The sequence below is a fragment of the Miniopterus natalensis genome, chromosome 2, assembly GCF_054644295.1.
Source record: "Miniopterus natalensis isolate mMinNat1 chromosome 2, mMinNat1.hap1, whole genome shotgun sequence".
Classification (NCBI taxonomy): Eukaryota; Metazoa; Chordata; class Mammalia; order Chiroptera; family Miniopteridae; genus Miniopterus; species Miniopterus natalensis.
In genome coordinates, this window is record NC_142082.1 from 46707001 (window position 1) to 46851179 (window position 144179).

General features: G+C 34.3%; 1 pseudogene; it reads left to right on the forward strand.

Moving 5' to 3' along the window:
• The first annotated feature begins 59601 nt into the window (after positions 1–59601).
• LOC107545872 (serine/threonine-protein phosphatase PP1-gamma catalytic subunit-like) lies at positions 59602–106715 on the forward strand (annotated as a pseudogene).
• Positions 106716–144179: the final 37464 nt, after the last annotated feature.

Below are 144179 nucleotides of genomic sequence, written 5' to 3' on the forward strand. Positions count from 1 at the left end.
ACAACTTCTTCCATGTCTATAATTCCCTAATTATTGGGTATCAAAACCAAGACTAATTGAACAATTTAGTACTAAACTAAGTAAATAATTAGCATCTACAGAAATCTATAACTAGAGTGGTCTGTATCTGGACTAGGTAGAAATAGTGTTTAATTTTTACCTTAACATTGGCATGTAAACTTTATGTGAATTCAACAGAAAAAATTTATAATGGTTTTACATTGCCTGACTAGATGGGTTATAGAAAAATGCTATGGCACTGAGATAAAGGACTCTATTTCCACAAATGTTTTGACACTCTATCTTGGGAGCTGTGAAGCACTGTATACTTAAAACCACAATGAAGGTTTTAATTTATAGTTCAATTATTCCAAGTTTTGAATAAAAACATATCAGCAAACTAGAGTGCAAGTTGATTTAGTGTTGTTGGCAGATCCTCTGGGGAATTCCTTGTTCATTGCCCTCATTGGTTACTTATGAAGAGAAAAAAAAAAAAAAAGATTTCTATCCATAGAAAGTTAGGGATCAAGAGACCTCTTTAAAGTCTTAATGATATCCAGTCCTCTTTTGTCCTGTTGGAGGCTCGTGCTCTTTATCAACAAAATGATTTCAACAAATGTGTGGGCTTCCTATGAGCCTGATTGTAATCAATTCCATTTGATAAAAGCCAAACCCACATAGAGCTGTTACAGGACGGGGCCCAGCCCTGAGCAGGTCTGCCCCAGGCTGTCCTATCCTGTGTGGGTCTTTGACCTCGTGTAGGAAAGATTTTACAACAGGAGTCCAGATGGATTTGAGAGTATGTTTTGTAATGCTAGGGACAATGAAACAAAGGAAGAAATTAGGGTAGAAGAAACAGCAGGGGAGAACCTAGGCAGTGCTCCGCTTTGGCTCTCTAGAAATATTATAGGAAAGCAGCGAGTCGGTGGGGCTGCTTTAGCTCACTGGGAAGTCAGAGAAAAAGGGCGTCTTGGAGACAGGATCAGGAGGTGAGCCAGTGCTGAGCTGCCACTGTCTACTGCCCCCTGGCTGCCAGTCTCACGGGGACCCTTAGAATTTAGGAAGAAATAAAAAAAGTTCATGCCCAGGAATGGACATGGGCGTGCTCTAGAGCAAACCCTCATTAAATCTTTGTCCTGAGGGCTTTTTATCTTTTTTTTTTCCCCTTGCTGGCAAGAATCTTAAGGGGAGTGTTTCAGTAGAGTATTCATCAGCTTTCCAGGGGCATTTTTAGTATGCTCTTGCATCAGAATGAGTGTATAGGGAAGTTTGGATTATCCTTTGGCCTGTTTTACTTTTATTTAGGTTTGTCTGACATTAATGAGGATTTTGTAATTTGTTCCCCAGCTTCATCTGTCCTTGGCTTTAGCTGGCACAAACGGCATTAATTGGGTCTTTGTTTCCTATTTTCTCAGGCCAGGGTGATTTAAACTATGTATTTTCTTATTAGCGGGGAGGGTATAAACCACTTGCTCTCAAATGTACTTGGTTAGTTAGGGAAGATAAGGTCTTGCAATTCACAAGCTGGCTGCAAGCTGCCCAAACTGTTTGGCCTTGTTTAACTTTGTTTCAGTTTCCACATTCCACTTGCCCAGAGATTTTCCCAGCTTCTTACTATTCTGCTGCAGAGCAAGCCCAGGACCTCTGAAGCTTCCCAAACTCCCAAACTGGATTGAACCTGTGAGATGTAATGATTACAATGTAACTAGAATTACCTAAAATGTTTAGGTTTAAGATTCATAGTTAAAATTTTCTGATTTGAGAAATTGTACTTTTTTAGAATAACTCTCCCACAGAAAAACTGAAAAGTAAAAAAATAAAAAGCAGTTAATAAAAGGTTCCAGGGAATATTAGAGACAAAAGGACTTGTGTGGCAAGAAGCTAGAAGGAAGGAAGTTCAAACTTGTAGGCCTTTTATTTAGCACTGTTTTCACCTCAAGGCATTTCCAAATTGGAAATGAGAGACTAAAAAGCAGAGATTTTGATAAGCTATTGAAACTACATAGAGAATATTCACTTCAGTAGATACCAAAAAAGAGACTCCAAGGAATTCACCCTGGGATTTTCATTTGGAACAAGTTCTAAGTAAAAGATGAACTGAAAATTTAACAACTAGCCTAAAGCCTAAAACCTAGATTTAATAATTTCTATCCTAATTGGTTTAAGGTGTTCTGTACCCACCCCCCCGCCACCCACAGCTTAGCTGCTTAGCAGAGGACAATAAAATCCTTCCTGAAGATAGAAAATAGCATCCTGATCTCAAAAGTGTTTCTGCATAATTATACATTTGAGTGTGATATTGAATCAGAAAAAAATGCAAATGCACAAGAATTGACTAAAAACAAAAAACAAGTAAACAATAGAAACAGATGAACAATATTCAGGTGTTTTGATCCAGATATGAGAGTCATCAAACAAGAACTTTGAAGTAACTGTATTTGATATGTTTGACAAATTAAATGACAATGTAGAGAATTCTGGGGGAAAAAACACACACACTGAAAACTATAAAATAATCTAGTAAAATTTTTTTATTGTTATTGAATTAAATTTTATTAAAATGGTGGAATTATGGGGTCAATAATATCTGGACTTAAATTAGAGTTTTTCTTAAAATTATGCTAAACAACAAATAAAATGTGAAAAGAGCTTTCCATCTTCTCTAACTCAGTTAGTTGGGCAAGACCCAGAGTCAGCTTTAACGTCTTTAGCAAAATGTTTCCATCAACAGCTTGTATTCGACACGTGTGTTTCTTCACCTACAGTGGAAAGACTGACCGAGGCAAACAGAGAACGAACCACGTGAGTCCTCCTCTCCCTCTTATAACCTAGTATTTTTAAGATGCAAAAACAATTAAGAATGAAATGGATGAGACTACAAATTGGTGAGATAACCACCTTCACCATTACATAAAGCATGATTAAAGAAACAAAATATGCAAAACCAGATAAAAACACTACAAAGAAAGAAAATTACAGACCAATATCCCTGATGAACATAGATGCTAAAATCCTCAACAAAATACTAGCAAACCGGATCCAGCAATACATTAAAAAGATCATACATCATGACCAAGTGGGATTTATTCCAGGGATGCAAGGCTGGTACAATATCCCCAAATCAATAAACGTGATACACCACATAAACAAAATGAAGGACAAAATCATATAATCATATCAATAGACACAGAAAAAACATTTGACACAGTCCAGCAAACCATTTCTGATAAAAACTCTCAGCAAAGTGGGAACAAAGGGAATGTACCTCAACCTAATAAAGGCCATATACGACAGACCTACAACCACCATCATACTCAACGGGCAAGAACTAAAACCATTTCCCTTAAAAACAGGAACAAGACAGGGGTGTGCACTTTCACCTCTTATTCAACATAGTACTGGAAGTCCTAGCCACAGCCATCAGACAGGAAGAAAACATAAAAGGTATCCAAATTGGAAAGGAAGAAGTAAAACTGTCATTATTTGCAGATGACATGATATTGTACATAGAAAACCCTAAAGACTCCATCAAAGTACTACTAGATTTGGTAAACGAATTTGGCAAAGTAGCTGGATACAAAATCAACATCCAAAAATCAATGGCATTCTTATACACCAATAATGAACTTTCAGAGAGAGAAACTAAAAAAGCAATACCATTTACCATTGCAACTAAAAAATTAAGATACCTAGGAATAAACTTAACCAAGGATGTAAAAGACCTGTACTCGGAAAACTACAGGACACTGGAAAAAGAAATAGAGGAAAATTTAAACAAGTGGAAGAATATACTGTGCTCATGGATTGGAAGAATTAATATCATTAAAATGTCCGTACTACCCAAAGAAATTTATAGATTCAATGCAATTCCTATGAAAATACCAACAGCATATTTCACAGACCTAGAACAAACATTGTGAAAATTTATATGGAACCAAAAAGACCCCGAATAGCTGCAGCCATCTTGAGAAAAAAGAACAGAGTGGGAGGGATCACTTTGCTGGATATCAAACTGTTCTACAAAACCATTGTAATCAAAACAGCCTGGTATTGGTACAACAGGCATATAGATCAATGGAACAGAACAGAGACCCCAGAAATAGACCCACACCATTATGGTTAGTTAATATTTGACAAAGGAGGCAAGAGCATACAATGGACAGAATACAGTCTCTTCAATAAGTGGTGTTGGGAAAATTAGACAGGTACATGTAAAAAAATGAAATTAGACCACCAACTTTCACCATACACAAAAATAAACTCAAAATGGATAAAAAAATATATAAGTTGTGAAACCATAAAAATTCTGGAAGAAAACACAGGCAGTAAAGTCACAGACATCCCACGTAGTGGAATTTTCACTGATACATCTCCTAGGGCAAGAGAAACAAAAGAAAAACTAAACATATGGGACTACATCAAACTAAAAACTTCTGCACAGCAAAAGAAAACATCCTCAAAATAAAATCACCCCACAGTATAGGAGAACATATTTAGCAAGGATGTATCTGATAAGGGGCTAATTTCCAAAGTGTACAAAGAACTCATACTACTCAGCAAGAGGAAGACAAACAATCCAATTAAAAAATGGGCAAAGGACCTGAATAGACACTTCTCCATAGAGGACATACAGATGGCCAAGAGACACATGAGAAAATGCTCAACTTCACTAATCATCAGGGAGATGCAAATTAAAACCATAATGAGGTATCACCTCACACCTGTCAGAATGGCTGCCATCAACAAATCAACAAACGACATGTGCTGGTGAGGGTGTGGAGAAAGGGGACCCTAGTACACTGCTGGTGGGAATGCAGACTGGTGCAGCCACTATGGAAAACAGTATGGAGGTTCCTCAAAAAATTAGAAATGGAACTGATTTTGACACAGTGATTCCACTTCTAGGAATATACCCTAAGAATCCTGAAACATTCATCAGAAAGGATCTATGTACCCCGATGTTCACAGCAGCACAGTTTACAATAGCTAAGATCTGGAAACAGCCCAAGTGCCCATCAGTAGATGAGTGGATAAAAAAGCTGTGGGACATTCACACCATGGAATACTATGCAGCTATAAAGAAGAAGGATCTTGTACCCTTTTGGACAGTATGGAAGGACCTGGATAATATTATGCTAAGTGAAATAAGCCAGTCAGAGAACGACAAACATCACATGATCTCACTTATAAGGGGAATCTTAAGAACTTAACAAACTGATGAACAGAAACAATTCAATGACATGGGAGCATAGATCAGACTGATGAATCTCAGAGGGATGGAGGAGGGCTGGTGGGTGGAGGGGGAGAGATTAACCAAATAACTTATTTGCATATATGCACAACCCAAGGACATGGACAATGGTGAAAAGAAGGACTGGGCAGGGGGTGGGGTGGAATGTGTCACTGGGGAGAAAAAGGGACATCTGTAATATTTTCAACAAAAAATAAAAAAGAAACAAAATATGACTGGAGACTGAGAAACTGAAGACATTCTCCACAACTCTTTCATTCAACTGTAAGCCGACTAACCTTTAGTTTACTGAAATAAACTGCATTGTCCTTTGGTTAAAATAGGATGTTAGACATTTGTCAGCAAAGAGAGATGGTGCTTACCACCTCAAATCTCTAAATAATTATATTCCAAAGCTATTTAACTTGTGTATTTTAATGTATTCACTTCCTCCTTAATTTAACAAACTTTTTGTTTATTTGTAAACTCATATGATAAGCATTTAGGATTAACATTAACAAAGCACGAGTGATGTGCATGGACTCCAAGACATAAGCAATTTGGACACTAAGATATGCAAAAAAAATATTTATATATATATACACACACACACACACATTTTACTTTGAATTGTGCAATATAATAATTAAAATAATTTTAAAATACACTCAAAATTTGAAAAACAAATTCATATTTTGTAACCTCATTTTGCAAACTGAAAGTTGACAAATCACATGTTATATACTGTGTACATTAGAAATTATTGTCTTATAGAGGGAATTCAGTCATTCCATTCCATTTTACACTAAGTAGAACTTGTTAATACACAGAAAAGTACATGATTAATATCAACTCATCTCAGTGAATGATTTATTATTATTCTCATTATAATGGCAAATTAAACGTGGGCAGACACAGCACACAGCCATTCATTCTGAAAGAAGAATGAATAAATCAATGTTGGTATACTAGAGAGATCTGAATGATGACTATTTGGAGATAAGCCTAAAATGAACAGATAAATTTGTTTACTAGGAGTCTAGATGTTAAGCTAAAGAGTAACTTTTGGGACTAGGCCCAGGCATCATTTCTATCTCAATTTGGATTTCTTTATTTTCAGGAAATAATGAACTGATTACACTTAGCTCCCAGCTAACAGCTAACTCAAAATTAAGGTAACACAAAATTTCATTTGCTATATTTTCTCCATATCACCCACCCTATTTCTCATGCTTCAAACTTGTAAGTCATTATTTTTGTATCCGCCCTGTTTATTCCTGTGTTTCACGGTAAGAGCCTGAAGTCACTGTTACTTCCTTTATTCTATAGATTCACTTAGGTCCCATCTATTCCTTCTTTCCGTGTGAAAATATTCACTTCTCTCCATTTCACTTCCCAAAGCTATAGTCCAAACTATGGTCTCTCACATGTATTACCATAATTTACGTCTTCCTTCTCTCTTTTCTCTGTACACCCAGTGTAACCTATTTTAAGAACATATCCAAATGTGTTACTCCCATGTTGACAAGCCCCAGTGAATTTCCATGGCACTGAAATTCTTACCATGGCCTAAAAAAACTATCTATTAGCAGTTTCCTGATTATGTGTCCAATCTTACTTCTTTTTTTTTTTTAATATATTTTTATTGATTTCAGAGAGGAAGGGAGAAGCAGAGAGAGACAGAGACATCAATGATGAGAAAGTCATTGATCGGCTGCCTCCTGCACGCCCCTTACTGGGGAATCAAGACCCACAACTTGTGCATGTGCCCTGACCTCAATCTCCTGGATCATAGGTTGATGCTCAGCCACTGAGCAACACCAGCCGGGCTCAAATCTTATTTCTTATGTTAAGTATTTCTTTTTTCTGAATTTGTTTTCCACTTTCCCCTATCCTTCCAAGGTTAACTCACATGACATAATGCTCTTATCTAAGAAATATTTGCTTATTTCATTGTTGTGGAATCTTATGTTCATTACTATAAGTTTTAAAACATAAATTTTATATTTATACCTATGACCTATTTTGAGTTCCTTTTTAGGTACGATGTAAACATCACTTATTTTCTTCCCTATATAGATATCCAGAGGGTCTAGTAAAATATTTTGAAAGCTTGTTCTTTCCTCATTTTCTTGCTTTTCTGAAAATCATTTGCATCTATTTATTAATTCTTTAAGTTGTCCTATTGACCTTCTTATATATGATTTTGACATTACTATGTTTCTCATAATAGCTTTAGTATAATCAGGAAGAGTAAGTTGTTCAATGGTTATTATAAAAAATATTTTAAAGAATGTTGGTCATTCAAGTTCCATTTCATTTGCACATAAATTTAAACTTGTTTATTTGTATTAAACACACACACACACACACACACACAAAACAACAACAACTTTGGTATTGTACTGGAAGGCCTACCCAGAGCAATTAGGCATGAAAAAGAAATTAAAGACATCTAACTAAAGGAAAAAGTAAAATAATTTCTGTTCACAAATAAGGTGATATAATCTGTTGAAAATCCTAGTCTTCACAGACATACACACAAACTTGCTAAAAACAATAAAAAAATCAGCATATAAAATCAACATGGAAATCAGTTGTATTTCTATACACTAACGATGGAAATACCAAAATAAAAATTTTAAAAACAATTAAAATAAACATAGCATCAAAAAGAGTAAAATATTCAGAAATAAACTTAAAGTGTCAAAGACATACACTAAAAGCTACAAAATATTACTGAAAGAAATTTATAAAGATACATGTAAATGGAAAGACACCTCATGCATGGGTTGGAAGATCTAGTGTTGTAAGATGTCCAAATTACCAAAGCAATCTATAGACTCAATAATATCACTATTAAAATTCAAATGGCGTCTTTTTTTTTTTTTTTTTTTTGCAAAAAGAAAACATATTAATATTCATGAGGCATCTCAAAAGATCCCAAAGAGCACAAACAATCTTTAGAACAAAAATCAAAGCTAGAGGCCTCACACTTCCTGATTTCAAAAAAGTATATTTAAAAACTACAGTACTTAAAACAGTATGGTACTGGCATAAAACCAGACAGATAGACCAATGGGATGCAATAGAAGGGACAGAAATAAACCGTCAAATATATGGTCAAATAACCTTTGACAAGAGTGCCAAACTACACAGTGGTGCAAGGATAGGATCTACACCAAATTGTGCAGAAAACTGGATATCCACATGCAAAATAATAAAAATGGATCCTTATTTTACACAATATTAAAAAAAATAACTCAAAATAAATCAAAGACCTAAATATAAGACCTGAAAATAGAAGAAATATAGAGAAAAACATAGGAGAAATCTTTGAGACATTGAAATTGATAATGGTTTCTTGGATATGACACCATAAGCATAGGGAACAAAAACAGAAACAGAGAAGTTTGAAAATTTCTGTGCAGCAGAGAAAACAGAAAGTATAAGGTAACCTATGGGGTGGGAGAAAATGTTAGCAAACCATATATCATATAAGGGGTTAATATTTAGAATATATAAAGAAGTCCTAGAGCTCAAAGGAGGGTGGGAAGAAATTAACCAAAGACTTTATAAGCATATATGAACCACCCAGGGACATAGACAATAGACAGGTGAAGGTCTAGGGTGGGGTGGGATATGGAAGGGGGTCAGCAGAGGGAGGAAATGGGGGACATCTGTAATACTCTCAACAATAAAATAAGTTAAAACGAACAAACAAAAACCACAAAAATAATCCAATTTAAAAAAAGAGCAAAAGACAGTAATAGACATTTCTCCAGAGACATACAAGTGACCAACAGGCATATCATATGAATAGATATCCAACATGATTAATCTTTGCAGCAATGCGAATGTGACAAAAGCCACAATATGCTATCACCCCCCACATATTAGAATGGTCACTATAAAAAACAAAACAAAACACAAAATAACAAATGTTGGATGGACTGTGGAGAAATTGAAATCTTGTGTACTGTTGGAAAGAATGTAAAATATTATTCCATGATATGGGCATATATTTTAAAAATTAATTCACAAATGTATTGACATTTGTGCTTTTTAATTTTTCACTATTATGAATTATATTGATTAGAAGTTTTGCCTGTATGTGTATGTGTGTGTTTGTGTGTAAATATTTTTTCTATCCTTTGGAAAAATATGTGTAGATTTCTAATTGTATTGCAAATATATGCTTACAGTTAAAATAGAATTTCAAAACATTTTCCAAAGTGTAAAAAAGTTGACTTGGACAACAACGTGGTGATTGTGGTGGGATGGGGAGGTGGGTGAGTGGAGGCGGAAAAAGGCATAGAGGGGTAAATGATTATGAAAAAATAAATAATAATAATAAAGAAAAAAACAAAGCATGACTCAGTGGTTGAGCATGGACCTATGAACCAGGAGGTCATAGTTATATGGTTCCATTCCCTGTCAGGGCACACGCCGGGGTTGCGGGCTCCATCCCCAGCAGGGGGCGTGCAGGAGGCAGCAGATCAGTGACTCTCTCTCATCATTGATGTTTCTGTCTCTCCTTCTCCTTTCCCCTCTCTGAAATCAATAAAAGCCTATATTAAAAACAAACAAGAGCAAAAACAAAGCAAACAATTACAAAAAAAGAATTGCCATTTTGTATTCCCACCTACTCCCACCTGTAAGAATTTGAATTTCTGCACATTGTCACAAACAATTGATAATATTATTAGTCTCTAGTTTTTAATTTTATCATTCTTATGTCTGTATAATTGTAACCTTCTTTGTCTTTAATTTGCAATTTCCTGATAAACAATAATATTGCTTAGCTTTACATGTTTTAGTGGATATTTATATAACTTCTTGTGTGAAGTATCCCAAATTTTTGTTATTATTTAAATACCAGAGTATTTAAAAAATATGTTGTATAATTAAATACACACTTTACAAATATTTTCTTATTATCTTTGGACTGTCTTTTTTTCTTAACTGCACATTTCCAAACTTCATATTTCCAGCATTGTTCATTTTGAATGATCCCATTATACACAGTTAATATTTTTGTGTGTATGTGTGTTACAGAAAGGGTAGCCTAAGTGCTCAAAAGTTTTTGCTATTTATTTTTAAAAGTTTGTACTTCCAGCTCTTGCATTTAGGGTTATGTTCCATTTCAAGTTCATTTTTGTGTATTGTGTGAAGTAGCGACAGGCTTTTTATTTTTTATATATTAATATTTAGTTCTTCCAGCATCATTTATTAAAAAGACTACTTTCTCCATTGATTTACCTTGGCAGTTGTGTTAAAAATCAATTGGCCCTATAAGCATGGATCTACTGTGATCTATTGATTTTTTTAAAAATTGAGGTAACAGTGGTCAATTTGATATCTGTCGGCAGTATAGCATGCTGACCACGGACAGTCTGATTTGCATCTGTCACCACACATTTAGTCCCCTACTCATTTTGCCCTCCGCCACCCTTTTCCCCCTCTGGTAAAAAAACGATCTGCTCTCTGCATCAATGAGTTTGTTTTTGTTTTGTTGGTTTGCTTGTGTGTGCGTTTTTTCCATATATGGGTGAAATCATGTGTTTTGTACTTTTTTGTTTGACTTATTTCACTTAGCATGATACCCTCAAGAGCCACCACGTTGTCATTAATGTCACTATTTCATCGCAGCACTATTTACGATAGCTGAGACATGGGAGCACACATTTGCTGGGCATAATTTAACATTGGTTTATTTACTTATTTATTTATCTGCTTGCTTATTTAAAATGCCTTCAATATGCTGAAGAACTAAAACTTGTGCATTATTTGTACTGTTTCCCTTGACTAATTTTTATTTATATATTTCCTCTTATTTCAATAATTTATCTGGAAGTTTCATATAAAATCTTGAATTATGTAATATAAATTAATACATTATTAACTACCACATAATTCAAGGAACTTAGACAATTTTAGTCAGCTAGCAAATTCTATATATTTTGACCTAATTAAACCTTTGCTTTTAGTCATACAGCATCACTAGAGAATAAAATAGAAGTCAGATTCTTCTATAAACAAATTAGAACAAAGCTCTAATTAGAACAGTTGACTGTTCAATATGTATATATGGGCAGAGAGGAAAGAAGAGTAAATATAAAGAGAGAAAAAAATGATGAAACTCAGAAAGTAAGTGGCAAAATAGAGTAGGAGAAGAGCATTTATGACATGGAAAATAACATTAGAAATAATAATAATATCCCTTATATTTCTAAAAAAAATATTTTATTCTCTACCTATATTCAAATATTTACCTAGAAAATAACACAGATGTTATGCTTACATACAAACAGAAATATATTTCTATTATATGCATACACAAAGGCCTAAATTTATAATTTTATGTGGTGACATTTACGTCTTTCCTGACAATGCAAATAATTTGACCAACATAAAAATTATGTAAGATAAGTTATATGAAATAATTCATCCCTCAAATATCGGAACCTAGAATTAAGACATGCATACAACAGATAAAGTAGAAACCACCAAGAACTCTACAGTATCTTAAAAAGACATCACAATAATCAATTCAAATATCAGAGTAGATTTAAGAACCTAAGCTGAAATAAATTTGTAATAAAAACATCATACCATATTGTACTTTTTTATAGCTTGAAGTGTTCATTTATTGAACCTATATTTATTCTGTTACATTCCCTTGTAATAAAGATTGGGATTTTTCTCATGTTTATGATAAAATTTCCAAAATTTCAAACTTAGACCAAAAAAAAATGAGTTTTTGTGTTATTACCCCATGTAGTCCAATATTCAAGGGAATCAGTGACTGTACTATTTTCCACTTTAGGCAGTCTCTCTCATGTCATCAGGATTAAAGTCCTAAACATACATCTCACAGAATCTTTTCAGGAAGAATTTCTGTTTAGACTCTGATAATGAAGGCTACATACATGATTTTAAAGGTGGGAGAGAAGAGAAAGTCATTGTTGCTTCTGGGGCATTTAGCGGCAGGCATGGATTTGGGAGATGCTAGTGCTAGGCTGTGCTAGCAACTTTGTGTGGGTGTTCTCCTGTCCATCAGTCACGTCCGTGCTTCACACAGACCAGATAATTGACAGGAAGTCCTCTGATTCCTACAATTTATGTGCTTTTTCGAGTTGTTGAAGCTAATGGAGATTTTCCCTAACCCCTGACTACAATGCCTTATCAATGATTTTGTAGAGCTTCTACTTCTTTAGAAGGCACAGTAAACAACTGGAAAACAAACAAAAAATTTCTCTTGATGCCAAGTAACACACCAAACAACGTCTCACTTTTTTGCTGCTGTTTACTGCAAAACTCATCGAATTGTGTTCTTCCTTTCCAAGTTACTCTTCAGTGCTCTATTATGCTCAGCCCTTTCAGCTGCCTTCGCCCCCAGCAACCTACCCGCCCTCCTCTTAGTGAGGTCAGGGATCATCGCACTATTGCTAAATTTAATGATCAACGTTTATCACTCATCTCACCGGACAGTTCACTTCCCTTTGGCCAACTTCATTTATTTGGCTTCTAAGATACTATACGTTCTCAGTTTTTCTCATTAGTTCTTCCTTTTTAATCTCCTACGATATTTCATCCAGTGTCCCAGATTTCTGTTTATGGTCGTCTTCTCCATTCTGATGATCTTAATGGTATTATTCTGTCTCACAATTTTAAAATTGCCTATAATACCAATTTATGTCCCTCTCCAAAAATTACCCTTTTCCTGTTTGTATACACAATTGCCTATTGGAAATCTCCACTTGAATACCTAATAAAGATCTTAAATTTGAGGAAGGGGTAGGAGAAAAACAGAGAAGCCCAAAACTGTAAAGCTTGTCTATCACCTATTCCAACTCTGCTCCACATTCAGATTATCCCATTACAGTGTTGATAATTCTACCTGTCAAAAGGCTCAGAAGAACTCTGGAGTCACCTTTAAATCTCCCTTTTATCTCAAGTCTTAAGCCTAATCTTTCATTAAACACTGCCCCTACATTTGAAATACATCTTGAATACAACTACGCCTCACCGTCTCCACAGATACCACCTGGTCTGGTCTATTTTCCATTTGACAGCCAGCCAAAGTGATTTTAACCATAATGCAAAGTGTGTTCCTTTTTTAATAAAGCCCTCCAGGGGCCTGGGGTCGTGGTGGTGTGTGTGTTGTGTGATCAGCAGTTGAATATCGACCTATGAACCAAGAGGTTACTGGTTTGATTCCCAGTCAGGGCACATGCCAGCTTCAGGCTCTCTCCCCAGTAGGGGGCATGCAGGAGGCAGCTGATCAATAATCATCGGTGTTTCTATTTATCTTTCTCCCTCCCTCTCTCTCTAAATCAATAAAAACATATTCAAAATAAAGAAATAAAGACCTCCATGTTTTTTTGTGTGTAACAAAAAACAAAACTGAAGTCTTCATAATCTAAAATCCTTTCCTCTCAAATTACAGTTCTGACTTCCACTTGTCCTCAGTTTCACTGTAAAATATAATAACAATGCCCTCGCTTTCATCGTGTTTTTGTTTTGTTTTGGTCAATCATTCAGGAAATCCTATCTTTCTGCTTTTGTAATACCTTTTAATATAATTTATTTCCTTCAAATTCCTACTGCCAACGTCTATTTTCAGGTCCTCACATGTCTTGCCTGGATTGTTGTAGATTTCCTGTTTGTTTTCTATTTGTCTTTTGCTATTCCATTCAAATTTACACCTTACTTACCAGAATGATCTTCCCAAATGAAAAATCTAACCTTATAATGCTACCGTTCAAAAACTTCCAATTATACTCCAGACATTTGAAGGCACTCAGCATGTTATCTACCATTGAGCCTATTCAACTCTTTCACATTTCTATGATGATTATACTGATTTCTCCATTTATAGAATATACTCTGCAATTTTACACCTCAAGACTTTTACTTAACTTGTTGATCTTGCTGCAAACTGTCCTCATTTCTCACTATCTATCCTCACTGCAGCCTAGACCAATTTGCTATTTAACTGATTCTGTAAGAAGCCTTGCTCTGTTATTGCATACTTCTGAAATGCATTTAAACTTGTGTTGATGCTATTTGTGATGATCTTGCCGGAAGATAGGAATCATGTTTGTTTGTTGTTTAATCATAATCCTCAATATTACTTAGAGCTATGCTTAGAAAATAAATGTCTGATAAATAATATGCCTTGCTGTCACTTTCCCCATTAGCAGCATGGTGATAAAAATATTTAGCTTGTCTGCCTTGCAGCATTGTTAGATCTAAACAAGATGTATGTGATACTCTTTCTCAACTGGTAAGCATGATAAAAATATGTCAGTGTTGTTCACTGAGAAGTCCTTTTCCTAAAAGAATGTTTATTGCTGTTGGAAAGCTATAGCAATCTTTGAAGTGAATTTTCTCTTGAATTATTGCAAAGATATGTAATACCCTCTGCTATGAACATAGACAAAAATGAATGCCTATTACTGTATTTTTCAGTGACTGAAGTCATTATTAATTCCATCCCTGATGTTGGTACCTTAAGAGTGCAACAATTTTTCAGGAAATATTATGGCAAAAATGATGTTAACTCAAGAGTCAAAAGGTAAAGAAGGAAGTACACCCCAACTTTGATCACTTGAACTGCCATCAATGTACGCATCCCAGACTAAGTCACTGTCATATTTTGACAATAAGTTTTTATTAAATTGTATATCAGTAGTAATACTCAATACAGTATTTTCCAAATATGTTATTTTTCTTTGTTTATTGTATATTTTGTTTAATAAAATCTAAACTTTAATATATTCAAATCTATCAACATTTACTTTTTACTTTTTTATTTTTTATTGACATAAAATTGACATGTAACACATTGGTTTCATGTATTCAGCATAATGATTCCATAATATGTATATTTTGTTTATTCTATTTTGTAGGTTGCCTTTTCATTTAGTTTATTATTCCCTACCAATTATTTTTTAAAAGACTAATCCAAAACTATCACATGCAAAGTGAAAATATTAATGACCCCAAGTCTATTAAAGCAATTAGAATCTTTAATTGTATTTATTTCAAAAAAGAACTCCAGACACTGATGTCCTCTTTAGTGAATCCACTGAAACATCAAAGGAAATAACCCTCATTTTATGCAATTCTCTCTAGAGAATTAAAAATATGGTCAACTTTCCATAATGTAATACAACAGTTCAACAGAACTACCTTGAAACAAAAACCTGAAAACATCTTATACAATATGTGTGTATAATATATAGATATTTAATCTCTTTATATAGCACACATTCTTTATGCTTTTCTGTTGAGCCCCCTACCTCTGTTTACTCAGCAAAGTTATTAGAGAAAATTGATCTATACCAAGAGTATAAAGTATTCACTGGGGCTCCTCCAGAATCAAAGAAGACATGACAGCCTATCCAATTATTAAAAGTTTGGCTAGTTCTTGTCTTCTTAGCATGCATTGTGTGTGTGTGTGTGTGTGTGTGTGTGTGTGTGTGTGTGTGAGCATGAGGGGGGCTGGGGGGAGAGAGAGAGAGAGAGAGAGAGAGAGAGAGAGAGAGGGAGCTGGGCTTGCTCATTTGCTAGTCTGGTGCCCAAATTTAGCCACTGGCTTCAATAATGAAAGCATTCCATCCCTTGCTCAATCTGGGAAGTGTTAATTAATTGAACTTTATTTCTCTTATATTTTCTTGTATCTGTTAGTTTTAAAGAAAACATGCTTTTTTTTTTTTTTTTTTTTACTTAATCCAATGATTTCTTATTATTATCCAGGAGTGAAAATATTTCATAACCTTCTCTATGCTAAGCAAAAATAATCTTCCCTAATTCATTCTTTTACATTCTGAATTTGCTTTTAAAATTTTAAAGGGAGAAAAATTAGCAAGTAATCAAAAGAAAACACCATGTGTTCAAAAATTTTACCCACAAACATGTTGAAATGATAAGTCTACAATAAGTTATATATTTTAGTGAATTTATAATTTGGGAACAATATACAAATAATATCTAAAAATATTTCTTGCTCCATACCAAATTAAAGATAAAGGAAAAGCTTTAATTTTTGTTTTGTTATTTTCCCTACAATTTGTCTGGAGTTGGCAGTGATATATTTTTTTAATCTCTTCAGAATACTAGAGCAAGTTTAATTTCCTAGACTGTATTTGCAATAGAATGCATGGGTTTACTTTTGAAAAAGGAAGGAGGGGAAGAAGGGGGAGGGGGGAGGCAAAGGAGGGGGAGGGGGGAGGGGGAGAGGAAGGAAGTACAACTGTGGGAAAATAGTTTTTTATTTGTGGTTCAAAATATTGCTCTATTAGCATCCATAGCTCAGTCACAAAATACTTTGCCGTTATAATAAGGATAAGGAAAGCTCTACAATGTGAATAATATGTTGCCCTTGGCCTAAGGGAATCTGCCTCCCTGTAAAGTAAAAATAGGATGTGGAACTTGTTTTTTTTTGCCAGAATATCCAGGACTCTCCCAGGAGCCTCTTCTTTATGAGCAATACAGTTCATTTCCACCTGCTGAGAGAGGCCTTAACCTTCTGTAGCAGCAGATCTAGGTTCTCACCCCTATTCTTCCCAGAATAAAATCTGTAAAGCTGGGCTTTGTTGCCGTAAAGTGAAACCATAAAAAGCCAAAAAGATACTTGTCTTACTAGACTCACAGTGCTATTTCAAGGAGAAAAGAAACATAGTTGATTAGATAGAGGCATTTAAATACTTTAAGATACAAATATTCGTGAAGGGTTTAAGTATTCCAGGTGTCTTTTATCAGTCCTGCCTCATATATTCCTTCAACTATTTATTCGATGAGTTATACGGGCCTGTAGGCACAACCTCTAAGGAAGCTGAGAGACATCCAGAAAGAACAAGGTAAATCATCCCACCAGTAGGACTCTTCTAGACAAAGACATGGGTACATATTTTGTTCTGAAGTCATCATTCTGTCATGTCCTTCCAAACTTAGAAATCAATAGTTGCCCCTCAATGACATCAGAGCAGAGCAGGCAACCTTTAGGTTATTACCTAAGACTACTAAGAAAGGAATCCCTGTCTCACTGTCCACATTATTTCCTAATGCAGAACACTATTAAATGGCCATTTTATTAAAACTGGAACTGACAGTTACTTAGGAATATTATTTCATCTGAATAACATGTTGTCCCATGTTCTAAAACTGAAATGGGAAATTTCCATTAACTACTTCACTCTATTTCTTTTTAGATTTCTCCTGAACTTTTGTGTTACTTGATCAAGTGTCTCATGTCTCCTCATTTTATTTAAATGCCTTATGTACACCCACATAAAGCATACACTCTGCTTTTGTAAGTCTATAATTAAGAGCAGGGAAACTTCTTATTCCAATAGTAAGTGCTTTCTAAAATTATTAAACTGCTATTTTTGTACCAGTATTTCAGATACATTTTAAAATCCTAATCTCATGATTACAAGTAATTGCATCTCATTCTTTGAAGAAGGAAATCAAAACTTGGAAAGCTAATGTGCCTTGCAAATTTGCAAAGACATTTAAATGTCATAGTCAGAATTCCAGATAGATCTGTCTAATTCTAAAACTCATTTCTTTTAAACTTTATTGTAGTCCAGCTCATTTTGTTTCTCAACTTAATTTTTTGTCATCAGTGCCTCTAGTGGCTTCTGTTTAATTTGGATCCATGATAGGATTTACATAGTCAATATCTACAATGGGTGCTCAGTAGGTATTTGTAGTGATGACTGTTTTCATGTTAGGTTTTTTCAAGGATCTTGGTGAGAATGAAAACAAACAAACAAACAAACAAACAAAGCAACAACAACTCAAATCCAGACTAGATTATCAGATACATGTGGGCACTTATGCTCTCCTCTTCCTATTTTGAGCCCAAGTAGGAAGAGATCGTAAATATGGGAGTAAATAACTGAACTAATTTGTCTACGTATGGAATACATGTATATGATAATCCCTGACTGAGTGGGTAACATCTAAATTCAAACTTTAAAGTGTTTGACTAGTACTAGACACAATTTAGGATTTTAGGGAAATACATATTCATCGGTTCCAGCAGGCTTCCCTGCATGATACAATTTGGATGATTGAAAACATCTTCCCACTGACAAAACAGATGGGGATTGTAGCAGATGGGTATTGTAAAGATATGTCTAAAAGAGACGGCCTATGGGCTATCTCCAAGTAAAGTCAGAGGATGGCATTATTTTGATGAATTTACAGTTTCCAAATGGGCGGACATTTTTATGTCTTGTTCACAACTTTATCTCATATTCCTTATATAGCACCTGGGATAACTGCATTACTGAATGTATTGGGTTCAGAATTAACCACTAAAGAACAGCTCCATCACTCATAGAGAAAAAAATCCATATTAACCAAGTTCAATTTCATTTTTTCTTTAAAACAAAGCATTCAGTTACTGACACAGGAACAACATATATGTCTGCAGATATAGTGAATTCTTTCCCTCTAGGTAGATCAACATGAGATTCCAATTATTTTATAAAGTTGACTTTGTGTGCATGATAATCAGAGCCAATGGCAAATAAGTTAGATCAATGAAATGTTTAATGGTTTTCAGCTAAAATGGCAGAATGCATTCAATTCAACAGACATGAACTAACTACAGAATGAAATACTAAACATCCATCAGCTACAGTGTTCTTTCTCTTTGGACAGAGTTAGAAAGTATGCTCACTTTGGTTAATCTGTTTTTCCATAAATCCACATCATATCAGCGCCCTTTCCTCATTGACTCGTTTTTTAGAAATGTTAATAAATTGTGTAAACTCAAGCCTTGCATGGTGGTTAAGTGTATTTAATTTAATTTGTTAAAATAGTTGAAATTTTATTCATTATTCAACACTATCTCATTTTTTTCCAGTATGTAAAACTATTATTATTATTTTATTTTCCAAATAATAGAATTTTAAAGGATAGAAAGTTGCAATCAAAAAGTGAGCAGAGGCTATATATGAGGAATTAATTTTTAAAATACTGAATGTATGGAGTGTCTAAACAAAATTTAAGACGGACAAAATTATACATTAGAATACGTATGTGTTCATTATTATGACAAAAGAAGGCTCAAATGAAAGACTTGAATAAACTAGTAAAGAGTATTTAAGGTGTTTTTTGTTTTTGTTTTTAAATAAAATACAATGATAGTATTACTAAGCTTTGCTGTAATAGTGAAGAATCCTACAATTACAGTGGCTTAAAATGAGTGTTTAATTATCACTCGCACAGCCTGTATCTGTGGGTTGGCTACAGCTTTGCTCCAGGCAGTTACTGAGCTTCATTCTAAGATTGTTTCAAGCCAGAGCCTTGATGAATTTTAGGTATGAATGACATAGCTCTTTATTCCAGAACATAAGAAAAGTACCATGACCTGTACAGTACCTGTGCATTCTATGGTAAAGTGGGAGAATGAGAACTGGTATAGACACGTAATACATACAGATTCTGCTTGGACATTGTATAACTATGTTTGCTCACGCTGGCCAAAACTAGTCACATGGTCAGTCAGGTCAGTAGAATAGGGAATTACACTCTACCTTCAACAAGGCATCTAAAGTCAACATGTCTCCATAAACGATGTATCTTCTCAAGTCTCTTAGAAGGAAGGGGAGTGTCAATCATGAATAATAATCTGTCACAGATACATTATGATACACAGATTTAAATATTTTAAACATAAAACATAGCAAGTGACTAAATTTATTTTTATTATAAGATTTATGGAGACATTATTGATATTGATCTTTGATAGTGATTTTCTGTTATTGTTACCAATTTTGAATAAACAGAATTTGTATTCAGTTATTTTGAATAAAATACTTAGAAAAGAGATTTTTATTTATTTATGGTTAGTATTTTGTCAAAGAAGCAGGTATTTTCTTTTAGTATGGTAGTGGAAAGACAGGTTTCTAGCAGTCAAAAATATCTAATTGAGCCAGGCATCTTTCATAGGCTGACTGGGAGCAATGAAGAAAAGTCCTGATTTTTCTTAAACTTTCTGTTAAAATGTGAAAAATACCCAACTCATAGTACTCTCAATGCTATGTTGTAAATACTTAAATTGTACACATATTATTAACTTATGAATACATCTTTCTGCTGAAATACAAAAGAAACCTCCAAAAATCATTTATAAAATCAATATGGATTTAACATCTATTTCAGTTGGGGGAAGTTTAAGGTGTCAGTGACTAATTATAATCATAAATAGATATATATGTGAAGAAAGAAAGATATCTTGGAAACTTCGATGGGTATATTTCTCTTTCATTCATCAGTGATCAGCAGCAAGGTCACAACTCTTCAATTCCTGCCTCACCAAGTTTATCTCTGTGATTTTACATCTTGGACAAAAAATAAAAAAAATAAAAGTCATTCTATTTGTGGATGCACTATGATTTAACCCAAGAGCCGCCTATTGATGAACATTTGAATACTCTCACATTCATTGCTATTATAGGCATTGCTGCAGTGAATAGCCTTATGCCCTCATTTTGCACAATATGTTTGGTATAGATTCTTAGAAGTGAAATTGCTAGGTCAGATGGCAAATTTGCAAGATATTGGCAAATTCCCCTTCATTATGGTAGTATTTTGCATTTTTATTATCAGTGAATGAAAGAACTTATTTCCTCAAGCCCATCCAAGGACATATTGTCAGATTTTTAGACTTTTATCAATCTAATAAGTAAAAAATAGTGTTTCAAGTTTTTTATTTTCTTATTAGAAGCCAGTTTGAGCATCTTTTCATATGATTAAGAGCCACTTAGATGTCTTTTTCTCTGAATTTTTATGCATATCGTTAGCCTATTTTACAGGGCTGTTGAACTTTTTCTACTCCCTTGTTTATAAGCCATTTACATATCAATATCTTTTGTAAGATATAAATTTGGACATTATTTGGTACAGAATAAGAATCTGTGTTGGATCTGAGACGTAGCTCTCAGGGCTGAAAAGTAGTTTAGTCTTTTCATGTAAATGCAGTTCTGAACTTGTCTGTTAACATTTTGCCTTTGAGACTGTGTGAAATGATTAACCATATGTTCTGGGGCCTTTGCCATGGACCTCCTCCAAGCCATGATGAGCTTCTAGAACTTCCAGTTTCCCACATGCTTGTGACACTCCATCTTCTTCCTCCTCAGGGCCCCACCCAGGCCTGCCCTGCTCGTCCCTCTCTGAGGGTGGCAGCAGACGCGGCGAAGCGCCCCGGCCATTCCTTCTGTCCTGCACCCGCGCACAGTGCCACCCCCCATACAGCACCGTGCCATTGCTATTCCTTGATGCTTTCCTGTTGTTTACAGTATTTCTGTAGGTGTTATTGATTTATCAATGGGTTATTTTATGGCTTCTGGATTATGTCACATGGGGAAAACCTTTTTACTGCAAGATAATGAATATTCATCCGTGCTTTCTTCTAGTACATACAGAATATCATTTTGAGATTAAAGTTTTGATTCAGTTATGGTTTGTATCAAAATATTTTTATGTGCATTTTTTCTTCATATATGATATAGTTAAGTCTTTTCCTCTCATATCTTTTTCAGGCTTCTGACAGTTCTGATTTCACAATCTAATATAATAATCTCTTCTCTGTGTTCCTGTATATCTGCATTTTTTGGTTCTTTCTTTACAATAGCAAGTAATTTATTAAATATTTTAATTCATGTTGAAATATTAAATTACAGTTTTCATCAACTGTAATTCTAGAAGCTAATCATATAACAAAATTACCCTTTTCTCACTGCACTGCTGTTTAGAGTTGGGCTTTGTTTGTTTTTTTTGCTAGTCATGTTTGTAGTCAATACATTTTCATACACTATTAATAGTAGATACCTGAGTGGCAGTGATAGATTCACCAAAGGGGCTTTTTAAGCTTCCTGAGTTAAATATTGTTTTGTTTGTTCGTTTGTTTTTATAATGGGCTTAAAAAACATAGCACCCCTCGATCCCTGAGATCTTCTGAAAGAAATATTGTAACAATAGTTCTGGTTTTCTTACATCTCACTGCCTTTGTCTTACCAGTTAAGCCTTTATTTAGAGAAGTTCTATTTACTCAAACTTTTCAAATCTGCTACTTCTGGGAAATAACCCTCACCCCAATTCCCAGGTCTTCTCTCTTTTCTCCTCTAGAAATTCTGCTGCATTGAAAATTGGTTCTATACAATGATTGTCTTCTGGCTGGACCCCCTCTTTGTAGATGTTAATATGGTAAATCCTTGTTATGAAAGATTCACTGCAGTTTTATGTGTAATCTTATTCTAAATGGAAGGTGTACTCACAATTGATATCCTCTCAGGTGAGAGAGATGTTGGATACGGTGGACCAACTGACAATCCGTGGGGCAGACAGTCATCCAGTCTCAAGGCGGGTAGTAGAAGGTGTGTAGCCATAATACCAATACATCCCTTCCCTAGTTTTTTCCCCAGTTTGGATATACAGAATGGAGATTAACAACTAAAAATATTCATGAGGTAATCAGCATTCTGAAACTTTCCCCATTGATATTTAAACCAGAATAGAAAATCACCATCACATTACTCCCAAAACCAACTGCACGAGATAGATTGGATTTGAACTGCATGGCCCAGTCTCTGAAACAGCCATCCAGCCACTATGTAATTTCACCCCAGTCATTTTCTTAATTGCACTGTAATGGAACCCCAAATTCTCTGTGATTTGATATTTTTTATCCCATTGGGACAGATACAACTGTCTACCTAGTGATTTCTGAGCCAATTTTTAGACTTCTAGTGTAGATACCCTGTTTACTTCTGTGTTATATTCCCATGTATCCACCTCATGGGTTGCAGTGGACTTCTGCTTTTGGCAACATTTGAATTCAATTTGTTTGTTGCCTCTGGATTTTTTTCCTGATCCTACTTTTCTTAAAGATGCAGGCAGCGAGTTTGTTGTTATTGCAGTTATTATTCCCCGTAATATTCTATAGGATTACCTGCATGTTCCCACTAGAACTGCAATTCTGCTTAGGGATTTGGAAACAATACTTTAAATCTCTGAATTTAATTTCTTTTCACTTAAATTAGGAAGCTCAGGCTTCATAAAATACAATTTAAGATTCACTGGTAGAATCTTATCGGTTTCAATAGTAGAAGCAATTCACCTAAATAATTTTTATTCATTTTACATCCTTCCTTTCTGGAGAATAGTAATTTTTTATCTTTTTCTCCAAAGTTCACCGCTAGAATAGATATTAAAAATTATATATACACTGGTTTCAAAAAAGCATAAAGGAATCCATATCACCTTTGACCTTGAACATATACAAGCTACTTAACACAAAATATTCAATGAAGTTTCATTTATGCTTGAAAAAGAAACTTATGAGGCTAATATAGATATACTTTAACAACGTGCACAAATAATAGTATTTTGTCTTTGAAGAAAGACAGAATTACTTTATAAAGTGTTACATTAATCCTAACCACTTTCTTAGTAATGGATATGCTCAGATTGAAGAGTAAGATAAGGTCAACTATTTTTTTGTTCTGCTTTGACTCAAGCTTGTTTCTTCCCAAATTAAACCTAATTTTAATTGGCAGGATCCTGGTATTAGTATCTCACCTACTATGACTATTTCCATCTTGATATGCAGAGGTCATTTGTATGATTTTGATTCAATTAATTTTAAAGTTATAAAACTCTGACACCACATGGACTCTTACAGTCCACCACAGAAATGAAATTTGGGACTTCTGGTGTGTGACATAGGGCAGATTTAAGAAAGAAAAAAAAGAGAAAGAAGTGGGACCTCCTAGGATATAATCTTTGATAGAGAGATAGCATTTTTAAATATATACTGATGGGGGAAGGAGAAAGGAAATGAGTAAGACTAAAAAGTACCAAAATAAAAATAAAGTGAAAATAAAGTAAAATTAAAAAGAAAATATGAAGTTAATTTGGTGTAAATAAAAGTATCATCAGCAAGGGTAGAATGTGTTATTGATAGTATAAAAAAAAAAAAACCTGTAAAGAATCAGTAGTTTCAGAATAGTCATGAGGATGTAATGTACAGCATAAGAAATGTAGTCAATAATATTGTAATAACTATGTATGGTGTCAGGTGGGTACTGGAAATATCAGGGGAGGCACTTTGCAAACTATATGATTGTCTAACTACTATGTTGTCCACCTGAAACTAATACAAAGTAACATTGAATGTAAACTATAATTGAAAAAATAAATCATATGAATTATGAATTTGTGTAGAGGTCATATGGCATGACTTCTGATCAGTCAGCACATCTTTTCTGCGCTTGAGAATTTTCCTCTGTGTCTTGGATATACAAGGTAGAAACCAGAAAACTCGCTTGCCATTATCATTGTCAGTTTGGTGTATCACTTCTGGGAGGCTACAGTCCCCAACTTTCCAAACACTAATCTAGGAATTACTGTGAAGGTATTTTGTAGAGGTCATTAAATTGCACAATCAGTCAAGTTTAGCTAAGGGATTTTGTACTAGGTAATCTATGTAGTCTGATTTAATCAACTATAAAGTCTTCAGAGGAAAATCTAAGGCTTACCTAAAGAATTCTACCTGTGGACAATAGCTGAAGCCTGTGCCCTAGAGTTTCAGCTTGCCAGGCCCGACTACCTGTCCAACAGATTTTGGACTTGCCTAGCCAGCTCCACACAATTTCTAAGCCAATTCCCTGCAATATGTCTTTCTTTTTATTTCTTTTAAGTTTTAGATTACTATGTTATGCAACAATACTGCCATGATTTAAGGAGAGTTTAGTCCTGAGCATTCTTACTTATACATTGATTGTTTTACAGCAACCAGGCATAAAAAACAAACCAACCCAAGAGTGTTCTTTCAGCAAGCACTTTGGGCAATGAAATTTACCTCAGAATAGAGTTGTAGAAGAGAGATCCTTTATTGGGTTATCCCAGTAAAACAAATCTGAATGGGAAAAAAAATATATCTATCTTAAGATAATGGACTTTTTACTCCCTTTAAACAATCAGAGATAACTATCTTGGACACAAAAAGGATTCCAAATAAAGATGAGATGATTTAATAAGGAGTTTCAGATAAGCCTGTGGTTCCTGAGAATTGGTTTCTAAGGCATATTGCTTTGGGTTCTTAAACTTGCCACTGTTGGTAGTATAAGCATAAGTCAGTCAGTAAATGATGTTGCTAGATTATATGGTACTTCTATCTTTAATTTTTTGAGAAACCTCCATAATGTTTTCCATGTGGGAATTAGCATTCTCACAACAGTTCCCTTTTCTCCACATTCTTACCAACACTTGTTATCTCTATTCTAGTTGATGATAACTATTCAAATAGGTGTGAGGTGATAGTTCATTGTGGTTTTGATTTGCATTTCTCCAATGACAGTGGTGTTGAACACCTTTTCACATATCCATTGGCCATTTGTATGTCTTCTCTGGAAAAAAAGATTTATTTCCTGTGTCCATTTTTTTATATGAGATTGTGTGTGTGTGTGTGTGTGTGTGTGTGTGTGTGTGTGTGAGTTGTATGAGTTGTTTATATATTTTGGATATTGCACTTTATTAGATACATAATTTGAAAATATTTTCTCCCATTCCATAGGTTGCCTAACTATTCTGATGGTCTCCTTTGCTGTACAGAAGTTTTTTTTTTACTTTGATGCAGTCCCACTTGTTTATTTCTGCTTTTGTTGCCATTGCTTTGGGTGAAAATCCAAAGCATCATTTCCTAAACCAGTAGCAAAAAGCTTATGTTTAAACACACTATCATTTCTTGTAGAAGTTTTATGGCTTTAGGTATAACATTCAAGCCTTTCATCCATTTTGAGTTGATTTTTGTGTATGGTGTAAGATAGGAGTTGAGCTTCACTCTTTTATATGTGGCTATGTAGTTTTCCCAGCAACATTTATTGGAGACAATCATTCCCCCATCTTTTATTCTTGGCTCCTTGTCAACAATTAAATGACCATATATGTGTGAGTTTGTTTCTTAAGTCTCTACACTGTCCTATTGATCTATGTGTTTTTATGCCAATACCACACTGTTTGGATTTGTGAGGTTTGTAATACATTTTGAAGTCAGGCAGTGTGCTGTCTACAGCTTTGTTCTTCCTCAAGATTGTTTTTAGTTATTCAGGGCCTTTTATGGTTCCATACAAATATTAATTTCCTTTCTGATCACTTTTAGCATATAAAAGTGCAATTGATTTTTTTTTGGTATATTGATTTTGTAACATGGAACATTACTGAATTAATTTATTAGTTCTAACAATTTTATGTGTGGAATCTGAAGGGTTCTCTAGATGTAATATCATGTCTTCTGCAAATAGAGACTATTTTATATCTTCCTTCCTTATTGTTCATTTTATTTATCTTTCTTGCTTAACTGCTCTGGCTAGAAATCCCAGTTCTATTCTGAACAAAAGTGGTGAGTGTCTTCATCCTGATCTTAGAGGTAAAGCCCTCAGTTTTTCACCACTGAGTATGAGATTAGATGTAAACTTGCCATATTAAGGCCTTTTTTTATGTTGAGGTATGTTATCTCTTTATCCAGTTTATTAGGAGTTTTTATCATGAAATAATTTTAAATTTTGTAAAATTTTTTCCCTGCATCTATTAGGATGAGCAGAGGCTAGAAAATTCTTGAAGAGCAAGATAGAAAAAGCCTAGATTGTCTTTAAGAGACTGTTATTAGAAATATCAATCTCAATGCTTCTTCTAGGGAGTACTCAGAGGAAGTTAGACACATGGTAAAGAAAGCCTAACTCATATTGCCAAACACCTAAATAACTGTGAACAAATTGTTTGTAGAAACATGGAGGTTAAAGGTGCTGCTATAGAGAGCACAGAAGAAAATGAGAAACATATTACTAGAAATTGAAGGAAAGGGGATCTCTACGATACAGCAGCAGAGAAGTTGGCAGAACTGTATTTTGTAGTTATTTGGAAGAACTTATAAATGTTGAAATTTAATATTTAGTTGAGAAAGTTTGCACATAATCTGTGGAGAATATGAACTACTTTCTTCCTGTTTTTATGATAAAATTTAAGATAAATAAAATTATTTGTCAAAAGAACTTTTAAGCAAAAAGGAACCAGGACTGTGATTTGGAAATTTTCAGCCCAGCTTGATTACAAAAGGTGATAAAATGAAGAGACTCACTGTCAGGAAATTATAGAGAAAAATAATTGAGTATATGGTTGAATCTTTAAAAAGATTAATTAACAATTCATAGAACCCATAAGTCATCACAGCAGAATCAAAATTAGAGTTGGAATTATGCAGGAATGATTTGTGAAGGAGCCTTTTGTCCATTAGCACATAATAAATTCATGCATATATGCATACATGCATACATACATACAGGCATGATATAACAAATGAAACATAAAATAACATACTAAAGAGACTCACAAGTTTCCTGGAAATATTGTTAGTTGCTTTTCTGAATGCAAGTAGCTCTTCTGAGTTCTGAACTGAATTACAGGCACATAATCAGTTATAGATCATCATTTTAAAAACCTAATATGCTGCTGCTTAGATTTATACAAATAGAACCATTTGACAGCTCCTCTTTTCATGATAAATCTAATATAATACTATTCCTTTTGAAACAATTAGATTATTTCTATGTTTTGAACTGAGGTGCTTTGCTTTACTATAATGTTAAAAATGTTAAACACAAAATTTAAATTTTTTTAAATAATTTGTAAGAGAGGTGGTAATGTAATATTTGGGTTTAATCTTTATTGATATTCTTTCTTTATTGTGGAAAAATAATTGAAACTCTGCTCTTCCTTGTTTAGTGCTATCAAACTCCCTTAGGTTTTATAGCCTAATTAAAGTTTGTGTTTATATGGACTACTACAGCTGTGGCAGAAAAATTAAATTATGGAAACCCTTTACATTTTATTTCATTTTATTTTAAATTTAGTCTGAGATTTGAGCTTAGCTGTGGGTTCAGAATGAGCCACATGGAGAGAGAAAATTCAATATACATGAAAAAAAATGTTTTCAGGAAGGAGACAGGTGAGTAAACTAAAACAAGTTAACAACAGAAAAGTATTGTTTGCTTTTTCAATAGATATAACAAGGGATAGAGAAAAGGGCTTAACTAATACACAAATTCTTCATTCATTTTCTGATTTACATAGTTAAAGGAAAACTAAAATGTCTTAGTCTTACTACATCCTAGAAATGAAGTACAAACATATCTCCATTTCTCCCAATTCCAAATATTTGTTATGATTAATAGCTTGAAAAAGTTTTCTTTCTTTTGTAAATAATACTAAGAAATTGGTACTTTATTTGGTTCTTAGTGCAGGGGAAATGTGTTATATTTTTATGAAAAGCCAATGTCTCTTCAAAATTTTTCATTTGCAAGTTTTTGTTTTTAAATCCCTACCCGAGGATATGTTTTTATTGATTTTAGAGAGAGAGGAAGAGAGAAGGAGAGAGAGAAACATGGATGTGAGAGGTAAACATCTATCAGTTGCCTTCCATACACACCCTGACTGGGCATCGAACTGGAAACCTGGGTATGTGCCCTGAAGGTGAACCCATGACCTTATGACCTTTTGGTGTATGGGATCATGCTCCAACTGAGCCACGCTGGCCAGGGTTTCTTTACAAATTTTAAGGCACCATGAAAGACCCATCAGTTACAGAAAAGAAATAAAAATCAATGTTCTTGGAGTTTTTGATAGCTCATAATTGTATTTCTGTGAGTGTTTTAAATGCATTTTTTATTTGGAAATGAAAGGTGTATATATCATAAATTGAGAAATTAAAATAGTATATGGACTTTTTATGTGAATGAAAATCAGTTGCCTCAATGAATTTTTTATTATTGAGGGAAATGTTGCCTTTTCTTGAGATTCTCCTTTCTTAAGCAGTCCAAGCTCTGCTATCAGTAAAATCTCGAAAAGCTGATCATGTGAAAAATCATTTGAGAGCTACTTGTCAAATCAAAATAAAAGCCCAAATCATTAACATACATTCAAGACCAAGTTATTCTTCACATTTTTTAAGGCCTCACTACCAGGTACATTTTATGTTTAAGAGCAACCTATCCAATCTTTTTGTGACAATCCTATGTACTTGCCCTTCTTCACATCTTTGTTGCTGTTCTTACCTAATATAAAAAACCAATTTCATACTTAAATACAATTTTTATCAAGTCCTTATTTCACATTTTTAAAAATCTTCTACTGTCTTTATTACCCAAGTATTCTCTTGCTATTTTTCTATCACACAGAGCATGTCACAGAGTGTTGTATAATAGCCATTACACACATATCTGTTCAATAGACTTTAAAAAAGGAAAGCACTTGGAGGAGTGAAAGAAAATTTCAAAACTATAACTTAAATGAGTTATAAAATATCAGTATTTATTGTATATTATATATACCACATTTATAATATAAATATGTATAAATTTTATAGTCACTCATAGGTACCATTTTATTTCTACTGCAAGGTTATATAGCAAATAGTTTAACATTGGGTGACTTAAATCATTGAATAAATAAGAAAATTAATAGAAAAAATTAATTATCATTTTTAAAAATATGTTTTTATTGATTTTAGAGAGAGAGGAAGAAACATTGGTCAGCTCCCTCTTGCATGGCCCCTACTTGGGATTAAGCCCACAACCCTGGCTTTTGCACTGACAGGGAATTGAACCAGTGTCCTTTTGGTGCATGGGACAACACTCAACCAACTGAGCCACACAGGCCAGGGTGAATCAACCTTTTTTTAAAGCATGTTTTGCTTAGTTTATGTCCAGGGGCCATATCTAAATATGGCTATAAGATTGGAATAAAACATAAGTTAAAGTAAGAAGACTACAGATTGTTGTTCAAGCCACCTTTGAGCAACTGAACACTTTAACCTATGTTAGTCACATTTATCCTACCTTATAATTAATCTTATAAAATCCAATAGGAAAGGGTAATTTAAATTTCATTTTTTAGGCTCTATTCATATCAATAATAAGGTTAAGTTTTGACCTATCTATATGTAAAATGTTTAAAAAAATGTAATGAAGACTATTAAACATTACCCGTTCAGTATTTATTTTGCTGATCCACTGCATTAAGCATGTAAAATCAAGTTGCATTATGTTGTTCTAGAGCATAGAACATATCTATCAAAAGTGTATGGGGGCTATCTATTCCAAGGCATACATTTGAGCCCAACTGTGTCTACCTTGATATGTTGTCACTCAGGAAAATTTTGAAAGTGATAGCTTGTGGTCCTAGCTGTTGATATATCTTATTACTGCCTGTTTTCATTCTGTGTGTGTGTGTGTGTACACTTACTTATGTGAATCAGTGTCTATGTCTTACATACAAATTAATTTTCATGATACAACTATTGCTCATTTTCTTTAAAAGAATTTTAAACTTATTTTATTCATACCTTCTGGGAATTTATATATAGTGTCCCAAAAATGTATACACACTTTAACAGCTGATAGCTCAATTTTCAAAATAAAATGTATTTCAATAAACACTGGCTTTATAATTATTCAAAGTGTGTATATACATTTTTGTGGGACACCATATATATATATTCAAAATTAAAGATGAAGATGTTCCTTAGGCAAAACACATACATATTACTAGTCTTATTGGTTCATGGAAAGTTTTGAGTTAGGCATATTAATGATTTGTAATCAACATAAGTATAATTGATGCAACCAAAATCTTTATAATAGCTTAATTAATGTTTATAATAGCTTAAATGGCCAGGGAAGATAACCTAAGCAATATGTTAATTAAAAAGTAAGTAGCTTGAACTTTTTAAGTGACCAAATGCACTCAACATGTACGCATACAAGTTTCTTGTGTTTCGAAGTGATCAATTTTGCCCTAAAGAAAAAAGAGAATAAGAAATCACTAGTAGAAACGTTATTAGAAATTAGCATTGCTATCAAGATCTTATGAACTCATCCAGAGTAAGTTTTAAAAGCTGTATCCTTAGAGCATCAAAATGGAAGTAGAGGACTTGTCATTTTGACACGGGGAACTTTTTGTCAGATATAGATTACTGACGGAAGACTTTCCCGGGAGAGCTTTAAGAGTAAGACAGGTTGCCCTGACATTCCCTCTCATCAATGTTTCTATCTCTCTCCCTCTCCCTTTCTTTCTCTCTCAAAAATCAATAAAAACATTTTTTTAAAAAAGTATAAGGCAGACTTTTATCTGAGAGTATTTCATTTTCCCAAGGCAAACAGGCAGGAAACAAATGGTTTTCAAAATAATTTTTAAATTACAGTTTTCTTTCTTTCCTTTTTCAGTTTAATTTCAATATTACTTTGTATTGGTTTCAGGTGTACACATAGTGGTTAGACAATCATATGTTTTACGAAGTGTTTCCCCTGATATTTCTAGTACCCACCTGGCAGCGTACATAGTTATTTCGCAATATTATTGACTATATTCCCTGTGCTGTACTTTACATCCCTGTGATTATTATGTAACTATCAATTTCTACGATGTTTTCTTAATACTCCTTTCAGGGCTTCATTTTCTCTTTTGTAAGAAAAGGCCGGATTTGATAGGAGGCATAAAAACTGAAAAATATCTATGAACTGTATCCTTATGGGCACATGGAAATGTTTAAATAAACTGTATCTGTAAGGCTTATAAAACTAGAAATTCTACCTAAATATAAGTTTTAAAGTTGTATTCCCTGAAGTCAACTTTATTTGTCAACATGTTCAAATTAAGATGTTTTGAAAGTAATTGAACATGTAACTAGTAAACACACAGATATTTATTTATTTATTTTTAATTCTTCTATGTGGTGTAACCTATGGAGGAGTTTTTCAGCGGAGAGATTTTATTCTGAGGGCATTCAAACCATGCCACAATTATCCAAGAATGGAGTGAAGGAATCCATCAATATTTTGCTAGCAGATGGCATGTATAGAAGAAATTAATATAGAGAACGTTTGGTTCACTAAGGAAGAGAATAAGAAGTCCAAAATGATGAATCAAAATATACTCAAAATCTTTGTAACTTAAGAGTGGAGAGACTAAAATCAACTAGGAAAAATTAAATTTGGAAAAGTAGCATTACTATTCATAGCAAAATTATGCAAATAAATCTATATTATATAGACTCTATAATACATGTATATGGGTGCATATTTCCCCCTATAGATAAATACATATGCAGATATTCACATCATTTATGAATACAAATAAATTAATCCATGTTTTGTCTTAATTATTTCTTCTACCCTGTTTTACTTAGACATAACAAAAGCAAATGATAAAAATCAAATATAAATATTTATTTAGATAATTGTAATAATCTGTTGAAATATTGGAAAGTAATTATTAATAGAATTTTTTAAAACCCTTAAAATCCTATTATATTTATTTCAGTCCTTTGCTCTCTAATTGCAGCTTACCCCACACTGACGAGTGGCATCCTCCGTGGCATCACATGCTTTACATGTACAGCGTTGTTAAGAATTTAATTTCACTTGGGAAACAATTCATTGACCTGTTAAGAAAATATAATTATATCTAAATGTTTACAGCAAAGTTTATGAATGATATTTATCTCAGAATACGTTTGCTATTATAAAGGAATAGTTTTCATTTTATCATTCAAAAAATGAGCAAAGATTACAGTAACATTACTAAGTGCATAACTGGAATGCAGGGAAAGGCATGCAGAGGACATTTGCTACAAGGTCAGTTGAGATAAAAACATATGGAAAGTTAAATGTATTAAAGGATTGGCATGTCCCTAGTAATGAGGGATGATTTTATTAATCTTTCCATTACAGAAAACAGAAAGTTCAATCACATATTACACATAAGTTGATTTGGGATTTTGTGGAAAATATGATCTTTCTTCTCCTCACTTTATTTATGAGTTTAATTTTCAAAGTCATCTGGGAGGAAGAATAAAAAGAATAATATCTTTCCACTTATTTGTTAATAGGAAAAGGGTTAGTTCAACATTATGCCTGCACTGACCAGGTGGCTCAGTTGGCTGGCACGTCACCCTGCACACCAAAAGGTTGTGGGTTTGACTCCCTGTCCGGGCACACGCCTAGGTTGCAGGTTCAATCACCAGTAGGTGTAAAGCAGGCAACCGATCTCTCTCACATTGATGTTTCTCTCTCTCCCTCTCCACTCTTCTTTCTCTAAAATCAATAAATATATCCTCAGGTGAGGATTAAAAACTTAAATATTAATTATCCCTACTTCTCTTAGACTCAAGATATCATAGCCTTGGGATACAAATTCCACTATTATTTAAATATAAGACAAAAACCAGTTTCACTGAGGTCCCTAATAAAAGAGATGTGATTACTAGAGGCCCACTGATTAAACCACTGGTAAAGATCTTCTGTTCAGGGACAAATATAATTTTCAGCTATTAAGATATGGGATGCCAATGAGAAAGAAGGCTTTCAGTAATTATAAGTCAACAGTTATTTTGACCAGGTTTTTAGACAAACAGAAAAAAAAATATTTGGGATAGGGAAATTCATTGCAACAAACATAAAAATATTGCAATCATCACCATCCTTAGCAGGTCTTTGATGGTGACAATTGGGGATAAAAAAACAACAGGAAACAAATAGGTGAAATAAGTGCTTATAACAAATATATGAGCTGGAATATGTCATTACTTTACATTTAGACTATGTAATAGAGTAGGATAACTTCAGAGTAATCACTATGTTATTCACTGAGACGCTATTTCTGTGATGCCAAAGAGATGATATAAAGAAGTACAACTTCAAATAATATTTTTAATGGAATTTATAGGGGTGATATTGTTTATACATGAGAGTTGTACACTTGAAGCCTGGTCTTTACAGGTTTCAAGTGTTCAACTCTAACACATCATCTGTACCCTGCATGGCGCACTCCCCACCTAAATTCAAGCCTCTTTCTGCCACCATGTACCCTTGCGCTCTTCCACTCCCCCCACCCCTTTCCCTCTGGCAGTCGCCATACTGTTGTTTGTGTCTGGTTTTGTTGTTGTTGTTGCTTACTTTTCGCTTAATCTCTTCCACTTTTTCTCCCAGCCCCCTCCCCTCTGACAGCTGCCCGTCTGTGCTATGCATCTATGAGTCTGTTTCTAGGTATTTTGTTTATTTTGTTCATTAGACCCCACATATAAGTGAAATCACATGGCATTGATCTTTCTCTGACCGGCTTATTTCCATTAGCATCATAATTTCCAGACCCATTTGTGGTAGCACAAAATGTATGATTTGCTTCTTTTTTACGGAAAAGTTGTATTCCGTGGCGCAAATCAATCACAGGTTTTTTATCTACTCCTCTACTGATGGGCTCTTGGGCTGCTTCCAAATCTAGGCTATAATGCTGCCATGAAGATTGGGGTTCATATATTCCTTTGAGTCACTGTTTCTGGTGTTTTCGGATAAATTTCCTGAGGTGGAATTGCTAGATCATAAAGCAGTTCTATTTTTAAATTTTGAGAAAACTCCATACTGTTTTCCACAATTGCTGCACCAACAGTTCCCACCAACAGTGCATAAGGGTTCCCTTTTTTCCGAGTCTTTACCAACACTTGTTGTTTGTTGATCAAACAACATTTTATTTTATTTTACTATTATTTATTTATTTATTTATTTATTTATTTATTTATTTATTTATTTATATTTATTTATAATGCTTTATTAAGTTTATTGGGGTGACAACAGTTAATATGAACATATAGGTTTCAGGTGTGGGTTTCTATGTTACAAGATCTGTATATTGCTGTATGTGCCCACCACCCAAAGTCATGTCTTCTCCTGTCACCATATATGAAGACCCCCTTCATCTCCCAACCCCCACTCTCTTCCCTCTGGCAATGGCCACACTGCTCAAACATTTTAAATATGCATAATAAAAATTATTTCCTTATTTTGAAATCTCTCCCTATATAATTAGAAATAATTTTAATGGTCTTTTTTTTTTTTTTTTTTTCTATCAAAACATGTCTTTGGAAGTTCTGTCTCTTTGGTTCATTTCTACACTATTTAATTACTTTATAGTTCACTACCATATTCTTTCTTTTTTTGCCTTGTTAAACTTTGCTTATAATTGTGATTCATAATTATATGCTTATTTGCCACATTTTCATACATTATAAATAAATATTATACAATTTTCAGAAGCATGGTCATATGCCACCCCTCTCTGATCTGCTTTAATTTTTCCTGATGCGTATATTTTCACCTATTCTAAGATACCTAGGAAATAAAAGGTCAACAGTACAGTAAGGTTGTAGTTAGTTCAACCGAACTGATTTAATGATAAAACCCCTCAAAAGATAACATTTAATTCATTGAATTCACCAAAGCCCAAGATTTGACCTTCCAGGTTCAAATACATAAACTTGCAGTATCTCAGAGTTAATTAGATTCAAACATGTCATCCCTTAGTAACAAAGCTCATAAAAATGGATATAAATATCAGTGTTATGGTTTAATTTATTGTGTGAAATAGAGTTGTAGAGTAGACTGAATGCTTGTGTAGATTTGTGCATGCTCTGTCCCTGTAGACAGTGGCATGTGAAGGCAAATAATCTGGAGAATGCCTAATTAGCATATAATCCAAGTAAAGTGAGTCGTATTATTTGAAAAATTCAATAGTAGTAGTCCCTAAAAGGCTACCACATTCATGATAACAAGAGAAATGTGTTGGGTGGATTGCTTACCCAACAGCCTGACTAGATTTTCTCCCCTTAATGCTTAGATTGGCTGTTCCTCCAGTGGTTTTCCTCTTTCTTGTCTCCCTTGATGACAATATCCCTTTCTAAGAAATGTATCATTTCATCAGTAGGTTTAAAAGAATTTTTCTTAAACTTTCTCTGCAAATCACCTGCATTAGAAAAACTTGAGCCCTGGCCAAGTGGCTCAGTTGGTTTAGAGCATGGTCCCTACACCAAAAGGTTGTGAGATTGATTCCCAGTTAGGGCACAAACCTAGGTTGGAGGCTTGAGATATTTCTCTCCCTCTTTCTCTCTCTCCCTTTCTCTCCAAAAAAACCCCAATAAACATATTATCCTTGGGTGAGAAAAAACAAACAAACAAAAACAAAAACCCTAAGTGTTTTGTTAAAAATGTATAGATCTATGTGATTTCCCCCCAAACTCCATCAGGATTTTTCATTCTGGGGCTTGGAAATTATGATTAAGCAAACAACCCATTGCTGCTGAAGACTGGAAAGCATAAGGCTTACAAAATTACTTCTTGGTCTGCTACGTTTGTATATAAACTGAACTTTTAATTTATTCTGTGCTAATTGTAAGCTAATTTCAAAAATTCCCAAATTGCCTTTTATTTGGTTCAAAGTGTGCATGGGAAGGTATGAAGTTCATTTTAAACTGACCTCTCAGAAAACAATCAATCATCAAACAAAACAAAAACCAACTCCATCACAGAAAGGAAATCTCAAAAAATATCCAGTACAGTTGTCTGCCTTTATCCTCAGGGCATAAGTTCCAAGACCCCCAGCAAGGGTCTCAAGCCATAGATAGCACTGAATCTCTCTCCTTATGAAGACACAGGGGGGAAACCTCTATACTATTTCCTATACATACATACATACCTATGGTAAAGTTTAGCTTATAATTTAGGCACTCTAAAAGATGAACAATATCTAGTAATAAAATAATTATAATAATATACTGTAATAAAAGTTATACGAATGTGGTCTCTCTCTCAAAATACCTTATTGTACTGTACACATCTTTTCACTTAAAGGAAGGACTTTAAGGCTTCCCTTTGGCATATCCAAATTGCCAGCATCGCTACTCTTGTGCTTGGGGGCCATTATTAAGTAAAATATGGGTTACTTAAACACAAACATCACAATACCAGAACAACTGATGTGATAACCCAGATGGCTACTAGGGTGTCTAACAGACAGGGAGTGTACACAGAGTGGGGACCCTGGACAAAGGGATGAGTCACGTCCAGATAGGACAGCTCTGGGTGACGAGGCAAGGTTTCATTGCACTACACAGAAAAATTTTAAATTTACTAATAGTTTATTTTTGGAGTTTTCCACTTATTATTTTCATATCTCTGTTGACCCCGGGTAACTGAAACTGTGGAAAGCAAAACCACAAATAAAGGGGGACTACTGCATTGTCTTTTATCTTATTACATTTCTTCTCAATTTTTAATGTTTTTTCTATTCCCTTTTCATCCTTCTGTTCTTCCTGGTTATATGGTCAGATATTTTCAACTGTCTTTTATTAAATTCTTTTTTCAATGTGTTTTCTATATTCCAATCTACTGCCAATTTTAGTCCAATCATAACCATAATAGTTGTGATTTGTAGAGCAGTCTAGAAAATTAAATTATATGTAATACACTATAGAATAAAAGTAAAGTTTAAAATCACTATGGACATTTAAAATATTCATAGTCATAAAGTTAAAAGAACCACTAGATTCTAACTATCCTTATACCAAAGTAGATAAAATGAATTAATATGTTAATTATGAAAAACAATCATAAAGGTACTAAAATAAATCATGTGTATTATAATATTAGATAAAATATTTTTAAGACTGATATACAACCTGAAACTTATAATGTAAATATTATCGATTTTTAAATACATAAAACATTTTGCATAATTGACAAAGGTTTAAATTTCTTAATGTACAAAGTGTTTCTTACAGATCATTAAATAGAAAACATACTAATTAAAATGGAGAAAATGAACAAAATAATATTTACAGAACATAAAAATCTCCATAAACTAAGACACTCGTATTCATTTGTAAATACAGAAATAGAAATTTTTTAAACTAATCAGTTTCAAACTAATAAATTTTCAAAAGTTTAAATGTTGGAAATATCTCATTTTGGTAGAGAAGTGGAGAAATAGACATATTTTAAAGGTAAGTTAGTAATACTGAATTGAAACTTTTAAATTTGCATGCAATATTGAAAGCAATTCCACTTTCATGTAGTCTTTGAACACCACAAGTAGGTAAATATATGTAAAATGAGTTTTTAAGCATAAATTAACAGTATGAAATGTGTAGGTAATGCTACATTCAGTCCTCATAAGAACCTGATCTTATGATTGGTATTTCAATTTTATGGGTGTAGAAATTAAATCACAGAAAGATTGGCTCACTTGTCAAAGGTCAGATATCTTGGTGGAGATATTTGAATTTGAATACAGGCATTTTGACTCTGCCCTGAATTATACATTGCTGATCCTCTGGAGGAAAATATGATTTTTTTATTCCTTTCTATAGTGGTATTGTTTTTGATTTCTTTTTAAAAACTATTGTTATGATTATCAAACTAACATTATTTACCTTCTTATGTACTTACTTTTTTTTTGCTTTAAAAGGTAGAAACATGCTAAGAAACATATAATAGAAAAATCATTTTTTCTGCCCTGCCTTGTCCTGCCTCCAGAATCAGTTATATAAAAAACAAAAATATTTTTAACTGTACCTCTTAAAGAATTTACTGCATATTTAAAAAACGTATGCTACTAGCCCTGGCCAGTGTGGCTCAGTTGGTTAGAGTGTCTTTCGGTGCACTGCAGGGTACAGGTTCGATTCCAGGTAAGGAACGCAGGTGGGAGGCAGGCAATCCATGTTTCTCTCTCTCGCCCTTTCCTTTCCTTTCTCTAAAATCAATAAAAACATACCCTGGGTTGAGAATTAAAAAAAAAAAGCTACTAAATCTTGGTTCACCTTTTATTAGTTATTATAATATACACATCTTTCATATCTCTTTTTTTCTGCCTTTCTGTGAACCCATCTTTCCAATATTGCTATGTTGCAGTGTTTAGTTAAATTAATAGTCAATGATTTTACTGGAACAATGTAAATATTCTTCAGTGTGATCACATTTTCTTTATCATCCATAGTTCAGTTCCCCTTGTACTTAATGTTTGGATTTTTTAATTTCATTTGAGTTTCATCAATCTCTGAGACTTCCCACACTGGTCAAAAGTGGTACAACTTAACTCTCAATAAGTCAATTAGTCAGTCATCTTCATGTCGGATCCAATTTTCCTCATAAACATCATTATTTTGTTAAAGCACATTTACTACCAGTTTTCTGTGTAATGGTCAAGATAAATCAAGTTTTAAATCTTTGTACATCTGAAAATAACTGTGTCTAGAATTCAAAGTGAAAATATTTCCTTTCCTCAGATTTGAAGGTATTGATCTCTTGTCTTCTAAATCCCAGTACTGTTACAAAAATGCCCAATATCATTTGAGGATTGATGGGCTTTATATCAATTTTTTCTACTGGGTGATTTAAGAATATTCATTTTGTTCTCATGACCTAAAATGAGCTGATACTGGACCTTTCTATAAATCTATTTTCCTTTTTATTTCATTATACTTGTCCTTTAATAATGGAGATATACTTTCTAGGAAATTATCTTGTACCACTACTTTGCTAATTTTCTCTCCTCTGTTTCCCATGTTATCTCTTCTTGATATCTTGTTATTTAGTGATTTGACATCCTCCAGTAATCCTTGAAAACTCATATATTTTTCTCTGTTAGCCCATTATCTCTATTATTTGCTTGACATAATTTTCAAAAGCTCTTTTATGTTCTCTGGTTGATATGATCTGTAATATTTTTTTGTTTTACTGTTGCAATATAATAAACAACAATCTGTGATTGATAGTATAAATTACACTTCATAGAAAGCTTTCTTTTGCTTTCTGTGATTTACTCTGTTTCCATTTTGTTCCTTTAAAAATGTTTTTTTTTGACCTTTCATATTAAATGCTTTCCCCAAATAGCTAGTCAACTCTGGCTCTTGGTTTATATTTACAGATTAGGAAATAAAGCTTTACATGTGCAGAAGGATCTGGTCAACAGATGGGCTTAGCTGTGGTTTCATCTGGGAACAATCCTTTTTTACAGGACTAACAACCACCAACCTCTCCCCTCCCCAAAGAAAAGTCACAAGCCCAACTCTACATGAATCATTGTCCAAGAGAAATGAGATTCCTATGAATGCTTAATGTCACTCATAATTTCAGTCTGGGGAACTCTACCTACTTTAGGACTAAACTAGGAAATAAGCAAGGAGGAAAGTGAAGTGTGATTGGCAGCACATTTTTTTTATTAAAACATATTTGTTTTTATTTCAGAGAGAGGAAGCGAGAGGGAGAGAGAGAGAAACATCAATGATGAGAGAGAATCATGGATCAGCTGCCTCCTGCAGGCCCCCTACTGAGGATTGAGCCCAAAACTTAGGCATGTGCCCTGACAGGGAATTGAGCCCTGGTCTCCTGGTTCATGGGTCATCGCTCAACCATTGAGCCACACTGGCTGGGCAATCCAGCATTATCTTAATACAGTAACAACATTATTTGCTATAACACAAAAATAAACCTTTGGGCTGAATAATCTTAAAAACTAGAAATGATTCCTTCTAAATAGTGACCTAAAATCTACATAAATACTTCCTTAGTGTACCATTATTCAATTAAATACTGTATTATAAAGAATGAAAGTTTGTCCAATAGTGAATTGAAAGGTCTCCAGGGAAACGGTTGGCAGAGGCTTAACTTGGAAATAAATTAAACATTTTTGTCATTATCAATAATAATAATGTCCATGAAGCTCTGAGTTTCTGAAGAGAGATACTTTAATAGTTTGAGTGTCTTTAATTGTAACTGTATGCTTTTAAAATGTTAATAATGCGATCTCCTTAAATGTAGCATTCAAGTATCCCCATGCTTAAAGATGATTTTAAAGTTCCTTTTGCCCTTCACTTAATCTAATTTGGATAATGCTTTGTGAAGAGGGTTAATCACAAATTGTAATTAAGTTTATTTAATTGAGCTTCAACCCATTTAAAATAATTGAATATCTAGTGGAACTCAGAGTTGCAGAGAACCAAATCCTTTTGTGACATGTAGTTCTTAATTAGAAATGATATAGCATTCATGAAATGAATTGTTTGAGTGGTGACATCAAACATGGAATGAAACATGTTTAGATTAGATTTCAAAGGTATATTTTACTTCTAAAGATCAAACTAAGTGGTTTATAAAAAATAAATTGTTTTATTAGAGTATATTTTAATGATTTCAATTTTCATTTTAGAATGAAGCAAAGGGAGGTGAGAAGAAAGCCTAATGACTTTAACCATTTAACAATAAATGAGAGATACTAGCAATGCATCTAATGCAATATATATTGTTGAGATATATTACTGAGAATTTTAAATTAAAATTTGTTTAATGTTTTAATAAAGGAACAGTTGTCAATTCAGATCAACTTTTCAATAAATACTTTTAAGCTCAGTTTCTAAATGTTCATAAAAGTGCAAGGCTATAGTAATCAAAACATCATGGTACCGGCATGAAAACAGATAATAAACAGATAATATAGATCAATAATGGTACGGAATAGAGAGCCCAAAGATAAACCCATGCCTATATCATCGATTAATATTTGACAAAGGAGGCAAAAACATAAAAGGGAGAAAAGACAGTCTATTCAAGAAGTGGCATTGGGAAAATTGGACAGATACATGCCCTAAAATAAAACTAGATCACCTTTTTACCCCATACACAAGAATAAGCTCAAAATGGACTAAAGACTTAAATGTAAGACTTGAAACCATAAATCTCCTAGAAAAAAACAGGCAGTAAGATCTCTGACATTTCTCTTAGCAATATTTTTCTGATCTATCTCCTCAGGCACAGTAAACAAAAGAAAAAATAAACAAATGGGACTACATCAACCTAAAAAGTTTCTGCACAGCAAAGGAAACATCAACTAAACAAGTCTACCTACTGAATGAAAGAAGATATTTGCCAATAATACATCTCATAATTTATAAAGAACTCATACAACTCAACTCACACCAAACAATCCAATTAGAAAATAGACAAAGGGCCTGAATAGACACTTCTCCAAAGAGGACATACAGGTGGCCAAGAGACACACGAGAAAATGCTCAATGTCACTAATCATCAGAGAGATGCAAATTAAAACCACAATGAGGTATCACCTCACACCTGTCAGAATGACTACCATTAAATATACAAACAAGTGCTGGCGAGAATATGGATAATAGGAAACCCTCGTGCACTCTTGGTGGGGGTGCAGATTGGTGCAGCCAGTATTTAAAGCAGCATGTGAAGTCCTTAAAAAGTCAGAATAGAACTGACTTATGATCAATTTATTTTGCTCCTGGGTATATATCCAAACAAACCCAAAACACTAATTTGAAAGAATATATGCACTCCTATGTTCATTGCAACATTATGTACAAGAGCCAAGATATGGAAGCAGCCTGAGTGGTGATACATATATACACAATGGAATATTAATTGGCTGTAAAAAAGAATGAAATATTACCATTTTTGACAGCATGAATAGACCTAGAGGATATTATGCTAAGTAAAATAAGTCAGAGAAAGGCAAATAACATATGATTTCACTTAAATGTGCAACGTAAAGAACAATATAAATAAACACACTAAACAGAAATAGTCATAGATACAGGGAACAGAGTGAGGGTCGCCAGAGGGGAGGGGTTTTGGAAAACTGGGTGAAAAAGGAGAAGGGAGTAAGAAGTACCAATTGGTAGTTACAGAATAGTCATGGGGATGTAAATACATAGTTATTACATTATTATTATTAAAGGTATGATAGTCAATAATAATCTAATAACTATGTATGGTGCCAGGTTAGTACTAGAAATATGGGGGGGGGGAGAATACATTGTAATCACTATGCTGTGCACCTGAAACTAATATAAAATAATATTGACTGTAAACCGTAATTGAAAAATATATATACTAGAAGGCACTTTGAGATTTGTGATACATCTTTATTTAACAAAAAGTGGATGCATTTATAATAATTCAGTTAATTGTCTTCCCCTAAGAACACACAAATAATTACAAAGTTTCTTTTGACTTTAAAACTATATATTTGTTGTGATAATTCACCTGATCAATAAAGAATTTCTACTAAAACAATTTCATTAAATATGCTATAGTGATTTTTGTGGATCACAGATTCTATTTTTCTGAAATATATAAACTGTATAGGAAATCTGATATTCCATATGAATTCAAATATTCTATGTGAATTTAGTATTAAACTTAGGCGTTTCTGTGTTATTAACGTCATCACTATTATCTTTCACACTCATTGTCTACCTTTAAAGGAAAATTGCTAACTTTTTCAAAGGAATGCGATATTTGTCAAATATCAAACTGAGTTTTCTTTAATAATTTAGTGAATAATGGGCATGAGAAAGCAAAAAAATTCACTATTTAACTGATTTTTACAAGTGACTGACAGAATACTGAAATTTAGTCAATACTGCAAATTAATAGTAGTTGCTTATCTGAATAGGACAGAAACACATAAAACAATCTGTATTGCATTTGAGAAAGACTTATTATTTTTAAAATAATAATTTTTGTTTAACATGAAGACCTGGTGAACACTTCAAAATTATTTTTTAACTACAAATAATGCACAATACTTTCATAATGTCACTGCATATTTACAGTGTACACGTATTTTTATAGTGCATATCTATTTACAGTTCATATTTATTATATCTCATATATATTCTAAGTTTGGAGCTTATAAAGAATATTACATGGTTGAAATGGAATATTACATGATGTTTCTGAGAAGAATACTATCATTTTAGTACCAGTGATTATTTTAAAAACATCAACGGTTAAAAAGCTTAGTTGATTTTTTTAGCTAGTTGAGATTTACTTATTATTGAATGCAATCACCTTAATTTATGCATTAAAAGAAATTCTGAGAGTTTATATAACATGTTAAAAAAAAAAAAAAAAAAAAAAGAACCATAATCAAGCTGGAGGGTAAAACTTAAGTCCTGGAACCTCAGGCCATTGTTCCTTTCTCATACACTTTGCCTTCATAAGAGTTATGAGGTCAATCAGTTAAAACCTAATAATTGATATAGAAGCCAGAATACTATATTTTAAATGTTCAATTAAGGTTTGAAAGTTGAAAACAGTTAACTTTTATTGAGAAACATACTAGAACTTCAATCTGATTTAGAGTTAAAGAAATTGTAAGTGCTTTTGTTATTAATATAAGTAATTTTTTAAAATGTGGTTAAAAGTTACTATTTCCACATAATGGACATATGCTTACTAAAGATATAGAGTACTCCTGTTTCCTTTATTAATCACACGCCTAAAAAATAAATGAGAAAATGAGACTACTTTTCAGACCAGCAGGTCTCTCAGTCTGTTTCAGTTGTTCTATACAGCACTGTAAATTTCCTCAAGGCAAAGATTAAATTAGGAATCTCCCAAAACTGCAAGCTAAAAGGACAAACATTTTAGGGAGATAAATTTCAAATCCTAATTACAAAATTAGGCAATGCCACCAAAGTGAAAATAAATGATCAAAATAACCAAAGGATTATTTTAATGAAAATTTCAGAAAATACACAATATTCATTTGTTTTTCATTTAATGCACACTTGAGAGAAGATCATGTGAAATAAACAAAGGCTAGATGCATGAATGAATGAGTTAAAAGGCCAATTCTCAGCCTGAAAAGTGCCTATGAATAAAAAAAAGAGATGCAATTTTATATGAATAATATATAATGTCTGATGGCCTATGAAGTAACCTATCAATATAAATCAACCTATCATCTGTATTTAAATATTTTAAATAAGGCTCATGTAAAATAACTTCACAGTCAGTGATCATGCTTCTAATACATTATAGAGTCATAAATAGAAAAATCTTTGGACACCAAATGATTGATAGAGAGTTGTTATTAGAAAATGAGAGTCATAATATTTCATTGTCTGTTCATAAAAATATGCTTTTATAATCATTATTATTTTTGATCAATAGTTTTACCTCAATCATATGGATAAATTAATCATACAAAAATGAGAGTTTTTTGACTTGCATTTAAGTGTTCTGTTTATTACTCAGGTTCTATAAGTGATTTTCAAATCTAATTGATCATGCAAATAAAGTAAAATTATTTTTATTACAAATAAAATATATTCTACTCTAAATAATAAATATTTGAGTAGTAATAATATATTATGTTAATATTTCTTTGTATGTTGTGTTCAGGTTCATGAAGTTATATGAAAAAAGCTGTCACTGAGAAAGCAATGGAATTACTTAGGTCAAATCTGTATACATCTTACCTTTTCTAACAATGTTTAATCTATTTCAAAAATATTACCTTCTTCTTCAAGAAAAGAATACTATGCTACATTAAAATAAATATTCATATGTCCTTGAATTTGTTTAAATATTTTACTTTTAAAAATTACAGAAATATATTTTGTCATTATACAGATTAATCATTATAACTAGCTTAAAATATAAACATGCTAGTGCTTTTTCATAATGTGCAATGTTTGAAAATATGTAAGAAATAAAATATAGTAATTATTTAAAGAGCCATTCTCAAATTTTTTAGTGTAACCCTTTTTGGATATAAAAATATTTTATTTTTCATGTTGTGATACAATCTTTTTCCTCTTATGCAATCTTCCAGTTCAAATAAACCTGGATAAAAAAGTAGGTGAATGAGCCAATCTGGCACAAAAATGGTAGTCAGTCAATCATTCAGCCATCTGGGTCCAACACAATACTGACTGAGTTTCTCTACCTTGAACCGAAGGGGGCCAGCTCATAGACTATAATTAACAGTGGGAAGAGAAGCTCCTGTTCCAGTGTTGCTCCCTGGTCTGGGCTATTGGCCATCAACCTAAAGCACTGGCTTCTTCAGCTCATTTTAAATAGAGAACTTTTAGCTTTTTACAAATATTAACATCTTTTATTTTGAGAAAAATATGTCTCTGTACTTTCACTATATTTTTCAATTACCACCTCCAAATCCGGCAGCATTTGCTATTATTTTCTTTTAAGAGGGAAATCCATAGATGTTGGCAGTCACCAGCAAATACTTAATATAGTAAAGCTATTCTGGAGGTACAGCTTCTTACATTCCAGAACAGGTACTGGATGGAAAGCAGTCAGGTCCATCCCTGCCATCTGTGCACATTACAATCCTCCGATGTATTTACTCCTCAATTTTCTCTTTAATGTGACTTCAGCATGTGGCTTTTCCAATTTTTACATTGGTGGGGATATCTTCTGACACTTCCTTACATAAATTTGCTCGTATTTCTTTTGCATGTGGTTTATTTGGGAAGAAAAATGATACATTAAAAATCCAAAAAATATATAATTTTGATGAACACTCTATTGGCCTTGAAATTGTGGAAGCTCAGAGATGTTCATAGAACATGGAACTTACTTTATATATACAAATTTTTTAATTGTAAATTTCATGTTTATTTTAAAATAAGATCTTCATAATCTACAGATATATGAGTTTAAATGTCCTAATGGTGCCCAAACATCAGGAAAAATAATAAGTTACTGATTTCTACAGAATTAGTCATCTTCTTTCAGTTATTTTGTCAGAAATCATCATGGTGGTAATCAAATTAATAACTTGCCTTTTACTTTCCATTTCTATATCAGATTCAAAATTTATTAGTGCTCAATATTTATAAGATTCAATATTTATCAAGGTCATAGTGAGTTACAACTAAATAAAAATACATTCTATCTTGATTATGAGAGCACAAGACACGGGAAACTGTCAGCCTGGGTTTCAATCTCAGGTCCGATACTTACTAGTTTTGTGCTATGGACAAGTCTCACCTCTGTGCCTTGATTTCCTTTTCTATAAAAATGGAAATTATAATCATACATACCCAAAGGGTTGTTATAAAAACTAAAGTAACTATATATAAGCTATCTGAATAGGTGTTTATTAACACACAGCCAGTAATTATTAGTCATTTTTTTCATTAGTCTCTGTAAGGGTATGTGGCCAGGGTGCTGGAATGCCAGAGAATAGTATGAGACTGATGATATATAAAAATTAAACACTTGAAAGGAGTAGTGATGGGTGTGATATTGAAAGAGGAGAGAGCTGTTCAACCCAGCTGGAAGGATGCCTTTCAGAGAAGCTGCAGGGTGAGTTTCTATCTCGAAAATGAGGTAACACTAATTTGCTTCTAAAATTCTTGCTAAAAGCAAGATGCAATAAAATGAACAAAACTAAGCTAAACTAAAACATGGAATCTGCCCCTGTGAACCTAATTTTAATCAATTGCCTTTTTAAAAATTCTTTACATTGGAGGATTTTCACAGATAGGACTACATTGGTGCTTTGATATATGTGAGCATTCCAATCGTCTATTTCCAAATATATAGGTTCATTTTTTAACCAACTTAAAAATGTTTAGCATTACAACAATCACTATATGGACCTTCACATCGAGAAATAAATGAAAATATGTCAATTTACATTCAAATTAAGGAACACTAGATATTTCCTTCTTCAGTGCTTGGTGCTTGTAACATCTAGTAGAATTCATAGATTTTTACTGTTTCTTTTAATACTTGCTGAAGTCAAAGCTCTTTTGACATTTGCCAAATGTGCACTTTTTCTGATTTACATTTACTGTGTAAAATAAAATTTAAATCATAATTTTCATGTGGATATTCAACCTATGCTATTATGCACTTTTGTTTGAGACTTTAAGCACTCTGGTTGTTTCTGGGTTCCATCTCTCCATTACTGCAGGGAAATGAAATTGAATTTGTGCCAGTATCTTACTGGTATAATTTTTTAAATGCAACACATTTGAGTTATAGGCACATGGCCATGAAGCTAAACCTAATTAAAGCCTTGTCAGTTACAACAAGTCCTGGCTTGATCTATAAAGTCAGATAACACCAGATTTGCAAACCTGTACAATGTCAGACAGGTGTTAAATCCTGACTTAATATTGATTGAGGTTGAGAAAGCTGTTTTCCATTGTTGCTAAGTACTTATTTATTTTTCAGTTATGTGAAGATGTCTAATTTAGAGAATATATTTTTCTGTTATATATAGGTTGAAAAATGTATAATTTTGAAAAATGTATATGGTTATTCTTGATAACTATTTTATAAATTGAAGCTAGAAACTAGGAATATAGTTATAGATATTTTACCTATAAAATAAAGGGGAAGTGGAAAAATAAAGCAAAATACATTTGGAGGAAAAATAGCCTAGCCTGTTTTATTTTTTCAATTTAAAGGTATAAACATCTCTATATATTTTCCTTATAAATTTCTTGAGAAAACCTGAAAACAAAAATACATTTAAATATTTACTTCAAAATTATCATAAGTGGTTGACTTTTAACTTTTACAGATTTAAACTTTTTAAAAATTGTCATTTTTAAATTTTTTTCTCTTTTTTTATTAAAAAAATTTAATATTGACATTACTGCAGAATCCCCTTTTCCCCCCTCCCTTGCCTACCCTCCCCCAACTCTCCCTTCCTTGACCTTTTCCCAGTTATTTTCCATGTCCATGGGGTATGTATATATGTTCTTTAGCTACTTCCTTCACCTTCTTTCCAGTCACCCCCCCCCTCCCACCCCCTCCCCTTGGGCACCAGCCAGTCTGTTTCATATATTTATGCTTCTGGTTTCATTTTGTTTGTCACTATGTGGAATCTAATGAACAAGATTTAAATTTCTTCACATTATATATATTAAAGTTTTCATTGCCAGATTCCTGGAAGAAAGAAAACATTGCTTAGAAATGATATTAATTTTAAGAGACAAACGACATCACTTTTTCTAGCATTTTACGACATATTTTTACCTGTTAAATTTAAGAATCATGAGTGAAATTTATTTCCAACATTTCTTAAGTGCTATATTGTCACACAGTGATAGCTTTTATAGTATTTATACATCGCTTTTCCTGGCATCTTAATTCATTATTATTAATATGATTCTTTTTAGAAACCCAGATTCATGACTGAGTTAAGTAATTTATATATATGTGTGTGTGTGTGTGTGTGTGTACTATGAATGTAAGTACACAGAAATCCTTCTAAACATATCTTTCCTCTTGTTTTGTATATATTTTTTTAATCAAGGCCATAAGAAATAAAAAGAATACTACAAAGGTGCAAACTTCCACAGGAAACACCCCTCCACGATGACAGGACACCTGTCAGACTGGGTACCTGTGATTCCATAGCGCCTGCCCGAGTGCCTGCTCATGCTGTGGGACTGAGTTCAGTGCACTTGTAATATCTCCTTTTAGACGTGTATGGACCGGACATGTGTTGTGGACTCAATGTTTGTATCCTCTGAAATTCATTTGTTGAAGCCTAATTCCCCAAAAAGATGGTACTTGGAAGTGGTGCCTTTGAAAAGTAATTAGGACAGGAGTGTGGAGCCCTTATAAATGGGAATAGTGTCCTTGTAAGAAGAGACAGGAGAGCGCTTGCCTCCCTCTCCGAGCTCCACCCTGTGTGCATAGAAAGGAGACAGCTGGCTGCAAATCAGTAATAGGGCCCTCCGCAGAACCCAATCGAAAACTAACTTGCTCGCAGACTTCCAGCCTCCAGAACTGTGAGAAATCAGTTTCTATCGTTTAAGTCCCCAGTATATAGTGTTTATATGAATAGCCTGAACTCAGACAACATGAGAGAAATGAATAATGCTTGGATATAATAGTGGCATAATAATGTTCAAGTTTTTTGAATTCTACTCTCAAAATAAAAGAAGGAATAATTTTTGGAAAAGCAGAGATGCTACTGTGGTCATTTGTAATATCCTCAATAAAAGTAGTCTCCAGAGATGAAATAAAAAATTAGCAGTGGATGAGCATTGAAACTGACTGATCTGACTAATGCAGGTTATAAATAATTAGTGCAGGTGTACATCTGGATAGCCACCAAATTTTGGTCCTACTAGTTTCTGAGCCTTCAAAATTTTTAAATCACAATTTGAAATATTTTAAATTGTAGGTAATTTACAAAGCTGCAGACATAAGCTGTTTAGCATAACTATTATACATTTCTCTAATTTTATACCTAATTTTATAATAATCTGATATAAACAAGCAATTACTTGCAAATCATAAAATGGCAACTAAGCAATACATTAAACTTTTCTACTTTAAGCATACTTTTTTTTTAGTCTTTAAAAAATAGGTTTAAGGTATAATATTTGCAGCAGACTAGTCAAATATATAAATTAATATTTAAGATATATTGTGAGAAAAAGACTCTTGCCTTCCTGATATAAAAATCATATTAATTTTTTAAAAAAACATATTTTAATTTTATTTATTTTCAGGTAAAGCATGTTTTAATGATTATTGGTTTGTCAAAAATCTTTCCTGCTTTTTCCGTATGGATGGTTATTATTTTTTGTGATTTGGAAATTTTGTGTCAAGTTTACATTCTTATCTCTTATTTCTTCTTTTCCTGTATTGTGTTTAGAAATATGTTCTCAATTTAGAAACAATTACTAAACTCTGTAATCTAAATTTCTGTATTAAAGTTTAGTGTACAGCATAAGATTTTTACGTGATTAGTTTTTAACTACTTACCCCTTTTAATATTACTTGTTGCCCAGCCGGGCGTGGCTCAGAGGTTGAGCATCGACCTGGGATCCAGGCGATCCTGGTTCGATTCCCGGTCAGGGCACATACCCGAGGTTGCAGGCTCAATCAATGACTCTCTCATCATTGATGTTTCTCTCTCTCTCCCCCCCTCCCTTCCTCTCTCTGAAACCAATAAAGATATATTTTAAAAATATATATATTATTTGTTAATTTTTTAAATATTATTTGTACATATTCCTTGTTAATAACTCTTACTTTTCCAATAACTATTTATCAACCTTTAATCAAGTGTAATTTGCCTACAAAACTGCATCCATTGGAGTGTAAAACTCTATGCATTTTGAATCCACAACCATACTCAAGACAGAATATTTCCATCACATTCAAAATTTATCAGCACCCCAGGCACAGATTCTTTAATGTCTACTTGTTTCTATCAGATATTCTAGTTTCTTGAGACATTCTATGTTCTTTTCTTCTATCAGCAGTTTACTACTTTTTATTGCTTTGTAGTATTCTAGTGTATTGGTATACCAAATTATGTTTATCTATGTACTTATGATGAATTTTGGAGTTATTTAATCTTTGTGAGTAAAGTTACTCTGAACATTATTTTAGATCTCATTGTGTAGACATGTTTTAATTTCTCCTGGGTCAATATCTGTATCTAGGTCTTTTTATAGATGTTGTTTAACTATTAAAGAAACTGCTAAACTAATTCACAAAGTAGCTGGACCTTGTTACATTCCCACCATCAGTCAATCATAGCTCTAGTTTCTTTATCTCTTGTCAAACATTTGCTACTATCAGTGATTTTATTTAGTCATTTTAATGTGAAGATAGCAGTATGTTTAATGACCTAGATAGAACATATATTCATGTGCTGATAGGCCTTTTTATTTTTTTTGTTGATGTATCCATTCAAGCTTTTAGCCAATTTTTTAAAAATATATTTTTACTGATTTCAGAGAGAGGAAGGGAGAGGAAGAGAGACAGAAAGGTCAATGATGAGAGTCATTGATCTACTGCCTCCTGCACACCCCCTACTGGGGATCAAGCCCGCAACCCAGGCATGTGCCCTGACCAGGAATCAAACAGACATCTCCTGTATCATAGGTGATGCTCAACTGCTGAGCCATGCCAACCAGGCATAGCCAATTTTTAATTGGGCACTTATTTTATTATTGATTTGGAAGACTTTTTATACATTCTGGTTATAGATCATTTTTCAATAGATGTACATTGTAGAAGTCCCTCCCTTTCTTTTTATTGCCTTTGCAAATTCAAGTAAATTCTTAAAAGTCGTGCCTGGCTTTAGGAGTAGTCAATGAGGCAAATCCTAAACTGCCTTGGACACTGTTAAAGTCTGAGAACACTGTCAGTGAGAACTGAAAAAGAATATGTTATTACAAAATGAAAGAAGGGATCGTTTTATGGAGTGACAGGGACTTAAGCAACACTATTGCGTTTGATAGCATGAGAGGACATATACCACTTAATGAACTGATGTATCTACCCAAGGAGATTTCTAAGTCAGGTACTAATGGTGTCATTTGATTTAAACTTACTTCTTAAAGTGTGGAGAGATAAATTGAGGAAAATAGTTAAAAAAGGAAAAGTGAACCTGGAGTATGTGGGTGTGAAAATTTTCAGCCTCTCCAATAGACAAAAGTTGCTAACATTAACAAATTGCTTCTGAGTAAAGTTCAAACCCAGGAAACTCTCAAGAGAAAGAAGTCTAAATGCAAGCCAAGAATGTTACCAACACAATGTTTTGTTCATTGTTGAGAAATATCAAATATTTTCCTTCTGAATAGCATTCCAAAGGAGGCATTTAAAAAGATTAAGGGTGTGCCTCAAAGATCTCCTAATCACATAATAGAGCCTCTGATATGCTTAATGGTGTTGTATTTCAGCCATCTCAGAAGCAGCCCCAGGTAGCGAAGTGGCTATCCCGAAGATATCTGTGGGGTGTATCTTTTACTAATGAAGTCAGCTCCAATGAGTCACAGGTGGCCTATGAAGTTTTTGAAGGCATTCTATTAGTAAATAGATTGTTTATAGAGAAAGTGGTAGAGGCAGTACAAAATTTAAGAGGCTATTGAGATCTAGGAATATTCCTGGATGAAAGAAGCCTGAGAAAATGACTCAGCTCCAAACACGTGTTACCTTTTGTTAAAAAAGGAAGGGTTGTTCCAAAAACAGAATAGCCCAGAGTAAGGGGTACAGGGCCCCAGGACCTGTGATGCAATCGGAGAACTTCTAAAACTTGCCTGGCAGGATTTCAGACTTGCTATAGAGATCAATGACCCCTTTGTTCTTTCAATTGTTCAACCTTTTGAAGGAATCTCTATATCTGTCATCTTATGCCTATACTAACATTGTAGTTGGGTTATGAGAGCAGGAAGATCTTTTCTATTTTTGGTTTCATGATCTACTGATTGAGAGGAACTGTATAGGAGGAGCTATGCATAAGAATTATTCCATGGAAAAATCAAGTCCTTATGTTAGTTGAGTGTACAAATTGGCCCTCACAATATTACAGTACTATGATTCTTAGCACTTAAGTTCTTATTATAGTGATGTCAAGGAAAATTGGTCAGATATTTTATTCTTTTCATAAAGTAGCTTGAAGATAAAAGGGTTTTAATTTTTTAGATGTATATGATGGAGGAAATTCCACTGGCAATATTTAACCCCATTGTAGTATTACTTTATCAAGATATACCTCTTTTTCTTTAAAAAAAATTAATTAGTAGATAACAATTGCCCATCAAGACCTCTGCAGCTTTTCTCCTTGGAGTTCTGCCTAAAATACTAAACCTGGAAAACTGGCTCTATTCCTTGAGCTGGTCACACAGAGCTGTGCAATCATCCCAAGAACATTTGCTGTCTCACTAGCATCACACTGAGTTAAAAAGGATGTGCTGACTCCATTCAATGGCCTTGACCTTATAACATCTTGGTTTTTTATTAAATAAAAAGTAACAAAAACAACAAAGATGCTTTTTAATTGTGATTTAATGTCCTTTATAAAATGCAAAGGACAAAAGGTTTATAAGTCTTCTATATCTAAAATTCCTGCATACCTTTAATAATTTTTGATATAAATCTTGAAGAAAAATGTCTATATATTTTGGTGTTTTCCTTTTCTAGATGGCATTGCTATCAGAGAAAAAGTAATTCTCTTAAACACATAAAATTTGCAAATACATATTGTTTTCCTTGCCATATATAAACAAAAGATTTAAACTGATGCAAAATATTATAGTATTTTCAATTGGGCACAGTACACTGGATGTTTTTGAAATTTCTCCTTAATCTCTCGCTGAAAAAAGAATCGAATGATGTGAATGTGAGATCTCTTTTTAGGTACTTGGACTTTTATAATGATTGTACTCTGTATGCAACATTATTTCACTGTGGTTTGCTAACTTTTTTCTCAACACATGGCATATTTGTTTAGTGTATGTATGGAAAGGAAATAATTAATGGTGCAAGATAAGATCTTAAGGGAGTAGACATTTCGTAAAGTTTATTTGGGAAATGAAATTGGTTATTAGCCTAGTTATGTAGCCAAACTTAGTAAATCAACCCAATACAATTATGAATAATCAGTGCTATAATTATTTGTTGTTTTAGCATATTGTCATCTTATGATCCCCCCCATGGCTATTTCTACCTAAGAACACAGGTGAATAAATACAAATTATAATTAATCCCCATAGCTTTAAGAGTAGTTGACAGTCTTTCAGTTGGAACGCTGTGTTCTTGAATGCAAGATATAAATATATAATAATAATAATAATAATAATAATAATAATAATAAAATGTTCATTAATACTTTGACTCATCTAATCACCTATTATGGATCCAGTTTTTCTTGACTAGATTTAGCTAATACCCTAACATCACTGAAGGAATATGCATTTCCAATGCTCTAGCTACAAACATAATTGTGAATAAAATCACAAAGTACTCTACATTAATTTATTTGTTATTTCTAATAACTACCGTTAAACATTATAGAACACTTATTTAAACATCTGGCTACAATTATTTAGTCTTAATGATTAAGATATACATGTAAAATTTCTTAACAAAATGATTTACTGGAAATTCCCATTTGTTAGGCAGGAAAGCTTATAGTTTTAATCATAATCTCAAAATCCAAAGAATTTTGAGAATGAAGTGAACATTAAGGTTTATTATACTTAGTGTGCTTATTTAAGTTATCTACTTATTATATGATGATGGAAGATGATTTGACTTTGGGTGGTGGGCACACAATGCAGTATACAAATTATGTATCATAGAAATGTACACATGGAACCTATATGATCTTATTAACCAATGTCACCCCAATAAATTTAACAAAAAAGATAAAAAGTTATCTAATTATTTATTCTCATTAAGTTTTTGAGAAAACTGTGGCAGAAAGCTCAGTGGAAACATTGAGGAATGGAAAGAAACAAAGCTATGATGAGAATATATGAAATTATATATAACTTTCTATATTAAATTAAGAATAACCTTGATATACATATATAAAAGCATTGATAAGAATCTTAATTAGACAAATATAAATGTGAGTTGCTAAAAGTTTTTTCTTAGCCTTCAGTTATGTTATTTCAGTGTTGGTATCTAAAGTAACTGATCTCTTTCTATTACTAAAATTATATATGTATTATATATATTGAAATGTATATAGTTTGATAAAATATGTAACACTTTTCATAGATTTTATTGTAATACATATGACTGAATTAGAAAGCCTTTTTACTTATATATTTGAATGTAAACAATTACACAAAGGCGATTAATCAATAAGTAGATAGTAATTTTGCCCATGGTTTTAACCATTCAGATCATCAATGGGTTTCTAGTACTGATAATGTTGAGAGCAAGGAGAATGTATAGTACTAAAATTAAGCCCTTCAAATTTGTCTTAAGTTTTTTTAATATTCAGTTACTCAAGTTGGAAATAGCACAAATTTCAATTTTCAGAAATTTCCCTGTCATTTGTTTATAGATTGGCCCAGACTTTGTGATATCTCACAAGGTTATAATTTGCATAATGTAACATGTATATGCTTATATATATGAAAAGAGGCTGAAATAAGAAACAGGGAGCATCATCTTTTTAAAGACAATTAAAAAATATTATTGATCTTATTATTGATCCATTGTTGTTTTATTTTTAAAGCATATTATTTCATATGACTCTCCCCATAAAACATCATGATCCTTGAGACTTTTCAAAAATGACTTCAAATTATATCTTTAATTACCTGCATGCATTGCATATTATTTCACTGAGCTTTAATTTAGCTGACCTCTGAAGTGAAAAAGGAATTTGGTTTAATTACTGGAATAGTACAACCAGATAACACACACAAAAAGAATAGCCCCCTTGACTGATTTAAAAATTAAGTTGCTTGCTTGTTTCAGAATTGAGCAATGGATCTTCTAACATGAAATCTATGCGGCCAATATTGATATATTTGATTGGATGTGAAATCCTGCTACTTATGTTGGGTGAGTAAAACTACAGAGCAATTTGGTATCACTTATATGTTATTCAAGGAACTGATGAACATCAAAAGACACATTGCTTAGTGAATGACTAAATATATAAGAAAAACGTGCAAGTAGCAGAAAACCTAACAGATTTTATCTAAAAGGTTTTACTTTTCTCACATGTCAAGCTGATAGTAGACAACTGCTAGCATTATTCTAGAAGGTTGGGGAGGTGAGGGCTCCAAGGTTTGTGACTCGTCTCTTGGCTTTTCCCTTATGATCACAAAAGGACTGTAGGACTGTAGCAACTTTAAATATTTTCTATTTATTCCACATGTAACACAGAGAGAGGGGTCCCAGTGAGAGTGGAAGTACTCTGAATAACATCCTGTGCTCTTTTGAGGAAATAAAAAACTTCTCAAGACCTCCAATAGATATCCACTTATATTTTATTGGCAAGAACTGCTTCAACATCACATTCCTACAGTATGATCTGGCCTTTCCGAGACCAAAGGAGCTCTTCAGGATCTCAATATCTCAGGCCTGATATCATGAAAGAGAGAGAGAGAAAGAGAGAAAACCATTCTGGGGATGAACACAATTGCCTTCTATGGGGATGGCTGTGATGTGAGGGGTGTGTGTGTGTATACACACCTTTATTAATGATTTTAGAAATTTTGATGTTCTATTAAATTAATTAGTTCTCCAATAATTCTTTTAATTTAGATTTTTTTAAAAAAATATCTTTATTGATTTCAGAGAGAGGAAAGGAGAGGGAGAGAGAGAGAAACATCAATGATGAGAGAGTCACTGATCGATCCTGCAACCCGGGCATGTGCCCTGACCGGGAATCGAACCCCGATCGCCTGGATCCTAGGTCGATGCTCAACCACTGAGCCACGCCTGGCCGGGCTTAATTTAGATTTTTAATGTGTAAAATCACGATATGTATTCTTTGTTTCTTGACCTCATAGGCCATGAATTGGACCCAGTGAAGCAGAAGACAGAAGCCCAGGAAAGTGGCAAAAATGTGCTAAATGTTAAGAATTAAGTAGCAGCACAGATAAACTTGGATTATAGAAAAAATAACTCATTTTTAGCTAATGGAACAGTACAATCTATTTTCTTAGATGGTCACATTAGGGAATTACCTATCATTCATTATTGGCTTTTCATGGAAATTTTGTGAAATATCATTCCAGTTAATACCTTTCGCTGTCGCATTCCAAATAGAGGCACCTCTAGTAAGACATTTGTTTTCACATAGAAAGAAGGAAAAGGGGAAAAAAAAGAACTCTGTAAAGAAATATTTTCTTATTGTCATGAATGATTCCCCCTCTAATTCCATAAACTTAGATGCATCCAGCAATTAGCAGATACTGCATAGGTGCTTTAAAATTTTCTTAAATCATGAAAATAAAATATCCCAAATGTTTTTCTTAAAGATAATATCAGATCTCAGAAGAAGAAAGAAGACAGTCCTGAAGAAATGAAATGCTGCATTTTTAAAATGTTTTCTGTTAAAGTCAAATACAGATGTGAAATGTAAATACAAATGCTGGTTAGGGCACCCTGGTTTACTGAATTTACTATTCTTAATATGTGGTTTTTTTATATTGATTGCTTTTATATCTGGAATATAATAAGTATGTTTTACTTTTAGTGTGATAATTAAGACATGATCAAAGCACTTACCACATGATAACTGCTAATTATTTATCTGTATCTATCATCATACTTTTGAAGCCCTTAATATAAAATAGATTTAGTTGACATAACCTTTGTAGAAGTAAAGGGGCACCACTCTCAATTATTCTCTTTGCTCAGAAGATTTTTCTTTTTTAGAGTTCCATTCTTGGCATTCATCTTTTTCAGTGTTATGTATATTATTAGGCAAAACCTCTTCTAAATCTTTTATCCTAATTCATTTGTGTAGAAATGTCCAAATAAATTAGGATAAAAGATTGAGAAAGCTACAAAATATGAACACTGTATTTCAATAATTAATGGTCTGAAAAGATCCTAGACTTCTCTTTTTTATGAGATAATTTTTAATATCCATATTTATTCTTAATATCTTGAATGCAAATATGTATTCTGGAGCAAATATCAGAGTTTTTGTTACTTAACATAGTAATACATTGGTTCCTCTTTTCTTTGCCGGCTCTCCCATCTGGGGTGATTCAGTGGCAACACATGTCACCCTTTAGGTACTGATACCTATAATGTAGAAAAGGAATCTCTATCGTACAATGATAGGAGCTTATGAACACATGTCACCTTCCCTCCTGAAAAATGGACAGGACCCTAATCTCCTTAATGTAATCATGTTCTTCTGGGGTAGGAAAAGTGAAGAACCCTGGGTTCTTGCCCTCTGGTATATAAATAAATGTCTCCATGGGGAGAATTAATTGCCCAGAATTTTATTCCCTTTGAAATATAAACATATACCTAGTCTCTAAAGTAATATAAACCTCTCCTGAATATCTCAGCATCACCCATGACATTTTAGGCTTGTCCTTGTAATACCACTGTAATAACCTGGTTATTATTTAAAAACTGAAAAGGAGCAAAAGGAAGCTACAATTTAGATGCATGGCCAGTTAAGTCTGGGTGACGTGTGAAGGTGTTTATCTGTCAGTCATACCTAGGAACAGGACATTGGGCAGGAGAGGTATGGCCACTGCAAGGACACAAAAGCTGAAGTACTCCTAAACAAAGGGAGTTTCCTCTCTTGGCCCGCTTGCTCTCTTGGGATGCTTGTTGCAGGGGCTGTGCTCTCACGCTCTGCACTCACTCACATGGCTCATGGCCACGTGGACCCCACACATAATGGACTGATGGACTGTGATTAGCCTGATGCTCTGCCAGACTCAATTCCACCATGGAATGGAAACTCTGGACACTGGCTTTGCTTCTGGCTCTGCTGAACCTCCAGCTACATATTGTCCCAGACTGGTTTAAGGGAAATGGGACTTTACAAACCAAGGAATATAATATGATGCAAATTAATCTTTCTACCACATCTCATTCCCCCCATGCTAGTCTTTGAATATTATTTTTCTCAAAACATCACAAGAACCTGAACCCCAACTCCCAGTTGAAAAAGAAATACCCCACTACCACTAGCATTGGAGAAATCCTACCCGAGCAATCCTCTGATAACACTTGGACTCAAGTCATACCTTTTCTCAGAAAGCTTTGGCCTTGTAGAAATATACAATTATTCTCTCCATACCCCAAAAACTCTACTTTTCCTAAATTGGATTAGTTTGTTGTAGTTATGCCCAATGTGTCTATTGATGAAAAGGCACTGACCCACTAATGTGAAAGCTAATATGAATTAGGAAAGACAACATGGGGACCAAAACCTCGGGACGTCAAAAATCTCCAAAATATTTAAAGAGCAAAGAAACAAAACATCCTAGTCTCAAAGCTATTGATCTCACAAATGCTAAAAAACAAAGTATGTTATAGTATTTAATGTTTTTATACATTATGACAAATATTAGAATTATTTGTATTATGTTTTCATAATTGGAGGAAGAAAATAAGAAACAAGAAAACAATACCTCTTCTCTCACATTGAAGATCTATTTGATTATTCCTATATGTTCCAATTTATACCGGCAACATTGCTTTCCATTATGTGGTGAGATTTTGTTTTTTGTGTTGTTGTTTTTTTAAATATATCTTTATTGATTTCAGAGAGACGAAGGGGGAGAGAGAGAGAGAGATAGAAACATCAATGATGAGAGAGTCATGGATCGGCTGCCTCCTGCACGCCCCTGACTGGGGATGGAGCCCACAACCCGGGCATGTGCCCTGACCGGGAATCAAACCCTGATCTCCTGGATCTGAGGCCTACACTCAACCACTGAGCCACTCCTGGTCGTGCTATGTGGTGAGTTTTGATCACTTCTTTTTGTCTTTTTAAATTAGCAAAAGGAAAGATGAATCATCATCCTCTAACTGCTAATTCAGTAAAATAAAACACTGCCGTAGAAGTAGGACTGAGTATGAGAGCAACAGAGTGAAAAAAAGAGACCCAGTAAGGCAGAGAGAAGAGAGAATATTATGTAACTATCAAATAATAGTTTGATACTAATTTAATTGCCTTTAATTAGTGATGTAGGTGTCCTACAAGCCAATGCTGTATATCTCAGAAAGTGATATTTAAGAAAGAAATGAAAAACTTTGCATAGCCTGGAACCTTACAAAAAAATGACCCTACCTACCCCTTACAGGCCAAAATGTTGAGATTTAGAATCTTTGAAAAATTTCTCTACTATTTCCAATTAGAAAGCAAAGTAAATTCATTTGTTATCTATTATTTCTCTTTTCTTTTTTGGAATATTGAAAAGAGATGCTGGGCAATAATAAATCAAACTAGGGCCTAGTAAAAGAAGACTGCTTTATTCTGCTCGTTATATGAATGGATGGAGTACAGACTGAGCACCATCTTTTGTGAATATTATTACATCCAATAATTAAGAAGAATTAACAGGCATTCAATGTACTTCACATCACCTAGGAAGCAAGGGCAAAGCCCAGATATGCTAAAGAATGATACCCTACCACCCTAGCCTGTTTGGCTCAGTGGTTAGAGCTTAGAACTTGCAACTATAAAATTTAGGACACTTGTTCTCTTATTTCATCCGTACCCTTGGTCTTAGCCAAAAGCCCAAGGAGCAATTATTACCTCCATAAATACTTGAAAGTTATTTATACACCAAGCACTGGGAATACAAATATGAAAAAGTGTTACTTGTGCTTAAGTTGCAAAAGTCTAACTGGTTAAGCATACACCTATATAAAAAATGTACTATAGTGTGATAACTAAGGATATATACCTTGTGGTGTTCAAATACGGGATGCAGCGGTTACTCTGAGAAGGAAGCTTCGAGAACTCTTCCCTCAGGAGGTTATCCTTGATCCGCCTTACGAAAAGAGGAAAACAAAGAAGATCCAGCTACTGAACACATGCGGGCACGTGACGCGGCACAGCTATGTCATGGAAATGTACCCAGTCCAGAATTACGAGAGGTGAGTGGCAGAATGATGACAGTCACAGTGCCACACAGTAAATCTCCTGGTGCAGTGTGACAGAACGCTCAGTGTTTACTGCATGGGCTCTGATGAGCAAAACTTGCATTTAACCAAGGAAGTGGCCTGGGCAGACTAATTCATAAAGCCCTGTGGAAGAGGCCTTCAAGGTGAAAGGAAAAGGAGAGAAATGGGAGAAGCTACACCAGTAATCTAAGTGAGTTACAATGAGGATCTAAATCAATGGTGTTATGAAGGAGGAAATAATTTACTCTATAGGAAGTCAAGAATAAAGAATTCAAGTGTGATTAATTATTTCCTAGCTGGTGCAGGTGTGTGAAAGCAGAGAGAAAACCCCAGACATTGTGGGACTTCTGGGTGGAAGTACTATTACCGTATAGCTTAGGGAGTTTGACAACCAGTTAGACAAAAGAAGTAACAAACAGGTGGTGGACAGTACAATTATAGAATTTGAATCGCCGAGGAGAGAGAAACGAAGGAATTAATACCACATATGCAGTAACATAAAAAAAAAATGTGAAAAATGAGGTAATCAAGAATTAACAATTTACACTATAGCATTTTATGGCTCAATAAAACACTAAAAAAGAAAACCATAGGCCTTGGCAAAGTTTGCATGGAATTTGTCATTAATACAGGAGAAATAACCAAGTATTTTTTTTGAAATAAGGAGTAGAAACAGTTATGAGAAGGTAAAATTCAATTGTTTAAAATATTATAGGAAATTCAAGTAAGATGAAAGTAACATAATCACTCATTTGAGCAAAGAATGTCATTATAGTTCTTCAGCAGAGAAACGGTTTTGGGTTGTGGGACAGATGGCGTGATTTGAGGAGTGACTGTTGCGTTGAAGAGTAGATGCAGCAAGTACAGACTATTTAGGAGAATGACTAAAGGAAAATTAAAAGAAATTTTGTAAATGCTATGGTTGTGTCTCTGTGTATAAAAGGAATGGACTTTTTGTTTGTTTAAAAGTGGGTAAAGTTTAAACTCATTATTAGGAAGAGGGAAGGAATGTATCTAATAATTATGCTAATAGTATTACTTATCAAAAGCAGAGTCAAATGAAACTTGAGAAAAAATGTCCACATATATTACTATAGCAAGTAAAAATATTGGCAACTTTTTATTTCATAGTTTAGGAAAAATTAAAGAATTTTATGTCCCATAATACATCTTCAGCTTTGAAGTGCTCAAGACGATGCTAATCTAACTCTCTTGATGAATTCCATAAAGGACTTATTTCTTTGTATATTGAGAGAGTGAGGAAGCAATGTCTCACTGCCTCTGTAACTGTGTCAATGTTCCTGAGTGTTTATCTCCAGGACGCAAGCTGCTGCTGATTTCTGTTCTGTTGGGCTTTCAGCAAGGGGAACTACCTTAGCGAGCACTTAAACACCATATGGTTTCATAATGTTGACAAGAGCAACTGCTTCACTGTTTTAATCCCTGAACATTTAAGGAATCATAACATTATATGAAGTGAATAGATTAGGTTTTTTATATTGATTAAATGTTTAGAGTGCTACATTTAAAGGAATATAACCTGTTTGATTCATAATTCCATTCACAAATAACACAATACAAATATTGTGTTGTGATAGTTATTTTATGTGGATTATCTGAGTGTGAAATATTAAAGAATTGTATTCTGAGGATCTATAACTAAGATTTCTCCTTTTACTTTTGTTTTATGGAAAAGTGGTATGATGTTAAAATGAGACAGATTTTTATTTGTTATATAATATATTTTGTAAATGTCAGAGAATCCATTTACTTTTATTCATAGAGCTTTGTTTAATGCTTTATCCAATCTTAATTAACATAATTATACTCAATTGAATATGTGGAATTCCTTATAAATAATATCTAGTATTATGATTCTAACACTACCTTGTTATTTAAATATGTCATAACTTATTTATCACATATAAATAAGAAAAACATTGAGTAAAGGCATCAGTAATTCAGTCAGTAAGTTCAGGAGAAATAAGAAAGAAAAATAAAATTGGATACTGTATTTAAAATCTATAGCAAGATACTTCCTATATACATGTCTGATTAATCTTATTCTATCACTAAGAATTAAATGCACCACATTTTATAGAAGTGTATTGCATATAAATGTAAAAACTGTTGTTAGATTTTATATTTCAAAAGGAACTTAATAACCAAACTAGAAAAATATGTAAAGTTAAATTATTTTAATGGTAATGAATTCTGGAGCAATTCACTCTCTAGTAGGTGCAGCAACAGAGAAAGTCAAGGAAAGGGACTAGATATTGGCACAAATTTTGCCACACAGAAATATGGGTGAGTCTATCATCAAAGTAAATAAATTTTAGAAATTCCTGTCTTTAAGAAAAAAACATTTTTGTGTAAACTATTATATTATGAAGTGAGGGACCAATATGGCTGTTTCTATTGTGAAAAAAAATGTGAGAATGTCAGATTCCCAAACAGAGATAATTGCATGTGCTTACTCTAAATGGTGTTATCAGTCTGTCCTGAAAGAATATTTATTCACCTTTTGGGAGAGCAAAAAGAAAAACATAAGCCATTCTTTTTTTTACATGCTCCAGCTCATATTGGTTTTTCTGTTCTAGTACTCTAACACTTGTTTATATGCTAATTTAAAATTTAATCATCTATATAATTATTCAGGAATTTTACTCAGAAGTTGTATGTGGTTATTCCTTGTTTCTTCTAATTTCTCAAGGAAATGGTCATATTTGTATCTCTCACTCCAGACCATTCAGTTATGTATTCACACTTGTTTTCTATAGAGAAGTGTATGTTATGTCTTCTGTATATTCAAGGGACACATTCTTAGGTCCAACTAGAGAAGAGCATTAAAAAAATTATCACTGATCTTTTCCTCTTTGAATAAAGCCCTCGGGGGGGAAGGGGGAATTCAGATATGTTCACTTTCATGTAAACACTTTTTTTACTTGTCTTACTCATTTAGTTTACGTTTTCAAGGTAGAAGAACAGAGTGGTTATTAAAATTGTGTCTAAGTGTTCCCTAAGTCCCACAACTAAAGCATTATGATTTAAACGAACAGCAAAGTCCAGGAAACTCTTCGGTGTTGTGATATTTCATGTTATTTTATGTGGTAAAGGAAGCATGAAAAGAACAGCTGTTTGGCCCCAGAAATTCTAGAAGAAATGTTTATGTTCATGGTAGATTAATAGTGGTTAAATAGAATAAATATGGTAGACAGATGTGAGTTGTTTTCTTCTCTGCAAGATGCATTATGTCTTAGAATATTTTGTAGGACAACTGTTTGGAGAAACAAGTAAAGAGAGAAAAGACATCTACAAGTTTAAAACCTAACAAATTAAAATTTGAATTTTAATTTTGAAGGAGAGAGAAAAGAGAATGTGAATAAAAACATCAGGGCAGTATAAGACGGCTGGCAGCAACAATACGAAATGAAATCAAAGGACAAGTCTCATCTGCTTGGTGATTCTATTTTTCATGCACCACTCCCAGCACTTTTACATAGTGATATTACAAACTGAAGTAATATTGACTAACTTTTTGGATACTTTGATTCATTATTATGGCTTACCTGGTAAAAAGATAATTATGACACACAATTGTGATAGCTTTTTTGCTATAGTTTTGGAATAATTATTATATATGATAATTCATCTGAAACTTTTAAGCTACATTAGTCATATTCTGCATTAAGTTTAGCTTTTACTATAACCTACTGATTAGATTTTTAATGTGAAAAATCAATGTATGTAACAAGTCCTATGTTTGTAGTATTACCACACGTAATTTACAGCATTTTACATATTTTTATCCTAGAGAAAAAAATATTTGGCTACATTAGCGTCACATTGGTAAGGACTGTTAAGGAGCAGAAATATATACTGCTATAGCTTCTGTATTATAAAATGTGCAATAACTGATAAGGATATTCAGACTATAACAAAGACTTACATATCTCATTAAACAAAAGTGTTTAATGAGACTCACTCTAATTCTCTTCTTTCCTTTCTTAAACGCTTATAAAGAAACAAATATATAGCTATTTAAGCTCCAATGGCCATGTGGCACATGCACACCAAATACATACATACATGCACACCCACACACCAATAAGTATGGAAGTGAGTGAAACTCATTTATAGCAAAACCATGATATTCTACTTCAGATGAGAGATTTCTCAGCTCCCTGTGAGAGCAAACTACAAGCAGAACTCCCTATAGGCTTGATTAGCTGAATTCATGTCTGGATTGACTCCTTTGCTGTTTTCTCTCTGCATGGAGCTGTTTAGCTGGGATGTTTCATTTACATAATCAAAGATTCCTATGGCTCAGTTCTACACTCAGAACAGCTCTGTGGGGAAGTACAGAGTATATGAACAGAGAAGTAAATAGCAGATAAAAACAAGTCTACATTCTCCTAAGTTCTGCCACTGACACTAATTGGAAAGAACACACACACACACACACACACACACACACACACACACACACAGAGCACTCGTTCCTACAATGAACAAATTTCTCTGTGACTTTCTAGGTAGCAAGTATGACCTAATGGAATAAGCCTGGTTCTGAAGCCAGTGGTTTCTGATCCTGGCCAGGCCATTTGCTGTGTGATCATCAAGAAATTATTTAAACTTGGTAATATTACACATTTAAATGATGCCCCAATTTCATTATTTTCACCTAATCATCAGAGAAATGCAGATTTGGTACTACCTGTCTCTATTTTACATATGAGAAAATTACATTTCAAATTAGTTCTGCAAACTGACTGTGGTCCCACATCAAACAAGTGGCGCATCTAGTGGTGAGACAATTTATCCATGTTCCGTAGTTAATTTGACACAGCAGCTCTAGCTTTTTTACAAAATTGATTTTGTAATGACATTTTTTTCAGGTACAGTGAAGGGAGGCTTAGAGTTTTACAAAGCTTTCTTAAGTTATAAGTGTGAGAAAATATTGATACACCATGACCAATAATATTTAGCAACTCTGTAGCATGAATGCATTCTTTTTATTTGCCCACAGAGGAGGTTATCTGTTTATGAATGTCAGCAGGACCTCCATGTGAAGAACGGCAGTCTGGCTAATAATGATCCTATGCATGAGTATTTCCTTATATTAAGTAAGATTTAGGAAGAACCAAATTAGTTCCCTTTACCCTTCACTCTGCCCAGAGACAAAACACCTTTGGAAATGACTACCTGACCTGTATGGAACATATGAACAACAAAAACCGAAAAAACCAGAAGGAGGGGAGAGAGAAGTTGAGTGGAAAAACCAGCCAGGCACCAAACACTGTCCATTATCCCAGCTGTGCATATCATCTTCCTAAGTTCCAGTTGGGTCCCTTGGTAGCAGATTCCTTGCCTCCATATAGAAAGTACAATGGAGTAATATAAACTTTGAGTTTGCTTTTATTGAAAAGTTAAAGAACATTACAATATTAAAGGCGATTTATTCAATTTGGTTTGTGTTTCCATACAAAGGCACTGAATAAGAGGAGCATTAACCTTCAGAATTTCTCTTCTCTGGCATGAAAGGACACTTGCACTGAAAGAACTTGTGTCCTATTGTTTATTTTGTGCCAGAGGGGTTGAGAATGATCTCAGCATGCTTTGTGCCTTTATCTTAACCCGTGGCAATGCTCTTTGAAAACCCCAGAATGTATCCATTTTACTGTGAGTCCTAAACTTTATTCTATTAACCTTTAATGAAATCAATGAATCATAAAGTTCTGAAATTATTGTCACAAAGAAACTATTGTGTAACTAAAGCTACTATATGAATTCATGCATTATTCTTGTTGGCACACACAAAAATAATTTTGTTTTTGTGTATTGCTAGCATGTGAATATTTAATAGATGCACAGAGGACAATTTATATTTAAGCCATCTGGGTCTCAAATGTGACCCAAAATATATTTCTTGTTCATCTCCCTTTCCAGTTTTCAAAATAATTTTCTATTAATGCATTTTATCAAGACTACTCTGAAAAACTTGATGTTTGAGCAAAACTTACTTATGAAGCAAACAGTAAAAATTAATCCACCCTTGATATTAAAAGTGGATTATTAAAAGTAAGTCTAAACATGCTGTTAGCTAGAACTTTGAGAAAATATACCAATAGTTGACTCCTTTATTTTCTTGGGGATTGTTTATTTAATATGGAGATTACTTACATGGCCTCCCTGCTGTGCTTGCCTTGGTGAGTTCCTTTCTTAAATTTTTGGTTTAATATTATTTTTATATGTGATTTCTTCACCTATGTATAAGGATAATAATGCCATTTTTCTTGATTGGGGGGCCTATATATTAAATAAAATATACAAGAAACTAAATTGCACTGAAAGTACATAAGATATATAATTTAGTCTGGTGTCATTTCCATCCTCACATTTGTTTGAAAGTTTAAAAGAAGCAGAGACACTGAAAGATTACTCAGTGTTCAAAGTTTCTTCTCCAATTCTCTAACACTTAGAACTCACTCCCAATGCTGACAGTGGAGTGTTAAAGTCCCCCACTATGATTGTGTTCCTGTCAATCTCCCCCTTAAAGTCCCCCAAGAAAATTTTTATATATTTAGGTGCTCCTGTATTGGGTGCATAAATGTTTATAAGGATTATTTCCTCCTGTTGGATTGATCCCTTTAGTATTATGTAGTGACCATCTTTGTCTCTTGTTATGGTCTGTCTTTTGAAGTCTGTTTTGTCAGAAATAAGAATTGCTACTCCAACTTTCTTTTCCTTTCCATTTGCATGGGATATTTTACTCCACCCCTTCACTTTCAGCCTGTGTGAGTCTTTTGCTCTCAGGTGGGTCTCTTGTAGACAGCATATATTTGGGTCCTGTTTTCTTATCCATTCAGCTACCCTGTGTCTTTTGATTGGAGCATTTATTCCATTTACATTTAAGGTGACTATTGATATCAACTTATTTAATGCCACTTTTCCCCTTTATGCTGATGTACCTTTCTCTCACTATCCTTCTTTTTCTTAAAGCAGTCCTTTTAGCATTTCTTGCAATGCTGGTTTGGTGGTACTGAACTCCTTTAGCCTTTATTTGTCTCGGAAGCTCTTTATTTCACCTTCAAATTTAAATGATAGCCTTGCTGGATAAAGCAATCTTGGTTGCATGTTCTTGCTTTTCATTACTTGCAGAACTTCATGCCACTCCCTTCTGGCCTAAAGAGTTTCTGTTGAGAAATCAACTGTCAACCTTATGTGAGTTCCCTTGTAGGTCACTGCTTATCTTTCTCTTGCAGCCCTTAATATTTTCTCTTTGTCCTTGACACTTGTCATTTTAATTATGATGTGTCTTGGAGTGGGTCTCTTTGGGTCCCTCTTGTTTGGAACCCTCTGTGTGTCCTGAACTTGTGTGGTTTTCTCCCTTGCCAGCCTAGGGAAGTTTTCTCTCATTATTTCCTCCACCAAGTTCTCTAGCCCTTGCTCTCTTTCCTCCCCCTCTGGCACTCCTATAACATGAATGTTGTTTCGCTTCATGTTGTCCCAAAGCTCCCTTAGACCGTCCTCATGCTTTTTAAGTGTTCTTTCTTTTTGCTGCTCTGATTGAGTGACTTTTTCTACCTTGTCTTCTAAGTCACTTATTCTATCCTCTGCTTCATTGAGACTGCTTTTAATTCCTTCCAGTGCATTCTTGATATCAGATATAGTATTCTTTATTTTTGCCCTATTTTTGTTTATGTATCTCTTTTTTCATGTTTTCCCTAAAGTCCTCGATCTTATCCTCTATTGCCTTGTTTTTCTCTTTAAGTTCCTAGAACATCTTCGTCATCAATACTCTGAACTCTGTTTTTGATAACTTGCTTAACTCCATCTCATCAAAGGCTTCTTCTGGAGATGTTTCCTTTTCTTTATTTTGGGGGGCTGTTTCTTTGTCTCCCCATTTTGGTTGGTCTTAGTGTTTGTATCAGTATATTAGATACATTTGCTGTCTCCCAGTTGTGGGATGGGATTTTTGTCTTATGGGTCCAGTGGAGCCCAGAGGTGTGTTTTCCTTATACTTCTGAGTTCTTTGCTCTAGGTGTGTCCCTCTTGTGGGTGTCCCTTTGTGGTTTATGTTCTCCTGTTCTGATTGGGTCTGGATTGTCATTGATTAGTCCTTGGGAGGACTCTCCTCTCAGGTTGGCTAACTGTGTCTCAGCCCCAACCTCATTATGTAAGCTGTTGTACACGTACTGGCAAGGCAGGACAATACACAACTAAACTTCCAGGAAACAAGGAGTATCTTACAAAATATCTTGACAGTCATAATGAAAACAACCCATGTGAAAACAGAACTGGGAGAATGAAGGGAGAATACACACACACAAAAAGCTTAAAAAAAGAGAGAAAGAAAAGTGTCACTTAAAGAGAGAGATGTATATTGTTGCTAATAGTAGTGAAAATTTACAAAATAATAAACTAAAATGTAAAAAATAGAGAAGCTACTGGGAGATAACAGAGGCAGAGAAAAGATTCTGAAAGAAAGGCAGCAAAAATTAAGGGAGAGAATAGGAATAGGATAATAGCTGAAAATGAGAAATTAAAAATACAATAAAGAGAGTAAGAGAAACCTACAGTTGAAAAAAAAGACCATAAGACAGAAGGGAGGATAACAAAAGAATGAAAGAAAGAAGAATAAGAAAAAATAAAACGAAAAAAAGTTATGCCAATGTATCGAGAGGAGAGAGAGAGATATAGCCCAGGCAGGGAGGGAGTCTGGTAAGAGATTTGGTGGAAACTATAGAGGAAAGCAGTAAACTTGGTTATAATGATAAATTCCCAGTCGTTAAGCAGGGATATCAAGAAAGTCTTGGTAGTAGAAGTAAAGATAAAACAAAACAAATAAACAAAACAAAACTATAAACAAGCTAAGCAAAATTCTTTCATTAAAAAAAAAAATTCTGTTAAAAATGTTTTTTAAAAAATTTTTTAAAATTATTATAAAATTTAAAAAAGAAGAAAAAACAAATTTTACCCCCTTTCTCTTCTTCTTAAGAAAAAAAAAGAGAAAAAATAAACAAACAAACACACAAACAAAACAAAACAAAAACAAACCAAAACACACCAGAAAAAACAGAAGAAAAAGAGACAATCAGGTGAGTTTCTTCTGGGTAACTTATGCTGTCTCTGGCTCACTGTGTTGTGTGCTGATTTCAGTTCTCCTGGGAGGTGCTTGTGTATCAGCCAATGTGAGGAGCCATCTAGGTTTGGCTCTGGTGTCCTTAGGTAGATGGTTGATCTGAGGCTCTCCGTGGGCCACCTCCTCTTGTCAGCTATTTTGCAACCTTGTAGTTGCCTGGTCTTACTCCAGAGTCTCCTATAGAGTCTTTAGGGTGCAGGGTGGCTAGTGTAGCTCCCGATATCACTCTCCTTAGAGGTGTCGCTGTCAGGCGCTCACTCTGCGGGAGTTAGTCTCTGCTCCACCGCCAGCTCCTCAGTCCCTACCCTGTCCTCTGATTCTAGTTCCCCAGGCTCTGACCTGCTGCAGCTTCAGATTGATTTCAGCCTGTTGCCTCTTCTGTCTGGGCCGTTTCAGCAGCCTGGGCTCAGTGGGTTCGATTAAAAACACATTCTGGTGAGCCCTTTGCCTGCCCAGCCCCCAGCAGGAGTTTTCAGCTTTTCCTCCGGTTCCCAAACAACAGTCCCTGAGAGTCTTGTTTTTGTGATGTCCTCCTGTGAGCTGCTCTCCCTTCCCCCTCAGGACTGTGCCCTGCGGGGTGTCTGGGGTCTCAGTGAGCGGGCCCCACCCCTTTTCTATTGGGGGCGGTGCTCCTGGCTGCAGGAGAGGCCGGCGGGCTCCACCCCCCTTCCCAGCTCTGGTTGGCTGGTCGCACCAGGCCCGCCCCTCAGACCGTCCACTGTGCAGACCCCAACCCCAGCCTCCGCTGGTCTGTCTGTGCAGTGCACGCTGGGAAGGTGGGAGCCAGTTCCACAATCAAACTCGCAAACGCACAAAGCAACACACAGGCAGAGAGTCCGCCCTGCAAGGTCCCGCTGCCCGCGCTCCAAGGCGCCCAGCGGGAGGGGACCCAAAGTCAGCTCCACGCAGCTCCCCGCACCACTGGTCTCAGCAAAGCTGGGGTGGCTTCACGGGACACCACGGCGCCCCTCAGGGCTGGTCACAGATCCCAGGCTCCCGGCACCGGGCGCTGAGGGCCGGAGGGCTCCTCCCCCCCTCTGCACCATGGAGGTTCAGCGCTTTCTGGGGCTCAACACAGCGCCCTGCAGGGAGGCAGAGGGTCCCCGTGTGCGGCCACTCAGCGCAGTCCTCTGGTCCCTTACCACTCGGGTGCCACACACTTTGGGGCAGCCCTTCCTAAGGTTGGCACCATGAGCATTAGACGCCAGTCGCAGCCACCCCTAGAGGCTTTGTTCCCTAGGAAGGTGCAGTTCCCTCCTCACGGACTCACCGCTCCCCGGGGCCCCTCTGCCCTGTGCCCGGGGCGCTCCCTCCCCTCTGTGCTCCGGGTGTGGGGTCCCCGCTTTTGGATGCCGTCCGCACTCCCGAGGGGGGAGCTTTGCAGCCTTCAGGCCTCGGGGCTCGGAGCAGCACAGGCTTCAGGGGGCCTCCCCCTTCCTACGCCCCCCTCTTACCGGACTCCGTGATGTGTCTTCAGTGCTCCCCACTCCACTCCGTCCACTCAGGTAAGTTTCTCTGTTTTTTCAAGCTGGTTGTGTAGGATTTCAGGAGTAAATCGAGTCCGTGGCTGGGAGCGGGGCCTCTGCTGCTTCTCACAGCGCCACCATCTTCCCTCTGTCTTTTTAAACATCTTTATTGAGAAAAATTGATTTAGAGTAAATAACACATATTTGTATAAAATTATAGTACAATAAACTTAATAAAATAGCATATAAAAAAAGTATTCCCTTGTCACTAAAATCAAGAATTTGAGCCTGGTACTTGTAATTAGCAAAATTTTTTTAAACCATGCATCACTCTACAGTACCCTGACTCTGAGGCTGCCTCCTTTTGCCAATGGCATCACTGATGAACATGTTAGTAATGAAAACAATAATAATTTTGTAGAATATTTTGATGACAAATTTAAGTCACTATGGTCTAAAGTACACATATCAAATTTATGTCTATTAATTAGAAAATAAACAAATTTTAACATACACACGGAGCTCATGCCATATTCTATATTGAGCCATATATTGAGCCATAACTCATGCTTCAAATTATTTACCAAATTGTATCATACAGACATTATCTAGCCTTCATTCAATTAAGTTCAAAGTAAATAAATAAATAAAATGTAACATTTCATCTCATTTAAAAAGGCTTTGTTTGTTCTCTTCTAAGAACTAAACTATGACCAGAATATTAAAGAAAAAATAAGTTATAATTTTTAATTAAAAAAAGAAACTTTCATATATTTAAATACAATAGCTATAAAAATATTTTAAAGTAAAAACAACAAATTTTTCCTCATTGTTTTTTGGTTTTGCTTTTTAATATGTTTTTATTGATTTTAGAGAGAAGAAGGGGAGGGAGAGAGAGATAGAAACATCAATGATGAGAGAGAGTCATTGATTGGCTGCCGCCTGCATGACCCCTATATGTGCCAGCACCCGGGCATGTGCCCTGACCGGGAATCAAACCATGACTTCTTGGTTCCTAGGTGGACACTCAATGACTGAGCTACACAGGCTGGGCCCATTGTTTTTATTTAAATAGTGTTTAATATGATGATGAATTCTGTTGTCAGAGCAACACAGACATATACTAATGCACCATCTCTTCTTGTGTATTTTTATAATCTGGATGCAAATTGCTTAACTAGGTTTTAAATAAAACTTGGTAATTTACTGTTCAATTCAAGAAAACGTCTTGAGCCCTGGCTGGTTCTGGTGCATCAAAGGGCTGCCAGTTCAATTCCTGGTCAGGGCACAGGCCTGGGTTGTGGGCTTGACCCCCAGTAGGGGGAATGCAGGAGACAGCCAATTGATGTTTCTCTCTCCCTTTCCCTTTCTCTCTAAAATCAATAAAAATCAATAAAATTATATTTAAAAATATATAACAAACACTACATCATACACTGATGAAGATAAAATGAAACAAAACTTTGACTTTCAAGAATGATACTGTCTTCTTGCAGCATGGGCAATTATATCAGAAATAATAATAACATAATAATAAAATATAGTAACAATATTTTTTAATAGAGCCTATGATGAATGAAAATTCATTGTGCTTGGAATTATATAGAATGCACACCAAATAAGTACACTGGATAATAAAGTGCTATGTCAACAACCATTTAAATAAATATTGGTAGAAAATAGCATATGAGTAATAACTTCCATATGTAAAATATGTTCCCTGTCTCTTTTCGTTTTTACAGATAACTTACTAAGCAGAAAGTGGAAAACAAAGCCCTAGTACAAAGAGGTTTTTTGAGGGGTTTTTTGTTCTTTCTCTCACCAGTATATTTTTTTCTTTCTCTGCCGTAATTAAGTTCCCTTGAGGGATATGTAGACAAATATTCTTCACAAAATATAATGACCTCTCACTTCTACAAGTTGGGCTGGAAAATACAGGCCAATGAATGAAGTTTTCAGTTTTTGTTTGTTTATTTATTTGTATTTGTTTTTAAGGGTGAACACAACATGTGGCATCAAGGTAGCTGCTTTCAGTACATTGTACCTATTGGTGAAAGGTTTCACTAATATAATATTGTTAACTGTCTCACAGAACATGTCAGGTCTTTTTTAAAATCTTTCTGAATTTAATTCTGAAATCTTTTTAGGCCAAAGAGAGTTATGGACATCATTCCTTTAATTATAGATAGCACTGTTACTGGGACCCAGGAAATGACTTAGATATCAAAAGCATCTTCAGTACAAAGTTCAGAATTTCTCTCTGCTTCTTTCTGTACATTTTTAAAGCTGATTTCTGAGTTCCAAATAAGATAAAAATATGTCAAGACAACAAAATACTGAAAAGGAACCTGAAATAAGCTTTAGGTTACCTATCTGAGCTACTACTTGTAAGACTCACTCATGCCTATATAATAAAAATATTTTCTATGTGTCTACATTTTAAAAAAAATATCTTTTTTATTGATTTTAGAGAGAAGAAGGGAGAGGGAGAGATAGAAACATCAATGATGACAGAGAGTCATTGATTTGTTGCCTCCTGCACACCCCCTACTGGGGATCCAGCCTGCAACCTGGTAATGTGCCTTGACCAGTGACCTCCTGATTCATAGGTCAACACTCAACTACTGAGCCATGCAGGCCAGGGTGTGTGTCTCCATTTTTAACAAAATAGAAAAGTTGTTTTTGTTTTGGTTTTTACCAGAAACAGGGAGTATAGGGTTAAAAATAAATATAATAAAAATCCTATAAATCCTATAAATTAAAAATAACATGATTGAAATACATTAACAAAATATTTTAAACTGCTAAAATATTAGTTGACTGGAAAATAGGTGGGTAGACTAAAGCAAGGAGGGGGGAGAAAAATGAAAAGACCTTAAAAGATATAAAACATGGAACAAAGCTCTATTATGTGTCAAATGGAGTTCCAGAAGAACAGATAAAGAGAATGGGGCAGAAAGAGTATTTGAGGAAATAACTGCAGAGTTTTCAAAACGGAGGAACTATCTTAAGTTAGAGATATGAAAAAGTGCTATGACCCCCACCACAAGTAAGATAAATACAAAACAAAAAATCTCACTGGGATGTTGCAATATAATTACTGAAAACCAAAGCCAAGATAAAATGCTGAAAGGTGCCAGAGAAAAAGATTCATTACTTAAAAAGGAGCAACAATAAGACTGACATTTAACTTTTCAACACTAATCATGGAATTAAAATATAGTGAATGTATTATTCAAATGATTAAAATATATAACTATCCACCTAGAATTCTATAAACATTAAATATATTCCTTAAGATTGAAAATTAACCAAATGCAGGAAGATTTAAGAGAAATGAAAATGATAATTCTATGGATATTAAAAAGATCAAAGATTATATTATGAACTACTTTGTATCAATAATCTTAAAATTGAAAATTAGTGGAAAATATACTAGTAAAACATAATTTAACAAAAACATCACAGGAAGAAACGAAAATTTGATTAGATATAGAAATTAAATATGTAATACATTTTTTTCCTAGAATTTATTTTCCATTCTATGGTATACAATTGTTTTAAAAATATATGCAGACTACTATCTGCTTTCCTACTCATCCAGTCAAATCTGGTTAATATCATAAAAGTAATGGACCAATGCCCGGCCCGTGTGGCTCATTGGTTGAGCATCGACCCATGTACCAGGAGATGCGGTTTCAATTCCAGGTCAGGGTGCATGCCTGAGTTTCTGGCTCTATCCCCAGTAGCGGGCTTGCAAGAGGCAGCCGATCCATGATTCTCTCTCATCATTGATGTTACTATCTCTCTCTCTCTCTCCCTCTCTTCCTCTTTCTGAAATCAGTAAAAGCACATTTTTTAAAAAGTAATTGACCAAGATATTATTCTGTGAAAGAAAAGGTGTTGAAGATATCTGTGGCCTAGATTATAAACAAGCACTGGTGAACTGATGTACTGCTAAGGTAGGACAGTGAAAGTATATGCTGGCCTTGTCAGCTGAAAGTGAACTGCTTCTGGTGGTCTCTTTAAAGAGGTATAGAGAAAAAGTATTCCCCAGATTAATAAGCAAGTGTCATGCGATAATCTGATTTGCTCCAAATTGAAACCATACCTTGAACAGCATCTTCAATTGGAATCACCACCTGATCAAATTTATAATAAGCCACTGTCATTTTCTATGATCCAGTTGCCTTCTGCAAAGGCTGACATAGGTGAGTTGAATGAGAATGTGATGGGAATCATCACTTCTGCCTCTAACAAATTCTTGATGGTGACATTAATCTCCACAATCCCTCTAATAAAATTATATTACTTTTGGTTTACCTGTTTCCTGAGTAGAAGCAGTTCTACTGGCTTTCATTTAGCCTTTCCTGTTGGGACTAGACTGAGGCAATCAAGATACCTAGAGACAAAGTTTAAGGAGATACTCACTCTCAGAGTGATGCATATTTCTCCTTAAATACTGTGTCATGGGCCTCTTATTTGCCTTACTCCAGTCCTGGCCCTGCATAAAGCCTTTCTTCCGTGGCCCAGATGACCAATGCATGAATTCTTCCAGTTGTAAAGGATGTTTATAGCTCCAGAAATACCACAGGTGGGTCCTGAGGGCCAGTTATTCCTGTATGAGAGAGACCTGAGTCAAAATTATATTGATCACCTGATCCCCACAAGACCCTGTTCTGACTTGTGGGCCATTAACCATTTAAATCTCCACAATTAGTTCAGAGTCCATATCCTGAAATCCTCAAAAGGCTGATTATTTTCTCTTCCCCAGTGTTCCAGAACAAGGTGCCACCTTGGAAAATGGCTGCAAGTCCATTTTTGAAATCCTGGAAGGAAGATTGTATAAATTGCTGGCAGTGTAGTGGTTCTTTTCTTAAGGAGACAAAGCCTTCCCTTAATCAAGAGGCTTTGGATCTGTGAACTGATTTGTCTGGGAATTCAGAGCTGTGACTCTGTTTTGATAAATCAAGTGAGACTCCTTTTCATTAGACTAGAGATTTTCTGCTTATGAAGATCAAATAAGGCTCCTGTAGACTAGTATTGTACTTCAGTTCTTCGGATACCATGATCAATTAGCCAACACCACGCCTATCTATGAATCAGACGGTGATTTTTTTTCACTCCTTTGAATAAGTTATGCATTACAGCAACCATGTCCCCTGTAACTGTAGTGATTAAGTGTCAACAATTGGTCCCTTTCACCTAGTGATCCTATCATCCCAATAATAACAATAAGTACTAACAGTTATTAACTTTATTGAAATAGAAATGCCTGATTAAAGCTTTAATGTTAACAGCCACAGGTCACGGTTCCTTTCTTTCATTCACGCCACACATCAGAATCCGTCTCCACAGAAAATACAGAAGAAATACCACATGCTCAATATTTCAGCAAAGGTCCACAATCTGTATCAGTCAGGAAACATTTGATGCATCTCTGTGAAAAACCTCAATTAGGAATCCATTGGGAAGCAAGCCTGTTTTATTGTTTTACTTCACATAAAACAACTAGAATACACATATAACTCTGCTGACTTCTAGCACTCCTTGAGTGACTTCATTTTAATTGTAGATAAAATATTTTATTTTCCCATATAACAATAACTTTTTATCTTATTGTATTGTTTTAAAAAGAATCAATCTTGTAAATTACACTGCATGCATCCACATGCTTAAAACAATAAGGATGCATAGAGTTTACAGGAAGCGAACTGCCTTCCCTGCAGTTTAGGTACACATGCATACATACCTTTTTATATGTATAACCTTTCTATAGTTAAGTTATGGAAGCAGAGAAATGTTAACGGAGGCAGCTTTAAAGAACATATGGGAATATTTTCCTTAGAGTGAAATTTTCTACCAAAGCTGTTTTACTGCCAACTCTTTTTTTTATGATTTAATTTTTGTCAGCATATTATTAAATGAACATTTTTATTAAAATGAGTTGTGTGACTAACTCTTAACTAAATCTCAGCTTTTAAGACTCTCCTAAAAAAATGTGCCAGTCAAGTATTTAAAATAATATATTCTGGAACTGTATAAAAATATTAAACACATATATTTATTTCTAAATGCCTCATTTTTAAAATTTTACACACTAAATATATTACATATACTATTGTAAACAAATATATTATTGAGGAAAATTTGTGTGAAAAAATTTTAATAACTTTCATCATAGTTATTCATAAGTTCAAAGTAGTCAATACATTGACATTATATGAGCAAATCTTTCTGATGACAATGCTGCATCTATCAATAAATCCATGAATGCAGTTCATATATTCACATAATTAAATGCTACATGGGTTTCACTCCCTTCAAACATTTGTTTAATGTTACTGTGTGTATATATACAATATATATAATGAATATTATACATTATATAATATTATAAATTATATATAAGAAGTAACATATCAAAAGAAAGAAAGAAGAAAGAAAGAAAGAAAGAAAGAAAGAAAGAAAGAAAGAAAGAAAGAAAGAAAGAAAGAAAGAGGAAAGGAAAGGAAAGGAAAGGAAAGGAAAGGAAAGGAAAGGAAAGGAAAGGAAAGGAAAGGAAAGGAAAGGAAAGAAAGGAAAGGAAAGGAAAGGAAAGGAAAGGAAAGGAAAGGAAAGGAAAGGAAAGGAAAGGAAAGGAAAGGAAAGGAAAGGAAAGGAAAGGAAAGGAAAGGAAAGGAAAGGAAAGGAAAGGAAAGGAAAGGAAAGGAAAGGAAAGGAAAGGGAAGGAAAGGAAAGGAAAGGAAAGGGAAGAAAAGAAAGGAAGAAAGGAAGAAAGGAAGAAAGGAAGAAGAAAGAAAGAAAGAAAGAAAGAAAGAAAGAAAGAAAGAAAGAAAGAAAGAAAGAAAGAAAGAAAGAAAGAAAGAAGAAAGAGAAAAGAAGGAAACAAGGTGGCAGAGAAGAAAAGAAATGAAGGTAGAAAAAAACACTATAATATTTGGTAGTGTAGAACAGAAGTTAAGTTCTTAAGATGTTTTCTGTATTGTTTTCTCAAATTTTATCCCAAACTCCTGAATTACAAGGGTATGCAATTTTCCTTCTAGTACATAAAATTAAAAAGAATAATTGATGTGTAGATGTAAATTTAAAGGGAAATGCAAAAACAAATGTAAATTCTAAAACAAAGGACTTTGAAACCAGTTAAGACAAATAAGTTCTTATTTTTCTCATTCAATGATAATATATTTTATTATTGAATGAATAATAAAATACATAACCATGAATCTACATACTTAATCATGAATTTGCTCCCTCAGTGAAATAAAATATATATATCATTCAAAATGTGATGAAAATAAAATACTTCAGCTATAATACAAAACTGATTTGTATATTTTGTACTGTTGAAATGAAGCAAACCCTAAACCTGTTTCCAGATCATTTATCATGGCCTCTTAATGGGCATATTAGCAGTTGATTTGTTTACTCCAGCACCACCACAAAACACGTGAAATATATGTGTGTGTAATATATATATAATTTTTTTTCTTCACAAGGGATCCATCTTTTCCTAAATTTTCCATCCTATATCCTGAGCCTCAACCTTAGGAAATGGCTCTACAAACCTCTGTACCTCATCCCCAAAAGTAACCTTTGTCAAGTGCTTTTAACCTTCTGTTAACTGAGGTCTAATTTACACAGAGAGGAACACGTTCATATTAGATCTTTATGTAGACGAGCTTTGACCTTATAGAGCAATGAGTAGGCTGAAAGCACTGCAGTTCATTTGACTGAGTTGCAGGCATGTTTCACTCACGTTTCTGCATGGCTTTTGAGCAGACTCAGTGAATTTCTTTGTTCCAGGCTAATTTTACAATGCTAGTTACATAGCAAACCTTCTAAGATTAGAGATTGTGTCTCACTCTGACCAGAGCTGGTTTGTATGTGATATAGTATAATAAAAATAACCACGCTCTGGGAAAAGGTAAGGCTGATTAACCACATATAGAAAAGTCATTTTCCTGAAGCACATGGTTTCTCTCCTTTAAATCAACCCACTGCGTGGGCAGGCACCACCCCGTGGACCTGGAGCATGTCAGAAAATCTGACTACTGATGTACTGTGATTAATAAACTGTCCTGTCTCTCACCCAAGTTTTCAGGTTTTTACTGTCATTTATGAAAAAGTGACTATCGGTGCCTCTATATATCAAGGTGGTTCTTTTCAACGATTAGCTTAAAATGTCAATGCATTGTTAATCATATTAGTTAGTCACTAACTCAAAGATCCTGCACTCTCAACCCAGTTGTAAATTCTTTGCTTTTCCTCATGTTTACTCTCAGCAGATAACCTCATCATCTCGTTTTAGAAAATATAAACCATTAAGAGAGATTCATTTTGCATCCCACCACTAAATCTGTAAGCTGATCTTTCTCCTTTCTTTGTTTTTCTTTTCCCTCAAGTTCAATTGAAAGAAATTTTCCATTTTCTGTGTCTTTTAGTTCTTCGCCTTGCTCTTTCTCAAAAGCATTTTCACATTTTTAGGACTCTCTAGCCATTTAAAACAACAACAGAATGGAACCTAAAAATGATTAATCAACATTGACAACAACCAAAAATCCCTTCAATGTACTTTGAGTTCTAGAAATAATCATTACATTTAGAATTTACCTTCACACATTTTAAAAGGCTGGTTAACTTGCCTTCTGGTTAATCATCTTTCAATGATTCTTCAATCCACCCTCATCATTCTAACAAAATCTTCCTTGTTATAACTTATATGATGATATAAACAATTCATGTTGCAGAATTTTAAAATTTTATTTGTAGTAAACATTGACCACTTAAAAGTCGAGCATTCCTTCTTGATGTTATCAGTGAAATACAGGTATCCCCTTCCCTACTGGGTACTGGGGGCCCAGTACTTACCATATCTTGAGAAAAATAATTTCCTGAGACTCTCACAGGAAGATGAGTCATCTTTACTTGCATGGAATTTCATCCCTCAATTTCTAAAGTCCCATTTCCCTTTATCCAGTTCCGGAAGGTGTGCAGCTGGGGATTCAGCAGAGCTAGAAGCAAAGCTGTTGTGCAAAGTGTTCGTTCCATGGTGGATCTGGGTCTGGCGTAGCAACAGGCTCATTGCAGTCCATTATTAGTCCACTGTGTGTGGGGTCCACAGGGCCATGGGCCATGTGGGCAAATGCAGGAGCCTGAGAGTTCCACAGGCCAGGAGTCAAGAGTGCAAGAGCGAGCTCCTTTGTTTAGGAGGTTACATATCTTAAATCCTCCCAAACTTGCAGTGGCCACCCCTACTCTGGCCAATGACCTGTTCCCAGGTGTGACTGTCAATAAGCACCTTCCCTACCTCACCCAGATTATACTGGGCCTGTGTCTATTCTTCCCCTGCCAGGTGGCTTCGTGGGGAGTGTTAAGCTGCAGCTTCCTGGCAAAGCTGCACAAATAGCATTCCTACACTATTTGGCCTTCCCTTTGCTCCTTTCCAGGTATTCATAACTAGGCTTAATTACAATTCATAACTAGGCTTCCCTTTACTCCTTTCCAGGTATTCCTAACTAGGCTTAATTACAATGGTATCATTGAGACACCTTCCGGTTTTGTCTTTCTGACATACCATCCTGGTATTTCCACTGCCTCACTGACTGTTCTTTTATTCTATCAGGTCAATTTTTCATCTTCTTCTGCTCAACCATTTAACATGAAGGCCTTCGAAGTGTCTGTAAACCCTCATAACTCTATCCCCTCTTCTTTGGTGATGTCATCTACTATCATATTACATTCTGACAAGCAATGTAACTTTTATATATTTTAGATAAAAGCCCTTTGTTGGATATACGGGTTGCAAATGTTTTCTCCTAGTTTGTAACTTGTCTTTTATCCACTTCACAGGGTCTTTTAAAGGGAAAAGTTTAAACTTTTGATGAAGTACTGCAATTTTCTAATTTTCTTTTTATCTACCCCTCCCTTTTTTTTAGTGGCAAGACAAAGAACTATTAACTGGCTGTAAGTCCATAAGATTGTCTCTGATGTCTTCTCTCTAAAAATGTATTGTTTTATATTTTATTTCAATGAAACTGAACATGGCCGAGTGAGTTAAGATAGACAACTTCCGGTCCATTTCTATAGTGCCCAGCCACAGACTAAGCCTGCCTGCACACACTGCAGTGACCTGGCAGTTCTGAGTTGAACTCCCCTTCCCTCTTGCACTGGTGTCAGTGAGATCCAGTGTCAAGCTGATATTACATCCATTTGAAGGCAATGAGTTGGTGCAGGTTGGTAATTCACTTTTTTTTTTCACTTGTTTGTTTGTTTTGTTTTGTTTGTTTTTGGAAAAATATCATCATAAAACTTCCACTCTACCACCTGCAACCAGGCAATGTGAGTTAGTACAGTGGGTGGAGCCAACTGGAACCAGCAGGAAGCTGACAATGCGCAGGCACCGAGCCCTCACACTACACCTAACTGGTAGGGCTACCCATTAAAAAATAAGAATACATCAGAGATGGACAGAGGAAATACTTAAGGCAATTACATTTTAAAAATGAGGATAATAAAGAAAAATCAATGTAAATAAGGTTTTTAACACTTCACTTTAGTAAAATATTGATGTCAGTAGATTGTGTTGTTACTTCTGTATATTGTAATAACCAAAGGAATCACCAAGAAAACTATATAAACCAATATACTAAAATAATACTATAAAAATAAAAATGGAATTCTGCAATAAAAATTTAAGCAAGCAACTCACAGAAGGTGATAAGAGAGAAACAGGGATGAGAACCATAAGAAACAAACAGAAAACAATTAATAAAATGATAGATTGATTTATGCCCTAGTACATTAATAACTGCATTGAATGTAAATGGGATATATACAGCAATTAAATGTTAGAAATTGGCAAAGTGTATTTAAAAATATGACCGAAATATATCTTGTCTACCAAAAACTCATTTCAAATACAATGATATAATTATATTGAAAGCAACTTGATGAAAAATAATACACCATCCAGGTATTGCTTTAAAAAATAGTCAGAGTAGCTATATATTATTAAAGTAGGCTTTAGAAAAAAAAAATATATATCTATATAAATATAGATATATATATACGTATATATGTTAGAGATGAAGAGAGACATTAGAAAGTGAGAAAATTATCAATTCATCAGTACAACCTAATGATCCTCAATGTGTATGCCTCAAACAACTAAGCCTCAATATATATTAAACAAAAGCTGATATAATTGAAAGGAAAAAACAGACAAATTCACAAGTACACTTGTTAATTTCAACATGACCCTTTCAGTGATTGATAGAACCACTAGACAGCATATCAGAAAGAATATTGAATAAATGAACAAAACAATCCGTGCAAGAAAACACTTTCCTATAATATTATTAGAGTTGAAAAAATAATTGGTTCTACTCTCAAGGCAGAAACAATGAACATATTTGTCAATTCTACTAATTGTTTAATTAGTTTACTTGAAATGTTTGCTGAATATGTACATGGTGTCAGGAATTATTCTTGTCACTAATGAGAGTGATCAAAACAATCAAGTCCTTGCCCTCATGGGGTGTCCATTTACAAGGATATCTGTGTTCTGTTGAAATGGAAGAGAATCTCAAATCAAAACAGATCCACACATTCTGTCAACTGTTGCCCATCATACGAAAAAGTATACAAATAAGTAAGTGGGCAGGGGGTTGGGAGTAATGTACATGTCAATGACATAATTAAGCTTCTATGCAAAAAATACATAGAAATTACAGAAACAATATCCAATAACAGTAAATAATTTGAAAAACACAGTATAATACTTTTTAAATACTCCATGTGCTAACAAAAAGGAATTAACATTTGTTATATTTATTTTAATTAATTTCAATATCTAGGTTTATATATCTATCTACCTACATATACATATATAAGTGGACACATATGCATATAGGCAGACAGATGATGATAGATGATAGATAGATAGATATAGATAGATGATAGATAGATGATAGATAGATAGATAGATGATAGATAGATAGATAGATAGATATAGATACCCTGCCATCTATATGCATATTACAGATAGATACTTTGTTTTTCCCAAATATGGCATAGTATAGTATATCCTTCATAATAGCCTATTTTTATCTGATAACAATGGCCAATACATATTTTTATATAATTTATCTATTATAAACTGTTGTGTTGATATACTTCATATATGTATATTTAATTCCAGACTCAATTAACTTCTTAGACTTAACATTGAGAATGAATTGCAAAAATTATATATTGTAAAATTGCCTACCAGCCATTTTCAACCCATGTGCCACAGCAGGCACACTGGTGTGCTATAAGAATTTTTAAAACATGCAGTACGTGAATATTTAGTCAAGGGCACTGACTTCTTTTCCCTTAGATTGTGAATAAATAAAATGACAACAGCCAACATAAGAATAGCTACCTGGTGTGAATGAATCAAAATTATACCTTTTTTTTGGTGAGGTCGGCAAAAAGTATATTTTGGGTATGCATCAAAATTGTAGTAAATAACTTACGTGTGCCATGAGATGAGAACAGTTGAAAATCAATGTTGCCAATCATAAACACATTTTAAGATACTTACCAATTTATTTGGAAAGAATTGGTATCTTCATACTTTTAAGTTTTCCCCATCAAGAAAAGTTTATTTATCAATTTGTTCACTTCTCATCTGCCTCATAGATATTTATAAGTTTTGTTATATGTATTATCTTATAATACCTTGTTAAACTTTTCCACACATACTTTTATGATTATATTATAATTCTGATTATTCTAGTTTAATAACATTGTATTAAACAACATAGTAGGCTAATTGCCTCATTCTGTATCAAGTATCCACTTATCAATTAATGCTGTGGATTCCATTGATTTGACTTTTTTTTTTTGTATCTTTATTGATTTGACTTTTTTTTTTAAATGTATCTTTATTGGTTTCAGAGAGAGGAAAGGAGAGGGAGAGACGGAGATAGAAACATCAATGATGAGAGAGTCATTGATCGAGTCCTCAACCCAGGCATGTGCCCTGACCGGGAATCGAACCCTGATCGCCTGGATCCCAGGTCGACGCTCAACCGCTGAGCAACGCCCGGCCGGGCCATTGATTTGACTTTAAACATTCATCTAGGAGGAAAAATATATCTATACACACAACCAGCCAGCTGAATATATGAATTCTTTTCAACAGGTGGTAAATAGATGTCAGGATTTGATCAAAGGGTACAGTAACAACAATATTGAAACTTCTTCCTTTGGCCTTTACTTTTGAAATCAAACTGGAAAAATTACCTTCTAATTAATAGTCACTCTTATAGTGAATTTTTTATTGTTTCTTTAAGTCCTTCCATTTGTAACACTGAATTTTCTGAGAGGTCATGGAGTGTCCTTAGAACATTATACATACATAAATGATACCAAGAGAGTGCTGAATAAGTTTTTAAATTTAGTCTCTTGATTGAGATGATTTAGTAGCAAATGCTTATTGAGCAGTAACCTGTGGGAAGCACTGTACTAAGTGTTTTATATTTTCTGTGTATCATTTCTTTTAGTGATAAAATAATTCATTTTGGTGATAAGAAAATAACACTCAAAAAGTTAAATAACTCACTCAAAATCATACTTCCACTAAAGAAAGGTGTTAAGTGGAGGCCTGGATTTTTTTATTTCTGTGCCTGTGCTCAGACTCTATTCCTTAGTATAGGTTTAATAATATAGTTTCAAGGAAACAAAAGAAAATCTGTATATAACAATGTGGAAAATAAATAAATTCTTACATTTTCATCCGAGGATGTATAGTACATGAGAGTAGAAATGTTGTAATTTGCCTCTTACCTGCACAGAATTTTGAACAGAACTTGAGACATATTCCCAACCAACCTGAATCATTGCTATATACTAAAAGTGACTCTCCAATACACACTGCAGTGTTTTGAAAAGGCAAATAATACTAGCTGTATTCAGAAGGTTTGGGTTTGAGAGAAAGTGTGTGTAAATGACACACAGTAGCATTCAGAAGTTCTGAGTTGAAGCCACAGCCCTAATCTTCTTCTACTTATATGACCTTGGATAAACAATAATGCTTCTCAGCCTTAAAAATAAAATAATGCCATAAGGCACCTAAGAAGGTAGTTGAGAATAACAAAAGGAAATAATGAGAAAAAGTGGTTTATAAAATGCAAATTAATCTACAGTTATTTATAATTATTACTACATTTTTGTCATTTTATAAACTTTAAAAATTATAGCCAAGGAATCATCCCAAAGGTGGCAGGAGATGCACTGAAAAGGGACTGAGAGGAGACTCTCCTGTAGGGAGTTTCCAGCAGTGCTAGAAGATAACATCTGTCTAATGTTCAGAAGAGTCATGCAGCCTGCCAGAAAACAGCAAAATGGATGAGTTTGCTGATGAGCACTAATTAACCTGTTTAGGTGGAAAATTTGGTTTAATTCAGCAGATCTACCACATGCTGACAGACTGAATTTTAATACTAAGTAACTTTCACTAATATAATTGATCAAAATTTGGATTTCCAAGCATTTATATAGTCATACATATATACAGGTCCAATAACTAGATACAACCCTAAAATTTTCAGGGAAAAATGTTTTATTGTTGCTTTAGTTATTGCAACACATTAGTTATAAAACACATTATAAAAGCACTTCTTTTTTTTTTTTTCAGCTTACGAGGAATACTTAAAAATGGAATTCAAATAATTTCTAGAGAACGACAGTTGTCTATAATTGCATCTTCAAAAAGATAGATTTTATTGGCAGTTTAATACCTACCTCAGATGTTTTATACAGAACATAACTATCTTTGTTACAAAACATTATTTACTCAGCTTTATGATTATATTTTAATTACAGAAAAATACACTGAATAAACTTGAGCCATTTGAACTATAGTGTTCTCCACTCTCTGCATTTTCTAATTGCATGTATTGGTGAATTCAACATACTTCTTTGTCCTCTGTATTTCATGCAATTTGGTACCTGAATTCAGAGACTGGATTGGTCTTAGGTTTTATTTCCTTGGCAATACTCAAGCTTGACTATATTGCGGTATGGTAGGACTGCAAGAGGCAAATAATATCTGGTTGTCTCTAATTTGTGTTTCTATAAGCCACTGATGCTTAACAAGATACACTGATATATTTAGTTGATATTTGTTTAAGGTATCTACCATGGTAATTCTATAATTACTTTCTTATTTATTAGTTAGTATTTTAAAGAGATACTTCCTCTCATTCACTATTTGGTTCCATGTGTTATTTGGTACAGTTCATATAAGAAAGTCAGGACAGATGCTTGCCTTTTACATTGATTTGCTATCATTTTGAATGGTGACTAAATAATTTAAAGTATCTTTCTAAACTCATTAATTTAAATATATGCCATGTGTTTCAATCTCTTGCAACTATTGTCAAAATTAAAACTCAAAATGTCACCTCTAATATGACTAATAAAGCTAAATGACTAAAAAAATCCTCTTATTGTCTCTTGTATCCCCTTCACTATCTCCCTAGATGTCTATGAAACATCCTTTGAGATATGAAATAACAAGATGTTCCAGCATTATCTTGTACATTTCCTTCCCTAAACCATAATCCAATGTTTCCCTAAGACTCCTGAGAAATGGCATTTCAAGGCTACAATCTGGGTATTTATATGCTCATTGCTACTAGGAAGATAATTATTTCTGGGCCTTTTTATAACAACTCTCAGGAGTTCATATTGGGACTTCCAATTCAAACTAAAGACAATAGGAATTTCACTAAAATTTATTCCTAGTACATCTGTGTCTCCTTTCTTTCACATCAACATTTCTGATAAGATATAAAGGATGATAAAATTAGATCATTCCATAATTATTTGCTACTTTCTCCTCTCTTTAATGATCATTTAGTTAGGAGTGAATCTAGTTTCAATGTACGCTTTGTACACTTTAATTGACCAATTTTATACTATGGTTATTCAGTTTTCCACATTAATATTGTGCAATATCCCATTGTATCTCTATTAACCATTGAAGTAAGTGCCTGAGACTAACAAATTAAAACAGTAGTATTTTGATTAGTGTAAACTCTGTGTATCTTTTCCTTACCTTCACTTATTTTTTCTACTTACATTTAAAGTATATTGCTTTTTTTATCTGTAAAATTGATAAACTTTTATATATAGTTTTACATATTATAAACTTGTTATTGCATTCTTAAATTATTTTTTAAATAAATTTATTGGGGTGACACTGGTTAATAGGATCATATAGGTTTCAAGTGTACATTTCTGTGATACATGATCTGTATATTTCATTGTGTGTCCACCACACAAAGTCAAATTGTCTTCGGTAAAGTGTGTCTCTTAAAACCACACTGTATTTTTAAATCCAGTATGGCTATTTTAGGCTTTAGTTATAAGTAATTATCCATTGATATTTCACATATTAATTGAAATAATCTTTGGTTTACCAATTTAACATTTGTGCCCTCTTTCAAAGGCTATTTTATGTTCCCCCTTCCTCCTTTCTTCCCTTCTTTTGAATTAATCAAGAGTTTTAATTACCCATTTTCTAACACATTTTATTCAGAGCACAGAGACCAAGGAACTGTTGTGTTTGGAGGAGGGATTTAAATGAACTGCTCTTTTCTGAGTAGAAAGGACAACTCCATCCCATCCAGTGCTTTTTCTCATTTGGCATTCCAAATAGGGTTGCAATTACTTCTTTTTGATAGCTAAAATGATATTTTTCATATGATATTTCTGTTATGACATTTTTGTTGTATTAATTTTATCTTGTGTTACTTTAACTTTGTTTCTATATTGATATTTATTTTTTCTATATTTTCTCAACTAATATCCCAGTTATTCTAATTCTGATTCAGGTTGTTTTTATGCCTGTTTTTGCATCTTGTTAATGTATATTAGTTTTGTTAATGTCTGTGACTATTTTTTTATGCCCCAAATATTTATCCTGACATTCTTTGAAATTATGAACAATTATAATCTAAGCATCCAACAATTTAAAAATTAATGATATGATATGTCAGAATATTATGAAACAACTTAAAATTATATTTACAAACAATATTAAACAAAATAGGAGTCTTTGTTTTGGAATAGTAGGTTACAGTTGCATTTGTTTAATGCACACAACTTTCTGAGTTAATACCTGGAAAGATACTATTCTGCACTGTGTCATTTCTTCCATTGTAATGCTAACATTTATTTGACATTTGATTCAATAATATCTGACTCAATAATATCTATTTTCGTGTGAAATTATATCTCCTGAGCTTTAAATGAGGCAGTATTCAGGCGAGCTTTTATTACCCCACAGAACTCCGTGTTCTGTGTTCTGTGTTTCTGAGCATGCTCAACCATCTTTTTTCTGAGATTTTTCTGGCTTTTTTACCCTTTCCTACGTTGGCCTAGAGCCTCCTTTGTCCCCTCTCTCTGTTTATTTCTTTCCTATGTAACTTGACTACACTCCCAGAGAGTTCTTGCCAATATTTAGTCACGTCATAGAATGGAGCTTCCACTGGAAAGGTTTGACTGCTCACCACTAGAAACGTAAAGATATTTCTGGCCTTGTCACCATAATCCCATTGCCACTGATAGATGGGGTAAAAGCCCTCCCGGTGTCAGCCGCTCTTCTCAAGTCAATCCCAGATGCTTTCCTCTTAACTCTTGGTAGGTTATTGTGAGTTCTCACCTCAGATCTGCATGGTTCCCTTTCTCCTGCACAGGTGTTGAAGCCAGGGCATAATCTCTGGGGCCTAGTGCAAAAATGAAAATGTAGAGCCCTTTACTATAAAATAATAATGAATTTGAAGATGGTGACAGCAGGGCATTAAATCAACTCTGAGGCACGTCTAAGCAACAGATAACATGTCCATGGAGTAACATGGGGGACACCACGTACATCTTATGGCTGTTGGTAGCTTGTCCTCGCTAACTGCTACTGCTATGAACTTCCTCACCTGGATCCAATGCCTGCGTGATGTGTATGCAAAGACAATACCCCAACATCACTGATAAGGGAATCATTAACGTCTAAGGTAACATATCTTTAACCATTGCAGATCTGATACCTGAGGAGGTTTCTGTATGTGAGGATATCTATGGTGGAGACCCTTGCCTCCTTCCCATGACTCTGTTTCTTCCTTAATTTAAGTAAATTCATGGAAAGGGAAGAAAAAATGGGAGACATATGATGTCGTTAGATTCCTCATTCACAGGGGGGAAAAAGACTATATTATCTTGTATGTGCCAGGAAGTGTTTTAGGATATTGGCATGCATCAGTGAGCAGGCATATATCCTTCCCCTAAATGATCTTATAGGAAAGAAAGAAAACAATAAATGATAATAAGAAATCAGTATCATATAAGATGGGATAAGCTGATAATTGTTATAAAGTAAATGGAAAAACTAAAATATGTTAAAGTGAATTTGGAGGACCGAGCTAGTGGGGAATTGAGACATGAAAGAAGCATGGAATTTTGGGCTTTTGTTTCTGGAGAACATACTAGGGATGACTTGGAGAGCTCGAAAAATATCCTGCTCAAGGAAAGGAAAACGTATATTCCTTTCCCTGGTATCCTTGATCATGGTCATTGATGCTAGTACCTAAATCCCGGTGTACCAAGTTGGACATCTTGATGCCAGTAGAGATTCTTTAGTCTTTCGCACTCATCTATTCACTACTCCCTCTAGATTGTTTGTATGAATAGCTCTTCCATCTCTGGTTTTCCTGCCTCAGCCAGCTACCGAAGTTTGGCAGGAGCATCCTAATATACCTCCTGCCTCCCTTCTCATTGCTTTTGTTTGTCAGATTACCTTTTAGTCAGAGAACAAAACACAATTTTTATCTGAACGCCTCTTCCCATTCACTTTAAAAGCACCCAGTAGCTCTAAATTGCTCAGACCAAGTTTTAAAAGGCTTTACAAAGCGCCCATGGCTCTATTTCATTTCTGGTCACACCCCATTTCACACTCTCCTCTCTCACATTTACCTCATGCTAAGACTAAATCACATCCCATTCTCCATTCAATGTCCATCTTTTTGTGGCTTTTTTTCACATCAGGAAATATATTCTTCCTAAACTCGGAATGACTTTTCTCAATTTTTTTCTTATGAATTGTAAGAAGGGTCACATTTATTTATTCATTAAGAAGGGTATATTAGATATAACATCATTGAAAGTGTAATTATAAATCACACAGCCATGTAATCTCCTAAGTCAAAAAATAAAAGACAGTATCCCAGATTTCCTCAGTGTTTGGTTTCTTTACCAACAACTTTCAACTCTCACCCATAGGTAAAAACTCTCTTAATTCTTTAATTAGTTTGTGTGTATATGTAAACATCCCTAAAAGATACAGTTGAATGTTGCTTCTTGCTGAATATTATACAAAGTTACATTGTAGGCATCACTTTGCAAAATGCCCTTCTTACCCAATTAAATGTTCACGAGATTCATCTGTGTGTTACCTGTAACTGTTGTTCATTTATTTTATGTCATATTTAATCATCATGACTATTTCCCAATTTATTCATTTATTCTAATATTGCTGAACATTTGGGTTATTTCTCGTTTTTAGATATTATGAAACTTTCTGACATCAATTTCTTGAATGAATATATTCTCAAATCCTAGATGTATGTGCATGTGGTTCTCTAGGTTATATACCTGGAGTGGAATTGCTGAGCCATAAACTATGCATATATTCAAAGGTTTTCCAAAGTGGGTGAGGAGCTCTATACTACAGACCACAATGAATCAAAGATCTCATTGCTTTTTGCATTTCCATGAGAGATGCCGTTAGCAGTTATTCTAAATTTTCAGCCTTGTAGATTTGTCATAGAAAAGCATTGTGTTTTTTAACAGGTTGAGATATAATTCACATATCATAAAAATAACCTTTGATATATACAATTTAATAGTCATCAGTATTTCAAAAGATTTGTACAACTACCACTACAATTATAGAACATTTTCATGACCTCAAGAAGAAACTAAGGACCCTTGAGCAATCACACCACCAAACTTTATCTGAATTCACACATTTATTTCCATTTCTTTAGTAAAGAATTATCTGACAATTTAAAACAGTATATTTTCCTCCATAGTGTAAAAGGCTGAATTATATAACTAAGCATTTATTTTCTATTTAAATTCTACCTTCCAGATGTGTAAAGATGTTTGACTATCCCATTTACCTCTATCACATTATCATTAAACAGAAAGCCCAATAACAAATATTTGTCTATAATAAAAATTGCACATCTAATTTTTTTTCTTAGTCTTTTTTGGTCTTTATTTGTCTAAAAATATAGGGGGGAAAAAAAAAAAAAAGGAAGGAAGGAAGAGAGGGAAAGAGGGAAGGGGAAAAAAGAGAAAATGATTCTCCCTATGCATATTTTCTAAACACTGCTATTCCCTTTGCCCACTGTATTATTATAAAAATATTTCAATAAATAATTTTTGTTTTATATAAAAAATAAGATATTAACATATAGGTGACATATATGGAACCATTGGACAGAGTTTTTTTCCTCCATAGGAAGTTAAACAGTGATATCTTATGTAAAATATATCTTACTTCTTATTTCTTGTTCAAAACATTTTATTTATTATTTTTTTCTTTTTATTAAATTAAATTTAGTGAGGTGACATTGGTTAATAAGATTATATAAGTTTCAAGGGTGCAACTCTATGATACATCATCTATTTATTTTATTGTGTGCCCAGCACCCAAAGTCGAGCCTTCCTCCGTCACCATGTGTTCGGCCCCCTTTTCCCTTTACTGCCCCACCCCCTTCCCTTGGCAACCAGTGTCCTGCTCTCTGTGTCTCTGAGTTTTTGTTTGTTTGTCTTTCTTGTTTGTTCATTGGATTGTTTTCGGTTTTATATCCCACACATGAGCAAAGTCATATGGTTCTCTACTTTCTCTGTCTGACTTATTTCCCTTAGCATAATATTTTCAAGATCCACCCCCGCTGTGCCCACGGCGCATTTCATCTTCTCTGGAGCCGAGTAGCTTTACACGGGATGCAGGTGCCACGTCACACTGAACTGAGACGCCGCCTCACGCCTGTTAGAGTAGCTGTTGGCAACAAGACCGGCAATAACAAATGTTGGAGAGGTTGCGGAGGAAAGGAGCCCTCATTCAGTGCCGGTGGGAATGTGAACTGGTAGAGCCGTGAAGGAAAACAGTCTGTGTTTTAATTCAAAAATGAAGAATAGAGTTACCGCATGAACAAGCAACCCCTATTCTGGGTATCTACCCCCAAAATTTGAAAACATTTATTTGCAAAGATATATGCACCCCCCATGTTCATTGCAACATTATTCACCATGGCTAATACGTGGAAACAACCAAAGGGTTACTTTTGCAGATAACAGTAAAATGTTATACATTGAAACTACACAAAGGAAATAAAAATACTTTTAATATCTCCCTGGCACAGTGTTTTCAAGATAATTTATAGGGAATTAAAGGGTATTTTTTCAATCTCTTACTGTCTTCCAGCCTGAGTTTTTCAAGTTTCTGTCACTAATTTAATAGTTATGAAGTCTCTTGACTTTAAATGTTCCTGCACATCCATGATCTTTACACAGACGGAAGTAAAATAAGTGCTAAGGTCTTTCTTCCATTGCTTGATCTATCAAAGACCAGCAATAACTGTCAAAAATTAACTGTTCACATTGTTCTAATAATCTTTGTATGATTAATTGCTTCTAAGTCATTGAATACATTTATATTCTTTAGTCAGCATTAAAATAAAAGTTTTTTACCTCCTTTTTTACATTATAATTAAGATGTAAATTGACCTCTCCTTTTACATCTTAATTTAAAAATTGACCTCCCCTTTTACATCTTAATTAAAGTTTTAATATATTTTGGAAAAAAAATGGATTAAATGCTATAGGTGGAAGGAGAGAGAGCCCATATGGATTTCTTTTTTAATTTTTTTTAATTGTTTACACTATTATAGATGTCCACTCACATCCCCACCCCACCTTTGCACACCTCCACCCAGCCCTAGCCCTCCCTCCTCTCTGGCCATGGGTTATGCATATATGTCCTTGATTAATCTCTTCAACTTCTTTCATCCAGTACCTCTCCTCCCTCCCTTCTGACACCTGTCAGTCTGTTCCATGTATCCATGCTTCTGTTTCTTTTTTGTCTGTCAGTTTATTTTGTTCATTAGATTCCACACGTAAGTGAGTTCATGTGTTATTTGTCTTTCTCTGACTGGCTTGTTTCACTTAGCATAATACTCTCCAGGCCCACCCATGCTGTAGCAAAAAGTAAGAGTTCCTTCTTTTTAGGGCTACCCATATGGATTTCTAAAACATTAATGATTAAGTCATTTTTTGCCCTATGGGATCTATATGACCATGTTACAAATAACCTACAAAGTCACATAGTTAGTTAATGTCCTTGCCTGAGCAAGAATGTAAGTTTCTGAACTGTCAGTATAAGGTTTCATCCACTGTACTAACTACCACTGTATTATTTGCATTAGTATAACTACATTACATGTCTTAGTATCAAAATTATGTCCATGTTTTTAATAGAATGTACTTGTATCTTTGTTACTCTGCATGTGTTCAGAATCTAAGTACTTTACATTAGTGTCTCCTCCTTGTCATTTCTCTGTGATTAATTCCTTTATATCGCTCCTATAGCAGCAATGATCTCTCTCACACATGCTTCCTTTATTATTTTCTGACATACACTTTATTTTACCTGTCTAAATGTCTTTTTTTTACCTGTTATAGTGATAAAAAATAGCTTAACTCCAATAATTATCTCAATTTAACAAACTCATAAGCATATGTAGGCACTATATCAGTTCCACAAAAGGACATTTATAAAAGGTAGTTTTTGTTTCACCCAAGTGTCTTTTAAACCTAGAATAAATACCTTAATATTTGTTTAATATTTTAAGAGAGGGGCTTGGATAAGATTCAAATGACGGGGGAATATTAATAGGTAAGAGTCAAATGAGCATTTCTAATGGTTCCATCTATGTTTAAGTGTATTTTAAACATAAATTATTTTTAAAGAAAGAGTTTTTCCAGTTACTTCTTTTCAGTCCCAGAAAAATTGGTACTTCAATGGAAAATAAAAATGGAATTGATATTTTATTCTCTGTCTGTCCTGTAGTTTTCTTTCTTTAAAGTTCAAGGAATATATCACAAAACCACTGAATTGGAAATATTGTTTGACTTAAACCATGAGGAAAATAACAATATATGAGTAAAAATTAAACTCAGTATATACGCGAAGTAATTCTAAAATGAACCATTTTTACAATAGTGTTTTTCTTCTCAAATTTTTTTTCTTTTTTACTACTGAGTAATCAGGTGTTTTGCAAAGAAACATGTAAAATTAAAGGCATAGACTTTAAAAATAGCCCACTTTAAACAATAAACAAAGATATGAAGAGTTAAAACCTCATATTAGGTCACATATCAATTTTCACATTGGAACTGATATGTCATCCAAGCAATTAATAAATATTCATTGTGTTTCCTCACTGTGCCTAGCACCATGGGAAGCTACACATATGCTAGAATATATTTCTGAAGTACTCTTCTAATATTGTTTTATATTATGTAATCTTACTATTAAATTGTTTAATGCAACCCCACCAGCACAATACAATCGAAGTATATACTCAAACTAGTTAAATATTAATATGAGATATTTATTGGCAATAACCAAATATGTGATATTATATAAAAAATAAGATTTCTAAAAGCAAAGTTGCATTATCTCTCACAGCTGAAAATTTGGTTTCAGTTAATTACATGGTTCAAGAATTAGTGTTAATCTGTTCCTTTGGGATTTAGTGATTCACCAACCCACATTCTTGATGAACACAAAGCCTAAATCCATGTCACATGCATGTTATTTCTCTGGAACCTTTGTATTGGTTTACCCCATGACTTGTTAAATTCAGGCCAAGTTATGCTGATTTGAAATTAGCACTTACAGATTGAATAAGATTGTGGTAAAAATAAATTACAACAGAAAAACACTCAGTTCTTTTTCACAGTCTGATATCATTCAGATGGTAATATTAGATAATAATATTTTAAAATATTATATTAATAAAATGAAGGCTAGGCACTTTTGCAATCATTTATTCATGATGTTTTGTATTCTTACTACTTCATGAAATGAGGAAATAAATTCTAATTTCAAGTAAAATAACATACTTTCTGTAACATATGTAGCATCTATTTGTCTTTTACTATATGATGCTTATATTTATGTTTCTGTTCACAACTTTTTTTAAAAAGTATATTATATAAAATATTCTATATTTTATGGTATTTTCAACTAAGGAACTAGAAGGATTATAAATATATAATCATAGTGATATTTATTGTGTCAAATAGATAAGTGGGGTTCAAAACAATTATTTCTATTCATAGCTGACTAAGAGACATAATGTGATCAATTATTTGGGAATGCATGATCACAGAAATATTAGTATATAATATTATCCTATAAGTTTTCACAACCAATGCTTGTTTTTAACACATCCTGCATACAAATAGTTTCAACACTATACATATGTCAAGGAAATTTTACACTGTCTACTCGCTGCACTTTAGCTTTGATGCTGTATATTACTATCTTTTTTTTTCTCCTGCTACTTTCAGTCCAAATCAGTGATATTATTTCCACCAATTGAGCATGTAGTGAACACTTGCCAAAGTCAATTGACAAGTCAAGTTAATAAGATCAGTCTAACAATTAATTAGCAACTATTTTCTAACTGGCCACTTAGTTAAAAATAATACAATTCATTTTTTCTTATTGTTGTTGACAGTATTTTTAGAGGGCCTAAGCTCGAATGCATAAATGATTTTGTTACCAGTGGAAGTAGAGTATTTTTTTCCCCACTGTGTGCTGGGCCTTATGATATCTCGAGAAAAAGAATTTTCTGAGATTCGCAGGGGAGGATGAGTGATTTTTATTTGCTTGGAATTACATCCCTGGGTTTCCAAAGCCCCGTTTCCCTTCATCTGGTCCTGGAAGAAGTGCAGCCGGGGATTCAGCAGAGCCAGAGGCCCAGCCGGTGTGCAGAGCTCCCGCTCCCTGGTGGAGCTGGGGCCCGCTCAGCATGAGGCTAGTCGCAGTCCTGCAGCCGGCTGCGTGGGGGGCCCGCATGGCCCTGAACAGTGCGGGCAAGTGCAGGGGTGGCAGAGCCTCCAAAGCCAGGAGTCAACCAAGAGAAACCAAGAGACACCAAGAGTGGGCACTTCTTTGCTTAGGGGATTCAATGTTCCACATCTTCCCGGGCTTGCAGTGGCCGTTCCTGCTCTGGCCAATGACCGGTTCCCAGGTGTGACTGACAAGCAAGTACCTTTCCTTTGTCACCCAGACTTTACTGGGCATGTGTCTGTTCTCCCCTTGTCCGGTCCCTTCCCACAGGGATCTTCTTCAGGGGAACAGACGGGTGGCTCCCTGGGAGTGTTAAACTGCAGCTTCGTGGCAAAGCTGCACAAATGACATGCCTAAAATATTTGGCCTTCCTTTTGTTTCTTTCCTGTTATTAATAGCTAGTGTGAGGACCCACCAAGACAGAGGCAGGCCCCTAGGCCCCGGGGCAGGACAAGAGGCATACAGGAGTGACTCAGTAAACTGCAGAGGGTGGGGGCAGTTCCAGGAATTCACTTAAATCGGTGGGTTTGACGAATACCAGGTGCACTCAGGCTTCAGGCGCCTGTGGTTGAGAAACATCCTGAGCCCACCCTTCCTAAAGAATTTATAACCCTTGTAAGGACAATGATTGCTTGCTCACTGTAGCCCTATATAAGCTTGTGGTAAATTTAGATCAGGGTTCGAGTCAGAATTCCACTGCGCTGGATACCACTGAACCCCAGCTAGCTGGAATAAAAGTCCCTTTTGCTGTTACATTATCAGCTCTGGAGTGATTGTTCTTCCGCCGCATAGGGGAACTGATTCTCGGACATAACACTAGGTTAACAACAACAGTATCAATTTAAACTAAAATACTTAAATATGCACCCTGAGAATCTAAATAAGTAGCTTCAAGGTTAATTTAATTTTCCATTACATAAAAGCTCTGACTTAATAAAGCTTTGGGACCACAATAGTTTCCACTATTAACCTCTCCAGAAATATATTAAAGGTCAAGCTTCCAAAAAAGCCAATGAATGCTATTTCTGAAAAGCAGTAGTACCTTCCAGGAGACAATAAGGATTGTGTGGTGCATCCAATTTAAAAAGGGGGCACAGCATAGACTAGAGCAGATTCACAGCAGCTTTCTCTGCCTCGCCCCTTTCCTCCCGCCAGGAGGGCTGGCAGCCCAGCTGTGGTCTCCACAGCATTCAGCGCTCGCAAACCAAGCTTTGCTGTGTTCTTAGGGAAACATCAAGGCACATTTCTTAGACATTCCCTTAAGTTTTACAAAAATAAGATGTAATACACACTTTCTAAAGCCTGCTTTTTGTCATGCAGCAATATATTATGAAATTACTCTCATGTCTTATTAATATTGATTAATAGAAAATCTGTCTGCTTAATGATTACATAATAGCCCTTAGAATATGTGTAGCATAATTTATCAGCTTTCCCCATTTCAATGATATTTTTTGCTTTTATGAAAAAATGTTTCAATAATTTCTCCTATGAATGTATTCTGGTAAAAAAAAAAAAAAAAAGCTACATATTACATTCTCTTAAATGAGATTGATGAGCTGTGTTTTTAAATATAATACATTTTCCACATTGCTTTCTAAAACTGCTACCAAAAAAAAGTATTCACACTTTGCTCAGCAATGTATAAGAGCACCTTTTCCCTTCCCGCTTGCCAAAAATATAGGTATTATATAAAGGTGTATTATAACATGTTAGTCTTATTAAAATTAATTATTATTAATTATATTGTATTATAACATATTAATATTAAGTAATATATTATTGATGCTCTACTTCGTATCCCTAATTATTAGTAAACTTGACACGATAAAATGTTTCTGTTGTCTATTTGGGTTTGTTTTACAGTAAAATTCCTCTGCATATATCTTGTCCAATTCTCTTTTGGATTTAGTTATTTTCTTCTTGTCAATATTAAAGTGTTCTTTGTATAGTATAAATGCCAAAACATTGTCACATCTCTTATGACAAAACTTTAACATTTACTTTTTGACTTTTTATATATTCACTGAGTTGTAAATTACATATATTACTTATTTATAGTTATCCTAATTGATATAATGCCTCTTTCATCCTTTCTCAGACTCTTTTCACATATTTTGAAAATATTAGAGAAAACATTTGTTTTTCCAAGATCATTTCACACCAAGCTATAATACTTGCCACATATCCTGTGAGGTTGACTTTAGGAATCTATCTGAAGGTCAAACAGATGTTGACTCTAATTGAACTTGTCATTAGATAGATGAGGCCATTTTCTGCATTAGTGATAAGAAAAATAATATTTTAAATGTGCCTCTGATTACTGTTCTTTCCATCAATCACAAAAAAGTCTTGCCATCTGATATTATTTTATCTTCAATCTAGGCAAAAGCTCTAAGAGTCTCATATTAGCTCATACAATTCTGATCTCCTCAGACAATCTGGTTCTTCATTTTCAAAAGATCAGTTGAATAATTTCAAAGATGATACAAATATCTTCAAAAAAGAACAATTAACATAGCATTTTCAAGAGTGCATTAAATGACTTTTCCTCAGTCTCTACAAATATAAATTTGAAAGAATATCCATGACTGTCATTTCTCATAGAAAGGCCCATGAATAACTTTTAGCTATTTATTTTCTATAGTTGCATAATAAAACTCAAATTTTTAGAGTTGGTTTTCATAAATCATTGCAGATTATGTGGCCAAATATACATACAAATACACAGTTGTGTTTCAGTAAACACAGGCACAATGTAAAAATATATATAATGTATCAACACATCTCACAATGAGCATGATACCATGTTTAAGATAGAATTGTGCATAAAAAATTCATCTTGTCATACACAGTGCCTCAATATCAACTGAGAAGTATTATGCAAAATGTTAATTAAATTAGAGTTGAAAATACTGAACTCCTGAAAAATGATAAATAATCTTCAGCTGTAAAGAAAATATATTTAAGCATGATATATTATTTGCCATATTCAAATAAAAGCAATATTGTGGGTAGGAAGTAAGAATGGCTGAATGCTTTTAAGTATGTGCACAATATATATACAGATCTTTTATGTGTAATATTTAATGCATATAATATATGCACACATCTATGTCTTTTATTTTCTACATTAATATAATATGTACACATCTAATGTATGTCTTTTATCTTATATATAGTAATATATGTTATTTAATTGTATTGCTTAAATATAGTAATTTTAGAAAAAAGTAAAAGTTGAATATAAACAGAGCATTTTAAGATTTATATTAATCATTCTTGGGTCTCATTAACATTCTAATATTATTAAAAGACTAAAAGTCATCCAATAATTACTTTCAGGCATGAGCACATGACATTTTCCTAAAGTATAATAATTTTATTTCTAATCTAACAGATTCATGATGAAAATTAATTCGTGTGAATAAAGTAAAATTATTAAATTATTTAGTAGCTTCTATTTCAAAAGTAATTCTTACTGAAATCTAAAATATGGGAAATACATTCAGATACCTAAACATGTAAAATTTAAAACAAATCCTCATTTCAGGAAATTTGTAATGAATGACTACAATTGTCTTGTAAAGCTTCAGGGAATATTCATTCTCAAAGAGAATATATGATGTAAATATCTTATCCAATACTTTTCTAATTACGTAATAGGTCTAAAAATCAAAATTTAACCTGATTCATAATTAGCTATTTTAGAAGTCTATGATATCAGGAATATATATATTTTGGAATTTTATCCTGCTTTGTCACAAAAGCAGAGACTTTTATTTAAAAATATACAAAACAATATTTCAAAGCAAAACAAAAAAACACCGAAAAGCATTATTTTTCTCTCATATCACTGGAAAAGAAACCAAGTAGAGGACCTAGGTGTCACTTTGTGAAAAGTTCTGTCAAAGGGATGCTGAAAATACCTAATGCCAGTGCTGGTCAACTTAATCCTATGCCAGCAGAATTTAATCGAACCAACACACGGTGTTTCAAAAGCCATCAGGTAAATTCCCTGCATCAAAATTGAGATACTCAAACAGACTCTTGGTAATGATAATTAAAAATGTATACTCGTGTTTTGCTTTCAATACACAGATATATTTTCCATTAAATATAATTGCTTTTATATATCATGTATGTTGAAGCTATTTTTGAATATCTGTAAGCATCTGAAAATCAAGGTTTGGTAAATATAAACATATTAGTAGTGGGCTCAGAGATTATACATACCTAAATGTACTAAGTAGGTATCACTGACCTTGTGCTATGTGTGTGTGGGGGGGGTGTGTGTGTGTGTCCATTTATGGCAGCTAGCACACATTAATATATTCTGTATATCTTTATTTGAACAGATGAGGAGTCCATGGCTCAGAGGTTTGAAATCACTTTTCAAGGTCATATGCTTGTAAGATCCAAGAGAAGAATTTAAAGGTCACAATGAAATAAGACTTGACAATCTTAAATGTACCTTTTTATCTCACATTCCAATAAAAAATAGTGTACACATCCGTTGCACCTTACCAAAAAAATCTGGAAATGGAATGTTATTTCTCACCCATGATGATGTGTCTATAACAGGATAATTTGCTATTTAAATAAAAGCTGCCACTTATTTTTTTCCTAATTCTGACCTAGAATACATTAGTAAGCCCACATATAAGTTTTTTAATCTCTCTCCAAAATCTCAGGCATCACAGAGATAAAAACTTTCTTATTACAGCACATGCACTTAGGCATCTAAATTTCTCACATATAGACTCAATTCAATCTATATCACTTTTCCAATTCTAGAAGTCTTCATGTGGAATGAATTATTTAAAAGACTCTACTACACAGTATATACATTTACATAAAATCTCTGGTCTAGAAACCATGGGTAGGATATCCAAAGAATGAATCCCCTTCTGTACACATCACTTAGATGAGTGGATAAAAAAGCTGTGGGACATTTACTCAGTGGAATACTATGCAGCTATAAAAAAAAGGAACTCTTATCCTTTGAGCCAGGATGGATGGACCTGGAGATTATTATGCTAAGTGAAATATGCTAGTCAGAGAAAGACAAATACCATATGATCTCACTTATACATGGAATTTAATGAATAAAATAAACTGAAGAGCAAAACAGAACCAGAGACATGGGAGTGTGGAACAGACTAACTGAGGGTAGGGGGAGGGGCAGGGACTGGATAAAAGAAAGTGAAGAGAGTAGCCGAAGGACATATAAGCATGGCCCATGGACACACACAACAGAATGGTGAAGGGCATGGGAGGGGGGACGGGGCTGCATGGAGGTGGGCAAAGTGGGGAGAAATGTGGGACACGTATAATAGTCTCAACAATAAATTTTAAAAGTACCAAACAAAATCATGGCATTACATTATTATGGGTTTTGGTGCACCCATTTAGGTTCTAGAATAGTTTTTCCCCCTGGTGTCTGTCCAGGACATTCTTTGTTATATACCTATCTTAAAATCTCTGACCTAGAAACCATGGGTATTCAAAAAATAAACCCTCTTGTGCACACATCACTTCTAAGTCAAATCCCATCAGGAGAAAATATCTTTCACTAAGTAGAGACCTTAGAAACTTGCCTAAGAAGCAAAATCAGGTGCTTATACAGCATTAGGAAAGTGAAAATGCAAAGTGACTTTTTAGAGATGCTGATACATCTAATATAATCTCACATCACCCTTGATCTGGAAGATTACAAAGTAACTAGTTCATTTCCCAAGTCCCCCTGGGATACTCCAGTATCTACACCCACTTTTTTTTTCTATCTGCTATAAAAAATTTACTCTGTTCCCTACTTGGAATCTTCAAATACCAAACCCTTTCTAAAAAGTAAGGATGACTAGTAAGTAAAACTCAGAAATGACAGTCTTGTTACTTGTTAACATTATGTTTTGTTTTCTTAGACCACAACCTATGTCAACTGATTATGAATTCTGTTAAGAAAATCCTGTAATTCTCCTCTCACTCAAACCCCACCACAATCTCAGATAAACACACAGACTTGATTTCCCCCCCCAAATTAACCTTTGCTATTAATGCCATAGGCGATCAAATACCCTAAAGCACCGACGTTAGAGTGAAAAACATGGGCCAGACTTTCTCCGCGCGCTCTGCGCGTCTTCTCTTTCTACCCTTACTACTGCCTGTCAAGTTTTTTTCCAAATATCAAACCTTTCTATTGTTGGGAGCTTTTTATTTCTACTTGGAGCTATTTTTGTATTTTTGTGGTTCTGCAACAAAACGGATACACTTCAGTAAAAATGGTATATTGGTAATTATTTTCAAACTAATATAATTTTGAAGGGGGAAAAAATAACAAAACAGTAGTGAGTTTTAAAAAGGCTTAATGTTCTTTCCCTTTTGCCCTCTTTCTTCCCATCAATATTACCTGCCTTTTCCAATTTATGAACATAGGAGGAAAGCAGGTAACTAACTCAGCGTGGCTCCTTCCTTAGTGACACATCTGAGAGACAGAATACATCGAACCTAAGGCAATAAGCAGACCTCCGCAGAAGCTGACCCGTTAGAATAGCTCATGTATCTTCTCCACTTAAAAAAATTTGTTTTTTTTTATTCCTTGCTGCTGGCAAGTGAAGATCAAATTTTGTAAAATTTTCTTTTGATTTTGTTTGGGAGGTGGGTTAGCCATGACCTCTGACCTCTGTCTTTTTCTGTTTATAGCGTGGTCCTCGCCGCCCACGAGGTGCAGCTGAGACAGCTGCAGGTGAAGAGGGAAGAAGCAGTGGCACGGGGCACATTCGCTCATCGTTCTCTGACCCCAGTAAGTTTGTCTTTGATAAACACGTGTTCTCAACACAGCGTTAAATTCTGAAAAATCTTAGTTTTAGAAAGAAATAATTATGGGTCTGTAAGAAATTCCTGGCATCTTGGGATGTGCTTTAAGAACAGGTGACTAAGTAACCAAGAACAAGAATTGCATTTGGAGACAAAATAACTACAAAACTTTTGCACAGACAGTGGTGGCTAGTTTAGCTTCATTGGCACAAAATATTATGTATCAAGAACAGGATCACATTTCAGTATCACAGGGTTTCACAGGAACACAAAATGAGTACAAATAGAAATTCGTCCCTTCATTCAGAAGGTCCTTATGGACGGAAGGAACTAAAGACAGGCCTCCTTTTCTTGGATACTTAAAGGAAACGAGGCTTCTTTGGAACCGTAGAAGACTCTGCTTCAAACAGATCCTTCTGAGTCATCACAACAAGCCAGGAAGATTTAACAGCGTCTCAACTCTAGACAATATTTAACAAATCTCTTCACTGTATTATTTTTCCCTTGTCTGACTTTACAGAAAATGAAACCAGCTGTCGAATACAAAGCCATGCACTAACACTTGATTGGTGTAGATTTCAAGAAATAAAAGTCTGTAAAATATTAGTTCATAAAAATTTTATGAACATGGAGCATTGCTTCTCACTATGTTGCAGAAGGCACAGACTCTCGGGTTTCTCCAGAGTATAAGGAAATCTGATAACAGCACAATTAGTTTCTCCAGAAGAGATTAATTTCAATTGAATTTACATATTTACATTTTGTTGGGTGTATGAAAATTAGTTAAAAGGTGCTGTTCATAATTCTTGTAATATAAATGTTGTCCTTGAAATTTAGTTTCCTACTTTCCAGGTACTTAAACGAATTACTCAATAGTTTTATAGCAATTTAGCAATTTATATAATTAGGTAATAAGACTTAATTTCTTCATCTGGCTATGATTTCATTATTTTCTATTTCTTAAGTGTTAATGCTACTAAAAATATCTAAATACTTTTAATGCTAAAGAAAATGTTTTCCTATGAATACCAGAGAAAAATGTCCATTGATTTTTTGGGGGAGGGACTGGCAGAAAAAATGCAGGGTATCATATTAGAAATAAACAAAATTTCTAGGCATATTTATTTACTTGTTAATAGATTTCAAATCTTATTAGGCTACATAGTAAGGAGCACTAAGAGAACATAAAACTTTTAATTCAAAAGTGTCAACTGGAATATTTATCTTATTCTCAATTTTGTCTTTCGAATTTAATCTGAAAGTCAGACTCAAGTCCACTCTAAGATTAAAGAATAAAATATATTTTTAAAAATTTATAAATGTAATATATTTACCCTCACTGTCCTTTATTGTTTAGGACTGTTAGAAAACTGGTTTGAATTTTTTTAACAGATTACAAGCTAAGTGTAGGTGCATGGTATAATTGTAGGGTATAGATATTGAAATCTCTTTATAAAAATATTATTTTTGAAAGGTTTAATCATAATGCTGTATGGAATCTATTAGCACAGGAGAAAAACTGTGCTTGCTTAGGTAGTTTTAAAAGCTTAATTCATGTTTTGAAGTATTTAGCTTTAGTAGTTGCTTGATTGGGGCGAGATCGCCCCGCCAGTACATTCCGCTGCAGCATTTTCTAGGAAGGACACTGGCCTTTTCACCATCGCAATAGTAGTAAAAGCCACAGTCAATTCCAGGGGGAGCGAAGGGGGAAGCTGGAAGCTGGGCAATTGGGGGCAGGGGGGAGACTGCGGGGCCCTTTGCCATCCCCCCCCCCCCCCCCCCCGAGCTCTGGGCGGGACAGGAGGCGCAGGCCCGGGCGGCAGCCGCGGATACGGAGACCCTCCGCCCGGCACGTCGCCCCCAGCTGCGGGCAGCGAGGGCGCACCCCGAGGAACGCCCATCCGCAGGGGATGACGTCAGGGCTGGAGCGGTACCCCCCCCCCCCCCCCGCAGCCGGTCCCACCAGAACCGGACGCTCGGCGCCAAACCCGCGGCGCGCCCCACGCGCGGCACCGCATTTGCTCGGACTTCCTGCGCGCAAGAGCCGCCGCGTTTCTTGGGGACCCTGTGGCAGGGGGAAGAGTCACCGGAGACTCGCTGCCTCTCAGAGCCTTACAACATCAAATATCCTGGGAAATCCCCCCCTACTCAGAGGAAACCGTGAAGGTGCCGGCGTCAGTAGCATGCATGGGTTTCATGATGAACGTAAAAGAAGATTTAACACTAAACTCTGGAACGCTTGGAGACTGCTTTAACTTTTTGCCGGTGGCAGCCTCGTGGGTGAGAAAATATTTTGCTATCATGGAGCTTTATCAGCAGATCTTCAACGTACGGGGCAGATTCGGCCAAGTATGCGACCAGCTGATGCGCCAAATGAAGGTCTTCTTCGTGATCTTTCGTGGTCTGACCCCATAAAGATAAAGATCGAGGCTGAGGGGGGAATGGCAGAGAGTGGCCTTCGCATTTGGTGCCGAAGTGGTTGCAGAATTTCCCCATAAGCACGGTTTGGGACCTTATAAAGAGCCCCTGAGGTGGCTGAAGATGGATAGGAAGTTTTTGCAAAGAGGCGGTTGGTCACCGTTTTCTGCGCCCTGCTCCTGTGGAGAGCTTGGCAACGCAGGTGCCAAGATGAGTGGCTGAAACACTAAGGTGCTCTTTTCAGATTTTAAAACCCGCAGAGAAAAAGAAGCCGGATACCACCAGACCCACAACACCTCCAAGCGGTATAATCACAAAGCAAGCAATAAATCAGCGTCATTTTGACACTGGCTAGTTGGGACTTGTAACATAGAGTATATACACTTCATTTTTAACTGTAATGTGCATTGGTCAGCTTGCTCAAATAGTGTGTTTGGGTGGCCCTCCCTTCCATCTTTGAGTTCAAGAATGGCATTTGTTCTTTACAAATAGCAAATAAAAGACTTCACTCCCAAGAAAAAAGTGTTTTTTAATTCTCTCTTCCTTTTGCAAACAGCTTCAGTGATGGAGTTAAAGGTGCGTACCCCAGGACAATTTGCCCTGTCTAAGGGGTAATTGTACAATTGACCTTTTTAAATTCAGTACAACTCATGAATAATGTAAATGCTCATTTTCTTTAGGATATAAAGAGAGCCCTAGGGTGCTTGATCTATACATGTTACTGTCATAATATGCACACTGTTGATACAAACCACTGTGAACATTTTTAATTTTTTTTATTTTACAAATTTGCTTCAAAGGGAATGCTTATGTCTCTCACTGTCTTATCCTGTACAAATTGTTTTTTAGAGCTATCAACATTAGGAGTAACTTTCAACCTTGCCAGCATCATTGGTATAATGAATATTGAATTAAAGCATATTTTCCTCTACCGTATATTTAAAATGATGATTAAAACCATTATTTAAAAAATAAATCACAATTATATATAGTCACAAACCCAAAGTGAATGTGAGCCAGAGCTCTGTGTCTAGTTTTACTAAATGTTTTATTCAACTTAATAAATGTTTATTCAATTTGAATATTCTCTCTTAAACCACTGAATAAATATTAATATTAATAATAAAATCATATTTGATTGTAAATGATGAATTTGTTTCTTACCTGTTCTATGTTTCAAGATATAAACCCCATCTAAAATGTAAGCATAATTTAGAGTACGCTATAAAATTGTTGCTGAAAAAAAACTATTTGTAAGTAAGGATTACAGGCAATAGGAAGATGGAAAGGGATCATGTTTACCCGCCGGGAACAGAACCTTTTAAAGGAACTCTTTTTGGACAAATTGCTGTAGATAAGGCAGAAAGGGACAAGGGTGGAGAGAGATCAGGCGTGGAGTAGTTTGGATTGTTTCAAGCACACAGTGTGGGTTGCTAAGGCCCTAGTGTTATTCCCATCTGATAGAGGCTGGGCCAAGGCTGCGTATTCCCTTTCTCATTGTCTGGGGAATAGGAACCCCATTTGGTGGTACTGAAATGACAAGAAAACATTCATGCACATAAAAGAACACTGCCATTTGAGCAAGTCTATATATGACCTAATTAGCTATACCTTCAGAGGAAAAGTAAATAGTTGGGTAGAGTTTTCCACATAAAAAAGATGTCATCTTGTAGAGGAGGAACCTGACTTCTGTTTGTAAATGTGTTGACTGGGGCTTGTGGGCCAAGGGAGATCTTCCAAGTCTTGTCCTTTTGCTTCATCTGCATGGGAAGGCTTTAGTCAGTGTAATCTTGTATTGTGTGACCAGATTTTCTCACTTTGGCTTCTTATACATTATTTTTCATAAGTAAGACCTTAGATACTAGAAATGCAAAGTTGGGAAGCCATGGATGATCTCTCTCCCAATACTCAATGTGGGGTTCAGGGTAATCTAAGTAGCCTTTGACTCAGAAGGTCCTCCCTGCTCTTATTTTTACTTTGAAGAATTAGGACTACTCATAGCGGAGGGATAGATAGTGGGTCAACAGGTTGGAACAGTGGACAAATGGATAGTTATCCAGTATCTACAGACTTAGAAATCCATCCTAAGCTGAGCCCAGCATGCTTACCTGAAGTGTGGTTTCACTAGAGATTCTACACCCAGATCCATGTATTTTTAATTTATTGTAGGAGCGTTTTAGAAATGGGAGACATTTTTTCCCTCAAGAAAATATAGAGAAGGGGTACAAGTTAATAAAGGAGAAACTATTTTTATCCAAGGAAGAAAAACAAGTCTGAAAATGATGGGTGCTATAAAAGTGTTTCCTTACCCAAAAGATGACCCTCATGATGTCCATGGAGATAAAGGCTAAGAAAACAGTGCACTGAGAAAGAGGTGACATCCTATGGTGTAGCCAGGTTCAGAGAAATCAAATACAGTTCATTTTATTTTTTTATTATTTAAAAAAAATATATCTTTATTGATTTCAGAGAGAGGAAAGGAGAGGGAGAGAGAGAGAAACATCAATGATGAGAGAGTCATTGATCGGCTGCCTCCTGCATGCCCCCAACTGGGGATGGAGCCCGCAACCCAGGCATGTGCCCTGACCGGGAATCGAACCCTGATCACCTAGATCCTAGGTTGACACTCAACCACTGAGCCACACCAGGCCAGGCCAGGCCAGGCTAAAGCCCATTTTAAAAATTGTTGTTTCTCTAGCATCTAGAATGTTTGCAAGAAAATAGGACAGTCTTAACAAGTACTTAACATTTTAACTGATGAATAGGACCAAAAGCCCGCCTATGTTCCTACCTATCCTTCCCTAGATGTGTAGTTTGCTAAATTATGTATGGGGTCTCTTTATTGGCAATATGTAACTTGCATAATTACAAAGTCAGCTTAACTGACCATTTTCTGCTGATTTTATTCCTTACCATCTTTTACTATTAACTAACCTTCAGGCCTTTCCCCTCCTTCTGTAGAATAGTTTCCCTGAAAATCATCTCACAAAAATTGTCTCACTGATACATCAACAATAATGAGAAACTATATTGCAAGATGCTGGTATATCTAGTAGATAAATCATATTTTCAAAGGTTTTTTTAATTTAACTATAGCATAAAGGTTATAAAGTACACAAATTTTAAGTATAGTGTTCAAAGAACTTTCACAAAATTTAAAACAATCTGTACCTACTTTATTTACTCTATATATGTTCACTTGTCCTTTTTCTGCCATTACCTCCCCACAGTACTAATTAACTACTATCTTATTTTGAATATTTTATGAGTGTAGTAATCTCATTATGTTCTTTTTTGTGCCTGCCTTGATTCAGGCAATTTTATGTTGTGAGATTAATCTATGATGTTCTTTTATATTTCAGATTCACATTTGATTATAAGAATAAATCTCAGTTATTGTGCTAATTTATTCTACTGTTGACAGTGTTAAAATTAAATAAAAATGAAGACCAGACTTGAGAATTCCCTGAGCAGACAAAATCATTTATATCACATAAGTACAACTAAATGTAGCTTATTTCATGAACATAGTGAAGCTCAGCTTAGGTTATTTCTTGTAAATGCCTCTAATAATAAAAAATACTTAAGCCATCTTCTTAAAAAGTCATGTAAGATAATCACTTTTAACTAATCCCCTGCTGTATGGAACCCCCCATTGTAATAGCCAATCACAATAAAGATTAAACAACTTCCTCATTTTCACTTTATAATAAACCCTCATGTAATGTCATGCCCCTGAGCTTCGTATCAGGTTTCAGTGTGAAAACTTCCAGTTCACAAACTGCTCTTATATGCACAATAAACTCTTACTAAATACTTATTTTATTGATCTAGTGGCTTTAATTTTGTTATTTCTAAATTTTTGATAATAAGGATTTGAATGTTTCCCCTTTGAAGCTTTATGAATATTGCTTTGAAAATTCTTATTCAGGTCTGTTGGTGCACAGCACATAAATATACATTTATTCTAGATATATGTCTGCAAGAGAATTTTGAGCCACAGGGTATACATATGTTGGTCTTTAATAGTTACTGCCAAATGGGTTTCCAAAGTGCTTATGATAATTCAGAGTCCTGGTACCATTACACTAGTAATCTATTTAACATATTTTCCAATCCATTACTCAAAGTTTTGTTTTGTTTTAAATATTAGCCATTCTAGCAGGTCTTTTTTATTTTCTTAATTTTTGCTTTTCTGTTCCTCTATATCTTTTTAAAACTTTCTGTATATCTTAGAATTCAATTTGACTAATGTATTGCTTTCAGTTATGTGATCTTGCATATATGTGTATCCTTACGTAATTTTGTGGGGTTCTGTATATCATGATATGCATTCCTAAATTTTCACAGCCTACTTAGAGGCAATATTATACCACTTTACACAGCATACAGAAAAACTTCAATTATATAGATGTTTTTCTATCCTCTATGGTACTTTTATGTTATAGTTATCATACACATGGAATGTACAAACATTATAAACCCCAAGAGACAGCATTATGGCTTTTGCTTTGAGTAGCTATATAAGTTTGAAAGAAAATAAAGAAAGCCTGGTCTTTCATATGCACCTGGCTACCTTTGCAATGCTCTTTATTTAATTTTTTTAAATGAGTTTACCCCTGATGCCATTTCAGATTGAGAAACTGTCTTCACCATGACTGCATATTTGGTGGCAAAAAAGTATTACTAGATTTAATTTATCAGAAAACATATTTATTGAATTTTTATTATTGGAAGGTAGTTTACTGGACATAGAATTCTAGGCTGAAGGTTTTGTTTTTCTTTTAGTACTTTAAAGACATTTTGTGCTCTTTTCTAGGCTATGTGGATTTTTACTGTGTTGCAGTCATTAGATTATTCTGTTGAGATAACGTCATCTACTACTTTCTGCCTGCTTTCAAGATTTTCTCTCTTTTCCTTTCTTTCTGTGCTGTTCACGGGTTTGGCGTCAGATTAGAGCCGATGGGTAGTTTGTGCCGTTGCCAGTGGAGAGGCGCTGAGCTGCCCCGCACTGCAGGTGAAAGGCCTGCGGGCAGCAGCCGGCGGGTGAAGAGCCGGGCACAGTGACGAGGGCAGGCTCTGGTGTCAAACTGACTCTACCTTGTGCGAGCCGGTGACACGGATTAAGTTACCCTCCCAGGACTCAGTTTTCTCCAACTGAAATGGCAATGATACTAATAATGGCTACCTCATAGAATTTTTGTGAGGATTAAGAAAAATATATTTAAAGTGCTTAGGATAGTACCTGATATATAGAAAATCTTTAATTAATGACACTGTTATTACTATTATTACCATTGTTATTACTATTGCTAATCACTGAACGTGTATTCTAGGCCAATCTCTACCACTAACTAGCTGGCTCTGTGGCCTTCTCTGAGTCATATCCCCTCTCTGAGTCTCTGCTTTCTCATTTATAAAAAAAGGCAGGGGAAGGTGACAGATGACCTCTGATTTTTTAGCTCTAAAGTCCCTGAGTTTGTATCATTAGTGTATGACCAAGGCCATGATTGACAGCACACATTGAGGGGGATAATGCTACTCATTGTCACTGATGGAATCAAAGAATTCTAGGCAATATGCTGGACATTTATAAGAGCTCTTTAAAATATGTCTTTAAAATGTACTTTTATCTGATACATGTAATAATCTTATTTAAACAGTAAGATTTTCTCCTTACCACGGATTTTCAGTGGCTTGTATGAGGTGCCTAGATTTAATTCTCATTGAATCTGTCCTATTTGCAGGTTACTGAGCTTCTCATATCTATACAGTTATATCTTCTACCAAATTTTGGAATTTTAACCATTATTTCAAATCTTGTTTCCTAACTCATAGAGAAGTAGATGTTATAATTTATTCAAATTCTTGCCACCCATACCTGAAACTCGGATCAAGTCTCATCTCCTCTGATTCAGTGTTCTCCAGATTTTTTGGAATTTTTATATTGTTAGTTCTCTCTTTCTTTTCTCTCTCTTTTTCTCCTATGTTTAAAAATGTCTAGGTCTTTGAAAAATGCCTGAAATATTAGAGACATTAAATTTTCACTGAATAGTTTAATCCTTCTTACCACTTCATAGTTAAAGTTAGTTTTTAACCTGGTCAAGTTTTCTATCAAATATTTTCATTTAAAATTGACTTAATCTAGCACCTGATTTCCTTTTTTAACTTTTTAAACTTAAAGCATATATGTATATATCTATACACGTATATATGTATACACATACGACACACACTTTGTCTATAGCTTGATGATTTATAACAAATTAAATAAACTGATAACTATTAAATACTCCAATAAATTATTAACTACATATAAAACCATCTTTCATGTCTCTTTCAAGTTGCTACTACCTGGGGTAGATTAAAGAGAAATACAATTTGTTTGTTCTCTGCTTCCATTAAGTATCTCCTCTTTTTTATTTTGGGATATCTCTATTATTCCTTTGACCAATATAATATGGCAGAAATAAAGCTGGTGTCAGCTTCTGGGCCCAGGGCATGAGAGTTGCAGCATGTTTCCTGTCTTTTGAAAGAATTATTCTTGGAAGCCTTCTGCCATGTAAAAAGCTTGACTATCATGAGACAAGCATACTATGAAAAGTCAAAGGCATGCAAAAAGACCCTGAAGAATGAGGCATAATGGGGGTGGGCTGGGAAGGAGAGCCTCCGATCCCAGCCAGCCCTGTTGAGGCCACATGTACAGAGCATGTGAACCACATGGTCAAGTTGTTCCTAAGCTCCTGATCTCAGAAATTAGGAGGAAAAAGAAGCTTCTGAGAGCCACCGTGTTTATTATATAGCAATAGGTCACTGGAATAAGATAATAAATAACTGGAACGTTATTTGGCCCTTATTTCTCCCTATGCTGAATTCTAACATCATCACTTAATGGGGTCTGTTTTGTTTTTTTTAACTTTATGTAATTATACAAATATGTTTACGGGTATGGTTTATTTAACTCAGTTTAATTATGAGAGGTACGTGTGTGCACGCGCGCATGTAGTTCTCTTTTTATTGTATACAGTGAAATATATGGATATATATACTCATACACATTGTATGAACATACAAAACTTACGCGCAATTTTCCTGTGATGAACATTCTAGTCATTCCACATTTTGAATTATTATGAATAAGACTCCTATAAATACATTTGTAAATGTCTTTTATTGGAACCTTACATGGAGTTTTGTCTTGTAATAAATAAGAGTAAAGTTGCTAGGCTTTAAGAAATTTACCTACATTTTCAAACCTAGTAAGCAAAGACTGATTGTATTGAGATTGTGTCAATGTATACTCCCACTATCAGTGTTTGAGAATGCCAGTTACTCCAAATTCTTGCTGAAATTTAAGATTATTAATTTCTTAAATTTAATCTATTCCTGTGGGTATTTCAGTATGACTAAATTGTTTTTCACTGATAACAAATGAGAGTGGTTACCTTTTCACATTTTTTTGGCCACTAGGATGTTATGTTTTGTAGAGTGACTATTGAAGTTTCGTGTCCAGTTTCTGTTGGTTCTCTGCCTTTTGTTTAGAAATTGTCTTCTATAGGAATTTTTAAAAATATATGTTAGACATAAGCCTCTTATTGGTTATATGTGTTTCAAATATATTCTTTCACTCTCTAAATTATCTTTGCATTCTGTTAATAGTATCTTTTCATTTAAATATTTTCTTAATTTTGATATGTCATTTTCAATTTTCATTTTAGTGTTTTTGTGTCTTACTAAGTATGTTTCTTAATATGAATGTAATTACTATATTTTCATGTATTATTGTTTATACATCTTATTTCTTTTTTGTTTCACATATAAATCTATAGACTAGCTTACTGTTTTTGAGTTTGCAAAACAATTTTTTTATGCTTTTTATATGGATATCCAGTCCTTTATTGAACTGGTATTGAACCTAAACCCTGTATTGAAAAGAATGACCCTAACTGTGTTCTGTAAGGCTAGTTTGTTTTAAATATTGTAGACGTATATGCTTGGTTCTCCTTCAGGACTATATTTGGTTTCATTGACCTATTTGCTTATCCTGTGTCAATACCAATTCTCTGAACTACGTTAACTTTAATATATGTCTAAAATCCAGCAGAGTAGATTCAACCACAGTGTACTTTTTCAAGTTAGCCTTGGCTATATATAGCTCTTGTATTTCCATATTCTTTTTAGAACCAACTTGTACATTTCCACAAAAACAACTCTTGAGATTTTGATTAGGGTTGCCTCATATTTATATATAAAATTAGGGGGGATGAACTGTATAATAGTGATGTTGGTAATCAACAAGTAGGTTCTATGCCTGTATTATTAAGGTATTCTTTATTTACTCTCAAAAGCTTTATATCTTAATGTGAGAGAAACCTTAACCAAATTTTATTTATTTTTAATCATGTGGTGATTATAATATTACTCTAAATGTTATATTTTTAAATTTCACCTTTGAATTGTTTATAGTTTCTTTATGAAATAAAATTGAATTTACACAGTGACCTTGCTAAGTTCTTTTAGATTTAGCAATTCAATCGTAATCTTACTAAATTTACTCAATTAACAACCACAAATCTCTTTTGATTCCACTGCCCCACTTATCTGATGTATTTGTCTTCATCCCTGTGCCGTCATTCCAGTTGAAAGCACCTACATTTATCTCAATTGCTGCAATAGTTTCCCCATTAATATTCTACATTCTCTCTTATTCCCTCTAGTTTCACTGCAACAAAGCTATTTATTTTTTCACATTTCAAATTGGAACATATTCCCTTGTTTAAAAATCTTAATGACATCTATTACTTTTTTTAGCTTAGCATATTTTCTTTCTGGATTTGTCCCTGCACAACCTCACAGTCTGTTACATGGATTATGACAGCTTTACCTTTTATATCCTATGAGTAGGACTGTCACTGTATATACTGGATGCCCAGTTAAATTTGAATTTGAGATAAACATATTATTCACATATCATTTCAGGGACAGTGCTTATATGTGTGTGTTTTTTAAGTATCTGTTGTATACCTAAAATTCAAATACAACTAGACACTTTTTATTCTCCTTAGATATAGTAATCCTACACACAATCTTATGAATCTCAATAACAAATCACCCTCTTGGAAACAATTATTGGTTCAGAAATGGACCTGTGGCTAAGATGGGACTATGATTATCCCGGACATTTTCTTGGGTGTGTCTATATAGAAGTATTTAGATTTATCTGTGATTTCTCTCTGTAAGATGATGTTAGCCTTAACTTGTTTATGGACATCTTTGTTTTGTGAAAGAAAATAAAATAAAAGACAGTTGAGCATAGATCTGGAAATAAGGAAAGAACAAAGAAAAGAGAGCTCGATTACTGATGGCTTCGGTGTGTCCCTGAATTCAGTTGTGGGAATAAACAAAGACCATCTAAATAAACAAAACCAACCAAATGAGAACAGGCAAAGGCAATTTATTCAGATTTGCTATAGCAAGGAAGTCAGCACCATCACTTGAGTTTTGGGAGACTCCAAGGGAGGCATAGGAGCGGGAAAGCTGTGTAGTGGGACAAAAAGGAAGGCTTCAGGTGTGTCCTGATTGGAGGTGGCTGGTGCAGGGAAGCTGTAGGCTGGCTAAGTAGAAAGAAGTGAGGCATCCTATGTAATTGGCTTTATGGCTGGTTCTAAATTAGAAGTGGGGAAAAATTAGGGAAGCTGCCAGTGATCCATCAAGTACTGGCCACGTGGAGCTGATTGTTATAGGAGTTAATGTTTGGCTTCCCAGACTGTGGTAGAGATAGCAATCTGGCTTCCTGCAAGTCTGATTTATTGCAAGCTGGCTTCCTGGGCTGGTTACTGTTGATAATGAGTTGGATTTCTGGGAAGGTTGCTGCAGGTTTTGGGTGAGAGTTTTATTTTTATATGTTGTCTGGCTATTGCCCATTTCTATATTCAGCCTTTCACAGTGATATATGAATCAGAGTTTTCAGTAACGTGAATTAATAAATTCCCCTTTATGCTTAATCTAGTTTGAGGTGTACATAAGTTAGCTGCCTAAAGAATAATTCTGACAAATATGAAAGCTTCAAATATTTTCCAACCAATGTTTTAACAGAAGGAGGTAAATTATGAACATAGCCTATAATATCCAGAATAATTGACCTCTTTCTCTCTATAATCTCCTCCTGCAATGATCTATCAGTAATTTATAAGCATTCAACCACCATATTCACTTTCTATCAACTCTTGTAATGAATGGAGTATTTTCACATTTCTACTTCCTGAATTATTTTGCATGCAACGTCTTGCCTTTCAAAATTCATCACTATCATTTCAAAATTAACCCTTACACGTTCTCTAGCTCTCCATTATAAAAACTCTTCTTCAGGGAAATTTTTACTGACCTTTAAGACAACTTCAGATACTCATTATACACTTTTTTGTAAACCTGAACTTCTTTGTTAAATACCATGCCACACTTGTAATCAATACATAAATTGTTTAATTTATTATTAAATATATATTCATTCTGCTGACAGTGTGAGGCCTAAACTTTTTGTTAACTGTTAACCCATACAGATTATTTGCCCAAAGACAGTCGTCAACATATATTTATTGAATGAATAAATGGAATATTTCCAATACATTTTTAAAAGTAAATAAAGTATACATCTCAGATGTTTAACTATTTACTGGACCACAATGTTGTAACTATAATTAAATATAAATAAAATTGACTAAGCTATAAAACATATAGTTTCCTAGCATAATAACCTACTAAAATGACAATGTAAAGGGCTTCATTAGAAGTATGAAAGCACATTGAACACAGAATTAAAGCATTTTCTAACTCTGGCCTCGCTATAATCTGTATATGGTATTACTCTATAATAAGTCATCTACAGTTGTACCCATTTGCATACCAGTATAACAAAGCCATATTATCTCTTTTTCATATGTGCATATTCAATATTAAACCAAATTTCTCTTAACATTATCAAATGTGTCTGGAATTTGCCTGGTGGTTCTTTTCTGTTACATTTCTGTGCTATTTTACTTTATTTTATTTTACTTTATTTAGAAAACTTTCTTTGATTATTTCTCCAAATTGTCACTAAAATTCAATAATTCACAAGGTTTTTATGTTATATTGTGAGAGGAAAATGGACAGAGAGAGAAAGAGGAAGGAAGGAAGGAAGGAAGGAAGGAAGGAAGGAAGGAAGGAAGGAAGGAAGGAAGGAAGGAAGGAAGGAAGGAAGGGAGGGAGGGAGGGAGGGAGGGAGGGAGGGAGGGAGGGAGGGAGGGAGGAAGGGAGGAAGGACCTATTTTTCTAAAAAATTAATTTAGATTATAGTTTACATGGAGCTAGGAAATTATCTAATTTTGTGTGTGAAAAAAGATAATATACATTCTGCTTAAGCAATTTATTGATTGTCATTTGGTTCTGAATTAGACATACAGTGCTATTTATAAATGATAATATTTATGATATAATTACAGTATTTATAATTATAAATATATAGTTTTATAAAAACAACAATAGACCCCAAATAGAATCTCTGTGCTAAGCCCCCCATCAGCAAATCAACTTAATACATAGCATAATTCAGTTCCAGGCTCTCCTAGGAATGTGACTTTTAACCAGCTAATCTGGAATTACTTGGTCAGCACTAGTGAGGTAATCTGCCTGATAGATCCCTGCCTTCCCCCAAAGGAAAGTGGCCTTGCCTGAAACAATCCATCCTTTGCTAGTAACTTCCTTGTCTCATTCTTTGTAATCTATAAAAGTCTTCTATTTTGTACAGCTCTTCAGAGCATCTTTCTATCTGCTAGATGTAATGCTGCACAATAAATAAATCATTGAATAAAGCCAATTAGATCTTTGAATTTACTCAATTAAATTTTTAACAATATTCATTTTTAAACATAATAATTTTCATTAATATAAATTTAGGGAAATTGGAGGTAAAGTGAGAAAGATACAACTTGACCATTTTATACATTTCTTCTTTATACAATGGGGAAAATCTATTTATTTTATTTGGAACTTGCACTGGTCTTGATTCTAAGAAGTGATGTCCTGTCAAGTGGTAAAACACAGTTTTTGCTTCTTGAATTTCCTGGTTGTTATCCTTGGCCACAGTTAAAGTCGTTCATAAGCCAATTAAAACAAAGACCAATTAATAGCAACAATTGTAATTTATATGAAGCTATAGACGTCTCTTGACAAATTTCTTCTGAAAAAAAGTACTAGACATTTTACCACACAAAAGTTAATTGCTCTCCAGTTCCAATTAGAGTGGCACATAATTTAAACTGAGTTGCTTAATGTGTTGTTCTAAAGAGAGAAAAAATGAAGACATATAACCTGAGGTAACCATGATTTAGTAACCTGTTGCCATAATTGACACAGAGAGCAATAAAACTAAAAACTCCCTGCCTGATGATGATTAGAGATGTCATTCAGGGTAAAGTATTAATTCCTTTTGATGCCAAAGTTCAAGAAGCACCATGTGTTCTAATGTTGACTAATACTAGCTTTGGGGGAAGTTTCCTAATTAAAAGCTCATGACAGTAAGCCTTAACATTCAGCAATAAATTATAAAAGCAATCATTTAAGCAATAAAAGTAAAAATCAAGCAAAAAGAAGAAAATATAAAATAAAATGTTATATTTCAGATTGCTTTAGTTTCCAAAGATGTTTACCTTAGCTTATCTAATTACAACATATATTGAAAGGCAGTAACACAAGATTAATCAGCAAGGGCTATGGGACTAAAAAAAAGCAAGAATAATGTAGGCTGAAGCAGCATGAAAAGAGTAGGTCTTGAACTAGACATTAAAAGATTAAATGAAGGCAAAAATATAGCAAGGCCTTGTGAATGAAAATGTCAAGTGGAATAAACAGATTGACCCTGAGCAACAATCATAAAAATTAATTACATAAAGAACGCTTTATACTTTTTAATAACTAAGCTTTTATCTTCACAAAAAGTGGCAACGCATTTCAATTTTTATTTTATTTTGAAAATATATATTTATAGATTTATTTTCAGTTCCTCTGCTCACATAAATAGTCCATAAGCAATATCAAGTAAAAAAGCTGGAAGAATATAAAGGTGAGGTAAAGATTTGGAGAAAAGGGACCACAGATGGAGCCTCTAGAATCTGGTACAAAAACATAGGGGAGGAGGTATTAGGAATCTGTCAGGACACAGGCCCGGCTACTCAGGCCCTGGTGGGCCAGAGGGGGCAATAGGAAGAAAGAAGCCCCCATCTCCCCAGCTTGCTCCTTGAAAGCTCTTCTCACCCAACCCAAGGCAAAAGAGGGTTGACTTGGTTCAGATAAGAAACTAAAGTGTCCCAAAGAACTTCCTCTGAGAATGACAGTCACCTTTTTATGCTAGAGTGTGAGGGTGAGAAGCTGAGACAAGTCCCACTGGGCCAAGACAGTCCGTGGAGCCACATGGGTTAGCTGAGGCAAAGGGCAGCCCACTCTCAGCAGAAACTGGAGGTACAACTGGAAAACGGGCAGAGTGAGTGAAGACAAGAGTGGTGCACAAGCAGGCACATTTCTTTAGTGAAAAGATCCAGACTATTGGCTGCTCAATTTTCCACATGGCCTCCCTCTTATAATCCATCAATATGTGGTAATGAAAATCCAAAAGAGCAAAACCAAATGAAAGTGGTGCCTCCCAGCCCCTAGGTGCACCTGCCTCCAAGGAAGCGGGGCAGATCTGTCACTGCTCTACGCACTATGCAACTTTTTTTTTTTTTTTTTTAAGTAGAGTTTAATTCTACTTTTAGTTCACTTTACCTGACAGATGATATAATTAATCCAAGAAAAATGATCTGTTACATATATATGCCAATTATTTTTGTCTTTCATAGAAAGTAGAGTATTACATCCTAAGACAAATGCATTCCAACATTAAAAGTTCATAGGCTTTAAAAATATAAAACAGCCAAATTATGTCATATTATCTTTGCTTATGAGAAAAGTTATTACTGAGATAATTATCTTAATAGGAAAAAATAAATATTATAAGCTGTAAATAAATTTTCATTTTACAAAAAATTGAAAATATTTTTGCTGTATATTCAAAATATTCAGGAAGTGAACTTGTACAAAAGAAGGTAAACACTTTTAAGAATAGTTTTGGTGAATTTATTAAATAAGCAATCCCTGAGCAACGGCAAAAAAAAAAAAAAAAGTTCATCTCCTAAACCATTAATAGTGCTTTTGTTTCGATTGAATAAATTGCCCTATTGACCTGCAACTCACATTTCAGAGAACTTAGCACAGAAATAACCATATTCTTAGATCCTGTTACATATTTTTCCTTTTGTAGCCTTTTGTTTAAAGGGGGGAAAAATGAGCTTCAATTAATTATATTGTCAATTCAATGTATTATATTCTTCTAATAAGATTACCATTCTTTTAGGAAATATATGATAGGAATTTCTAATTGGTAAATTTAATCTCTAACCTCAAAAAAAGGTAATGTTATAATGTTTGCAAAATACAAATGATTCTTAAGATTAACATAAGGAAAGGTAAAAGAGAAGTATGAAAATAAGTACCTCTACTGTCCAGTATACAAATATTCTGCAAGTGTTTGAATTATCATTTCACTATGGTATAACTTCCAGTAGAACATATCACTTTTAAGAACATAATTTGTGGGGTATCCAATGATAAATATTCAATCAAAACACTGATGTATTTTGCCTTGTTTATATCTCTCTTTTTAACTCTGGCAATTCTAACAAAGTTGGTAAATTAAAACAAATACACAGAGACACACAACCTAAAATATAAGTCAGACTTTATTCACTTATTTTCTTGATTTTAGAGTAATTGATTCAGAATTAACCCAGAATGATGACACCGATTTATCAAAAGAGGAAACAGTACAGTGTCCTTGCATTTGGTGGTTAAAGACACTCAACATCGCCCTTCTACAATGCTACTCTTGAAAGCCAACTTGAAAAAAGTACCAGGTACTAACATGTACAAAATAAATGAACAGAACTTTGGAGTCATTAATCAGGGGCTGCCAAATAGTGATTTTTCAATTCTATCATTTCTTCTGTTATGTTATCTTTATGACCTGAACCTACTTGATGACAAAAAGTGACAAACTAGCCCCTGTGCCTTGTGCTGTGATGCTGTGAGATGTGTACAGCACCACCCAGGAAGCATTCTTGCCTAAAAAGTGCAACCTGAATCCAGTGGCCTTCTCAGGAGGGGTTGGGGAAGGTCGGGGTCCACCTGTGTAGGCAAGAGGTTACTTTGTAGAGAATTTTGAACCAGTAATAAAACCAATGTGAGAGGAGAAGAACATAAAAGAGAAAGGAAAGGGGAAAGGAAGGGAAAATATCAGAATAAATCATGGAAAAACTTTGTGAGTCAGAGAGAGAAGTGGGGGGAGAGAGTAAGGGAGAGGGAGAGAGAGAAGTAGAGACTGGTTTGTGATGTATAGTTTTGTTTGTTTTTTTATTTGAATCTTGGTGAAAACATTTTGCCAGTCAACATTTTAGAGTAGCTAAAAAGAGAACAGAAATTTTCAAGGGATTGTTCTTTAAGGATTTTGTTTGTGTATGTAATATTCTTCCTTGAAGACACATTCTTTAAAAGAATGTAGATAAAATGTGCCAGAATTGGTGAAGAGGTGAAATTATTTGAATTAGGCAAATAAATTTGATGGGTTATTAAAGGTTTTTTATAACTTTGTTTCTATAATTCGAATCCTATCTTTACATTAGAAGAATAATACACATTCAGAGGGTTAAATACTTAATTTTAAGTCCTCTTGGCAGAGAAATCAAGAAAATTTGGCCTAGTCCAGTAGGCGTGGCTCAGGGGTTGAGCACCCACCTAGGATCCAGGAGATCTAGGTTTGAGTCCCAGTCAGGGCACATGCCTGGATTGTGGGCTCCATCCCCAGCAGGGGGTGTGCAGGAGGCAGCAGATCCATGACTCATCATTGATGTTTCTATCTCTCTCTCCCTCTCTCTTCCTCTCTGAAATCAATAAAATTATTTTTTAAAAAAATTGGCCTTTGCCTTTCATTTCCAAGTATGAAATGATAAGAAAGAGCTGAAAAACATGTTAACATTAAAAGGAAAAATTTTACACTTGGGAGTATGTTCAGATCCCAAGGGTCCCATTTCATCCAAATGTCACCACAGGGAAACTACCCTGGAAAGACATTTGCTGTGAAGAGTAAAGAGTGTTGCTATTTGAAATGATTTAATTCTTCTATAGTACATAGCTCTGGATTTTATATTTTCTTTAGAATATGTAATAATTTGGTGAAACTTCAACAAATGCCTGAAATGTAGACTTTAACACTAGAAATATATGGCTATAATATGCCATTTTCCCCCACTAAGAAAATCTATACATTCTTCTATCATCTAGGTGAAAATAATCTATACATTGAGAATCCTTATAAATATTTAGCCCATATCCTGAGAAAAAAAATGAATGTTTCATAGCTATTAAATATTATTATATTTTTATAATGTTTGAAGTATTTTGTGATGTTTAAAAGAACAATGTAACCCTGCTAAGATATAGTCAAATAAAAAACATGTTTTGGAGTGATGCAAATTCTTATGAGTAATTTAGTAATTAAACACTCAAAAACAAGAGAGATACAAGGAAATTAGCAGAATGGAAAGAATATACAAAGCTAAAAAAGCATTTGCTAAAAACCACACCCTAGCTATACTGGTATACTTGAGTTATAATAGCAGCCATGAAAACAATCAGAATTCTTCCAAATCAATCCAGTAATACTTAGTACATTTAGAAGAAACCAAGAGGAAGAACTGTTTTGCTGAATTATACTTTTTGAGAAAGTTTTCTCCGGTAAGGGTTAGCTCAAAACATTAAAGCAGTGGAACAGGTTGTTCAAATTCTGGCCTATATAAAATGAGGATATACATCTATCTGTTGCTTAAATGAAAGCTAAATGACAAGCCATAAATGTCCATAGGAAAGTTACTTACACAAAGTAACAACTTGTGTGAGGCTCAAATATACTGTAATTTATTTCCATTGTTGATATTCCTATTCCCTGCCATTTAATCCCTACCATATTCCACCGAAGTTGTTAGTGTTACTCCCTTTGGTTCATTAAACACTCCTGAGATATATTATTGCTAGAATGAACCAGATACAATTAGAAAATTGTCCATTTCCTGTTTATTTTTGTAAACACAAATTAGAAATATTTAGAAATTTCTACATGGAAACTGAATTAAAAGCATTCGTCAAAGAAACTGAAGAGTGAAACTGCTTTCATAAGGTTTATCCCAAGATTGCAATTTTTGATAAAAGTTACTGCATAGATGCAGTTCTGGGAGTTTAAAAATATATGACTGATCTTTATGTGCAATATGGGAAATATAAAGAATGTGACTGAAAACCTAGACAGATAAATTAAATGGGTTTTTTTTCCTTGAAAGTTATAGAAATATTTCTTTTCCAGTCTATGAAGATGTGTAAACTCAATTTTCTTTATTCATTTACTTCTGCTTCCCTACATGTGGCTTCACAGTATGCTTGTTAGTGTAGAAAGATGTCTTTGATAAACCTTTTTAAGGGTTTGAGGGGAGAGTCTTTAATTAAGAACCAAATATAAACAGCCTGCCTGTCAATATTTGAGATGCACTATTCAGAATAGCTTATAATGAGGTCCCTGGAGAACATGAAGCATTATGCCATTATCTGCCTGGAACATTATCTCACCTAATTTTTCTGTCCACTTTCAATATTTTTATTATTTTGCACAATATAGTATTGAACTTTTAACATATTCACATCTGTTTAAACCTTTGCCTTTTTTCTTTTTGCTCTTCATTCCAAGTCTCCCCTTGTGAACAAATTTATGATCCTCTCCAATTAGTACAGGAACAACTCTTATCTAGTTTACTGGGTTAAAAAGAAAGCCGATGGGCCTCAGCATAAAATACTTATACTTTGTCTTAGCAAATCTTGGTCACATTTAATATTGGTTAAAGATGCAAATCTTTGTTAAAATAACATGTGAACTATGCCCCAAATGAACCAATTATCTTTTAAAGCAGTTTATGTTAGGAATTCAAAAAGCTGAGCTATACAGGATGGAATTATCATTTAATCTATGTATTTTGTTTCTAGTGAGTTGTGTGGTTTTTTTTTTTTTTTTAATTGTGTGGATATCACAGTCAATATAATGCTTGAAAATGTTATTGCTTCTGGGAACAACACTATAAATGATGACATCTAAGGCCTGCTTTTGCTAGTTCAGCATATTCAAAATATGCTTTTATTAATCCAACTCCACATTTGTTTGGGTCACAGGCTTGTGAATATTGGCTGGGATAACACTTCTGTGGTTAACACATTTCTGTGCTGTAATATAAAACCAGAAGCCTTCAAGAGTTGGTCTAAAATGTCCTTGAATGACAGGCCACTTACCTTATGTTCATTACCCATATCCACATTACTTAACATGATCCCCCAGTGTCTACTAAATTTACCATGAGAGCAATTTTTTTAAGATAGATAATAAATTGTCTTCAGAAAGCTTCTACTTAAATATATGGTATAAATATGCTTCCTTCCCATTTTCTAGTTAAAAAATCCATTGAGCTCTCATCTGTTCTAACCATTTGAACCTTGTATAATATTTTTTCCAGATACTAATTTCCACTTACAGCTAATAATTGTGTCCTCTCTCTCTCTCTCTCTCTTTCTTATCTCCGTTATTTGGCTAACAAACCTCTAGACTTTTCTTCCTGTTTTCTTCTTCCAACCTAATTATTATCACATTTCCACATTGCTGATTTTCACCTCAGAGCATCTCTTCCTAACATTTTCACTTCCAAATATTAATCATCATCCTTAGAATAACTCCTAAAATCTGGTTATACATTCCCATATCTGCTGCGATAATCCATTTGATATTATTTAACAGGATCCTATTCTCTTGTCATATGGGGAGAAATCTTTATGAAGTCATCTTTATAATTCATTTCCTTTGGTCTTTATGCAAAATATTAGCCACTTTTTCTAAGTTTATCTTTTTAATAGTGCCTATATTTCCTCTGCTATATTCACTCCACTATGTTTCTCCATCAAATGGCCAGTGTAGGTATAGAGATCTTCAATGAGTGATATTGAGAAAACAAATGCAGTGTGATGTTTGATGGGTCTGTGAATTTTTTTGTGAGATAAACTATCTACACTATATTTAGATGTATATTCAGAAAGTATAATGTACATCTATCTGAAATTTCACCTCCATAAGGAAAACTTTACTTTTTATTGTTTGAAGCCAGTAACTTAAAGAAATGCAGTTGAGAAGGTGTGACTAACTTTGCTCTCCTACTATGGTTGCCCCATACACAAATGCCATTTAATTCTAGTCCAATTATTCCTCCTTTCTCTCTAAAGGAATTGCTGAGTACTGTTATCCAGGTATATTGCTGGCTATTTATAGATTTAAGAATGGAATTGACAAAGAATACTTTATTGCAGCCAAAGATTCTTAGTTGTCATAAAACTAAGTAATGGTTTGACATGGAGATCATCTATGCATATGTCAGCCCTTTCTTTCTTTGATATTTTGGCTCATGTTTCTTCCACAGCCATATTCTTACATGGTCACCACGGTTATTCCTGAAGTACCTTTTTCTCTGTACTACTCTAGAATCAGTAGTGTTTTCAACAAACTACATTCATTGCCACTTGCCAACTGGTAATCTGCTTACTTCATATTGTGGCTACTAGAATTTTTAGTAGGAATTACCACCACATTCCAGGCCAATGTATAAAAGTTGATGGCTTTTAACTTTACTTTTTCTTTTGGATTTCCTTCTGCAGGAATTATAATGTTTAACTCATGTATAAATGAGATGATGTTTCAGTTTGGGGATAATTAATGGATATTCCTTTTTTATTTATTTATTTTTATATATATAAAACCCTGATCTAGTTACTCTGTCTCTTGACAATAAACTCATTAAGAGTAGAAACCAACTTGTTGTTCAGAGTTGAGTCTAAAGATGACCCTTGTTATTATTGACATTATAGCCTAGGGGGGAGAGTAATACTAATCAAAAACAAGTATAACCAGTTCTATGTCAGAAAAACTCATAGTACAACAAAACCTATTTTAGGGAAAATTAACCAAGTCAAGGAGGACAGGAAAGACTTCCCTGAAAAGCTGTGGCCACATGTTAAATAATGTGGATGTGTATGTTTCCATCCAGATGAAGAGGAAATATAACTCTCTTGACAACCTAGGGAATGCGTTGGAGAGAAGACTGAACGCATGCAGGGAGATAAAATAAGTGGTTACTTGCTATGTCTAACTGAGAAATGACAATAGGTTGGAACTGGGGGAGGGTGGTTTTGGTGATGTTGAGGAATAGTTGGATTTGAAAGGTTATCTTGGAAGTTCAGGTAGCAGAGACTGTGTGCCTGGCAAGGACACTGATGGAGAATTACTTCCCATTACCCTTCACTCAAGTCTTTATGAGCTAATAAATCATTGGTTTTTTTCTCTTCTGATTATTGACCCATAGTCAACTCCATATCAATCAACTAATTTAAAGGTTTGTGTTCCACTGTGATGTTTGTGTCTTGTTATTTTCATTTTTCTTTAAGCCCAGTGGGTCGTAATCTTGACAGTTACTCAGTATTCATTGAAGTGAATTTAATGTTACATTAGTTTTCATCAAAAAGTTGTTAAAACATTATTATTGGCTAAAGAGCACAATTGGAAAGAAACATGAAAGTAATCAGTCTTGCATCTAAAATTCTATGGGTTATGGCACAAATATAGTTGAGGGTAATCTAATATATATATATATATATTTTTCAATCTAAGCCACTAGGACAGAAAATAGACTAAGGATATTCAGCAAATTAACTACAGTCATTAGAAGTTCTGACCACTTGAACCAATTAGTCCTATATGTTGTCATATCAAACCACAAAATAATTTTTCTTTTTTCCATATGTTTCATTAAAACAATAAAGAAAAGGTTCTTGAGTTATTTTTAAAAGAATACCTTCACAATTCATTATTACAAGTATAGGGTGATAGCTTCAGAGTAAGACTTAATGGATTTCCTCAATTACTAAAGGAGGTAGTAAAACCCACAGTTGTGCTGTAAATGAGTTCATGAATTAATGCACTTAAGATTAATATTTGATGAAAGAAATCTTGACAACTTAAAACATTGTTCAAATTGTGATACTATTATTTCCTAATAGATATACAGAAAGTCATTAATATCTAGAAAAAATATTACTATGTTTGCCATGCTAAAAATGTTATAAACGTTGTGTGTTTTAATGTATAAATTTGGCCCTTACATTTAAATATTCTTTCTTCAATATAACATGTCAGTGATAATTTAAAGGTAATATTGTTTAAATCTAAAAGAGCAGCACATACTAACATTTCCTATTTCAGGACAATCAAATTCTTAAAAAGTAATGTAAGATCATAGGTATTCTAGGGATTTTTATAATTTACATAGAAAACCCAGCAATATTTCCTGCTGAGTTAGAAAATAGGAGGAGTGATATTTATACAATGACTATTAACAGAATGAAATGGATTTGAATTTGTAATTGAATGCATTTGAATCTGTAATAGCTACATTTGTATAACAATTTAAGCTTTGTGAAGTGTTCAGAAGTCAGTATCAGGAAGGGTTTTCAGTTACTTCTAAAACAGTTTAAAATACATTTTATTTTACTAATAATGAAAGCACTATTTCCCAAATACCTGTAAATTGTATTAAGGAGGTTATAATAAATGGATACAATAGCTAAACTGAAAGGTTTTAAGCTGTTGCACAAATCTGATGTCCAAAAATATATTAATATTAAATCCAATATCTAATCTTGGTATCAATTTCCGTGTTTGAAATTTTACTTTCTTGTAATCCAATTCTTAACTTAAACGTGAAAAATTTCACTCATGTTCTTTACTTCTATCATATATTTTTAACAGGAGTTAAAATATTTTATTCTTCAAGCATTACCAGAAAGGAAACCTGGCCCTTGGCAGGTCTGCTTAGGGCCAGCCAGTGGTGTGTGGGTTCATTGTGCAGGAAAATTTCACAACATGAGTCCAGATGGCTATGAGGGAATATTTGTTAAAGCTGGGGACAGTAAAACAAGACAGGGCTTAGCACACAGAAGAAGCAACAGGGGAACCTAGGCTGGGCTGCCCTGGGTCTCTGGGAAGTCAGAGAAAAGGAAAGCTTGGGGTCAGGTTCAGGGGACTAGCCTGTGACAAGCTGCCTCTCTGCCCATTGCTGCCCTGGCTGCAAGTCTCATGGGGTCCCTTAGAGTTTAGGAGGTGAGCGCCTGTGTGGGAAGAAGAGGGGAAAGGGAATAGCGGGGGAGAGGGGTTGTGCTCCCCAAAGGGAGAGCATACCAGGTCCCTTGCCTTGCTTTTCTTTCTAAAAGGCAGGAATCTTAAAAGAGGCCTCAGGGGAGAGTCTCAATAGAATATTCATCAGCTTTCCAGATGCTCTGTCAGGGTCTTTAGTCAGTGTAGTTGGTTCTGACGGAGCCAGGGTGCCACTTGTCTGGTGGCTTCACAGCTTATCTGGACTTGGAGCTGAAATACAACTGAGGCCTAGATGTTATCTTTAGGGAGGAAGGCTCAGGGGGTCTAAACAGTGTGACTGGATATGCTAGGGGGGGGAAGATTACCCTGGGGACAAAGTTCTTGTTTTCCCAGTTGCACCCCTTGCTAGGCATCCAGGGCTTCCTGCCCTGGTGAGTTTCTGTACCTGTCTTCACTGTTCAGTTTATTATTTTCCTCTAATCCTGACTTCTTAGAAATTTAACAAAAATGATTAATTTTCTCTTCACTTACCCAGTAGACACATTGATTTTTTTCATTCATCAATACTCAACTCAAAATTTTAAATCATTTTCCAGACATGAAAAAGCTAAAGGAGTTCATCACAAGTAAACCAATATTACGAGAAATTGTTAAAGAGACATCTTAAAGAGAAAAAAGGAAAAACGTAAAAAATATGAATAATGTAGCAATAACTAAATGTGTATCAATAATTATTCTAGATAAAAATGGATTAAATGCTCTAATCAAAAGACATAGTGTGACTAAATGGATAAGAAAATGAGACTCATACATATGCTGCCTACAAGAGACCCACTTAAGATAGAAAGGCACACATATTCTGAAAGTAAAGGGATGGAAAAAAGATATTTCATAAAAAGAAACACCACCCCAACAAGAAAAAGAAAAAAGAAAAAAAGAACAGCCATAGCAAGACTTGTATCAGACAAAGTAGACTTTTAAAGAAAGGCTACAAGAGACAAAGAAGGCCACAGCAATTCTACTTCTGGATATTTATCTGAAAAAAATCCAAAACACTAATTCCAAAAGATATATACATCCCTATGTACATCACAGCATTATTTACAATAGCCAAGATATGGAAGCAACCTAAGGGTTCATCAATATACAAATGGATAAAGAAGTTGTGGTACATATATAATGGACTATTACTCAGCCCTAAAAAGTGTAAAATCTTGCTATTTGGGACAACATGGATGGACCCAGAGGGTATGATGCTAACTGAAATAAGTCAGACAGAGAAAAAAAATACCACATGATTTCACTTATATGTGGAATTTTTAAAAATCAAAATAAACAAACACAACAGAAACAAACTCATAGATACAGAGATCAATTTGATGGATGACAGATGAGAGGGGGTTGGAAGCATGGGTGATAAAAGTGAAGGGATTAAGATGGGCAAAGTGCTAGTTATAAAAACATCAGGGGGGTGTAGAGAACAGCATGAGGAGTACAGTCAATAATATTGTAATAAATATGTGTGATGTCAGATGGGTACTACACTTACCAGGGTGACAGCTTTATAAGTTGTATAAATGTCTAATGACTATGTGGTACACGTGAAACTAATATTGAAATTGAAAATATATATATATTAAATTTTTTTCTAATCTTATTTTATTCTTTGCTTTTAAAGGATTGTTAGAAGATAATAATAGGTTTGGGTAGGCTTCACAGTCTTATAAATACCTTTATTTTTTTCCAGTAATGCAGCATCCTTAACTTACTTGAATTCTTGTTTTCTGTTTCACAGTTTCTAGTTCTAAGCACTCAGGCATTCACAGGAAAGAGAAGCCATGAGGATGATGGGATGGTGGGTAGTTCACACATTTGGAGTCAGACTGACCTAAAGATGTGTCCTTAATGTGGCAACTACTGTTTAAAACTAAAAAAAAAACAAAAAAAAAAAAACCAAAAAAATAAACAAGAAAACAACATTTTCTTTTAACACTTTAGTTTTCTCTTCTAAAAGGCAGGAAACATCTGACTTAAAGTGTTGTTATGGAGATTAGAGATAATTTATTATAATATACTTAGCAAAATGTGTGACTAAGAGAAAGTGCTCAATGTATGCTTGTTATTGTGTGTATTTGTTTTCTTAAGAAGCTCTTCTACTTTGAAAATCACTCACAGTTTTACTGCCATTTTAAAGCAAATTTAATAATATATGTATATGATAAAAGATTCCACTTTAACAGCTGTCTGCATTTTAAGCACAACTAATTGCAAAAGATCATGAATAACATTGCTAGTCAGAAAGCACTATGTTAACGCTGTTGTATGTACATGCCACGGTGCCAGAATGATATTTATGTATTCAGTGCTGGGAAGACAGCTGTGGAGATTGCCGAACGAATCCTCTTGAAGTTACTCTTTCCATTTAAGGCAAGTTAATTATTCCCAAGGCTTAAGTATCTTTAAAATGTACTTTTTAAGTAAACATATATTCTTTTGAATACAAGAGAAAATGTACCTATGTTCTTTTTCTTATTTTTTATATTATAAAAGATCATTATATATTTTATCACATTTTTAAAATAATGGGAGCATTTGATTGGATAAACTACCAGAATGAGTTTCAAAAATACAAAGGAGACTGATATTATCAACAATTGTAATGGTGGTCATTGTCATTCAATTCCAAAATTATTTTCCCTCAATTAAAATACTATATTTTCCTCTTGTTACAAAATAAGACAAACAAATAAAACAACAACAACAACTTTTGCTAAGCCACACCACCAAACCAAACTTAATAGCAAACTAAATGTAGTTTCAGCCTCTCTCACAGCAGTGGGATTTTAAACCAATTAGACTGGAAATTCCTGATCAATACTAGATGACATACCCTACAAATAACCCTTTCTTTTATTTTACTAATAACCCACCTGTTCTTATACAGGCAGTTAGGCAGACATGAGCAAAGCAAGGACTATGGGCCAGGTATAGAAACTCACCAGGGCAGAAAGCCCTGGATGCCTAGCAAGGGGCAAAACTGGGAAAACAAGAACCTTGCCCCCAGGGTAACCTATCCTTCCCTAGCATCCAGTTTGAACTGCCAGATTTTTCATATCTCTGGTCATATGATTTAGATCCCTGACCTTTACCTCCCTAAAGATAACATCTAGGCCTCAGCTGTATCTCAGCTTCAGGCCCAGTAAAAGCAACAGAACCAGACAAATGACACCCTGGCTGCCTCAGGACCAACTGCATTGACTAATGCCCCCCTGCCCTGGTGCCAACCAATCAGTGGAGACCAGGACCCTGAAAGCACAGCTGATGAATATTCTACTGAGACTCTCCCATGAGACACCTTCCCTAAGGTTTCCACCTGCAAGAGAGATAAATACACTCAGGATGAAAGACCCAGTGTGCCCTCTCCCCAGTGTCATTCCCTTCCCCCTTCTTTCCTCTAAGGGACCCCAGGAGACTTGCAACCAGGGGAGCAATGGGCAGTGGCAGCTCACCCCAGACTAACCCCCTGACCCTGTCTCCAAGGCCCCTTCTCTCTCTGACTTCTCAGTGAGCCAAAGCAGCCCAGCCTGGGCTCGCCTGTTGTTTCTGTGCACCTTCCTTGTTTCACTGTCCTAAGTATATTTTTGCTGCAGCCAAAAAATTATTTCTTACTTTGCTACACATTGTCTCTTGATTGAAACCTTTCCTTCAAGAAGACAAGAACAGAGGTCTCATTGTCTCCCCAGTAAAAACAGTTTGTTTTTACTATTCATAGCCGCGTGGTACGTAGTAATCAGGGTGGAGGCAAAACAGTGGAAGGGTAAAAGGAAAATGCTTTTCTTCAGAATTCTTATGCTGTACAATAAAGAAGTTGCTTGTTTCAAAAGTTTAATATCACTTGTTTTGGGGCCCTCTCTGCATGGGCACCCCATGTTAGCCATGGTTGTGAGCTGCCTTCCTGTAGCTCTGGACTGGAGGAGTTTTGGGGGAGTAGGTGGGGAGTCAATTTCCCATCACAAATATGAAACCCATTTTCTCAGAAGTGTTGCCATTCTAATGGGAGGATTTTCTTCATCTCCTAGCTAAAATACTTAACTCTAGATGGACTAGTACGTGTAAGGAGCCATAGGAATATCTGTATGTTGGATGACTTTAATGTTACATTTTAAAAAAGGAAAATAAAGTAATAATATGAAAACCTATAAAAACCTTGTATTTCACACAACCTCTCAAGAGACTTTCTACATGCTAGATCATGCATGGCTTAATAAAGCCAGTTAGATCTTCAGATTTATTTTGTTAAATTTTGTTCTTTAATGTTATCTCTTTCAGTACAAAAATAACTTGTCATGTTGACATGGTTAGGCAGTGAATAACTGCTGTTTTAGCACTGACTGAGAAACATTTTTTGTTATTATTTTCACTGTTTTATTTCACTATGTAAATCAACACAGATATATAATTTATATACCATAAAATGCAATACTTTTAATTACTGAGTGCCATATGTTCTGACAAATGCATTTGATAAATACCATTTAACCACTGTGAAAAGCTGACAAAAAGGGAACCATGTTACAGTAGAGCTTAGGCAGCCGTGGCAGGGGAACTGCCTTGCATGGCACTCCTTAAACCTTTGGAATGTTTGAACTGGGTACATACCCTATCCCCTGGGCCAAACCACCACAGTATTCCAAACCACTAACAGGAGAGCAAACCTCCAGGCAACAAGGCTTAATGATTCTGAACATTCTTTGTAATTAGCAAGACCATGCATAGCTAAAGAATAACTTACATTATTTGCAGCTATAGAAATTCCTTCCTTGGCGTACTAGCACCAATGCCTTCCTTCTATTCATGAAATTATTTCCCTTCTCTTTCTTATAAATGTATCTTGCCTTTAACTCTTATATGGCACACTATTTGAGCTTCTGTCTGAATCAGTAATTTCTGAATAGCTATTCTTTGAGATCTCAAAAAAAGAAAAAAGCAAAAAGCCGTAGCCTCTCATTTTGGTCTTTTATTTTTAGGTTAGCACTGTCATAACAATGAAGATACAAATATTTCCATCACAATAAAATGTTCTTTTTGTGGTTAATCTGCCCCAAGCAACCACAGATCTATTTTCTGTCACTGTAGAAAACTTTGGTGTTCTAAAATGTCATATATGGAATAAAGCAGACTGTACTAATTTATATAAGGATTCTTTGACTCAGCATAATGCAATTAAGATACATCCAGTTGCTGAATGTATCCATCCTTTGTTTTCTTTCATTGTTTAGTAGTATTACATATTATAAATATATGGAAATTTATTCATTCATTAATTGATGGACATTTGGTTTTACTTTCCCCAGTTTGTGGCTATTAATTATAAACATCTACATTCAAGATGTAGATTGCCTATTTTGGTATTTCCTTTTATCTGTCCTGACTTCAAGGATTCTTGATTAATTCTGGATACAAGTACATTTAAGAGCACCTTTTGAAGAACAGGTTCTAATTTTGTAAGCACATGCACCATTTCAAATAATTTATCACACACTGCAAGAAAATATTGATAATACATATAACAAGGTTCAACATGAGTCACCTTAAGGTGTGCCTCTGTGGTATGCAGATTGTTTTGAGCTAAAGGCAACTTTAGCTGTAGACTCAGGACAAATGTCCAACCTGATGCAAACTACATAAAATAATTTGAATTAGGGGCCTTGCCATAATTCGAGATTATTAAAGATAACCTTTTTTGACCTGTCCATAGTTTAAGGCACACTACTGATTACTAGGCACATTCTCTCCTTACAATGACGGTCTGAAGCCCCAAGGCACCTTCCTCATCCCTAGTTCAGAATGTCATATATACCCATTTTCCCTTTCTACCTTTGAACCTCTTGCACATATAGGGCCTCTCTCTCTCTCATGCATTCAGGGTTCCATACATATGTATTTATTAAATTTGGTTATTTTCTCTTGTTTATCTCTCATGTTTATTTGATTATTAGACCAATCAAAAGAATCTTGAGGGTAGAGGAAAGTTTCTTTCTCTCCCACAATAGGAAATTCTATAACTCACTTAGAAGGAGCCAATAAGCTAAATACATATTGATATGTATTTATATGCCTTTATATTTTCTTGAGCGCCTTTCAAAGAGCAGAAGTTTCTTTCATTTGTGTGTGACTTGACATGTATCTTTGCTTATATCAATGAACCTAAAATCTTCTCCTATGTAGTATTCTAGAAGGTATGTAATTTTAGCATTTATATTTAGATCTATGAACAATTTAAAATTAATTTTAATATTTTATGTGAGATAATTGATATTCACTTTTCCATACAGATAGCAATTTGTCCTAACAACTTTGTTGAATCCACTTACCTCTGAATTCTCAATTGACCGTATATTATGGGTCTGTTTCTAGACACTTTATCGACTTCTGTGTTTATGCCCAAAACATACTGTCTTGAGTACGGGAATTTCATTGCAAGTTTTGAAATTTGAAATTGAATAATGTCATTATTCCAACTTTTCCTTTTTTACTTCTAAAAGGTTTTGTTTTTGTTTTTTTTTTACTATTCCAGTTGTTTTCATTATGATTTTACACATACATTTTAGTGTCAGTTTGTCATTCTCCACAGATCTTCTGCTTTAGGGTGGTGGATAGTATTAATATCTTAAAAATATTTTATTTCAGAAAATAACTTCTAGTTATTGTCATGATAGCTGCATAGAACCTCTCCCCACTGAAAAAAACATAACTACATGTGAATATAATAAAAACAAATTAAAGTCCGAAAAATCCCTTTGGTCATAGAGCAAATGAAAAACTGTTTATTCATGAAAACCTACTAAATTTGGATGAAATCAGCAAGGGTCTGTGTCCTTTGTGCCAAGATCTGTTCCCTTACTTCCCAGTGCAGCATGATAAACCTCTACTCAGAGTCAATGTAGGCAAAAAATAAAATAAAGACTCACTCTCCTTCCAGGTCTCACTCTATGGCCATACTATCTTCCTAAGAGAGCCAGGCCACCAAAATTTCTCATCAACCTCTAGCTTTGAATTTCACAGCCTCTATCCCAGGTAAGAATGCCAAGCGTTCCTGGGTTCACTTTCTCCACCCAGCCCCCACTTTTCAAGTGGAAGCTCTAACCCAGGACTTATAAGCCAATAATAAAGAACTGCCAATTGCCCTCTCACCTCATCTCAGTTGAAGGGTGGAGGTATCATGCCAGGATAGAAAAGCCTAGAAGATCAGAGGCGATCTCCTCTTCAGTCCTCTTCATACAAAGCAAGAACGTCACGCTAAGACAGTAAGCCACCATTCTCATGCTCCACTCTGGAGTAGAGACACAGAGGTTTTGTCCAGGGAGAGAGCAGGTATAAAACACATGAGCTCCTAAATTCTCTCTATTGAAACTGAGTTTATTTAGAATAGGTAATGGAGAAATTCAAACCCAAGGGTGCTGTTGTAAACAATAGGGATTTTATTAATGAACAATTAAAAGGAAGCTGTAGGCAACAAGCTAAGCCATAGACCATCTAGAAGCTTAACAGAAACAAGCACAGAAGGAGATAGCTAAAGAAGAACCATGGTGGAGTCAGAAAAAGACGCAAGAATAGACCTAAAGTTTACCCTTGTAAAGGGGCTTGAACTTAATTTTAACAGTGTGGAGCTATTTATAAGCCAGAGCATTGTTCAAAATGGAGCAATCAGCTGGAAATTAGTTAAATCTATCATCTGGGTGTGATAGCAACAGAGCAGACATCTTATAGGATATATCAGAGAAAGAGACAATCAAAATGAGCAGTGCTAAAATCACTGTCACCCCAGGGTAGCTGTGTGTGTGCACAACACTGTGACTTCTGAGGAAGGATATCAAAGGTGGATATTCTGAAGGATTCACTGAAATAGTCCAGTCAAGAAGCCAAAAATATATAACAAAATAAGATAATCAACAACAATTCAGAGTTGTTACAAAGTACTACCTAAAATATCTCATTTTTTTTGGTTAATATCTCCCCCTCCACCCCCCCACCCCCCTCCATCCCTCTGAGATTCCTCAGTCTGATCCATGCTTCCATGTCATTGAATCATTTCTGTCCATCAGTTTATTAAGTTCTTTAGATTCCACATATAAGTGAGATCCTGTGATGTTTGTCTTTTTCTGCCTGGCTTATTTTGCTTAGCATAATATTCTCCAAGTCCATCCATACTGTCCCCAATGGTTGCATAACCCAAGGACACATGCAATGGTGTGGTGAGGGACTGGGGGGGGGGGGGGGGGCAGGGCAGGGTGGAATGGGTCAATGGGGAGAAAAAGGGACTTCTGTAATATTTTGAACAAAAATTAAAAAAATAATTTAAAAAATAAATAAAATATCCAATTTTCAACAAATTTTATGAGAAATGCAGCAAATGTGGAAAGTGTAAATAAGAAAAAAAAGCAAGCAACAATAACTGCCATTGAGAGAGGCTACATGTCAAACTTAGATGAATAAATATTTCAGACACAATTATAATTTGTAAAAGAAGAAAAAGGAGCCATTCTTAGAAAAAAATAAAGACAGGTATAATGACAATATGCAATCAAATGAAGCATATTAATAAACACATAGAAGTTATTTTTTTAAAAACATACTGAAAGTCTGGAGTGGAAAAATACAAAAAAAAAAATGAAGCAAAAATTTATTAGAGATCCTAAATTATAGAGTCGAGCTGGCAGAAAAATCAGCAAACTTGAAGATGGATCAAGAAAAATTATGCACCTAAGAACAAAGAGAACAATAAATTTAAAACAACATAAAGAGCCTTCGATAAATTTAGGACTTCATAAAGCATGCCTAAGAACAATGTAACTGGAGTTCCAGGAGGAAATATCAGAGTGAAAGGAACCAAAAATATTCAAAGACATAATGGCTGAAAACTGTAAATCTTACTAAAAACATAATCTAATGCCTAAAAAGCTCAATGATCTCCAAGTAAGACAAAAAGATCCACACCCAGATGCATCAGAGGAAAAAAAATGTTGAAAAAGCCAGGCAAAGAGAACATTTTGAAAGCATCAAGTAAAAAATGACTTCTCATCAGGAACAATGGAGGCTAGAAGGTTTAAGTTGACATATACAAAGTTTAAAAAATAAAGCATCAACCAAAACTCTTTTATCCAGAAAAACTATATTTCAAAAATGAAGGTAAAATAAAGACATCCTAAAACAAAATAAACAAAAAAATCCAAAACATTCTTCAGGATAGAGTGATATAAGACTGTAAATAAATTTCATATGAAAGAAAAAGTGTAACAGAATACTGGTAAAGGCAATTATGTATTTATAAAACACACTATAAAAGTGCACTTTTTTTGACTGATTCAAAAAGTGTACTTAAAACAGTATGTATATAATTATATTTGTTGGCCTATAATATATACATATGTAATATATTTGACAATAACAAATTGTCAAACAATAACAGAGCACAAAGTAGGTGGATTTGAACAAAGCTGGTGGAGTAAAGGAAATGACAACAGATGGTGATTCAACTACACAAAAAGCAATTGAGAGAAATGAGTAAATAAAAAAGCTAATATAACAAAATATCTTTTCTAATCTGAGCATTTCTAACAGCATAAAATTACATAAATTAATAGTTATATCGTTTTGTGTTTGCAACAAACTTACAAGTAATATTGTGTATACTATTCTATATGTGTATACAATCGTATAATAAAAGGGGAAAAGGGCATTGAGCTATATAGGAATACCATTTCTACATTTTACTGGATAAATGATATTATAAATCTGAAATAGAATCTAAAAAATTAAGAAGTATATTTCATACAAAAGGTTAACCATTAAAAAAAGAATCAAATATAGTAAAAGTATAATCCAACAAAATAAAATGTTACACTAGTAGTTATTCTCTTAAGAAAAAGTAAAGGAAGAACAGAGAGACAAAAAAAGACATGACATATAGCAAAAACAAGAATGAAAATGGCAGAAGTAAACCCACCTATTTCAATGGCATCAAAAGTATTTAAAGGTTCTAATTTCCCCACATTCTCAGCAACACTTCAATAATAATATAATAACCATCCTAACAGGTATAAAATGATATCTCATTATGGTTTTGATTTGCAAGTGATGTTGAATATATTTTCATATACCTTTGGACCATTTATACGTCTGTAGAGAAATGTCTAATCAAGTCCTTTGCTCATTTGTAATCAAATTATTTGCATGTTGTTTTTGTTATCAAGTTGTAAGAGTTTCCAATATAACTTGGGTTGTAACCCCTTATTCTATACATGGTTGGCAAATACGTTCTCTCATTCGATCAGCTGCTTTTTTCACTCTTGTTTCCTTTGCTGTATAGAATATTTTTGTTTGAATGCAGTACGGCTCTTCTCATTTTCTGTTGTTCTTGCCTGTGCTTTGGTGTCATATACAAAAGAAATCATTCCTATGATCGACATCAAGTTATGCACCTGATTTCTTCTACAACATGTACAGTTTCAGCTCTCATGTTTAAGCTTTTACTTATTTTTGAGTTGATTTTTGTGTATGATGCAATATAAGCAACCAATTTCATTTTGTTACATGTGGATATCCAATTTTCCTAACATCATTTGTTGAAGAGACTATCTTTTCCCCATTGTGTATTTTTTTTAAAAAATTATTGAATTTATTGGGGTGATATTGGTTAATAAAATTATATAGGTTTCAAGCGTACAATTCTAAATGTACCATCTGTATATTGTATTGTGTGTTCACCATCCAAAGTCAAGTCTCCTTTTGTCACCATTTATTCCCCTTTTCACTCATCTACCTGCCCTGCCCCCATTTCCATCTAATCACCATACTGTTTTCTGTGGTTATGCGTTTGTTTGTTTTGCTTAATTCTTTGTGTATTCTTGGTGCCCTGTCAAAGGTCAGTTAACCGTACTCCTGTAGATTTATTTTTGGGTTCTTATTGTGTTCCTTCGGTTTATAGTTTTCTTTATGCCAGTATCATACTGTTTTGATTATTGTAGTTTTAAAATATATTTTGAAATCAGGGCTTGTGATGACTTTAGCTTATACTTTTTTACTCAAGATTGTTTTGGCAATTCAGTGTCCTTTTTGGTTCTATGTGAATTTTAGAATTGTGATTTTGAAAAGGATTGCATGAAATCGTAGATAGCTTTAGGTAGCATGTGCATTTTAACAATGTAAAGTCTTTCTATTTTTTAAGTGTAATTTATTTTATATTTCAATATGCCTTCATAATAAGAATTCTGAGGAAAAAAACCTCTTCTTCAGATCCCTTTCTCTAGTTCCTTTCTGATATAGATGTAGTTCCTTGTCATCTTTGCTTCTCTGTACTTTAATCTATGTTCTGACTGAATCTGCTGGTGACAATTGCAGGTTCCAAACAACTTCTGTACATGCACTGGCATCTGCAGCTCACTCAACCAGAGTTCTTGATGAGATTCATTTTCTGTAGCATCCATTATCTGACCCAGGCTTGTTCATCTGCCCTCATAGCTTTTCTCATACTCCCCTGGGGGCATGCAGAAACATCTTGCTCTCAGGCACAACAACAATACTATCCCCATGTTGTGTAGAAATCTCCCTACACTAGTGCTATTCTGTTTCCCTTAGGCAGGATGTTAGGGGGAAAGGAACACTAGCAGCTAAACTTATCTGGGTGTCTCAAAATGTGCCCCTTTTCTTGCCTCCTCCTACTTTTATCTTTTCTTTGTTTTCATATCACCAAAATAATTGGTTCTCTGATTTCTTATGAAGGAATACACTGCTTATTTCTTAATCTAGGTGGGTTTTTTTTTTAACCTTTTGCATACTATGAAATTCTATGATCCAAATTGACAAATGTGTGCCTAATTAGGTAAAAGGAGCTATTGGAATTTAGAAAATCTATTTTCCTCAGTTTCAGTTATCAATTGCTGCATAACCTAAAATTTACTAGGTAAAAACAAGAACCATTTGTTATTCGTTAATGATTCTGTAGGTTAATTGGGCACAGCTGGGCAATTCTTCTGCTTCATGTGATGTCTAATGAGGCCGCAGTCATCTGAAGGTTCAACTGTGCCGGAATGTTGAAAATGACTTCTGCACATGCATGGCTGGTGATGCTAGCTATTGGCTTGGAAGTGGGAGCTGTTGACCAGAAATCTTTGTTCTCCCTGTGGTCACTCCATGCAGTTGCTGATTTCTTAAGCCCCAGCCTCAGAGTTTAAGCAGTATCACTTTTGCCAAATTCCATTAGTCAAAGGAAATCATATGGCCAGCCCAGATTCAAAGGGAGTGAAAATATATTTTACCTATTGATGGGAGAAATGGCAAATAATTTGTTTCCATCCTTAATTCCCAAGTCCTCCTTAATAAAACAAAGACAACTGAATCACTCAAGACCATTCCCAAATCTGGTCTGATTGTCAACACTCAGCACTAATTTTCTTGTTCTAATCCATTTTGAGAATAAAGTTTTCAATGTGGTGTGTTTGCATCAGGCGTAAGAGTAATAAACATATCCCTTTCATCTTCAAACATATTATCCAATCATAAATAATTTAATTAAAATCAGGACTACACTTTTGAGATCAGGAATCAAACACTGTTAAAATTAAATTAGAAGAGATATAGCTATTCTGGGACTCCCCCAAACCGGTAATTTCCTATCATCATAAAAGGTTGTTTATGATGAAGTTTCACTAACGATGATGCATAATAATTCGGGATGTTCCTACTAACTTCATACTCAGTGGGAAATTATGTAAGCAAGAAGAACAACATGTTTCCCATCTGTTCTTTGGAAACATTCAGGGAAGGTTTCATTTATAAAGAACTCTTAATCACTGGAAGGACAGAAGTGGAAAAGAAAGATAATTCAATTTCAAAATCACAATTCAGAATATTTTCTGATGTTGATTTATTGGAATAATAAAAATTTATTACTAAATAAAAAATAACTTTAGGAAACATGAATGATTATTAATTAATATAGATATTCTAAGACAAAAATCTCTTGAGTAAAGGTGTGATGACTGCTATTGGGCTACTAATATTGAGGGCCTTTATTGATGCTCTTACTCTCAAAACTATTTACTATATCCCTGCTACACTTATACTACTTCAGAGTTACAGGAGAACATTAATAGTTTTGGAAAATTCTTAACAATATATTATGCTTTTCTAATACTTTCACGATAATGTCTTAGGCTTCTGTTTATTCTATAACTTCAAAATTTTCATGTGAATAAAATTATACAGTATCTATCTTTGGGGGATTAACTATTTTTAATTTAGCTTAATTCTCTGGAGAGTCATACATATTGGTGCACATATTAATAGTTCCTTCTTTACTACTGAGTAGTATTCTATTACATGGATATGCCACAGTTTGTTTGGTTATTCACCTATTGAAAGACATCAAGAAAGATTACAGTTCTTGACTTTAATAAATAAAACTGCTATGGATATTCATGCACAGGTATTTTGAGAACATAAGTTTTTATGTTTCTGGTATAAAACCAAGTGCTATTGTTGTGACATGTGGTGATTACCTGCTTACCTTTTTAAGAAACTGCTAACTTGTTTTCAGCTATACATTTTATATTAAATTGTTTATGAAAAATTGAATGTGGCAACTGTCACTTTTTGTATGTCAATAATTGAGTTTGTAGATAAATTTAATGAAAATTCTTGAAGATCTTTGAAACTATTAAACAGCTTTGTCAATGCATTAGTTTATTGTATAAAATATTTTGTTAAGAAATATTAAATAATGATGCCGTGCAATAAATTTTTTGTACACTAAGCAAAACAGGTTCTTGAAGGTCAGTAGCCATTATCATTATTTCCTTATTTTTAATGACTTCAATTAAAACAACAAAAAATTCTCTGCAATAATCAGGTTGAACTTGACAAGAGAATAGAGGCAAAATAATTTAGAAAGATGCAAAAAGTAATTGTATGCAAATAATATATTAAAGCTTTAATTATAATTAAGATTGGTTCAAGAAAATAAATAATGGTGCACTCAACTTTTATAAGAATATTACAAGTTCTGTACAGCTGATGGCATATTAAGATCAATCTAAAAATACAAGTTTAACTATGAAGGCATTATACATAAGATGCAATCAAGGAATTAAGCTTAATCTGAAATAATTATCAATTTGATTTTACTTTTAGATTACTTAATAATGTTCCAATTTTTACTGTATGTTTTTGCAGTCTATAATAAATAATCAATGTAGCTAAATTTATTTGCATTTAAAATGGGGGCTATAACTAAATAAAGGATAGGTCAGTTATATAGTGATATATAATGATATCATTCTTGTGAAAAGTTTTAAAAGAGAATACAGTGGTACCTCGGTTTTTGAACGTCTCCATTGAAGAACATTTTGGTTTACAAATGCCTTAAACCTGGAAGTAAATGTTTTCGTTTTTGAACATGCCTCTGAAGTCGAACATGCCACATGGCTTCTGCTGAGGGCAAGATCCTGAGGCCCAGCTGTCGGCTGGTGATCCCTTGGGTTTCTAAAGCTTCCAAACTTGAACAGTCTTCTGGAATGGATTACATTTGAAAACCGAGGTACCACTGTAGTTCCAAGGAATATAAACATATTTATCTGAGAATGCTGTATGTAATGCTTAGTTTTAGAATATAATTTTAAGGAACCCAAAGATAATAGTAGTTACTGATATTTACCTTGCTATTGGCCTGAATGCCATTAACATTCATTCATATGTATATATATATATATATATATATATTTATACATGCACACAGACTTAAACACCCTTATTCACATGCCTACATACGCACTTTAGTTACTACTGTCTGTGAGTAATAAATGGTTTCTTCATTCATACAGAGGTCTGGTCTTTCTGTCAAAAAGCAGGCATTTATTACATAAAGCAAAGAAAGTAGACAAAATAGAATTTTGCTTTCATTCCTCACATCCCAATTTCCCACAGAGCAACACAGTGAAGGCCAGAGGTCTATCTGCATGTGCGGTAGGTTCCTATACAGACTGCAACCTCAAAATTTTGAGGTTCAGACTTACATAGGGGCTGCTGGCATATCTATCCCTCTCCTCTCTTGTATAGAGAAAAATCCTATCTTTATTTCTATAATGTAAACAAGTTCTCTTTGGGGAGTGTAGGGGGTGGTCCTTACTTTTTTACACCCTGAAGGGTAAGCAAATAGTTCCAGGTGGTAGGTGGGGAGATATTTTCTATTTTTATTATAACATCAATTTCCATTGCCCAGAATGTGTAGAATATTGAGGCACATGAAGAAATGCAAGATTTTTCTCCCAAAATATTCACTTTTTAGTGTTACATGGTTCTGGCCCCTGGCAAATTTTCTCAAGTACATACCACTCTGTCTGCTACTCTGATTAATAGAATCCACACTAATACCATGTGTCCAGGTTGTCTTGTACAACCCTTCTTTAATGA